Consider the following 144,179-nt stretch of genomic DNA (forward strand, 5'->3'; position numbering starts at 1 on the left):
CCATGTATCGGTCTAACCCTGGTATCCAGTTGTGTGTAGCCTCCCTGGTCTGTGCCATTCTAGATGTGTGTGTGTGTGTGTGTGTGTGTGTGTGTGTGTGTGGTCAGCCTGTCTAGGTGCAGCGATAGTGTCTCTAGCTGGAAGAGGCAGCAGTGTGACTATTATATAAGCCAATCTGAGGCTAGCTTAGCAGCATTACATGAAACATTGATGGCTTCCCAGCAGGGTGGGGCTGTAAGCCATAGGAGACCAGACCTGACTGGGCCACTCATTGTTTATGTGTGCGTGTGTGTGTGTGTGTGTGTGTGTGTGTCTTACCATCATAAAAAGATTTCGCTGTATCACGATGTAGATCACTATATTGCAGGAGTCCATGTAAACTCATAGATGAAGAACCATTCTCATCACAACTCATTTGCATGAAGAGGATTACGGGAGATTTAACTGCAGCAGTGTGAGGATTAAGTTGAATTTTTACAATAAGACAACTTTTACTTTCTTTTATGAATTATCTCCCACACTGACATATCATTAACATAGAATTGCTTGAATTTCTTTCTCTTCTTCATCATGCTTAATGACAAAATTATTCCTTCTCCATTTATTTCCTCTTTTTGTCTATTATTCATTTCATTATTATTTCATTAGTAGATTTAACCAATTTATCCTCAACACCTCACCAGGATATGCAGAAACCTCTGATTACTCCAGGTTGTGCAATGTTCAAGTTCCTTTCAAGATGCTTGGAAATCATTTAAACATCTGCAAATCATTTTATTAACTGGCTTTCTACCACAGTACAGTTGTCTCCAAGAGGTAAATTCAAGTTAGTCATGGTGAGAGGCTTCACTCCTCTATACCTGTGTGTTGGCAAACGTCGTCACAGTGTGGAAAAAATCAGATTCTAGAAATCACATCTGTTCGTTATTGAGCAGTATCTAATTCAAGTTCTTTAACTGTAAATCTTCTCTTTTTTTCTCATTTTTCACACAACTCCCATAATCCTGTAATCGTATGCAGATGACTTTTGATAAGGTGAAACAACAACTTACGTCTGGGTTCCTCATCTGTTCGTTTACATGGACTGCTGCCATACAGTGATATGTGGGATAACTTTTTAATTCCCTGCATGCTGCTGTACCTGTGAGGGGTGAAGGTAAGGCTCTGGGGAGGCCAGGTTGGTCTGAACCGAGAGGCTTTTCTCCAGCAGGGCTTGAGGGAAGCCCAGCCGATCAAAGGTGCTGCGTTTCCAGTGGTGTCCGTCGCTCTGCGCCAGCGCCTCGTCCTCGCTGAAGGCCCTCACCACGGGCCCCGGCAGAGGCAGCGGCAGCGCCCCGTCGCTCTCGTAGCCGTCCTTGGAGCCGCCGCCCTGCGCCGCCCCCCCTCCCTGCCCCGAGTCCCAGCTGCTCCTCTGCTTCATCACCTGCTGGGCCTCCCACGCCAGCCGGGCCTGGGCCAGCACCGCCTCCGACATGGTGCCTGCCGCCGCCTCGCCCTCGGGCCCCCCGCAGCGCCCCAGCTCCTGGGGGAGGGACGGCTTGCGGCTCTTGCGTTTGCGGTTTCCCCCGGGGGAGAAGGCCCCGGGACCCCCCGTGGAGGAGGAAGAGAGGGAGTGGTTCTGGCTGGACGTCCAGGATATGGAGTCCTCGTAGAGCAACCTCTGGCCCGCCTCCCCGCCCTCGCCACTGTAGTCCAGCAGTAGGCGCGGGTCCCTGATCAGAGACTGGCTGTGCTGCAGGGTGTACGACCCCCCGTAGGAGCCTCCGTAGCCCCCCGTGGTGCCGTAACGCAGCAGGCGGTCGGCCGTCTTGAAGCGTGGGCTGGAGGAGGACTGCTCCACGTACACCAGCTGCTTGACGTACTCCTTCCCCACAGGGCTGTACTCCAGGCTCTGGGTCTTCTCCGGACACTTCTGCCTGGTCAGGACCAGCTGGCCGTAGGGCGACTGGCCCTGCTTGGGGGAGTGATAGAGGGGGGCCGAAGACTTGCGGGCGGGCGACTTGCCGGTGCCGTAGAAAGCGGAGTCGGAGAGGTGGTGCATGTCGGTGGGGGGCTCCTCGTAGATGGGCGGGGGCTGGTACTCCGACGGCGGCTCCTCGTACAGCGGGGGTTCGTAGGCGTAGCGCGGCGAGGGGGGCTGGGAGTCGGCCGAGGACCGGCGGTGGGTGCCGGTGCCGCCCAGCTCGGCCCGCTTCAGGAAGGGAGACTGCCGGCGGTCGGCGTAGAGGACGGGGGAGCCGTCCGGTTCGGTGGGGGGGTTGCCCCCGGAGGACCGGCGGGTTCGGGAGGCGGTGCCCCCGGCGGAGGGAGGGCCAGGGGTGGGGGGGTCGCAGGGGGAGTAACCGTTACCCTGGTGGGCCAGGAAGCTGGGCTCCCTGTCTGTCACCTTGATCAGCATTCGCTCCTTTGTGCCGGTGTTCCACCTGAAAGGAGAAGTCCTGGGAGGAGAGGAGAGGAGAGGAGAGGAGAAGAGAGGAGAGGAGAGCAGAGGATGTGGAGAGGAGAGGAGAGGCGAAGAGAAGAGAAGAGAAAAGAAGAGAGAAGATGAGAGGAGAGGAGACGAGAGGAGAAGACAGAGGGTGGGAGGGAGGAGAGAGGATTTAATTATACTTTATTCAGGTCTGGGGTCAGATAGATAAAGAGCTGTCTGTCAGATTCACAGTGCAGAGCTTGCCAATACTTTGAAGCAATGTAGGCAAGAAATATACAGTGTGCTAACAATTATGACCAACAGTATTTTAACTTACAGTCCAATATGTTCTTCACATTGCCTACATGTTCCAGTTACCACTTCATATCCGATATGTGCCAACAGTATTAATCATCTGTATGGCCTCAAATTGATGCCAGTGTACCATGCTGTCCAACCCTGGTTATATTCAATGAATAGCAGGAATACTGACATTTTTGGGGGAGCATAAAAACAGTGAGAGCACATTCCACAATGTTACTGAGATAAGAAACACACTAATACTAATACTCACATGTAGAGAGTCACCAGAAACAGCCCAACATATGGTTTAAGTAAGACAGTATAGGAAACCTTCTAGCACTTTCCCATAACTTAGCCTGGGTAAGTCCAAATTAGATCTGGTAGTTTTTATTATTATAATGGTCAGGAAATAGACAGGCAAAAATTCCCAGAAATGCATTTGGAAGTCAAAAACAAAGGAAAAAAAATAAATAAAATGTATTCGATATGAGCAGGTTTGGAAGTTAGGTAACACTTTACTTCAAGTGGGGCTCATAAATCATAAGTGCATTATAAGTACATTGTGAGTGCAACATAATCTGAGCATGATATAATAAACAATCTACAAAAAAATGGGGTTGAATACTTCATGTGGCATCTGTACAGTTAATGGCATGATATTGAATTGAATGTTATTTTCCTGATGTTTGCCTGATGATTATATTTTAAGAAATCCATGCATCTAACGGTAATAAAATCTGCTTTTAATTCATCACAATTAGGCTTGGGCCGATATTCAATATTATCGAATATTGCGATCATTTGTGAATATCGTGATATTTCCCACAATATCGAATATTCAAGTCAAGCTTTTAATTTATAAACCTATAATCTACTAGTGGTGAATTTTTATTTGATGTATGTAATTTGGAAGAAATAAAATAAAATACCCCCCCAGAAAAAACCTGGGGAAAAAATAACACGATAGTATTGTATATCGTGATATTTTGGCAGGACAGTATCGCGATATAAAATTTTGGATATCGCCCAAGCCTAATCACAATGCATTTCAAGTAAAGAGTTCTGGGATGTTTTTGGTGGTGAATGATGAAGATGCAGTAGACTTTGCCATAGCTGATATCTAACTGGCACCAGCCTCCAGTAACGAGACACCTTTAATCCATCAGTCTGGCTCCGGCTCCATTCACAGTCATTCATTCGTTCCTTTTCAGCCGCTCCGCCTTAAATCTTTTCCCAAATTCTGCCCTGTTTGTCAGACAACAGCCGGAAGAGGGAGGCCATTGTGGGATGAGAAACAAGAGGTGAATTAGGCGAGGGGGAGGGAAGTGTGAAATCGATTCCGGCGCTGGCCACCCTCCGTTTCCAAATACTTCCACACGCTGATCCCCGAGGCCCATACTGAACAGTGGGAATGTTCTGTGTGAATGTTAATGTGTGTGTACTTGTGCGTAGAGGCTAGGATTAAGCGTTACAGGGGCTGCGCTGGCACCGACCACGACATGCTCCGGAGCCATGGAGCTGTAACCCACTTTCTCCCCCTCTCCTCCTCCATCACCTCGTCTATCTGCCCCTCTTCTCGCTCTCTCTGTCTTTCTCTCTCTCTGTCTTTTGGTCTTTGCCAGTAATCCACTACAAAGTAAAACATTGTTCTTCTTCTCCTTATCCATAAATTATTCAAGACCATTTGACCTTCAAATCAATTTACACATTCCCTTGCCTCTCCCATCTGTCTCGATCTATCTCCGTCACCGCAGCGCCGACCCGCAGATCCATCCCCCCTTCGTCTTCTTTTCTCCAGCAGGAAACTCATTTCTCCTGCTCAGTCAGGTTACAGTCATTGAGTTCTTTCATTGGGATACTAATTCCGACCAATCACAGTGCGTATCAAGCATCAGGGAGTGGACAAATGTGATCGGGCCAGTACAGTAATTTGTCGGAGGATCTGGCCAGCCAAAGACTCATCATTATCTTCAGATCACATCTAAAAACAGATGTGAAGACATAAAAATTGCTGTTCATTTGGCTAATGACAGAGCTGTTATTCTCTTTATGACTTAATAGTTTGTAAAGATGGAAAGATTCATAAAAATGACCTCAATATTGAGGTCAGTTTTTGGCAAAACGGGGACAAATCTGTCAGTGCTGGGTGTTTGTATTTTTGAGAAATTCCTGTTTCCCATTACTGCAAAATAATTTCTAATGGATAATTAACTGCAGGAACTTTATCAAAGGAGTCATTTTTAAATCATAATCATAATCTATCATAAAACGTATGGCCTTTAAACATGGTTAAAATGTAATATCATCTTCACCTGCAAGTAATTACAATCAATGTTTAAGTCAATGTACTCCTCATTCCCTATGGACAAGTTGAGGCTTTTCTTACTGAGCTGAACACAAGAGGGCTAGATCATGACTTTCACTACTAGCCTGGTTCCAGACTCCCTCCCACTTTCTAGTGATTGGTTTGGAGAAAATCAGTTTCTGAATTAGCTATCTCAGCAAACATGAAACATCTTGGATGGCCTTCATCTGATCATGCGCATTTTAGATTCAGCAGTCAAACCGATAAAATAACAGCAAACGGCATCATCAGAATTCCAGGAGGTAAAGTGGCTTAGAGCCAGCAGCCACCTTGTAGCCAAACCATGTAATCAAATGAGTTTTTGTACATACATTTCTCTCCATAACAGATGCAAATTTCTCAATGATTGTATTGTTGAAGTCGGGAATACATTTGCATTGGCTTCACTACATCCAGTCGGCCAGGCCTGATCACACGCGCTCCTTGAAAAACGTGCCTGTGTATTATGTTCCTCTGTCTGTTATATCCATGTCCAGTCCATCAGGTCCCAGCTCTTTCACTCTGAGCTTATCTGCGCCTGCTGACCTGACCTCTCAAACTGTGTTTGAGTGATTCCACTGAATTCCCTTTGTCCGTTCGCTGCGAGGAGGCACTGCTGCTTGTACTTTCCATTTGCACAGGTCAGCTCGAAAATTGCCGACTGACCTTCCCTTATACTTTCTTTGCTTCTTATTCTACAAATATCAGAGGTGAGGTTGTGCCCAGCGCTTCTTTGGGTGCACTTTGTTGGGTGCACCTTTGGGTTTGAGTCTGGCCATCTTTTTTTTTGCCCATCTTTTGATCCATTTCATGCAGAACAAAAACAATTAGGAACATAGAAACAAAAAACATCCTACCCCCTGTGGTCATGACTTACACAGCACTTCACATCTCATTGCAGCAACAATATTTCACATTCCACAGTAAGACAGGGTAGCACCATCTTAAACTCAACGAGTCACTTGTGTCTGCATCTTTGCCTTCATATAGGAATTGTATCAGGTCATCTGGTAAGTAGTTCATCAAAGGTTTCCATACTCTTATAACAATGCCCTCAGATCTGGTACTCAGTCTTTCCATAGGCAAAACTCTAAATATCTCACAGCACCACAACAGTATTTTTTGAAGGGATTGGTTCCTACATGGAAGACTGAGCAGGAACAGACCTGCATTCTTTGTAGTGATGCTGTTTAACTCTTTGGAGATCAATGACCAAAATTTGCAAATGGTAGGACGCTGCCAGAGGCAATGAATATACGTACCAGTTTCCTATTTGCATTTTAAGCACAGTGGAGATCTTTTTGGATCTAATTTATGGAGAATACATAGGGGTTCTGTGCTGTCTAAGCAAAATTTTGTACTGAATCTCCTTTAAGTGTGTTGCTGCAGAATGTGCTGCTACATGAGAGGGTGGCTTCAATCCAGTCGGCCTCCAGGTCCCTCTCTCAGACTGATATAACATGATCAGTGTTATGTTTGTTCCAGGTATCCAGTGACTGATAAAAATACAAAAAATCATCTAAAAAATACATATAGCATGACTGCTGTAGCAGCGACAGTTTTGGAGAAAAAATACATCAAGAAACTTTCAAATTAAACTTTGTTTTATCATGGAAGTGATGCATTCTACAGTATGTCAACACAATTTCAATGAATATTTAGGTGGGTTAGCACTACTGGCCAGTCGCCACTGTGTGTGTGTGTGTGTGTGTGTGTGTGTGTGTGTGTGTGTGTGTGTGAGAGAGAGAGAGAGTTGGTGGACACTGCAGATATGACAAGATCCAATATGCATGGGTGAGAGCAGATCTCCCCGCCATCTGTACTGACAGTCTGCAACTGGAAGTGTCACCTGGCCTCTCACCTGACACACACACACACACACACACACACACACACACAGGGATATGAGAGCAACAGCAGGGCAGGTCTGCAGGATTAAAAACTCGACGACAGAAGTAGCTTCAAGGCCATTTTCAGGGGACGGCCATGAGAAACTCCCTTTCACAGCAGACAACGCGGGTGGCAAGTCAAGGTTTGGCACAGCGGGGGAGAAGCAGCAGTGCCAATTTGCCTTTTTTGTGCATTTGGTAAAACAAACACATCACACTGTTTTTCCTCCTTGTTGAGTGAAAATCATCCTGGTTAACTTGTACTTCCCAAACAGAGCATGGCATACCAAACAGCTCAGTTTCTGGCTGGGCCAGCAGGGGGCAGTAGCCACAGCTACCTAACAAGTTGATCTGTCTAATGTTTGAAGGATAAGTTCTGCGATTTTGGACCTATATATCATTTGTCTCTTAAGTACCTGTGGTGCTCGGACCCCCTTGAAACATCAAGCTCCTTTGCCTCTTGCTGCTAACACTGAGTCCAAACGAGGTTTGTCAAAATATCTCCAAAAAAGTCAGTCTGTGAAAACGATGTGGAGACTGTTGGTCGGTTGGTGGAAATGCTTTCCACTCAGTGGATCGTCTTCTACCAAACTCTACTGTTTATATTCTGACCTGACCGTCCAAAACTAGATCACTCCGCCAGTAACACACTTTCACCCTAAAGCAGTCTGTGTTGCGGCAGAGGAAAATTGTTCCATTATTTCCTGATCAGTGAAAGTGTGTGTAATGGAGGAACTGTGTCCTGTTTACTCTCAACTCCTCTGTGGAACCTACAAATGGCTTTTTTGGAGATATTTTGGCAATCCTGTTGCTACCTCAATATATTGAGGTAGCAACAGGAGGGGAACTTAGAAAAAGGATCCTAGTGATGTTTTTTTCCACCTGTTCGTTAAGTCAATATATTCAGATAAACATGGGAGGGAAAAAAATGTATTTGGTTATTGTTATAATCACACAGCTAATTATTGCATTTAATGGGGACTATTTTAACTTTTTCCATTACTGCACACAGTAATGGAAAATCAGAGGGGGTGTAGCAGAACAAAAACCACTCACAGATTGGCCATATCAGCCGAAGGTGGTGCTGGAGGTGCAATACTGTCACAAACAACACTTCCATGTTGGTTTTTTTGTTTGACACCGCTTGGCCAATAAGCATTGGCTAGCTATAATCCTAGGGAGGATGTGTCCGAAAAAAAAGATGTCAGCGAGTGGCCATGCAAGCTATGGTATTAGGAGATGTTGGAACTGAATTAATTTGCAAAACCACAAAAACATCTAATAGCTGCATATTCACATGAATAGGTTTAAGGTGGACTGTGCCATTTTGTCCATCTTAATGCCGTTCCAGACACATTTTTCACATCTGGAAAAAATCTTTCGTATTGAAAGATGGTTAGCCGTCTTTGTTCATTCAGTGTGACAAGGTCAAGGACAGCCAACCCACAGAACAACCTCAATTCATACAGTCTGACAGGCTGATAATCAAGATTTTACTTCTCTCCAATCGCACATCTGACATACAGTGAACGCAAAAGACAATCGCATAGTCGGCAAGCATTAGCCCATTCACATCTAATCATTTTTTACGCATTTACTAATTTACATTCAATCCGTGTAAATAATATATACGGAGCCTTGTTTGACACACTCCCTGTAGACAAACAAGGGCCAAACAAGGTGCCAGCTACTGTTAATGAGGTGAAACCAGGCTATCAAAGTTAAATCACTTGTTCTCTTGTTCTATGATGTAAATGTAGTGCCCTCACTTGGGCCAGACTGTGCAATCTTGAAAATCCCAGAACGCAGTGGTGAGATGCATCATGTGATGTCTTGTATGACGGAGGCACGAACAAACAAGCGGACTAACAAACGAATGAACGAACGAATGAATGCATGGAGACCGATCCTGAACTCTCTCCATCCTCTTTCTCTCCTCCTGCCCTCCTTCCCCCTGTTCGTCCCTCTCTCTTTAATAAGATCCTTGGTGTGTGGTGCACGGCAGAGCCATCTAGAGGTCAATGGCTTCCATCTGTCTGAGATGAAGCTGTGCGCCCTATGACAAACTGCCTCTCTCGCTCTCCTTCACTGGCTGAAGACGCACAGGCTCTGGAGAGTGCTGACACCACATAGGCCTACTAGGTTATTTCCAGAAAACGGGCCGCTAACTGGCATAACTAAACGCTGGTTGAGGCAGAAGTCATATGATGAAAGAGAATATCCTGCCACTTCATTTATCTTTCTATAGTCAGACTCAGCAGATGTTTTTTGGGTACAGGGTATGTGCAGGTTTCAAATTTAAGACTTTTTAAGCCAAATTTAAGACTTATAAAGCTATAAATGTGCAGTATAAGGAAAAAGATGGGATGAATATCGTCTTTGTTGGGTGAAACCTTAAAACTTCAATATTGGTGATTTTCATGTTTTAATTTAAATTGAGGGATTACATGGTTCTTTATGGACTGACAAAGTTCTACCAGCCTTGGTGCTTATGAAACCCTTTCAAAACTCTGTTGAATAAACTAAAAAAATCATGGTGGTCAAACTAAAAACAAGACTGTTCATTGACATGTTGGAGATACGAGGTTTTCACCTGACAACAGTAATATTGTGCTACTAATCCTGTTTAATCTAAGAGTGGGCAGAGAAATCTGCCATTGCGTGGTGGAAAAATAAGACGTCTAACAATGGTATTCAAGACATTTTAATTAATTTAATTCAAATCATCCTGTACTTGTGTGTGTGTGCAGTAAACACTAACACCACCAGTGTAGTATTGATCAATTCTACAATAAATATGTAATGAATCAAACTGCATCATATCCATCATATCAGAGGTGAACCCCACTGACTGGACCAGATGTGATTTTTAATACAAGGACAATATTGGCCTGATATATCGGTTTAACCTTACATGTTCTATGTACTGTACAGCCAATAGTTTGATGTTCCACTGGGTGCAGTCAATGTGAATAACAAGCTAAAACAGCCTGTGTGCTCATAGAGTATGTACAGTGTGTGTATCTGTGCTTGTGTGTGTGTGTGTGCGTGCGTGTGTGTGTAGCGTCCTCTCGCTGGAGCAGAGAAGACATTTACAGGACACTGTGACCCCAGCCAGGCGTATCCACCAATCACTGCAGACTGCAGCAGATTACAGCAAACCAGCAAAAGACAGACTGGTTAGAGAAAGAGAGAGGGGGAGGATGATGGAGGGATGGAGAGTGAGAGAGAGAGAGAGAGAGAGAGAGAGAGAGAGAGAGAGAGAGAGAGAGAGAGGAGAGAGAGAGAGAGAGAGACACACAGGGAGAGAGAGAGATTAAACTGAGCGTAAAAAGAGAGGTGAGCAGCTCTGAAGGTGAGAGGGGAAGAAAATGAACGGAGGATAAATGTACCAATTAATTGAGACACATAAATAAGAGAGAGAGAGAGAAAGACAAAGACAGAGTGATACGGACAAAAAGAGAGAGGAAGGGGTGAGACAGGGAGAATGAGATAGAGAGATAGAGAAGGGTGGAAAGAAAGAGACAGAAAGATGGGACGACGCACAAGGCTACTGGTCTGATCCTGATCTGATAGTAATATAGGAAAACTGCACTAAAATCCAGGTGACATATATGACTTGTTCAGATTTGTGAGAAAGCACTAAAATTGGTCTACAAGTACAATTTGATGCCTTGAACATTTTCAGAATTGGAGCCATCGCAAAAATGCTATCGATCGGCTGTGGCGGACGTTTTTCTTTCTGCCATTAGTACCAGCATGGCTTTTCCTCCATATCTGCTGTACTGATCATGATAGGATTTATAAATATGTCTACACCTATGTTTTGATGGCAAAGGGATATAATACTGCTAATATGAAAATGCGAAAATATCAAACAAATCACGTATTGGTGCGAAAAACACCAGAGAGAACCAAGAACACTGCCATTTTACTATTCATGACAATGGGGCAGACAATGTTAAAATGTTCTCAGTTCTCTTAAAATTGCAATTTCATTGGATTTCTTTTACACCATAGCACTGAATTTGCAACATGGAAGGTCAGAGACACGGCTGGCCAAAAATAGATCCTGCTCTCATCGCCGATCAGGTGAAATGAAACCAAGTCTTGCCCTGCTGTGCGATAAAAATGATAGAAAAAGAGAGAAAGACTGTCATTGTCAAGAGGAATTTGCTCCTCAAGGGTGACGGTACCCCCAGTGTCAGTCCCTCTCCGCCTATCCCACTAGTTGAGATGGGTATGGATCAAATCTGATTATGTAGAGTCTAACTAACTTAAGATACTACGAAACATCCACTGACGTTCACCAAATTTTGATTTTTAAACCCGAAAAAAAAAGAGAATTTAGCAACTAAAACATTGGCAGTTCAACACATGCACTTATATGTGGAGGTAATGCCTGGTATTCTAATCTTCTATCTCAATAGATGCTGGTTACCTCAGCTTCAATGACATCATCATCTTCAAGATGAGTGACAAGTGTTGGGGGAGGGAACTTGACCAACTGAGGGGGAGGAGGGCGGGACTAACAATACACTTCCCGCTTTAAGGCAAAAAGTTGCATATTGTAGCTTTAAATAAAGGCTAAATAAACTAATAATGAGATGGAGAGAGAGAAGGATGAGACGCAGACCAAACCATCCAGGATGTCAAGTCCCTCTCCCTTTCCGGGCTCTGAAGGCCTGGAGCTCAACTAGAATCTAGTTCAGTGATGAGAACAGACCTCAGGACATTTCCAATCTCTACTAGTTTCAACTATATTTTCCAGGTTTATTGGTCTCATCCAGCACAATGGAACCACTTAGATTACTGGAAAAGTGTAAAACCCTGCCCATCTGGCGCACTGCACCACAGAACAGTCCAAAAGCACATAGCAAATGAGTGGATTCCATGTAATAGCAGCTTGTGTTTCATCTGTATTAGGGTTAGAGGGCTATTTCCAAGAGTGTCAACTCACTAAAGCCTAAGCTACAGCAAATTACCTGCGTCTAATATTTGCCACCAAAACTTCCAAACCTACTTAATATAAATACATTTCTGGGGACAAAGTAGAGTGATGATAAATTATTAGATATGTAGGACTCCAAAGTACCAGCTTAGAGGAAACATTGGTTCTGAATGCGCTCCAGAGATGAATTCTTTATGAATATGTCTTCCAAAATTTCATGTAACGGACCCCCAAACAGACAGATAGTCATAGGGTCATGGACTAACATCTGATGAGATCATCTCCCCAGACGAGCCAACAAGTTAACTTCGGACGCTGTTCTTACCTGTCCGGCTCCTCCCGGTTGCCCTGCTTTTCCGTCAGCTCCTGGTCTAGGGAGGAGGAGGTGCTTCCTTCTCGGCTGACCCCGCTGTTGCGTCCCGGGCTGTTGTCGGCCGACGCCCTCCCGCCTCCCCCGCTGCCGCCGCCTCCTCCTGCGGGGCGGGGAGCGGCGGTGTCTGTGTGCTGCTTCAGCGTCTGCAGCTTGGCCAGGGGGATGATATCGCAGGCCTGGGGCCGGTGCCACACGGTGCGCTGGGTGGAGGCGTTGTAGTAGTAGAACCGCGAGGTGTTGGGGTCGAACAGCTCCCACCACTGGTTGTCGCCGGTCCGCTTGATGCGGACGCCCTGCGGCGGGTCCCAGACGCACTCGCCCGTCAGCAGGTTGGCGTACATGCGCTCCCGCGTGCGCGGCTCGATGATCTCCACCCACTCCAGCCTGCAGGGGGAAACAGAGAGTTAGAGTTTGCTTGTTTTCTTGGTTTCTACAAGGCTTTCAAGTGATGTAACATGGCTTCTGGAACTTATGACTTGGCTATCTCAACATTATAAAATAGATATGGTTCATTTCGGCGCCGTTTTTGACTGGGAGCCAATCAGTTAATCACTGATACATCTGATCGATTTTGTGTTTAGGTACTGTCAGCCACCCTAGGCTGCGCAGTTCCGTATTTTGTAACTGGGATTGCAATGGAGAACAAAATAACACTTTTTCAACAAATCATTTCTGTGTGAAGTTTGCATATTCCTCCTGTGTTTGCATGGGTTGAATTGGTGAATTGGTGACTCTGAATTGCCTATAGGTGTGAGTGTTTCTATGGGATAGGAGGCTTCATTGGTTCCCATGGTGCTCTGAGGCAGCAGTGCTAGGTCACACACACACACACACACACTCACACACACACACACACACACACATTCATAATCTCGTGCCCTGGCCCAGTCACAGCCAGGCAGACAGGCAGACACACCTGGGAATGACTGGGCCTTTAGAGAGTACAGGGAAAGTGTGTCCGTGTGTGTGTGTGTGTGTGTGTGAGAGAGATTTTGGGGATGACAGATGAGGAGGAAGAGGCCGTCATGAAATATTCTGTCGCAGGTACTGGATTGAAACATACACTGCCAACCAGCCTTCATGTGTGTATCTATTGATTTGTGTATGTATGCGTGTATCTGTGCACGGTCCCTACTGATGGAGGACAACATACAAGACAGCAAAAGCACACACACACACACACACAAAGCAGGGTATTGGTCCATCAAAACTGTCACTGGCCATGTTTACATGAACATCAAAAATACGGTTATAATGTAATTAAGGTAATACTACAAGTAAGGCAGAGCCCATGTAAACACCATACTCTGATTATGTTAATGCAATTATGCTTTTAGTCAAAGTAAGCATAATCACATCATACTCCTTTTAATCACATTAATAGACACCACTTAGGACATGTATACAACTGTGCATTTTTAGATGAGTGTCAGAGCAACTGAACATGTTTGTGTCCATTGAAAAGCACTGAAGACTACAGGCAACAGAGCCACAAAGTAAACCTTGGCTCTAACCTATAAACATTCCCTCATGTGGACCTCCTTAATGAAATTGAATTTATTTTTTCAGCAATAAAACCTCCGATTCCCACAATTCTCCCTGGATAATTGTATTAAGTGCTTCAGTCATATAAACGGTATTATGGGAGGTTGTTAAATTATGGAATCAAAACTTGTCTCCATCTTTGTTGCTCAGCTCATTGCTGTGGTGTTTCTGCACTGCTCTTCCCAGAGATCACCTGTCAATCAAACAGTATGTCCAGTACTGTGACGCCTTTCTCCTTGGATTTTCTCTTGATGCAGAGGCAATTCTTTCTCCATGGCTGTTAGCAATTTAACATAAATAATTTGACTTCTGCTTGAAATACCCTGGTTTCAGCCAAGTATACTTGAGTCCAACGATCCTCCAATACTAACAGGCCAACAAAAACACAAAATCCATATTTTGTTCGGGCACACAAGTGATCTACAGTAAAAGTATGCTGCATGTCTATTAGTGGGATACAAGATTACAAAATTGCTATGGGATTACACAGAGCTACTACATATTACGCATAATAAATAGGAAACCCACTCACATAGCTCTGCACAAACCTGTCTGCTCCAGCTTCTGTCTGCGCGCACGCACACACACACACACACACACTAGTCTCTCTAGTGTCCTGGGAGGAGGGAGGGAGGCTTTCAGATGACTCACACACACCTACACAGCAAACACACACACAGTTAAATTAAAAAAATTGTGTGTTGAATATGTGCAATATCTAAACCATATGAGGCTGCGGTGTTTTATTTTCTCGTTGATACGTTATCAATTCAACAAACGGAGACAGGCATGAATTTGCTGGAGAGTTCTGCTCTGAAGTGTGCATGTCTACTGGATTTACACTGCTGTGCATGTAAGGCCCTCTGACCGGTTGTTGATCGATAAGAAGGCAATCGATAGCTGTCCAACTGGCAGAGAGTGGGCGGATAGCTGGGTAGGGAGGAGAGAGGAGGAGAGAATCAGTTCAACTGAGGGGGCAGTGACAACACAGGAGGAGGAGTTGATGCCGAGAACGACTTCAACATCAGTCATCTGGCAGGATTTTGGGGAATTCAGGAGAACAGGCGTAGGACGAACTCAGGTACTAAGGAAAAGGTATCCCATGCAACACAGCCAAACACTACAGCAGCTGATTTCACCGATTAGCAAACCTTCAACCAGAGAGAACTAATTAGTGAAATCTGTAGTGTTTGGTCGGAATGAAAACTCTTGGGTCACAATGGCACATGATTGAGAACCACTGTCACAGATTTGTATGAAGAATGCAGCCCCAACAAACCAGTCAGCATAACGAGAAAAGTCAGAAACAGTCAAATGAAAATGAAAAGTCAACGCCATCCTACAGAGGCACAAAGAAATATCCAAACCTAAGATATGGTGGCCATATCCATTGAAAGGAGAGAGGGACTACCAATAACCACTATGCACCTATTTCTCACAAATTACTGTTCCTGATTGTGCGTCCCCATTGCGAGCAACATGATCCACAAGATTTCTGTGCTTCCTTGTTTCCCTACTGCTGTGATTTACTTCCATGAACAATAGTTCAGCCTTGCCAGTGCAAAATGACTACAGGAATAACATCTCAAAAACGATGCTTGGAGAATGGTTGCATCCATCGTTGAGGTCCATGGTAAAGCTCTGAAGTAATTTTTTCTGTTTTTCTGAAGACTGATATAGGCTACAGTTGGTTTGACTTGAAATGCACTTATTGTAAGTCGCTTTGGACAAAAGTGTCTGCTAAATGACGTAATGTAATGTATTGAGTTCATTGGTGCCCTTTCTGGAGAGAATTATGTCAATGTATAGCACCGGAAGCCAGTCATTCCTCTCCTTCACCCTGGAATACTGGCTGTAGGGGACAATGACCTGAAAATGTGGAGCAAAGAAAAACAAAACAAACACCCCTGGACTACCTCAATGACATATCAGGGCCAGGTTACCCAAGACCCGCTGGACATGGCCTCATTCCTGGACTCATTCCTGGACTCCAGATTCTAGATGACATAAGTGGCTACGCTTACAGACACAGAGTAACCCGGCTGTTGTCCATACTCTGGTTAAGGTCTTATTCAGGTTAAACTGTTTCCATGAACCTTTGATACCCTGCGATTGAGTCTCCCTGCTGCCATGAATAAACCAGTTAGCAGAATATTCCCCCTCCCTCTTTAACTGAGCAGTAGTAGCTTACTTCTAATACAGGGGAAAGAAATGATTGTCCCATTAGCAAGTACTGCTCGGCGTCATGTATTTCTGTTGACATCAAAATGTACCCATAATGCCGCGAGAGTCTGACGGTGAAAGCCAGAAGTGAAAGCACTAAGATGTTTCCATTCCACAGTAACCTGATTAATATGGGAGAAAGCCAGACATCTTAACCAGGTTTCTCATAATGAGTATGAGCTTACCTGGTTACTCTAACCCAGTTATGATGTTTTAAATGCTCCGACCCAAATCAGGTTACTTGAATAACCGGGTTAAAAAGGGAATTCTCCATGCATGGAAATGTAGTCAGTGAAGAGAGGATTCAGAGCATGAAGGACAGAGTGACCGCTGAGAGAGAGGAGACAATGCACAAGGTTATATGGTGTTCAGAGTGAGCGGAATGAAGTTCAGGTTGTATATTTCTGATCACTACCTGCAGTTAAATTCAAAAGTACTGCCACCGTTTTTATGTCTGCAAAGCTAAACACCATTATTACAACCGAATCTGTATTCTACTCAAGGAGAAGCCGCCATCTGTGAACACCACAGACACAGAGGCACACAGGTTTGATCCTGAGAATCCACCCCACTGAAGGACCAGTTAGTAATAGTCACTGGGCTGCTTTTTTTCAGACCGACACCACCATGCCAGAACCTTATCACTCACTCAAGCTTGAGGAAGTATTGGCAGCTGAGCTCGACTGTTACATCCTGACTGTGGGGAAGATCCCCTCAAAGTGGCACCAAATGAATTTTTCGAGGCTGAGCAACCTGGCATGAAAATACCTGTGCATAATGGCAACCAGCTCGCCATCAGAGAGATCTTTTTAAAGGGATAGCTCACCCAAAAATGTAAATTCTATCATTATCTACTCACTCTCATGCCAGTTGAAACACAGGTGAAGTTTGTTAGTCCATATAAACCCATTACAGCTGTTGGTTTCAAAAACATTCATGCTTGCACACACCCAGACCTCGTTCACGTGAATCTTCCCACTTCCGCGTTTGCACTCCTACACATAGGTCTAAAGCCTAGTCCACAATAATCCGGATGAATTTGAAAACGCATCTATATTTCTCCATTTTGGCCTTCCATCAATACTAAGCCGGCAACTCAATAGGACTCGGGATAAGACGACTCTTCTCTGTTACAGCCAATTTTGTGGTTTAGCCTGATAAGACGGTGTGTTTTTACATTGAAATCTTGCCTAGTGTAGCCTTAACCAAAATTGGATTTTATTTGAATTTGATTTTAACTGCACAACCTGGAAATTAAATATGGGAGCAGTGGTGCAGCTGCAAATATTTTTAGTGCCACCAGTGAAAAACACATTCTTGTTATCTGCCACATTTCATAACAAAAATGAATGAAAACTAGAGGCTGTCAAAAAGGCACGCTGATTTCTCGTTGTTTCATGTGCTTTCATAATGATTTGAGTGAGAGAGACAAAAGAGACTTAAGTGCACTACTGACAGAGTGTGTGGAACAGCAGCACTTCTAAACACAGGGGATGACATCATGATTGCAGACATTTTGCAAAGGAAATAGAGATGTTAACATTCGATGACCAGAGACTGTGCAGAAACAAACAAAAGCAAACATCCCTCTGGAAAAGCAACTTGATTTTTTGCCATTTCCAGACATACATCTCTCTCATGGAGTAAAAGGGATGATATCTTGATCCTTTTTGTCTTGGTGCAACTTAAGACCCAAACTAATGGTCTAAGCGTATGAATCAGATCAATACTTGGTTTCTGCGGATACTTAAAGTTAAGCACTGGGAATCATTTTCATCTCTCATGACTCACACAGATACAGGAAGAAAGAAGAGGTAAAAACAGAAAGACAGAAGGAAAGTGACAGAATAGAGTGACAGAGCACGGGCAGAGCAAAGGAAGTACAATGGCTGCGCTCTGATATACTATAATTACATCACTCTGCAGTAAAGAGGAGTGTGTGACCATACAAATGTGTGTCGTTTCTATGTATGTGTGCGTGTCTTTGTGTATGTGTTGGTTAGTGTACGCATGTGTGTCTGTTTACTTGATTATGTGTGTGTTAACATGTGGATGCCTCCCAGGGAAGCTCTAAGCTTAGTGATTCGTGGACTGTGTTTTGTGTGTGTGTGTGTGTGTGTGTGTGTGTATGTGTGTGTATAGCTGCGTCTCAGAGACTCAACAAAGACACAAACATCCGTTGCCACTGATTCAATTACAATGCCACACAGTTGTGTTTCACTAGAACAGCAGCATTACTGGAAAACTACAGAATAATAATTTTAAATGAAAGAAAACTGTGGGTTTCGGCTGCTGGAGGGGACACTTCCAGAGAAGTTACAGCACTGTCCTCTCCGGAAATCAGTTCCTGGCTGGGTAGTGATATCAACTACTTCAGCTCAAGTTGATTTTGACTGGAGGACATCTGGGAGAATAGGACACTGCTATTCTCCCAGAGAGGTGGGAGGCCTCGGAAACTGCATTCAGAGCATGTGGGACTAAATTTCTCTTTTGAAACCAGCTGCCACTGCTGGTTTAGACAGTATTGTCAATTCACTTGACCACACCGCTAACCGGAGGCATACATTTATCTGTCAAGTTTTGATAAACCGCCACTGACCACGGCGGCGTATCCTCTCTTCATACAAACCAGTATTTCCAAACGGCGTGCTGCCTGTGAACCGCATAATTCAACCGACCACAACAGCCCTCTACTATCCGCCATTTTTAAAAAATTAGCCGACTGACACGACACTTGCGTTTAAACGACAAGTCATTAAACTCTCCCATCCCTAGTGCGGTTCATTAGGAGTGACCTGACTGCAGGAAACGACTGTAAGGAGACAGCGGAACTGATCGCCAGCAGTTCCTCGTGCTTGGAAAGACTAGCAGAACAAAATGAACTAAGGGCAAACTGCAGTCTGGACTGACACTCATATTCAGCCATTTCTTCATGCGTTCTGAACTGGTATGAAGACTAGAGAGGGGAATTTACAGCCAAAAGCACAGACGAGTCCAGCATGCTTAGCTACAGTTCCAGGGGCTGAAATCAGATTTGTTTTGGCCGAAATCTCAAACCTGGCGAGATGACAGGTTACTAAAACTCTGTGCAACATACAAGCTACTTGAGACCGACTTTTGTTTACAAGTTCTCATTTGCTTGTAATTGTGTGAACCTAACAAATCAAATGCAAAAATACAACAAAGCCAACTTTTCCACTTCACACTGGTTCAGATCAGAGAAAACAAACTGTAGGTGTGATCCCACCTTAATACTAATGGAGTTCTGTGAAATAGCAATTTCTGCCCCTACACTTCATACAGTCATATTCTAAAACTTGTTGAAGGCAGTTCAAAAGTTTTAGGAATGCGCCTCGCGGCACAGATTGGAGTTGGTATTGACCTGCATGAGATCACGACCCCATAGATCCAGTTCAGAGCATTACTAGCGTGTGTTTGGGGAGAGAAAATGAGAGCAGCTCCAACAAACTCCACAGTGACTGTGAAGTGGTTGACATCTATGGACATTGGGGGAAAACAATGCCCAGTTGACATAGCTGGTTATATCTAAAGCCCAGATGCAGTTGCAACTTATTGGCCTTTTATATTGGATATATCCTATATCTAGGGCTGCAGCTATCGATTATTTTAGTAATCAAGTATTCTACCGATTATTCCATCGATTAATCGAGTAATCGGATAAGAAATACTTTTGCTTTATTAAAGAGCAATAGTAAATATACAAAAGAGAAAAGCTGTCCGCACGAAGCTGTCCATACGACACTGTGATTTACTGAAAACGAGGTGAAATAATAATTATTATTTATATTTATTACTAGGCCTAAATATCATACAAGTTCATAAGACTGGCTAATGTACATTTATTTACTATGTTGAAGGGTTGCCCTACACCTGCTGACCCTACTCACTGCAATCAAACTAAACTGAATATACCTGCTGTATTGGACTGGTGCATTTTAGGCTCCAATTGCTACTTACACCACCTGATATTTTGCTTTCTGGGGTATTATATGCATCACTGTGAGGGGAGTAGGTGTGTGTGTGTGTGCGTGTGTGTATGTGTGTGTGTGTATGTGTGTGTGACTATCATAATAATAACATGAATGAAGCTCAGGCTTTCACAAATTGACTGCAGCATTTTATTTTCTGTGGTTATTTTCTTGAGCAAAACTTAGCTAACTTAGGGACATCATAACTAGCCACCATATTGATTTACGTTCTTAACTAGCCATTACATATAGCCATAATTAACGTGCATTCTTTACTAGCCTTCATCTCATCCCGTTTTAATATTAAGTGCTGACTCCGCCCACCCGGGCCAGTTTCGGCGTACGCCGGTAGCAATTACAAGTGGACCCTATCCTACAGTCCCTGCTCTCAGAGGAGGGAGGGGGCTACACTGTGTGTGGGAAGCGCTGTGATCATCAGACCTCTCTGGATTAGACAAGCAAGTAGAGAAAACCGGCATCAGCCGAACCAATTTATTGCCAAATGCTTTGGGATTCAACACATTAACATTGCTACCCATGGTCAGAAAAAGTCGGCAGATTTGTCGCTAGTCGCTTTTGAGAAATAAAGTCGCCAGGGGGGTCTGAAAAGTCGCTAAGTCTAGCGACAAAGTCGCCAAGTTGGCAACACTGGATCCGAAACTTTGGACACTTTCTGTCGTTTTCTCTGGCCTGTCTCTTCTCTTCACCCCTCGCTATTTTCTCTCTCTTTCTCCAGCGCGTTGTGCAACAGTAATAATCATCCGTGCGAAACACTGAGTGTGTATATAGTTATATGGATTAAATGAAGCTTCGATGCAAAGAATTTGCATCGATGATTTTTAGTAATCGAGTTACTCGAGTTTCTCGAGGAATCGTTTCAGCCCTACCTATATCCTCTGTGGCCCTCCAGTATCTCTTCATGTCACCTTTTAAAAAGGTAGGTGTCCAAACCGACCATTTTGTGCTGGAACCCCCTACTATTTACTACCCTACCACTAGTAGATTATAGGTTTATAAGTTTAAAAGCTTGTACAATTGTGATCTAAGCAACACATGGTGCCATGACCGGGATATTCAATATCGCGGGAAATAATATCAATAATATCGAATATCAGCCCAAGCCTATCCAAAACAAAAACATTTCAGAAATCATAAATGTATCAAAGGTAGCAATAAACGGAGATGGGTGGACAAGCATTACACAGTATCAATAGAGAACAGTGCAATAGAGTATCAGTAAGCAAACGATGCCCAACCCGTTCATAACACGCCTTTGAAGACCTATCTGGTACGGAGGGTAAGCTTTATCTTTTCTCTCTGCCTCTGTTTCTCTCTCTCTCTCTCTCTCTCTCTCTCTCTCTCTCACACACACACACTAAGCAAGCCCATTTGTCTGTGCTGCATCATGTACAGTGGGGGGGCAGAGGAAGAACAATATTGTGATGAATACTCTGCTCATATTTATATGACAGAAAATGGAGGCCTGAAGAGCAACAGGATTGACAAGAGATTGACAGAAAGAGATGGAGACAAAGAGAGAGAGTAAAGCAAGGGAGCAAGGCTGAGAGAGACCACAGGAGACTGATATATTACAACAGTGGCTGTTTTCCCTAACCACTATTAAGAGACTGTTGGTGGCTTATTATTGTCTTATTCATTAAAGATAAATTAAACACATTAATATGCTATTTTTTTGTTCCTGTATCATGTAGGCAATTGCTATTAAACTATTGGCTATTATTAGGCTACTTCAAAAGCTATCCTGTTCTTGTTGCTCTTATGTCTTTTCATAAATAAATAAATAAATCACCATGGTAACACGTTAACAAGGCAATAGCAGCTTATGATTGTAGCCCCGCGCTCTGTGAAGAGGTAACATTAGTCATAAAGCATAAAGTAGTGCATATGGCGCTACATTGACCTGACACAATAGAATCAGAAGCAGATAGATGAAGATATTGGGTATGATTTTTATTTAGGGGCCAAAGGGAGCCGAAGTTGACATCATTTCCATCAACCCTTGACTTGACCTCACCCTATGTCAGTATATGGAAGGTTACTTCATATAAGCAATCTAAAAAGTATATGGCTTGGATTTTGAAATATGTTATAGGAACCATCAACTCATCTCGTTTGGCTTCACAAACAATCTATTCAGTATTATTTACATGAACAACAAAATTAGTTACCGAACTACACTACCCAGCAGGCTTTTAGCTAGGTGGAATGTTCCATCTCCTGCAAAGGGAACAAGCTATGGCAGCTAGCTAGCTAGCTGCAGCTTCACAGCTACAGTGAAAAAATATCAGCGGTTACTATCATGAGCCTGAACTCAAACTTTAGCAAAGTCCCAAATCCAGGTAGAGTTGCTGTCCAGTGCTGAAGTTTGTAAGCCTCTCATGACATCATGACGCTGCTGTCCAGCGCTTTCTTTCATGGACCATAAGGACTGCGTTATTTAGAAGAAAACAAAACAAAACAAACAAAAAAACAATTACACAAGTACTTGCTGAGGAATTGGAAAGCGTATCCAATTAGAAGAAATATTGATTTCTTGCATCCCAAGCGCACTAGGTTCAAATCTCACTTCTGACAGCCAGTTATGATATTTGTTTAGTTGGCGGTTTCCCTGAGATTCCAGACCTTTCCGACACCCTGTACAGTACTCTGCCAATGTGAAAATCTCCACTCCTTAAGCTTCAGTAGCTTGTCAAGCATTGGGCAGCCACAACTATTGCTAGATACTGTGTGTGTATGTGTGTGTGTGTGTGTGTGTGTGTGTGTGTGTGTGTGTGTGCGTGAGAGAGAGAGAGAGAATGAGAGAGAGAGAAAGAAAGAGAAATAGTACGTCAGCTGTCAAAGTGAATGCTTGTCAAATGGAGCATAACAGGCCGGTTAAATAGAGAGATCCAGAGCGGAGATAGTAGGATTAATTGGCCATAATTGGTTGATGTGTTGGTGTTCCAAATGACCCAGTTTAACTGGCTACTCTCTCTTCTCCCAATGCTCTTCAGCATTATCAGCACACACTCTAGACACTACTAGTCTGTAACGAAAACCTTAGGAGAGAGGTTTCAGAAAGCCAAATTGAAGGCTTTTTAAGACCTTTTTAACACTGGAATTGAACTCAAGAGCAATTTAAAAACCAAGATAAAGGAACAAAGCTGGCAAACCAGCCTATGTCTGATTGAATGTAGCCACTACTATACACAACTATAAATTGGCAGAACCTGGATCTGTGGATACCCACTAGATAAAACTTTTAGGTACCCCTGATTTGGTCCTGAATTGGACAACTCCACCAGAATCGATAAGCGACCTAACGATACCCAACTCTATTTTTGAAACATTTCGGTTTCTTTTTGTCCCCTAAAATAAAGAATTGGAACCGGGATTCGATATGCTGAATCGATAAAATCCAAATGCTACCCAACCCTATACAGTGGTTACTTTTCCAACCTTATGGTAGTCCTCCAAACACTGTGTTACAGCAGTACTGTGCTTATTGCTGCAGCCCTGGCACACATACGAACACTCACCATCCACACTGTCTGTCTCTCTGCCTCGCTTTCTCCGTCTCCCTCGCTGTCTTTTTCCCTCTCTCTAATCTGATCTAATCTCGCAGCGTCCTGCTGATGTGACATCTGTGCTGTGGTGTACAGTCTTGGCCCGAAGTCTCTCAAGGAGAGGCAGACACAAGTGCTACCATAACATTAACATATTCCATTTGGTTAATGCTTTCATTCAGAGCTCCTCAGAGAGCGTGTGTGCATACAGTTTCAGCATGGACGACCCCTGTGGGAATGAAACCCTTGACCCTTGCAGTTTGAGGGCGTTTTCACACCTAGTTGGTTAAAAGCGGCTATTTCAAACCCTGGAGCGGTTTCCCCGGCAGATCAGTTCATTTAGCCGTGCGAGAGTGTTTCCAAACCAGCCCTGCAGTGCTTCATTTGAAGTGATGTGATCCGACCCAACTACGGGAAGCAACGTGCATTATGGGTTAAACACGGCGTGAATTATGGGTTAAGGGCGAGCTTTACCCTGGAACAAAGTCCTGTCTGAGCAGTGAAGGAAATGACTGCCCCCGTGCGGCTCTGAGGTGAAAAATGATGGTTTGCTTGAAATTTTGCCGTGTGAAAGGTAACTGAACCGATGCGTAATGCCTTCCCTGATTCAGACCAAAGCAAATTGACTACACTTTGAAAATTCCCTTTTGTGCCAAAGTGCTCTATCCACTGAGGTACACAGGGATTTGAACTCCTAACAAGGGATGGGATGATATGCTTTTATACGCGATATGATTTAACGATTCAATACAACCACGATACGATGTAATAAATAAAAGTTCAGTGACAACAAAGTCTGATTGAGCAGAATCCCATCACTAGCCCTAACCCATGCATATTCAACCCTCATTCCCTCTCCTTTTCCCTCCTATTAGAAAAGACAGTTTTCAGTCTTTCTACCGGACCATTTCTCCCCCCAAAATCACCGCGTCACTGTTGCCGGGAGACTGTCGAGTGGATCTGACAGCACCTTTTATAAGGCATGAATAGGATGAAGGACTCGGACAAGGACAGAAAGAGAGATGGAGGGAAGGAGAGAGAGGGAGACAACTCCACAACTATACGACATGTAATAAATATCAAAATACTAAATGAAAATCATCTCCTGCCGACTCCTTTGTCTTCAACTCACACTCTCCCTCCCTGTACCAACTGAAACTGTAATAACTCCCAGATCATGTAATAACTTGTCAAAATGTAATAAGAATGTTCCTCTAAATGAGTCACAAATGTACCTGACACTGTCATATTTTAATCTTTGATAATATAATACATTATTCCATTAACCGGCAATTATTACATGTTAAAAATATTACTATCAATCTGAAGATGTTAGTGCATTGCCAGGGAATTTATGACATTAGCAGGTTTTATTACATTTTCCACACTTTTTTTTAACATTTTGATAAGTTCAGCATTTAATGCTTGTCCGATTGTCCAGGACAAGTGGATAAAATATTTTCACTTGTCCTACAGATGAACTTCCAAATTGGAAAACAATTTCCAACCCATTCCAACCAAAAACCTATTTGTATATCCATTGGCAGCAACTCCATCCCCCCAAAACCAAGACTTTATTTGTCCCAAACAGGAAACTTGGGTGCCGCAAAGTGTAAAACACGACACATAATCACAACGGATTAAATATACAGAAAGTATTTAAGACACATTATAAGACTCATCCTCTCACACACTTTCTCTCCATCTGTCCTTCGCCCTCCTTCACTGCTTATATCCTCGGATATGTCTCAATCATCCCAGCAAGTGGCATAGGTTAACCACACACACACACACACACACACACACACACACACACACACCTGCTAACCACAGCACAGCAGGTTATTGCACAAAGTAGCCCTTGGTAAGAGAGCATATGAATTGGTTTAGCAGGATACAGCAGCTGCTAGTATGAGTCAATCTGCATAGTGCACACCAGCTTGGCCTCAGAGAAAAACACGTGGCACACACACACACACACACACACACCTAACACACCCTGAGCAAACACATACACTATTCTGCCGATGTACACATCAACATGGGCTTTCACATGCTCATATGGACACTGACTGTCATACTCAAAGCAAGTGATAGACTCTCTTTCTGTGTGTGTGTGTGTGTGTGTGTGTGTGTGTGTGTGTGTGTGTGTGTGTGTGTTTGCCATGTGGCTCTTGATATCTATTTTTAGCAATGTAGAAATTCTCAGATACATCTAGCCTAGGTATAAACCAATGTTTTTTTTGAGGCTGATACCAATATTGTTGGATTGAAGCTGCTCATAGCTGACATTTTGTGCCGATAATCAGTATCTTTAAATCTGACCATTTTCACACCATAAACCTTCCCATTCAGAATGAGAAATGTTCAGCATTCCCCCCATAATTTGATTCTTTTCAGGGTGGAAAAGCCTCTGAAACAGCATTTAGACTATGAGACACTAAATCAATCCCTCTCTCTCTGTCTCTCTCTCTCTCTCTTGTATTTGAAGCCTGCAGAGTGTGGTGTGGTAGAGTGGTGCTGGCTGGGTAGGCAGGCCCAGCATGCAGATCTATGCAGATGTATGAACTCTAGTCTTCTGGGAAATATGCCTCTGTGTGTGTATGTGTGTATGTGTGTGTGTGTGTGTGTGTAGGCAGACACACCCTCTGCTGTAAAGTAAAGCCATATCTCTACAGCATGCTGCCTAACAGCACGTTCACTTGCACACACATTAGCACAGTGCTGCATCCATGCATCTGACCTTCTTGTTTATGTGGATAACATTACAAGTATTGCACATATCACAATGGAAGTATACAGACAAGAGCCATATTTAAACCAAGGCAGGCAACTCACTACTTTTCAAGCGCTCTGCTGCAGTCTTTGGCCCTATGGTTGTTGTTGCTAATGGATTCTCCAGAGAGCCTTCCTATACACCCCAAAAGGTTTAATTAATGTGAGTTGGACCAATGGGTTTTGTGAAAACATAAAAAAAACATACATCCCTGTCCCTGTGTTTGGGGCAGGGAGGGAAATTAGCACCAGCTACCAGACACATATCGGAAACTTTTGGTAAGATGGTCTACTCTACCAAACATTTGAGGCTATTGTTCATTCTAAAAACTCATTGTTGGAGCCGTCATGGGGAACTTCACTGTCACACTCAATATGTTCATGTTCGTTTCACTTAAGAAATCTAAAAGTGGTTACGTGACAAAACATCAGAGGTGCTTTTTGTCATTTTGTAAGGAATAATTAACATGTTTTACCAGAATACCAAGTCTGCTTAATCAAGTGAAATCAGTTCTACAAGAGAAACCCACAAACCAGGATATACTACAAACCCAGCTAACATACTTGTCCCAGAGCACAACCAAGTAAGGCTTGACGAGGCCAGTAATTTAATATTGTTTATCATCTTTCAATAGAATCATATCGTGAAGACATAATGACATCAAGTTATCATGATACATAATTCTGTTGTCTAAATTAATGATAAATACGATTTTAAAATCTCACAAAATGAGAAATAAATGATTTGAAAATTAAACTTTTATCATACTTTATATTGCCTTGCTTTTCAATGCGATGGACCATCAAATTGATTATTTAATGTGATTTTGCATGGTAGCAGATATCATTACATATTGAAACAATTTTTATGATTATCGTAGGGCTGGACAAGAATTCAATATTATGGCTCACCGCCTTTCAGTGGAATCACATGGTGATGATATGGTGATTTTGGGAAATCATGACACAGTTCTGCTGTCTAAACCGATGATAACAAGCAAATTTTATTTAAAAACTCTGGCTAAATGAGGTATGGTAGGAATATTATTTGGAAATTTCAGTTTTAGCAACCAAAGTCCTGCATATTAAGATTGAATTGAAAATGTAGTGATCTCGGTAAGGAGGGGAGTTAAATTAATCTCAGAATTTTGATTTTAAACTCAGAATCTCAGAATTCTGACTTCAAACTCAGAATTCTGACTTTAAACTCAGAACTCAAATAAATATTTCACATGTGGCCCTAATCCTCTTCCGTACATCAAAATGGTATCACAAGGTACAAGAAATTAATTATTATTAATTAGGCTACATCACATCCTGTGTATTGGTAAATGTCTCAGCTAGACTTGACTGCCGTGAGAAGAGCAGCTGACAGCTAGGAGAAACACAATGTGACAGTTTGTAAAGACGGCTGACAAGAGGGAATACACTCCGCCGGGATCTCCACGCAGCCAAGGCTGGATCAACATATTGGTTACGCCATCGAAAGCTATGAAAGACAGAGGGGAAGGATGAGTCCCACTCGAGTTGGATGGCAGATGACTCACAGGCAGGTAACATGGCAACAGACACTGGCATGGACGTGACTACGAGTGGGGAAGCCATTAGTAGCTTAGAGGCTGGTAGCACAGGTCGAGTCAGAAAGGGAAGCAGAAGGAAATCAAATAAAAGAGTCTATAGAAAGAAGCCATATTTGACCCATATGCCTCTCCAGTTTAGAAGGAAAGATTTTTTGTATGATAGCGCAGAAATTTGCTAACTACTTAGAAAGGAACCAGCTAATTGATACACCAGTGGGGGAAAAAAAGCAGGAATACCAGGCTCCTCAGGGTGTTTAGATTACCATCTTCTGTGGGTGGTATGCCATTTTGTTAGAGTACAAAATGTAATCAAAAATCCTGTTGAAGCCCATTTCCAAGACATAGAATCTCAACAGGGGAATTTAACACAGCATGGCAACACCTGGAGCTTGGTGTCATGGCCAGATGCAGATCTCCCTCCTAGCTTTTACCATGGCAACGGAGGTAATCGGTTAGGCATCTAAATGTTTATTGGTGTTCAGTGTTTCCCCCAGAATTTTATTCTTGGAAGGATGGAAAAGCCTCTGAATAAAATCAAACCAAACCAAACCAGTCATTCAAAATGTGGCAATAGAACCAGTTCAGGTTAAAGCAATATTCCACTTAGTTTTAACATGGGGGTTATTCGGCACTTGACCGCCATGAAAACCAGAACATAAACTACTCACCAAGATCAGATAGCTGGACGAGTTTGTAGCGATCAGATTTTTACTTCCCATTCATTTGAATGAGGCCAGAAAATAGACTGAAAACTGACATTTAACACGTTGGTGAACAGATTCAACAACAGATCCTGCTTTTCCTACAATAAAGCAGTTTTGGTCAGTCGTCATTTTGCATTTCTATTCTTTCTTAGAATTTAAAAATAAAAGTAGATCTGGTCTCACAAACAGGAACTAGGGCCTATCTCTCCTAAATGGTATCCCTCCGCTATGTTCTCTTCTATCAATAAAAATGCTATTTGGCGAAATTATGTTCTAAAACGTTGGACCAACAGTCAGTTGAAAATCACAGCAGCAGGATCTGTTGTTGAATCTGTTCAACAACGTGTTAAATGTCAGTTTTCAGGCTGTTTTCTGGCCTCATTCAAATGAATGGGAAGTAAAAATGCTACAAACTCGTCCAGCTGCATCTGATTTTGTGGATTAGATTATATTCTGGTTTTCATGGCGGTCAAGTAATGAATAACCCCCATGTTAAAACTAAGTGGAATATTGCTTTAAGGGCTTCTCATAGACAACCAGTGTAGTATTGATCTATCATACAACAAATACAATCACAGAGAGTGCATCAAATCTGACAGGCCAAAATCCAATTTTTAACAAAAGGCCACTATCAGCCCAATACATCGGTCTAGCCCTACTACATATTACTAAGTATTAGTTAAATATATTAGTAAAATATATGCATATTTGTAAAATTAGCCATTGCTTTCTCTTGAAACAACCTGCTGCCTGCTGTGCTGGAGCCGCTGTCCCAACACTGATCACCTTGCTGCTCCACGCTCATAAAGACAATCCTCCCTTCTCATTTAGATTCCAGATAAACAACAGCACTGATGCAAAGGCATAAATTAATAAGCATTTATTATGCAGAAGAAAATGAATAATCGGCCGGGGAACACTTCCCCTTGTTCAGGGGGGGAAGCAGATAAGAAACACTGGGAGAGACACACACACACTGAGATTGTGTGTGTGTGTGTGTGTGTGTGTGTGTGTGTGTGTGTGTGTGTAGTGCATTAATATTCTTTCCTGTGGCCATCATGTGAGGGAAAAGAGAAGAGGGGAATGATGGGATGGAAGAGGTGTGCTGCATTCCAGTCAGTTTATAAAATAGAGAGAGAAAGAGGGAGAGAGAGAGAGAGATTTGATTGTCTGCCTTTTTTACACAATTAGATCTCTCTACTTTTTAAAACCATGATCCTTTCTTCGTCTTTGTTGCTCAGCGCTCATTGCTGTGGTGTTTCTGCACTGCACTTCCCAGAGATCACCTGTCAATCAAACAGTGTGTCCAGTACTGTGACTTTGTCTTTTTCCTTGGATTTTCTGTTGATGCAGTTTCAGTTTCTCTCTTCTTTGTCTGTTCAGCCATGGTGGCTATCACTGCTCATGCTAACTACCCAGTTCTTCTTCTGTTTATTCCAAACAAACCGGAAATGTAAAACACATCACTTCCGGTGCACCAGGGATTTTTCCCAGGAAAGAGCAACCAGACACCCGGTGTTTAAAATGGCAAATTTAAAAGCTTTCATGAACCGGATATAGGTTGAATGAATCACTAGTGTGTTATATTAATTGGCGACAGAGAGAAGCAGGACAAACATTTATTTACATAAAAATGCCAGAGTTTAAACAGTCAGATCCCCAGCTATTTTCCTGTTTTCACTTTGATGGAATTCTCACTTCAAACAAACTGCTCCGGGTTCGGTTGGAAGCGGACCAACACAGTTTGATTGGGGTGTTCCTCCCTCAATGAACCCAACTAGCGGGGTAAACACTCCAGACTGGCAGGTGTAAACACACTCTTTAAAATGCTGTTGCTCAAAATTGGGTAGTTACAATGTACACAATTAGAATCCAAAGTACGCAGTTATCTACCTAGATATGGAAAGAGCACAGAATCCAACATGAAGCAGAATTAGCCTGTATAAGCCTGTGTAGGAATGTATAAGACAGACTATTGTGATTGTGTGACTATTTTCATTCTCACCACTAACTCTCCACATAATAAAATGGAGCTAATATCGAATCATACTATGCCTCAGCTAATAACCAGCAAACCAGCAAATCTGGTATCATTTAAACACACTGAAAACACACGCATGTGCACACATACCCACGTCTGTGGACACACACGAACACACACGCACACTGTGGTAAAGACAAGCCGTGTCACCACCATAAACTCCAATCACCTTCGCGCACAACCCTCCAAGGTCACACAGATAAAAGTGTGTTTGAGTGTGTTGAGATGAGAGCAGCAGTGTGTGTGTGTGTGTGTGGGCCTGCTTTGGTGTCCAGATATGGAGTGTGCGTGTGTGTGTGCCATCATTCCATTATCATCATCCACCCACAGCTCCTGTCATTTTTTCCCCCTGCGCAAGGTCTGTCTCTCCATTTTCTACCTCTCTTTCTCTCATCCCTTGTTCTGTCTCTCAACCGCCTTCGTTTCCCTCTCCTCTATTTCTCTAAAACTCTCTCTCTCTCTCATAGACAGCATGGGTGAACACACATGTTGTGGTTGCAGCAAAGCTAACATAATGCACTACACTAATCACCTTAATTTCATGAATGAGGCTGACATAAACACACACACACACACACACACACACATATTGCTCATACTCGTCTATTAATCATAGACTATAAAAATAGCTTTACAATTCTTTTCTTATGTAAATGGCAGCGATGACGCCACTAATATGCAAATTAGCGTATGATCTCATCTGGCAACTAATAGCTACTTTGACAGCAGGCCAAGGCAAAAAAACAGCCTTAGAAAATTTAAGAAACTTTTGTTAAACATTAAAATTATGTATGTCAATGTTTTTATATATGTAACATAATTGCTTCTTCTTTCAAGGGAAAACACTGGGAAATGGTTTTACAAGTAGATGCAGAAGTCAAGGTACATTTAGCTCACGGTTCAGTTTGATACATGAAGCTGGGTTCACAGCTCAACATTACCACGACATGTTGAGAAAAATCTGAATGATGACAATTATGACTGAAAATTTCTGAGGGAAAACCAAAGCAAAAGTGCAAACCATAAACAGGTTTCTAGAGGGAAGAGGTTTTTAATGCCAGTTCAAATAAAATGTAAGACTGATTTCATCCCTGAATAAACTTCAAGATAAAAACACAAATACAAAAAACAGTCAAGATCCGCACAAGCAGGGATATCTCTCACTAGACAGGTAGTGCACAGTCTGTTTTTAAGACCTCTGAAACCAGATTTAAGACTCAGACACAACATTTAAGCATATACGGGCGACTGGAGTTTTTCATTGTGGTGGTGTTGCACTTGGTGCAGCTTGTTGCTAGTGTTACCTGTAAGACTGAGCTCACATTACAATACTTGCAAACAGTCTTTGTCTTGGCCTGAGTCCATCTAGTCTCCTGCTGCGTCTACAGTAGTGATTTCAGCAGGGCTCAACAAGCTAAACCTCTGTAGTGTTCAAACAATGCCAAAGATATTTCTTAGATATTAGACCACAGCTGAAATCGAAAAATCTTTAAAGTCCATGATGCCTATTGTCAAATTTTCACATCGCAAAATTTCATGCCACAAAGTTTCGTTACATCCTTACAAGGCACTAGAGGGCTGTTTTTCTGATCTAGACTCCATCAAACCAGTACAGTGCTATTCAAGAGGCTGGGTAGCCCGCATGGCCTCAACATGTTGCTGCATCTCATTTCCATTTAGTTGCATCTTGAGTCCAAACGCAACCCACTCAAAACCTTGGAGTTCTGCACTACATACTGTGCAGCAAGAAGTGACAGGTTGAAGAAGGGTTGTGATGCAATGGCTCCCTCCTTGAGTATTTACAAAACATATAGGTGTGAAAAATAGACACAAAAAAGTTCGATTTCGTTAAAATCATCTGGAAAGGTCTAAGAAATGGAAAAAATCATGTCCAAGAACACTATTCTCTGTCCATACTGTACAAGCATCTTTCTTCATGTCTATGTGGCAGCCAATGCTGCCTCTAGCACAGTTATTCTCAACCTTTTTCATATAAAGGACCCCTAATTTAGTCCACATTAGGGCCACAGACCCAAATTGTGTCTCTGACCCAAAACTGAGAATATGTTTATTGTTAGATATGATTTTGTCCAGAATTCCATGACTATCTGTATTGTACAACAAGTCCTCCAACCCATACGACCACATAGGTCGTTTGTTTCTACCCTCTAATACGACCCACAGGAGCGTTTCCAACGTGATCTCACAAAAATACGTGAAATGAAAACAACTTGGGTTATGGTTATGGTTAGGCAACTAAAACAACTTGGTTAAGGTTAGGAAAATGGTTTGGTCATGGTTAAATTTGGAAACGCTGGGAATCGAACCCCGGTTGCCGACATCGAAGGCAGACATATACGCCCATCCACCATCACCGACCACAACACCTTTACTTTCCACCGTGTTATTTCAATGTTGAGAGAGAAACGTGACAGTCACGTGACGTGGACGCAGACCAACGTAGCACATTGTCGTTATTTACACGACCGCTAGAGGTCGCTTAACTTTAAAACGTAAGGTCGTAATAAGCTGCTTGTATAAACGACCTATGGAGTCGTTTTTTGGGGGAGGACAGGCTCGTATTGTAGGTAGAGAGATAACAGTGACACTATGATCAAAACAGTCATTCTTCTACATTCTCTAATTGTGTTAACTTATTGTAAATGAAGTAATGGTGAAGTTTAACACTTCATCACGTTGAGAACCACTGCTCTAGCACACCAAGATAAATTTCAAAATAAGGACCAAACAAACACAATAAATAGCTTTCCATGATGCAGTATTTGGCCATGTTGTATTTGCTCAGTCAACAGAAGATTTTTCTTTCTGCCTATTTTTAGTAGACATTTGTGTAGCCTAAATCTTTCAGCTTTGGTAGTTAATCTGTCCACAGAATTCAATTTAAAAGAAGGTGACACTTTCTGATGGTTTCTCTGTTGCACCAAAACTGAATAAGCCCAAGTATAAGTTCACCTTCAAGACTTCATTGCTCCTAATGGGAAAATTGACAAGGCTTACAGCACAATACATAATGACAGTAAACAAGGAGATAAAACTCAGAAACATAAAAGACACATTAAATCGACCAACAGAAAGAGCAGTAGATTGAATGACTGAGAGCAGAGGACATGTTGCAGTGAAGCAAGTTTACACTGCATCTTGAGACGAAGATATTTGATTGTTCAGTAGAAGGACATCCATTAAATTCACAAACAATTAAGGTGTGTGAGCAGTGGAGAGTCATATCCCTTTCTAAAATCATTTTTATAGCCCAGCGCCGGCAGATAGAGTTTCAAACACATCAGGCTTACAGTAAATCTGTTTGCCAGTATGAGATTTCCTTAACTAGATCCCATTCCTTCAGCCGGGTTATTATCTGCGGACAATGCTGGAGGCTCCAGCTCCTCATCTGATCCACTGCCAGGACAGATAACAAGGCCGAAAGCGGTGGGATGGATGCCAATCTGACACATTAGACAGACTGACGGACAGATAGATAGATGGGCGTAGAGTGATGAACAGGCAGGTGATGGGTGGAACAGACAGAGATGCAGGAGGTAGAATTGACCAACAGTCAGACAGACAGCAGGTACACTATGTTAGACAGAGACCCCCTTTTGCATCTGCATCCTGGGTGATCAGATGGAAAAACACCTCAAATCCAGGTGTAAATGCACCCAAGACACACTGAAAATCCGATTAGCCAAAGCAGCTCTGGAGGTGGTCACAGATGCATTTGGCCACAACAGCATTTACACTCAGAGAGCGCGAGCGTCTGCCAATGCGGAACAATTCTCCAACTTGCCATTAGACATTACTCCAATCACTTAAATTTGAAGCTTACATTGATTTCTTGACCCTGTAAACATGCCCTTAAGATTCTGAATCAAATCTCCATCTCTGTTAGTTTTATAGTCGTAAAAGTGATAATCACATAATGGCGGAAATCCCAGATCTGGATCGCCACCAAAATCTGCTCAATTGTTCCTTGGCTCAAGGCTGATTTGTCCACCAAATTTCATGGAAATCTGTTCAGAAGGTTTACAGACAGCCAGCCAGCCAGACAAACTAACAGACAAAAACATAACCTCCTTAACGAAGAGAAAGTGTAAATGTGTCTCTAATCCACATACGTTAATGGAAATAAATTTCAGCACACAGATCTCACCAAACAGGCAGGCAGTTTGATTAGTAACATCCTTGTCAAAAATGGACTGTCAGCATGATGGGGAGCAAGCAAGATGAGGCGTTTACTGTCTTACCGTTTTAAACAACGTATACTACAGAAGAAGTAACATCCGCAGCAAAGAGAAATCTGATTTCATTTGATTCGGTGTATAGCAGAGACACATGTTAATATCAGGTTAAAATACAATCCAGACAGACAGTCTGAAGGCTAGGGTGTGGTGACTGGCCCAGGCTTTGTCTACCACCTCAGATTCAGCCTGACAAACATGTACTGTCACTGTGACCACGATAGCACTGCTGGATCTCCCGGGACCTCTAGATAGTGTTCGATACAGGCTCCACCTTGTCTCTTGGCCACAGGCCCAGCTCATTATGAACGAGGCAAGTCTATAACAAACTAACAGCAGCGCACCAGCATGACTCATCCCTTGCATGCTAACAGAGCTTTAAAAAAAAAGAACGACAAAAAAAGCCTTTCAGAAAGCGAATTTGGGAATTGACCTAGGACAAAGATGAGCCATTGGTAAGATTGCTTGGCTCCGTATTCAAAAATGTGTACCATAAATGTATTTGTATATATTGGAGTGTATAAAGTCAGTTAGTTAAATTTCTATCCATTTCTTTACATATTCTTTGTTTATTCATCTTATGTCCTTGTAGCCTTTCCAGTACGCCACAGAGCCCTCTCAGAAGTTTGTCTTCTTTTTGCCCTTCCCCTTCTTCCCTTCATGTCCCTTTTCTGCTCTGCTAAGCACCGTTCTGCAGCGCAGGACTTTGTGATTCTAATCGAGATTAAATAGTGTAATCTGTGTGTGTGTGTGTGTGCATGTGTGTGCTCTGAGAGGAGGGATGTGTCAGACAGTGAAGAAATGAGAAAAGAGAAAAGGCTTATAGATCCACAGGGAGATAGGATTATACATTTGATTATACACTTGTCCCTTGCTGGTACTGTAGATTCCCATCCAAACTACATATTTTTAGATTGTCAGTGAACCAAATTCTGTGGAAACTGTGGTTTTCTGTGGTAATCTGCAAATTCCTCATTTTATAGTTTTTTTTATTTTGTCTCCATCTTTGGTGCTCAGCGCTCATTGCTGTGGTGTTTCTGCACTGCACTTCCCAGAGATCACCTGTCAATCAAACAGTGTGTCCAGTACAGTGACATCTTTCTCCTTGGATTTTCTGTTGATGCAGTGTGACTTTCTGTAGGTGTCGCTCTTTTCTTTGCCCGCTCAGCCATGGTGGCTATCACTGCTCATGCTAACTACCCAGTTCTTCTTCTATTTATTCCAAACAAACATCACTCCCTGTGCACCGGATGATTTTTCCCAGGAAAGACCTACCAGACACCTGGTGTTTAGAGCAGCAAATGTAAAAGCTTTCATGAACATTACTGTTAATTCCCATCGTAAATTTAACATATCTGTCATTCTCATGCTCAGCTCTCAGGTCAGGGCAGCCAGATCACCATGGAGACAAATAAATGGGGTAGGGTCAAAGCAGCCAGATTACAATTGGACATCAAGAAGAGGTGATAGTGCCAGAGGGGAGGAGACAAGAAGAACCAAGGCTATAGGTGGAGGGTGATGCAGTTATGAGATTGTATATTGTATTGTACATTTTTCCATGACTTTCCACAACAAAATGTTAAATGTAAATGTTATGTAAAAATGTTCTTCCTTCCTGGATTGTTAATGCTGTTTTGCTAAAGGGGTGAACAGTCCGGTTTCCACTCCAGTTGGGTTGAAAACCGCCATCTAATGCAAAATCTCTATCTATTCCCTGACTTCCCCAGAGAATTTATCAAACTCTAGAATATAGGCTTGGCCCGATATTCGATATTATCGAATATTGCAATATTTCGTGAATATTGCGATATTTCCTGCAATATCGAATAATAAAATAGCCTACCCCCCCAAAAACACCCGGGGGGAAAAAAGACAAAAAACAAATATTATCATATATCGCGATATTTTGTGGGACAGTATCGCGATATAAAATTTTGGATATTGCCCAAGCCTACTAGAATACCCCCCTCAAAACTTTATATTCCAGGAATTCTATGACCAACAGGAAGCCTATACAAGAGAGCAGCCAAGGCCAACACCAGTGATGCAAAGGGCAAGTGAGGAAGTCACGACCAAAGATGTCCCGTGGAAAAGACATCAGGTCTAGCGGGTATTTTCTCTGTAAACCTTAAAGACAGGCTGGCAGACAGTTTGGTTTGTGAAAGATGATGGGTGTAACGTAGCTGATGCTGTGTGGCTCTACCATGCAGCAACAGTGAGGGGAATAATACTAACCTTAACAACAGGGCCAGCCGTGATCGATGCTTTTACAAGGCAGGCGGCTGACCGAGCATCTGCTGCCCTATCAAATGTCCTCCCTGTCTGTCTCCTTTCCCTTGCACTTTGTCACTCTATCCTATTTCTCTCACCTTCTCTCCATCTAGAGGGCTTTCAGAAGGGTTCCTTGTTCTCCATTCCCTTGTCATCATCTGCTCTTTTCAACACACACACACACACACACACACACACACACACACAGCTCTCCATTTATGGCAGCAGTAATCCACGGCCTCTGACCCCGGTTGCCTTGTGATGGGGGGCTGGGAGGCAGAATAGGAGGGGAGGTAGGCGAGGAAGAAGGGGGTCGGGGTGAGGGGGGTGTAGGAGGAGCAGGGGGGAGCCCCATTCATCTCCTGTATCGCAGAGCAGGAGGCCTCCATGTCCTCTGACCCAGGGGGGTTCCTCCCTCACCACCTCCTCTGTCATAAGATAAGGCAAGCTACATTCAGACTTCCAACAGTAGTCCATTGTCACAGGAAAAGGAAAAACATGATTCACTCTCTCCTTCCGACTTTATTCGTCATAATCAGGGTCAAATTGCTAGTAGTCTAAAAGATGTGCGAATTGGAAAAATCACAAGTTTTTCCAGTCACTGGGAAAATCTCCCAGAGTAGACTCATCCTTATCCATAGACGACTATTAGAAAAAGGCATTCCTCTAAATCTGTTAAGACACCTTCAATATCACACAAGTCCAAAAAACATGATATAATTATGAATCACGAAGGACGATTTTTGGAAAATTCACTCAGAGCCATATAAAAGGCTGATCTTATAGTGTGATGTTATCTCAGGGCACGAGCAAAGCGCCTGCCTGGTCAGTCTATCAGCTCTATTTGTACAGTGCCAGGTTGGTTTTTATCAAAATAGCATTTCACACCAGTAGCCCACCGGTATTTAGTATGCAGAGGTGGGAACTCGAGTCACATGACTTGGACTCGAGTCAGATTTTTAATTGCTTGAGACTTGACTTGATGCATGAAAAGAAGACTTGAGACTTGACTTGGGTTCTGGTGACATGAGACTTGACTTTGACTTGTACTTTGATGACTTGAAAAGGTTTCTAAAGTCTTAAAAGATCTTGTTTTTGTGTAAATTACTTTGACTGAAGTTATTGATTACTGAATTTGAACTAAATTTAGCCTACGTTATGGATGTTACGTTAGGGACGCTACAAAAAATGGACAATGAGTTTACATTAGGGATGTCAGTTTCGGTTAATTTTGCTTTCGATAGGCCGACACCCATTAACCGGTAACTAAACGGTTAATTTTTAAGAAAAAACGCAAAATTACGTGAAATACAAGAAAGTGGCGCTTTCCTTTTAGTCCGGCGCTCCATTGACTCAACTAGTGCAGTGCCCGTTCGCCCCGCTGCTGCACAGAGCGCTGTTCGCTTGTTTATTCAAAGTTTATTAATAATGAACGTGTCGCATGTCCAAATTGCACCAAATCCGACGATCGGACGAACGGTTCTCAAGATATGCGAAGGAGACACACACTCACACACTCACTCACTCACTCAGACTCACAGACAGACAGAGATTCCTTGCTTTAGTAGATAGATGAGCTTTGGCGCCGCATTTCGAAGCGCTGTCCATTTGCTGTAATTTGCATATAAATATCTGCACTTGTTATGCACGCCGCGGCGTAGCCCGTTTTAATATTAAATGCTGACTCCGCCCACCTGGGCCGGTTTTGGCGTACGCCGATAGCAATTACAAGTGGACCCTATCCTACAGTCCCTGCTCTCAGAGGAGGGAGGGAGCTACGCTGTGTGTCGCAAGCGCTGTGATCATCAGACCTCTCTGGATTAGACAAGCAAGTAGAGAAAACCGGCATCAGCCGAACCAATTTATTGCCAAATGCTTTGGGATTCAACACATTAACATTGCTTCCCATGGTCAGAAAAAGTCGCCAGATTTGTCGCTAGTCGCTTTTGAGAAATAAAGTCGCCAGGGGGGTCTGAAAAGTTGCTAAGTCTAGCGACAAAGTCGCCAAACTGGCAACACTGGGTATGCAAATTAACCTATAGATTGACATGCGTAACCAGTCAAAAATATTCTCGGTGGTTAACTGATTAACGGTTAACCATTGACATCCCTAGTTTACATGTAAATTAAAAGAGTTTTCACTGAATATCTGTAAATTAATTTTGTGGCAATTGTTTTGATTGGAAAAAACTACACTTTACATGATTTTACAAGAAACGGGTATGACTGACAAACACTAAATTAGCTTTGTTCTTCTGGTTAATTAGCTGGATTTATTGCGTGTGCGCTCCGCCTGGCAGCAGGTGATGCCTCTCCCTATCTGAAACAACTTTACCAGTTTGTTTCATGTACAGCTGGCCAGTGAACACCGTCCATGAATCTGCTGGCACAGAGAAGAAACAAAACTCTGTCTCCTTGATTGGCTCTCTCACTTCAATCCCTTGCTGTCTCTCTGTTTTCTCTATCTTCTCCTCCCTCCATGTGGCATCGTGCTGCAGTAGAGTTGTCCTGCTCTGGCTGGCTGTCCCCACTCTGTCTTATCAGCAGCCAGGAGCTTTCAACAGAGTGCTGCCTGTCTGCCTGCCTGCCGTCTCCAAGGGCCGATTTCAGGTATTTTAGGCTTGGCAGCGGAGGCTGAAGGCAGATCAACCTGATGGGGCCTATTGTCAGATCAGATCCTCTGGCTGGCTGGCTGAAATGCCTCCCTCTCAACAGACAGCATCTAGAGATGTCAGCCAGGAGCACCTATCACCGTTCAGCCACATCAACTCCGCTGCCTACTGAGCAGCACAGTCATCTAGGCTTGAGTTGTCATTGGCAGTACGACCCACTGCTCTGTCTACAGCATTACACATGGAAAAAAATGGCAATTTTGCCAAGAATTATAAGCAACTATGGATGATGTGCTTATGTCATGATACGATTCAATATGCGATATGGGGTTCACAATTCGATACAACCACGATACGATGTAATACATAAAAGTTCAATGACAGCTAAGTGCAGAGTATGCAGAATTATGTTTATTTCTGAGACACAAATCTTTTTAGCGATTGGCATTGGCTTGCTAGAATGTAAACAATTTAAAAATGTTATTAAAAAGTGCAAATAATATAATTTCATTTTTCTGCCCCACGATACGTATTGTCAGATTTTTGCATTGCGATACACTGAATTTCGAAATATTGTCCCATCCCCATGAGCTACATTAGTGTTTCATGACTTTTTTGTTCCTTTTGCAGCCTAGCAATGTTACCATCAATGTTCAACATCATTTTTGCCCCAGTTGTCAATTCCCATCTCTGCTGACATCTATTTTGCTTCAAAATGTTGCCTGTGTATTGTGAGCGCAACTACATTCACACAGGAAGCAAGGCAAAACTTTGCATGCCTTTCATGGCAGCAGGGCAACAGGCACCAACCTTTATGATTAGGGGTTCTGGTTGACATCTTTCTTGATGAGACAGAGTAGATTACTGGAACCTCTGCTTGATCATTAGCAGCACCACCAGTGTTTTCTTTGGGGAATCTAACATTTTGTGCAGATGTCATTGGTCAGTAGTATTGGTCACAAATACCCAAATTACATTTTTCACCTGTAAATAGTAGGTGTGGGGAGAAATTTACAGGCGCCTGGATAGAGTCCTGCTTGAAGCTGATTGGTTTTCGTTTTACTGCGTCAGGTGAATTTCTAGCTTAATTTGAAAAATGTAAAGTCTTTGCCTCAACTCAATAACTAGTTGCGTCCATCTGGCTCTTCCATTGACTTTGCATGCATTGGCACCGCCTCTAAATAGTTTTCATGTTTGGTCTGAACATAGGGTAAGCATTGCTCCCTGGGTCTAAGTAGGCAGCCATTGATGTTAGGTATCGTGCATGTGCTTCTGGCTATCTGCAACAGGATGTGTGTGTGTGTGTGTGTGTGTGTGTGTGTGTGTGTATGCTCAGTCAGACAGCTCAGGCATCTATTGGTTGCATGCTCAACTGCAGCAACATGACTGACCGTACATCACTTGGATGGGCCTCATCTGACTGGCAACCACCAGCATATGGAGACGGGAAGTAGATAAGACCCTGCTGCAGCAAACACACACACACACACACACACACACACAGGCGCTTTAAATCCTCCATCAATATGCTTCATAGGCCTGCAGTGAGTGAGAGGGGAAGCAGGCGGCAGGGATGGAGAGGGAGGGGAAGTGAGCAGTGTAGCTGGCGTGAGGGATGGAGAGGAAAGGAAGCGGGGTGGAGATGATGAAGTAGTAGGAGGGAGGCAGAGACCATGGGGCGAGAGAGGAAAAAGGGGAGGAGATGGGAGGAGGGGGAGCCGGGAAGGCAACTGGTGTTTGCAGATGAATGAAGCTGCCGTCAGGATCATGTGAAGAAAGGCAGGAGGTAAATGAAAGACAAAAGGAGGACGGACAGACGGTGCCCTCGGGCATCTCCAGCCATGTGTGGAATCTGCATTTGTGTAGAAGTTGTGTGAGAGTGCTTGTATTTGTGTGTGTGTGTGTATGTGTGTGTTTGCAAGTGCTTTTTTCTTCACAAACAAGAATTATCTCTCCATAAGCTTTTCCTCTGCCAGTGTGTTTCCTGAACCGGGAGATTTTTGGCAGCCGCCACAGTCTTTTCTTTTGGTGCCAAAGTGAAAAAAACGAGAAACTGAAGAACAAACTGGAGAAAAATATCACCTTGAATGCATTGCGTTTGACTTTTGGCACGCCCATCTGACCAGCAGAAGTCATTAATAACTTGGTAATACGCCAAGCAGAAGAAACAGCAGCAGACATCTCATTTCTTGTGCAGGCGAGACTTCCCACAGTACTGATTGGCTAAAAACAGCAACTGTTACTACTTTTGTCAATAGATAAAGTGCCTTGCATCTCAAAAGTGACTAGCGGCAAATCTAGGTACTTTTTCATTTTCTGTTCATTTCAGTGGCAAAATTGCAATTATATTTAATTCTAACTAGCATTAAAAGGGTCTTGAAAAGTCTTAGATTTAGCTTGATGAAACCTGCAGCCAACTAGAAATCGGTACCGCTGATGCCATTAATATGCAAATTAGCATATGACCTCATCTGGCCCTCATGACAAAAGGAACTGCCCATTTTAAACCAGTAATAACCCTGACTGCCAAATTGTCCCATTGTCATCATCACAGCTTCTCATCAAGCACTCATCCTCTGGCTCCGTTTTCCAAGGAAACCTTGGTGAGCATAAATAGCATTTTAGCAACACCATGCCATCACATTCATAAAGTTGAACACATTCACACCATAAAACTGCCCAGTACAACCAGTCTTCTACTGGTGGCCACTGAGCTGCTCTACTGGAGCAGATGGGGGTTAAGATCCTTGCCCAAGAGCACTTCTATGGTAATTTTTGAAGGAGGTAATACGGTTTCTGTTTGATCACCCAGGTTTTTCCAGTCGTATGTGGGATTCAAACTGCCGACTTTCAGGTCACAAGCCAGTCGTTCCTATCTTATGTCAGAATAATTTAACCCACTCAACCCCTTCCTCCTGTCCATAGCTCTAGACTGGGACTGGAAACGCCTTGTTAACCTGACCGACTAGTCCACTCTAACCACTAGGGATGGGACTGTAATGTAATGATGTAATAGGTGCAAATCTTCCAATTTAACCATATTGTTAAAATGAAGGTCAGGTCTCCAAAGTGGGAGGCTAAAAGTCTTGTGCCCCCCTGTTCCAGCGCCAGTCACTGATGTTCTATGTGGTATGTAACATTAAAAATAGCCAAATTAACAACTACCACTTAAGATGTTTTAGATGTCTTCGAGTTTGGCAGATGGAGTTTTCCTCCCCATACAAGAGAGGACGTCACGTATGGGGGCTAGACCTCATCCAGACTCTAGTGGGGGATTATTATTCCCTCTTGGCTGAGCACCAGTAGGACTCAGCCCTCTCCTTTCACTCAGCCCTTTGTTTTGGTTTATCTGGCTTAATTGGCTTAATCGGTGTCCCTCTGAGGGCCAGCGGGCCTGATGCTGGAGAGCTGAAACACAACGGGAACTCTGAAGAGGAGGCCAGAGGAGAAGAAAGTAAAGAATATCCGAAACTTGGAGAGGAGAGGAGAGGAGAGGAGAGAGGAAAGGATAAAAGAAAATGAAGGATAGGGCTGGGCGATATGACCTGAAATCCATATGACGATATATTGTCACAGTTACCTCAATAACAATAAATCACATGATTTTTTTATGCTTTACCTTGGGGCACAAATACTGCATTCTCCATTAGTGTATTGGTCCTCTGTCAACTAATCAGGATAACCACATAATTCGTATTGTCAGGAAGAACAGATCCACGTGTTGATCCACATGTTTCATTAGCATTGCCCAAACTTAATAAATTCCAAACCTGTTACGCAAAAAACTGCTTTGCTAGCTCCATCTAATAACTAAAATATTCGCCAGTGAGTGTGATCTGCCACAGTCTGTTCTGACAAACACAAGTAAAGGCATGAATTCACTAAACCGTAATGTATTATGTCAAAGACCCTGCATTTAATATCATTTACTACCAAAACTTTCAAACATGACAATACAAATCAAATTGCTGGGGACAAAGTGGAGCAATGACAATGACATATTATTTGGTCAATGTGATAAATTATTAGATGTAGGTCAGTAAACTATCGGCTTAGAGGGAACATTGGTCCTGGATGCTCCCCTGGTGTGCCTTTATTAAGATATGGTTTGCAAATAAATCTCTGGTGATCTTTGCCAGAATTTGCTCTCCATTATGATAAAAGACCAAATTTGGCCCCACAGAGCCATACCCAACTCACACCCATGAAGACAAGAATTTCACTGAATTAGATAATCTATTGGAAGAAGTGCAGAGCACACCTAAGCAGTGAATATACTAAGTAGGCAATAATAAAAAAGAACATTATTTTAGCTTTATTACACCATCTAGGCCTAAATCTTATGATCCTGCAAGATCCATAAAACCCAACCAAAACCCACTGCGTCATGTTTAACAAAACACAGTCGACAATCTGGAAAAACAAGACTAGATTGACCTAGTGCAAGCCGGGCCCTTGATGTCTCGCCTCCTCTTGGCTTTCGCATCCAAGTATAATACGTGTTCTGGACTATAGGTAACGTGTACTGAAAACCTGTTTAGCCACGCTGAAGTTCCAGGTGTTTCTCTCGACATGGAGACTTGCCTCTTTGATCCACAGTAGATGTGGTGTTCAGAGTCACCTACTGGTAAAGAAAGTAACAGCTTCACTTGGTGACTACCACAAGCTCTCATATAAACAAAGCACAATAATGTCATGAAAACGCCGTAAAAGAAACAGGTACCTCACCTCTTTTTAGCACTGAGCGCTGTCAGTGCTGGACCTGTTCTCAAGTTGAAATAATTTGACGCCACTTCTCACGCGACTTCCAACAATAGTCAGTTAGCTACTTTCACTCTTCAAGGCTGGTCCCAGGGCCCCGGCAAAAAGGTTTTCCAAATTTTTTTAAAAGTCGACTTTTCAGAGTTCTGAGATTTTCATACGGACAGCAGAGCCCTCCAACCAACCCCCACCCCGCCTTATCCCTGCTGGCCTAGAGCCTGAATAGAGAAGGCCCATTTAGATCATCTGCTAAGTCTTCAGTCATACAACCATACCAAACATTCCTCTCACATTGTTCCCACCGTTGTGCCTGATGCAACCACAGGAATCTCCTGTTGAATTCCTGCTTCATTCCCAGCTGGGATACTCGTCTGTTCCTGGTATTCTGCGCCCACATGTATAAAACTTCTCAGAAATACTTGAAGTATGTGAAGTATGTGGAGTGAAGAAATTTTCACCAAAAAGTAGGACCTAAGCATTTTGTATGAAAGTGCTAAAACCAATTCTAAGCAAAGAATAAGTGGCATTCTTAAGTGCTGATCTAAGTTTAATCTACGGCACACTCAGGTACAATCAATCAACCTTAAATTGATTGATTGCACCTGAGCGACTTCTATTCAGAAAGTTAACATGAATGCAGTGCAAAGACCACTGGATTCCACTGGAGACACTGCTCTCACTGTAGATAAGGACAAGTAATTAATCCATAAATCCACGACAGGAGGTGATATATTGAAATTAAGTCATAGTTAAGGTGCAGCTCCAGTTTAATGGTAAATTAGAGTAGTGTACATTTGTAACGCCAACCTTCTGAGACAGAGGGTTTCATCTACCTCCTGTAATCTACTATTTGTATTCATCTACCTAATCTGTATTCATCTACCTAATCTCTATTCATCTGCCTAATACTTACATACCAACGCCAACCAATGCCAATCACATGTAAATTTGAACAGTGACAGCAATTGGCTGTGAGAAGAACACGCGCACATACGGGTGTACAAACCAAACCCACATTTGTACTGCAGCCTCCCTGTCGGCATTCTCCACCACTCTAGCATACCCCGAAGGCTCTGGAGGTGTGATTCCCTTTCTTAAAGGCCACCTGCTCCTTTGTTGGACCAGCTGGCTAGCTATAGTTAGTGGCATAGTTGCAGCTAAACACAGCGCACATTCATGATCACAATGCTTCCTGTTGGCTTTTTTTTACATACTGTGCATTGTCAAGGTAGCATTCTTCACTTGCTCCTCTGTGTGTTAGAAATCATTTAATTTAATTCTTGAGATGAGCAGAATTGTTTCTAAAGAGACATCGCATGTCCTATAAATTCTTTCTGTCTTAATAAACATTAATAAACAGGTTCTTAAAGTCTTCTCAGGTCCTGTTGCGTTTGTCCTGCTCCAACTGTGTCAATCCTGTATTGTGTAACTGTCTTGTAAGGCAAACATATTCATGTCAAGGAAACATATTAAATAGATCAACATGAGGCTACAAACCCCTAGTTTGAAAATATTTTGTTGTTGATTTAGCACTGAATTGTCGAACTGTCTAAACTGTATGTGGAGAGATAACAGTGGTGAGAATGAAATCTACTGTATGTTTGCAATAGTCATTCTTAAACATTCTCTAATTGGGATAATTTCTAGTGAATTGAACTATTCCTCATTTTGCTGAGGACCCTGGACCCCACTTTGAGAATCATTGCTTCATAAAGAAGACAGCTGCAGGCCCATTCTGCAAGACAGTTCTTTCAACAAGGATTCCTATATGAAAAAGTCTGTGCTGTGTTACTGTGTGGCTTTGAGGGGGTGAATCTCCCCATTGCTCTTTATATTCTTTGTTGGGTAATAATGAAGTCACAGGTCGATAAAGCTGAATTTAACTTGAATTGTGTCCGTTTGTCCGTTCGTCCATCCTTTTGTCTGTCACGCACAATTGGTCGTACGCTGCTGATCAGATTTTGACGAAACTTCAGTGCGTGTCATTGCTCCGTTCCAGCAATTTCAATACTATACAGATTGGCCTAAGGGGGGCGCTATAATGTTTGAAAGATTTTCTGAGGCATAACTACATTTAAGTAACAGCAGAGAATACACAGGGCTTTTTTTTCAACTTTGTGCTCTTAGATTATGGCCAGCATTTACTCTAATATGTCCATGGTGTCTTTCCATTTTATAATACAGGCCTATTCAGTGATCGTTGGTGGTGGTGGTGGTGGTGGTGGTGGTGGGGGGGGGGGTCTTAATTTCAGGAGAGTTATGGATTAATTACTTGTTCTTACCTACAGTGAGAGCAGTGTGTCCAGTGGAAGTGGAAAATTTAAAAAGTAGAAAAGCTACTGTCAACAAATACCATTATAAATAGCCTACATGCGAATTTGCAGCAAATTGTAGAATTTTAAGGTTGACTTTAGTTTTCCAACAGGAGCTTCTGTTGGATTGAGTGCAGTGCTACTGATCTACTGGTCTGTGCATCGCCAAGTGACAGTTGCATTGCCGGCTCGACGTTCAGTGCACCGGAGAAAAATCATTTTCCACTCTTTGATGTATGATTACATGACATGTTATTGGCCTAGGTCATATAGGCTCCGCTAACAGCTGTGGTCTGGGACGGTAACATCATTATTTTACTCCATTAAGCATTTGTCACAATGTGAGAGGAAGCGTTCAGTTACCCAAGTTGTCATCTAGCTGTACCCATTGGTGTAAATGAGGAATGCCAACAATACTAACAAGCTGGGTTGTTTTTTTGATCAACTTCAGTGCCAATAGAGACGATTTTTTTCCACAACAATGTGACAAGCGTCTGGCGAAGTAGAATAACCAACTAAAATTGGAAATGTCAAGGCTTCTCTTTAACAGCGTCGCAGATTAGAGTCTTTACAGAGGACTGTGACAGGACACAACAGCTCCGCTACAATCAGCGATACACACACACACACACACACACACCACAGAGTGTGACATCCACTATTAGGCTGAGGATTTCATGGTCGCTGCACCGACCACAGAGACGAGAAGATGTAAAATAGGGAGAGAATGCCAGAAAAAGTGGGGGGGGGGGGGGGGACAGAAGATGGGAGACAAAGTATGATCAGACAGTATGATGTAATGTCATAGCACCTTACTGCCATATTGGCGAAGCTGCCGCCACCACTCCCAACTGATCTCGCTCTCACACACACACACACACACACACACACACACACACACACACAAAACACACGTACACACCGGCTAATAAACTCTCTGGATCTAATGAAAGATTCATGGCTGCTCTGTCCAGCCTCATGCTGCCTCATGTTAAATGCATGGCCTGCTCTTTCACTTTTCTCTCTCTCTCTCTCTCTCTCTCACTCACACACACACACACACACAAAAACCTAAGTCACAGCTACCTCAATATCAGCAATCATGGTTGAGATGTCTTGTGTAAATCAGTATTGAGCTGAGAAGGGCCTAAAAGCAGGTTCTGGGGGGAAAATGATGATTCTGGCCGGTCACCTTCTCCACCACTACACCTAAAAGAGTGTTCAGTGAGGCTCTTGTTTGGGGAGGATAACACAAAAAGTATATGCCAGTCTTAGCCAAGACAAGTGTGTGAAAGTCAAAACAGCCACTGATACGTTTCAGTTATTTAGGTCTTTGTCAAAGCAAATGATGATGAAGATCTAGATGGTTGAAACGTGCCAGCAGCTATTTTGATTTAGACACACTTGTCTTATGTGACATATTGTACAAAGAGAGAGGAGTCATCCGAGTTTCCACAACTGTATGATACAACACTGATTAAGGGTGAAAATAAACTCTCCTAGTCTGCATCAGTATTTTCTGTTAACACATTTCATACTCATTGAAACCTGGCAATATATAGCATTTTTGTGTGAGCATTATTCCAATCAGCAAATTAAATGAACATCCATTCATAAGACATGATACTATCCTATGTGTGCACATTTACAAGTTAAGGAACAGACACTATTAATATGTGTGTGAGTATTGTGCTGGTTAGATTAAAGCTCACACAAATAATGTATTTTGCAAAACTACAATTTGGAAATTGCAGAAGTTCATATTGCGATTTCATTTGTTTTTCTTTGATTAATTGTTCAGCTCTAGTTTCCATGCGTGTATATTTTTGCATTCGCATTAGAAAAGCCGAACGGCAGCGACATTTCCTCGCTACTGCAAAAACAGTTTTACGATCGTTTGAAGCGGAAAATATTTGTCGGTCCAGCACTTTTATTTGATTTTTTCCTTCTGATTTTAAGACAAAACAGCCACATATTCATCCAATACTTTGCTCAATCATTTCAATTTAGATTTGAGTTCATGCATTACAAACATGCATTTTATTACAACCTTACAACTCTTGTGAAATGTTCTATTATATTAACAGCTTACCAAAAGTACCAAAAAGAAGCACTTAGGGGAGACATATGCCTCATCCTCAACCTGATTGTGACTTATTTTCCTACTGATTCATTTTGAAGAGAGTCTTTCTGCTTTGTCATTCTGTATTGGATTTTGCCTGCCTGGGGAACAGTATTCCTTTTTGTTTTCTGCTAAATGATTTCCTCCCTTCCATTTTCTTATCACACAAGATGCATCTTGTTATATCCAAGCTTGTTTTGACTGACTAGACGCACTACAAATTGATTAGATTTTTTCTGTTTTTTCTGTTTCTGTTGCCACTGTTAATGTAGCAGAAGATTGGCATCTGCAATGATATAAACAAGGCATGATGAGTAGGGATGGGACGATATATCGAAATTCAATATATCGCGATACAAAAATGTGACAATACGCATCGTGGGGCAGAAAAATGAGACGACTTGCCCATCACAATTTCACAAGCTCTTCATCCAAATTATATTAGTTGTACTTTGTAATGACATTTTTAAATTGTTGTTGCTGGAAAGATTTGTGGCTCAGAAATAAACATAATTCTACACAGTCATACTTTGTCATTGAACTTTTTTTTATTACATCATATCGTGGTTGTATTGAATCATGAAGCCCATATCGCACATTGTATCGTGAGATAACGTATCGTCCCATAATGATGCCCAACTTGAATCCCTGGGACATTATTTTTACAATGCCTTGATAAAATCAGAGATCCCTCCATAAAAATATGGAGACAATTGGGCAAAAATGATTTTGCCCAACTCCTAACAGACACGTCTGACATTCAGGACAACAGCTGTTCTCTGAACAAACAGCGAGGCTGGAGGCTGATACTGGCAGCGCAGAGACATCTTGTATCCGTCTATGTGTCGCATGCTTACACATGCTTGCTTGTCTGTGCTGTCTAAGAAGTCAACTCTAAGTCCTCCTTCTCTTCAGCGCCGCCGTATTAACCTACAAAAGTATTCCCGCTGGTTGCCGGGTGTGAAAATCCAATGAATTAAAGCAGACCCAGCAGGCTTCGTCCCAAGAGGACAGACAGAATGAAGAATGCGAATGTCTCTAGGGCTTCCTGTCACCGCGAGGCTGTAATTACTTCAGGTCACACATGACAACATCATTAACTGGCCCACCAATAATGTCCTCCTTAGAGGACACAGTGAAGATACACAGTAAAAACCTGGTGGGAAAAACACCGCCGCCGCCACACACACACACACAGACACACAGACACACACACACACACACACACACACAGACAAGGGGCCTGGTCCATCAGTACAGGAGTAGTACAGATAAATAGCTTAGTAATTCTCATTATCATTAAGAGCCAGCCAACACCATCTAGGGGAGAGCGGGGTAAGATGAACCAGTTTTTACTCAAAACGTTACTAAACTAAAACAAATGCTTCCACCCGTCTTTCAGGATGTTGCCTTTCAGATTAACTGGTAAGAATGCAGCTAAACAAAAGACGGATGAAAATACAACTTCTTTAAAAAAGTAGTCCCTTGGTTCAATTTGCCCCAGGGTGGGGGTAAGTTGATCCTAGTAAGTGGGTAAGTTGAGCCACTGAATTATTCATGTTGGACTATGTTGTCACTTTAAAACATCTTTATTAAAAGATATTTTTTGGCTGACTTTTTCAATAGTTTTTCTCATAACATTAATAGTGAACTAGTAGTACAGTAGTAAAATGTTCTTGCATGTCATTTTGCAAACGAGTTAAATGTGACATTACAAGTAACTTTACTTGAAAAGTCTTGAAAATAAAAGATTCATCTTACCCCGCTCTCCCCTATATACATGAAACTCATCAGACATGCACTGAGGTTGCCTTGAGGCTGTTCTTGCTCTCAGACTTAACTTCGGTCAAATATGTTTCGCTCACATCTCCAAAGCTAACAGATCAATAAAAGCTGTCTCTCCTCCTTGTCAACTCCAAAATGTTTAGTTCTAGAAATACTACCACACTCTACTTCCTGGTTCAGAAAGAGGAGGAGCCAGTCAAACTTTAGGGCAAATTTTTGGGAATTTGCTAAAAATGCAGTAAATTCAAATTGACGTTACAATATACAAAGACTGTTAATTTTCACAAAAGCATGTCTCAAAGGACTCTACAGAGAACAAACCTACCTAAATCTAATCAATAATCAATCATATAGTGTACAAACAAAATAAAAAAAGGAAACAAAACAAAGCACGAGACACAAAATAGCCTGTTGGAAAGACATAACAGGCCTACCTAACCTATCTAGCCTTCATTACATATTTATTGATCAACACTAACACAACAACACTGGTTGTCTATGGGTTGTAAGTGGGCAGCGTGAACGTAAATGAGACGAATAGAAAATGCAACAAAAATGGAACCATCATGGAAAATGTAAACTTTTCCATGATGGTTCCAAATAGAAACCGTAGGTGTGATTGCATCCTATATTCACATTAATGCAATCAACAGTACTTGTAATATGTTAATGAAAACAATTGACACTTCCAAATTGTGGCATCAAGATGTCATCTCGTTCCTCCACTTCCTTCAATATATAAACGCAGCATTAGAGACTCATTATTTTTTCAAAATGCACTGTTGACACTCAGCCAGTTTAGCATTACCGTGTATTCAGACTGCATGCAAGGCAAGGCAGCTTTATTTGTATAGCACATTTCATACACTGAGGCAATTCAAAGTGCTTTACAGAGTAACAAAAAATACAGTAAAGGTAAAAAATTTACAATTAAAAAGTGCAAAAGTACAGACAAGAGATCCACAAGATAAAAGACTTAAAAAGTAAACTAGTGCAGTTCAAATCAAGTGAAATAGAAAGATAAAAGAACAGAACAAATACTCCCACTTTTAGATGCATATTGTGAGTGAACCCATATGTTTTTCTTTAATTTTCTTATCCCCTGTCCTTCCTAATTCTACTCTTGATCTGATATTTACGTGCAACATAATCAACAAGTCAACAGAAGTCCACTCATTTCCTACAGAGCTGAGCGACCAGGGAAACTCAACAAACTTGTTGGCTGAGAAAAGTTGGCCACAGCTGAACTTTTCACAGTTATCGGCCATGAACAGCCAATACGTTTTGCATGCTTCCTTATATCCCTACCGATGTGACTTTGTTCTATGAACAATAGCTGCACCTGGCAAGTGCAAAATGGACGAAGTTGATTTCAGCCATTCAAAGCTTCCTCCTACCTACAACCTTGATTTGAGAGACTACGGGAATAAACGTTCAAAAAAGGATGCTTGGAGAATGGTTGCATCCATTCTGCCATGTTTTGTCTCCTTTCATCCTATCTGGGGATTTAATTCCTTAGCCTCCTTCATCACCATCCTCATCCATACTCCTCTATCTACTGCTGTGTCTGTGCCTTCACCGGTGGTGGTGGTGGTGGTGGTGGTGGAGGTGGTGGAGTCTCTGGGGAGCTTCAGTGATCGGGTAGGCAGATCTGGACCTCTCAACACCCACACACTAAAAATAGCAGCAGCAGCAGCAGCAGCAGCAGCATGTTAACATATTGGAGAGAGCCAGCCACCCAACAGCAGCTCTTGGAGCCAGGATATTGCCCCGTAGCATTACAAGAGGGGTGTGTGTGTGTGTGTGTGTGTGTGTCTGTCCTACTTGAATTCTGTTGTCTCTTGACCCAGCCTCAGACCTATCGACCCTGTCATCAGATTAGCTTTTCTCCATACAGTAACAAGGGGGTTATCAAAAAAATCCCATTTCTTGTTCAATATATTTCAAATAACTTTGACAAGAGTCTATTAAGGGTCTCCTTCAAACTCGTGTGAAAAATGATATTTCTAACACCTTTCCAGGTGAGTGTAGGGTTCGACCAATATGAGTTCTTGAAGGCTGATACCAATATTTTTTGGATTGAAGCTGCTGATGGCAAATATTAGCACAAATATCTGCTATCTTATATAAAATATCTCGTTAGAATGAGTTCAGGTTAAGGTCTTCCCATAGACAACCAGTGTAGTTTTGATCAATTCTACATCAAATATGTAATAAATCAAACTGCATCATATCATATCAGAGGTGGACTGGAAGACATCCCATTTTTAATTAAACATTATCGACCCAACATATCAAACCGCCTTAACTGTAGGGTTGCGTGGATCTCTCCTCCATGGAAAATCAAATATTCCAGCGATAAAGAAACCAAAAACATCTCTAGCACTCGTCACAGCCATTCTTCAGCCATCTGTCTCTGCTGTCTGTTCACACACACTCTCCTCCTGTCTGTCTGTCTGTCTGCCTGTCTGAGTGACAGAGAGAAAGACAGAGAGACAGAGAGAGAGGCTGATTATGGTGTATTGTATTTGTACGCCCTGTGAGATGTATGCGTGCTTGTCTATGTGTGTGTGTGTGTGTGTGTAGGTGTGATGGGGTAGTTTATGCTGGAGGCTCGCTCCTGAACACAAAAGCGTGGTGAAACGGTCTCCTAGCAACCGTGGCCTTCGCAATTCCGTGACCCTTGGGTGCTGCACATCTGTGGTGTGTCTGGAAACTGAATACCTGCTACAGACGGCACATTATTACGCGCGCACACACACACACACACAGGCATTTGTCACACATGAATGGACAGGTAAATTTATACTAATAACAGGTGAGAACAATGCCAATCGAACTTGGGTGGCAACAAATAACGGCACCGGGACGCCTGAAAATGCGGGTCCTTGTCCCCTTCCAAGAGAACTGAGGTGCGGTTCATTAGGAGTGAGAATGCAATCCGAGCCAACTACAGGAAACCACCCCAAAACACAAGGGTTTATGGGTACAAGGAGACGGATGTTGACATCTGATAGCCAGCAGTTCCTCATGCTTGGAGAGCCTAGTATAACAAAATGAACCACTGGACTGATGCTCATATTCAGCTATTTCTTCACGTGTTCTTGAACACCAGAGAAGGTCAATTACAGCAAAGAATACAGACAAGTCCATCATGCTTAGCTAAAGTTACAGGGACTGGAATCAGATTTGTTTTGACCCCCCTAAGACGGTGCACCAGTCTGTTGCAGTAGTAGCCATTGTACTGGACAACCGAGGACAACTGTGTACAGCTCCAGCATTTTATCAAACAACTGCTTGTGGGGGTGGAGTGAGTCACGGTGTTGCAGCTGTGTAGCAGGTGTAGTAAAATGGTGCCTCTACCATGAATACATGTGTTCCATCTGGATGTACTGTATGTCTGTGCTGACACTGATGTTTGCCAATAGAGAATATATCTCTAATATTATTCTTGACAGGGTGGAATAGCCCCTGAAAAAACATTTAGACCATGGGACACTAAAACTCTTAATAAACCAGCTTTGTCCAATAACACATTTATTTAATTGAAAATTAAGATGGCACTGAACGTACTAGCATTTTTGGCAGTGGCCCATATATGTTATTATAGGAAACCCATAAATAAATTAGTAATTTATGACCTCTGTTTCTCTGTGCAAATAATAAAGCATTGCTTGCTTCAAAAGCAAGGCCTCTTCACTGTAAACAATAAATTATGTGCTCCTCTGTCGATCCACATAGGGAAAATACAAGCAAGGATCAATCACTGGCTAATCCTATGATATCTCAGGGCTAGACTGACTGCAGTATCTGCTGTGACTTTAGTTAACCTAACAACTTATGTAACGTAATAATAAGGTTTATTTATCCCCGAAGGGAAATTGTCTTTTCTCTGACTTCCCTGTGGAGGGAGGTCAGAGGTCAGAGGTCAAACGTCAGCTACAGAACAGCAGCCCTGGAGCTGGTAGGGACTCAGTGTCCTACTGAAGGACACTTCAGATGGGTGGGGGTTTGAACCTGGGTCTTCTGGTTTAAGGATGGTCTGTCTAACCCGTAGACCACCGCTCCAAAAGTAAGTAAATGACTGAAGTATGAAAATAAATAAATAAATAAATAAAACTCCAGTGGATTTATGAACCCTTAGGCTGTGAAGGCATGGTGTGTGTGTGTGTGTGTGTGTGTGTGTGTGTGTTTGTGTGTGTGTGTGTGTGTTATGACCATCTCAGGTGCAGGGTCTCCTGGGAAATGAAGAGAAACACGGCATCATCTGGTAATCAACTGCCAATCATTTCTCAGCCAAAGCGCGCACACGCATACACACACACACACACACACACACGGTCTACAAGATTGCCAAAAATAAATCCTGTGATTTTCTGGCTGAATATTGTGACTTTGTTTCATGTGGGCACAGCATGGTGGGTGCTAATGCCTTTTTCAAATGTGCAACTTGATTTGTTGGCCAGGGATTCTGCACGACACCAGAATAGCTTGTTTAGGAAGCTGTCTGAATCTCATTTCCATCGAAGAAAAAGAAACTGCAGCTCCTTATGATTTGGAGAGTGCAGTAGTTAGGCCTAATATTAGGGACAGGAATTTTGACTAATTTCTCTGATGTTTGGAAGAAAGATAGTGTTAACAAATAGTCTTAAAATAGAAATGTGCAGCACTTCATCTGACAAATCTGCTCAAATTGGGGAGGATGACGTTATTGACAACTTGTATAAAAAGGTTTGGCCAGCTTCCCCTGGTGCATCTTCTTCAAAATACACCAGTGTTTTTGAATTAAATATGGTTTCAAATAACACGAGTAGAATGGTTGGATGCCAGTTTGAGTTGGAAGACTCTGCGAACAATTTCTATTAGTGATGTAACGAAATTAAAATCCTTCAGGCGAGGCCGAAGCTGAATTTCAGGAAACACTGGGCCGAATACCGAATACAGAATACCAAGTGTCAATTTGTTTTTGTACCATTGCATGAATTAAATCAATCAAGTTGCTTTTGATTCATGCTTTGCAATGAAATTAAATTACAAAACTACAAGGTGATGAAAAAAAACGTTTTACTCTTGAACAGTCAGTCCATTAAAGAGGACATTATTCCAAAAAAACTGAACTAAAAATAAATAAATGAATAAATATACAAACAAGTAACCCACAAAGTATTGTGCACTCCTCTCACAGGTTTTGGTATAGGGCCAAGGGACTTTTATTCTGAAGGGCTGTGTGAACTGTGCGTGCAGCAGCGTAGCAACAACGCCATCATAGCATTAGCGCAGCTATTTAATGCACTAGTCGTTTCAAGTAATAATCCGCAACATTTTTAAATTAATACATGTCTGTCTTGCTACTCTCTATGTGATTGATATAAGACAACAGTGATTCAACCTATATCCAGTTCATGAAAGCTTGTACTTTTGCTGTTCCAGACACCCGGACTCTGGTAGCTCTTTCAGAAGAAGAATAGAAGAACTGAGTAGTTAGCATGAGCAGCGATAGCCACCATGGCTGAACAGACAAAGAACACTGTCGCAAAGAGTCGTCTTTGCGTCAGTGATGTAAAACACTACCACTAAGGGAGTCAAGGGGTCACCAAAGACATTAAGTTTCAAATTCTACTGGTAGTAGCTTTAATTGTGTAGCCCCACTATATACAGCTTTAATCAGCAGCGCACACAAACACACAGACACTGATCACACACATTAATCGTGCGCTAGTTTTACTCGCCACACTATTGATTATGGGGGCTTGTTTTTAAGTGGCTCTGCGCTGCCTGAATACAAAGCAGCACAGTTGAGTCTGTCAGTGTGACCCCTACGACCTCACTGCCTACACCCTGTGGACCAATCACAAGCATTAGTGGCAGTAAAGAGGGGCAAGGCCTGGATGGGCTGGATTAAGAGGCCTGGCAGGAGGAAAGCCCTCCAAGTCTCCAGGGGACATATCAGTAGATCAGTCACACACGCACTGATGGATCCTCACGGAGAGCAGGAGCAGGAGGAAGAGAGAGAGAAAGTGGAGAGAGAGGTAGGAGAGGAAGGGGATTAGATACAGAGGGGGAATGAGGAAGGACAAAATAAAGAGCATGGACCCATTGTCACTTTTCGCCAATCTGTTTTGTTCCATGCCTTGGTGGAATTGATGTTGAAGAGGTAACTCATTTACAATCATTAACAGAAAACTGTTGTTGCACTGCTCTCTATGGGCTGAAACTGTAAAGCATGTTGCACTTGTGGCCACACCCCCATCAGTGATGTTAAAGCAAGGCTGCGGTCGAACAGTCTTTTTTGCTTAGGAAGGTTCCTGAGTGAAATGACCCGGAAGTATCTAAGTGGCAGCCATGATAAGAGCTGGTCGAATTCTCTACATGCTAAGGAAAGGTGCTTCAATGCTTCCTTTCTTATCTCCTTTAGCATAGGGTACACTAGACCATCCTTTACGAAAGGAAAGGAGATAATGCCGTCCCACAATTCCTTGCGGCAGCAACATTTAAAGCGACGCACCATTTGGCCGTTCACAAAAACAAATGATCAACATGACCGACAAGGGACGCAGATCATCATGTAAGTTACCGTTGCTTATCAAGCATTTTCCATCTTATGCCATAACTTACTAATATGCTTATATGTTTTGAACTTTCAACAATATGTTAAACCCATAGGCGAACTATGAACCTTACGCTACTGTTGTAAAATGATCTCACGGGGCGAAGTATCTAAGATGCGCTTTTAGTAGTCCATTTTCGGAACATTGTAGTTTCACCACGGCAGACCCACGTCAATAACATCCGCCGTCGCATAATTACGTAGCCTAGTGTAAATGCAGTCGGATTCTCTTAGCACCGCGGTTGTCTTTTCCTAAGTCCTTATGAATTCTCCTTCACATCTTTCCTTGACCTCATGACGTTTTCCATCGAGGTCAAGGAAAAGTGGTTAGGAAAAGACATAGGACGTATTTTTTTTGACTATTCGACCGCAGCCAGGTGTTCTGCATAGCTGTCAAAGGCAAAACACCTGCTTTGACATCACTGATTGGGAACATGTTTGAAAGTTTCATCCCATAAGGAGTAGTGCAACAACAACTTTCTATGTGATTTAGTGTTGATTTATTCTTTAAAGCAACTGTTAAACAAGTGATGCACTCATTCCATCCTTATCCTTAAACATTTAACATCCGAATATTGTCCTGTCAGGCGTATGTGTTAATAGTGTTACTACAGTATTTTAATACAGTATTTTTAACCAAATGTCAAAGCTTACAAATTACGTTACTTTTATTGAGTTTATCTCGCTGCTTTTAGTTTTTGAATCCGCCCAAACATTTCTTTGAGATCTGCTGGCGTAATGGCACCCGGCATTATTGAATTTAATTATTGAACACACATAGTTTGGTCAAGTGGGGCCTCCATACAGCTCAATACTGCACAGAAATTACCCTACAGGAGCAGAGGCCTTTATAAAAGCTGTAGCTGTGAAATAACGGGGGTAGGGGGGGGGGGGGGGGGGGGCGGTTCAGGTATTGCCATAGTTTGCAGAATGGTTCTGAATAGAAAAAATAAAACTGTGATGTATTGGTGTATCGTTTTTCTCACCCAGCCCTACTGGACAGCCTGTCACACACACACACAGATACACACACACAGTTACTGGTGCTCTTATCTTATGTAACATGTCATCAGCTGGTGACTGGCGTGTGGCATAAGGACAAACATCTCAACTGCTGAATCTCCCATGATGCTGAACTTCAACCCTAACCCCCACTCCTCAGGGAGCAAAGGAGTGTCAGTGAGCCTTTTATTTTGCTGACATCCCTCCTTCCTTTCCTCCCTGAATCTGTCCATCACAGCATCCCTCCCTCTCCTGATGAGCAACCGCATTCGCATCCTGTCAGCCAATGCCCATGTCAGTATCATTAAAGTTTCATCTAGTTTAATCTAATGTCTCTGCCTGTTTCCCTGACTCTCTCTTGGTTCAGCCTAATTGCCCTCCTACAATGAAAACTGGGATTGGGGGGGGGGGGGGGGGGGTATTGATCGGTCTCCTTCCATTCATTCGTTCGGCCATCAGTTAGTGTCACGATAGCATACTTTTTACTTACTATTTAAAGATTCAATACTACTACAATATCACGAAAAAAGGACCATCAAGAAAAACCATCAAGCGATGTGTTTCCACATTAACTTGGGCAGCTTTGCAGCAGCTTTTGCACAAGAGGTTTGATTGTCGGTTGGGTGTTTGTCTTCGTCGGCTCACTAAGCCAAATAGTTCCATATTGGCGCCTGTTCAAGACATGGTGGACTGATGCTGCTGAATGTTTTATCTGCTTGACTCCGACTGCTGCAGTACACTATCAAGAGCCAGACTGACACTGTTTATTCCAGTGCTTCTTCTTTTCTTCTTCATTTTCAAAATTACAGCGATTGGCCCACAATTACAGGTCAAAACAAGGCGACATATTTGTTACGGATTGGCGGGACTACATGATTCGTGGGGTTGTTTACTGTTGCCTTGTTCCGCACTGTTGCCATATGGTTGTTTCTCAACTAGCCCCCCAGGGTTACATAAGGAGGGATGGAAGGAGGGATAAGAAGGAAAAGATGCAGAAGGGTTAAGGGCCAAAGAAAACGGGGGAGCTGGTTAATTGTGTACAAATCAAAGTGCTCCCCACTCCAGCCTCCTGTCTCGCTCTGCTGCCTCCCGCCCCACCCCATCCCACCCCATCCCCCGACAAGAACAATGCCTGACGGGGGGACATTTCATTTCCACAAGCTGTCAGCATCTTAAGTGTGTGTGTGTGCGTTTGTGTGTGTGTGTGTGATCTCCACATAAGGCTGATTAGTTCTTCAACAGCAGCATGGCTAATTAAAATTGCCTCCTACTTGTTAACAATTCCTCCCCCTTTACCGACGCCCCCCAATCCCCCCCCCCACGACTTCAAACTAAACCACTCCAGCTCCACCGTAAATCCTGCCTGACTGGAGGCCTTGGTGATTCATGGCTAATTCATCCTGCCAAATACACATTAACGCAGTCTCCCCGGACCGAGACATACCAAGAAAGTCATATCAACCACCAGAGATTCAGTCACACGCCCCTACAGGAAATGGGGTTCAGAGAGACAAATTTAGCCTAAGTAATAGAAAAAGGATGCCAGGGAATTAAGCAGTAAGGGACAAGTCCAAAATGTGTTTAGAACAGCAGATACAATGAAAAAAAACATGTTTTGCTTATCATACTACTAGGCCTGGGCCGATATTCCCGGCACCCCCCCGCTATAATATTGTATATCGTGATATTTGGCGGGACAGTGTCACAATATAAAATTTGGGATATCGCCCAAGCCTACATACTACTAGCTAGTGTTGTCATAATAAACAAATTTAAAATACTACTTCAATATAGTTGCAAAAGATTGAAAAGAAACGTGTCATTGCATGGTCAAAAAAATAACACTGTACTTGAGACATTTTCATACTTTTTAAAACCTTACATTTTGATTATTTCTGTTTTTTAGGCCTGCGATTTTTAAAATATCCTGTGATTTTGATTCTGAAATATGTTTGTGTACGTGCATGGTTTATGGTAATCTAAATGTTGCTTGTTGCAGCAGAGGTCATATTCAGTTCCTCCCTGCCACATATCAATACCCCACCAACAAAACCAATCAATAACCCACCAGTGACAGACCCATCTATGAAAACATAGGACCCCTGTGGTGATAAAAACTAGTGCCTGACCGATACATCATTTCTCAGTCTAATACCTCCAACTGGGGATCAAAATCCAGAATAGATCATATATTACTCCATAATTTATTTTGCGGTATCATTTCACTCGACCCGTAGATCACTAGAACCCCTCTCTGGATCAAATTTTCAACCAGAATTTTAGAACATATATTCTGGGAATTAGTTAAGAGTTGTTCAGTCTTCTCAAAGATCTAATGGACACAGTTTGGGTAACGCAAACTATAAAGCCGAGTCTACATTTGAAAGTGGTTTTCCTGTAGAAACGATTAAATCTGGAATATGAGAGATGGCATATTTGCGGTGCTTTCAGTTTTACTTCTCTCCCTCTCTAACATAAGCGAATGGAAAGTGGTAAATGGGACATGACAGGCTGACAGGCAGAGCTTAGTGTGGGCAGCAGCACCGAGGCTGAGCAAGCAGAAGGCAGGAATGGGGGGCGGGGGGGTGATAGAAGAGCATTAAGAAATGAACAAACAACATGGTAGAACAACAGTTTAATAATGTTGACCCTCGACAGTGTTCTACAAAAAGCATTAAAAACATCACTGTTAGGGCTGTGTGGAAAACAAGAGCCATTTGAGGGTCCTAATGTGCCACCACGATCACCGTGATATATTAAACATAACCTGTTATGCTAATGAGGTTATTAATTAAGCTAATTAAGGCATTGCAGTGTTTCCAACAAGCCATTGCAATTTTACTGTGTTTAAAAACTGTATGATTTACTTTCCAGTTTAGTAATGAGCTGTTGTGTTAAGCACTGTGCGTCGGTATGTAAGTAGGCAGATGAATACAGGTTAGGCAATTGAATGCAAATAGTAGCCTAAATTACAGAAGGTAGATGAAACCCTCTGTCTCAGAAGACTGAGTTACAAATGTAAACTACTCTTATTTTCCACTAAACTGGAACACAGATTGTAGTGACTACACAGAAAGCTGCAGACAATGCACCTTAACTATGACTTAATTTCATTGTATAATGGCCTGTTGTGGATTAATTACTTGTCCTTATCTACAAGAGAGAGGAGTGTGTCCAGTGGAATCCAATGGTCTTTGCACTGCACTCATGTTCACCTTATATCGGAGTGTTGGTCACAACCAGAGGCTCTGATGGAATGGCTGCAATGCAACAGGAGCTAAGGATCGCATTGTCGGTAGGTCGGTCGCTCTGTTCACCACTTTATGGTCACGCGGGTGAAAGTGTGCCGCAGGGAGTTAGATTGCCGACTCTCAATTGGGAGATCCGTGTTCGATTCCCAGCAGGGATGCTTCCACAAAATTCAATGTCGCGGGCTGTTAGACTCTTCGTCTTGTTGATACCAACATTGCACTGTGCCACCCGATTTGTATTGACACCCGTCCCTAGGGCGCTAACCGGCCATTTTGGTCATGTCATGGTGAGCCACAAAATTACCAGGTGCAGTTTATAAAAAATCTGCTTGCACCCAACAAATTTATCACTTCACCTGTGCAAGGTCACTGTCCGGTAAACATCAGGTTTTGGTGTCAGTCCCTCAGAATGAAAGAGCGAGGGCTTCTTTCTAGAGCCGCCATTTTGCACCGACATTCAACAATCATACAAGGAGAAATCCATTGTAGGAGAGAGACCAATTTCTCCACCAACAGTAGCCTCAATAGACCAGAATGCAATGTAGCCACAAGACATGATGTGTTTTGAGTAAGGGGTGTGGCCGCAATCATAGACACACCCCAATGTTCACCAACTAGTTGGTTAGCTAGGTATCTTTACATGCCCATATGCCCACCTTTGATTAAAAGCAACAAGTTCATGCCTGTTCTCTGGGGGTTGTCGGAGCATTTTGGGAAATGTAGGAAATCTGACTGAAGCAGCAGTAGAGTAGGTACATCAGAAAAGTAACTTACGACACTTCATCATAAAATAACTTTATTGATGATATAGAACAGTGTAGAAGGATCTGAGGGTGGATTTTTCCTTTATTGCTGGGACCCAAAATTCCAATAGGTTCCCACATAAATAGCAGCACTAGAGTAAATCCAATGGGCATAAGGTCCAGGCTGAGAGACTGCTAAAGCTGACAAACAGTGACACTTTCCCAGTCTTGCATTTATGTTTGTTCTCCATTTTATACACCGAGTACAGCTTGCTTTGCTCGTTTCTCTACCACTGGACACACTCACACTCACACACACACACACACACACACACACACAGATTTGGGAGCCTCTAGGGGCAGCTCTTCAGACAAACACATTTACACAATAATCCTATTAAGAGAGAGAAAGTGCTCTCTCTCCCCCTCTTCATCCGTCAATACTCCCTCTATCTCCCTCTCCCCTCCCTCTCTCTCGCTCCATCCGATGTCAATGCCAGTCGATGCGCTGCTACGTCCGCTCACTTTCATATTCAAATTCAAACATGCTCCGCTGCAGCCACGAGCAATCAGCGTCCAACAATAGAACCGAAGAGCTCGATAGTGCAACGCCGTGTCACATTCACTTTCGACCAGAAACCGATGGAGGTGACATGATGTTCCTGCTAAGCCCATATTCGCCCCGCGCTGCCACTGCTTTTCCACTGTTCAGCTTGTCAATATTCCCTCATAGCTTTGTCTCTCTGAATCATTCCAACATTACTTCACTCTTTTTTTCCCACTCTCCATCCTCCGCCCCACCCCCCTCCACTCAGCCCTTTGCCAGGCCAGATAGGAGCTAATGGCTAAAGATTAGGGCTGCACAACACAAACAAAATATTGCAGATGCTACAGATGCAATATGACATGCAGTATCATTTTAAGTAGGCTAACTGGTAACCCTTTCATGTGTCTTGAAGTGAGAACCTACAGTGGTAGACTGCAAGGTTTTTCCTGTATAGGGAATTTTTCTCGCTACTGCCAAGTCGTTCCCACAAGCTCCAAAGTCAAAAAATGCTATTTGAATTAGGATTCCGATATTGGCCTTTTATTTAAAAAAAACAAAAACAACAGATATCAGACAGTAAGTGTAAGTGAAAATCTTGCATTTGCCTGCTATCCTAACATAAATATGAAGGCTGTCAAAGCAAATTTCAATACGTAGGCTATTTCAATGTCAAAAAATCATAACAAATTCAAACCCCAACCTACCAATCAGATACACCAAAAACTCTTTGTTTTTTTTGTTTTTTTACAACTGATTGAAGTGAACGCATTAATGGCTCCCAATGCCTTGGCTCCATAGACTCTTGCCCTGTATTGCTCTTGTGGTATCTCACAATCTCTTCTGATAGCCGGCTAGTTTGTTTCTAGCTAGTGGCATCATGGCAGAAAACACCCAACCTAACTACTCCTCCAAGCCATGTTTGGAAGACATTTGGATTCCCATAGTAAAAGGCAAGAGAGCACAGCAACACCGACTCAAATCTTTCAAGAAACTGAATAACAGAAAGACCACACACTGTCAATCAACTCTGGACAGAATATCTCTTTAAAACGCATTTAAAATGGTCACTGTGCCCTGCTTTCATGTTTCAATAGTAAGTACATTTTATCATTAATATTCAATTTTCAGTCAAATTTGAATCATTTCAGTCAGTTCATAGTCAAATTTGATTGTAAGGGGCAACTGACAGTTCAAATAACTATATGGTATTAAGCTGTCCCGCATCAGACTACCCACTGAATTCCAATCTCCTATTATTCTAGTATTTCTGGTCTACAAAAAGGCATGTCTGCCAGAGGGTTAGGGCTTCTTATTCTCACTAGTCCACTCACCGATTACATGTATGAAAAATTAAGAGCTCATATTGCAGCCTTGTAAAAACGCTTGTCCTTTCATGTCACAACATCAATAGGAACTGAATATTTTGTTCAGTCCTTCATGTGGATAATAAGGGAGGGGGAAGCAGAAGAAAGATGGAGCCCAGGAGAGAAAAACACAACAACCCTGAGGTGCATATCAACATTTTATTAAGCCAACATCCTGATGTGTTACCGCTCAGTAAATGCTTCTTCTACTGCACGAGCATACGCACACGTACAGACGCCCACTCCCTACACGCACGTACACACTGTGCGGGAAATAAAGCTGCAGAGAAATAACTGAGCCGCCCGAAATGAGTGATGAACAGAGATCGGTAGGTATTTAGCAATCAGTGTCTCTGCTAATGTTAAATTGTTTGTTTGGACAAGGATGTAGCGCTGCATTGTCATCTCTCAGCTGTAACTGTATCTTGTGTGTGTGTATGTGTGTATGTGCAGGGAGGGGGGAGGGGATTCAGTATCAAGGCCATGCCTAGGGACAGGACAGGAACAACACAATGACAGAAAGGTTCAAAGGCACTGTGGTTCAGTAGACTAGTAACATGATGACGCAACATGGCCCACCTCAGGAGGAGGACCAGCTGCCATGACTCATACATATAGGTCATACGTCTGCATGGCTCCCATGAGGATAGTTTTCATCAACACTGCAATCACCTCAACTCAAACCACTGACCTACTGCATGCATTAATCACAACCAAGGACGGCTGTTACACTGAAAGCCAGTTCAGTCCAAGCTGCTCCATAGGTTGATTCTTAGCAGGCATACACCAAGGTTTTGGGAGATTGTCCCACTGGTCATCTTAGCCATTAAGTGATGAGAACATACACACCAAAATCCATCCATGAGTCCCTGGTAGATCATTGGCTCCGATGTTCCATGCTAATACTTTAGCATACACTAGTTGTAGGGATGAGACGACATGTGACAAATCTTTCCAGCAACAACAACTTAAAAATGTCATTCCAAAGTGTAAATAATATAATTTGGATGCAAGACTTGTGAAATTGTGATGGTCAGGGCTGGGCGATAAATCGATTTTATCAATTAATTTGAATTTATGGTTTAGGACGATGTGTAAAAATGAAAATCGAGATTCACTTTAACCTGGGTAAATATGGCACGGATCGCTCTCTGTCAATCAAGCCCCACCGCTTCCCTGAGCTTCCGCAGTCGATAACAACACCCACCGAGATTTCCGCTCAGACACAAACACAGTAGCAAGACAGCAGCACACGCTTCTACAAGTGAGGAGCTCGTTTGGAAGTGGTTCGGTTTTTCAATGTCCGATGTCGAGCGAACCACTGTCCGTTGTAAAGTTTGTCTAAAGTCTGTGGCAACTAAAGGCAGCAGCGCGACAAATTTATTCCAGCATCTCCGACAGAGGCACGCAGTCGAGTAGAGAAGTGTGTGGCACTGCGAGACACAGGAGCTAGTGGCAGCCCCCAAACGGCTGCTAAAAAGCAGGTAACATTAGCGGCATCATTTTCCTGTGGCATCCCATATGATAAGAAGGAGCCCCGGTGGAAAGACATTACCAATGCGCTGGCGTTTCATATATTTTTCATACACTTAGTTTGTTTTTCAGAAAAAAAAATCGATTAAACTCTTAAATCAGGTGTAAGTGTAAAAAAAAATGTGCAAATTATATTTTTAGGCCATATCGCCCAGCCCTATGGTCAAGCCGTCTCATTTGTGATTACTATAGCAGAATAAAATGTTGCTAATATTGCGATTCATTTTTCTGCCCCACGATACATATTGTCAAATTTTTGTATTGCGATATATTGAATTTCGATATATATTGTCCCATCCCTACTATGTTAAGTAATACTAGGCCACTGGTATTATCCAAAGTGAAAGGACTGACAGAGCTGGATTTATGAAATCTGTTTTCTCTTTTCTAAAATTCCATGTTATTTTGCTCAATTCCTGTTTTTTTCAGTTGTATTTTTTGTGGAATCTGATTTTTTGTTTTTATTATGCAATTATGGATTTTTTTTCTCATTTGACTCATTTTTACTACCAAAAAAGTGTGTGTGAGTGACTGCCATGTGTGACACCTTCCTTCAAGACCCTTAAATTACATTGCATGCAGGCAGTGCGGGTGTAGCATTTCTCTGAGTGCTATTCTAGGTCTTAAGGTGGATCTTTGACTTGCGGTGTGCTGACAAAATCTGCAGAACAGTTGAAATAATTTGGGAATTGCTGTACTCTAAATTTTGGAGTATTTGCTGTGTTTCTAAACTTTTTAGATGCTACAATCGTTTTGTTTCCTGGTGGTTGTTTTGACATCTTCCTGTTATCCACAGGAAGAAGAAACATACACCATCAAACAAAAAATGGACCCAGAAATGCAAGGTACATCAATATAGCTTTTTAAAATAGTCCGTCTTTAAGGACGGGTTTTTCTTTAAATGACACATCTCGTTATCTATCCGGCAATATGTGGGTCATCACCACAGGAATGAATCTGATTCATGATGGATGGTAAGAAGTGTAGGACACATGGTAAACTAATGTAGTGCGAGCCAACTTTGTAACAACACACGCAGAGATGTTTTTAATTATTATTCAGTGGAAAGGCTCAGCAAAAGATGCATGATAAATATTTTACTAGGCTGCATAAAACCATCATATTCCATTCCTTCATTAGTGCTTTTCAAGTGTAGTAGTGGTTCACAGTCACAGCAGGATGTAGCCTAAATGTTTGTGGGGTGGCCGCCAATTGGCCCTCAATAATTTTGAATGCTGAATTGGCTTGATCATATTTAGCCTAAATACAAAAATAGTTAACAGGTGGTTGACAAAATACACAAAAAATAAAGGTTTAATTAAATGCATAAATGAATATGTTAATACTTTTGACTGTATGCTATTGATTTGACCGTTTTTGTTATTTGAATAATTATGCTAGCATATTAGTGAAAGATATATACATTCTACTTTCCATCATAAGGCAATAAAAATTCATATCCATTCCATGCCTTTGGCATTTCACAAAATTAAAAAATGGAAAAATACCAAGTTTGGTTGTTTGCATTTAGTGTTGGAACACTGCATACAAATTGCGTGCTAATAATTCAGACCTGAGCCTAAGCCCATTGTTAGAGGCTGTTGGCTCACACACACACACACACAGGCTCTGTGTAGGTACTTAGCAGACCCACTTAGACCTGGCTTGCCTCCCAGTTAGTTTCCTCTTGGAATAAGAACATTATTTGGCAGATGAGTCTGCTATTGGCTATCTGCTTTGGTCCAAAGTTGGGCAACATTTTTTTCTTCCTCGCATCTCGTTTTGAAGCAGCAGTTTCGCGCATCCTGCTGAACACCACTTGTTGCAAGATCCTTTTGAGGCTTGTTGCTTTCACTCTACTTCTTCTGCAGAACGATGGTGGGTACAACAGCGCTCCTGACTGCCGCCCTGCTGGTCAGAGTTCCATTTAGCAACCAAAAATAGAACATGGGAAAATCTCAGAGTTGTAAATCATGTTTTACAACACCAAATTGTAATTTGTTGGTTCTGACGGCTTTGGTGCTCACCAATTACACTTTGGTGGCTGACAAAAAATCCTATATGCAGGAAAAACCCTAGGTGGGCCGACCTGTTACTGGCTGCAGCTGCACTTGCAAGCAATGCACTCTGTAGTCTTTGCAAAGTTGCGATGGAAACCGCATTTTTATTCAACCCCCCTGAGCACAAACCACACAGTAATGCTGAAATACAAGGCCTATATGTCACTAGGTGGGTATAGGGAAAATGACAAGAGCATATGTGACAGCTATGGCAGTAGCTTGGTAGCTCAAGCAGGGTGATATGAATATTTCAGCCACATGTGTTAGCAGAACACATGAGCTAACTGCCCCACCCTACCCACCCCGCTCCTAGGATCAAATGTCAAGCTGGGCTTATAGACATGTGTGTAGCAGGGAGGCCTCATGTGTGGGTTGGTAGGTGGATTTGGCCTTGGAGTTGAGTATTCACCATTGAAGGAATTAACAAAAAGTCATACACTAATAATTATGAGCACATACTGTACCCGTTAGGCCCTGAAATATGTGGTATGTGTGCTTATCTTTGCTCGTATGTCCCATCTATACCGACAGGCATTCTCCCATTATACAACTGAAACAAGTGAGTCATGTAAGAGCAGCTACAGATGTCTATTGGGATTTGTGGGCGGGCGGTAAGTGTTTCTACCTTGCTGCACAGCTGTGTGGGACAGGAAGGTCAAAAAGATGGCTGAGACATAAGGGGGAATCTCTGCTACTGTGCTTGCTGTAGTTTACACCAATGCCTACTGCTAGCTTCCAAAATAAAAGCCATAGCTCATCCTGCAAAGATTTCTTCTTCTCCTTGAAATATAACATCAAAAGGAAAAATCCACCTTAAAACACTGTTAAAAAAAAAGCAGCTATTGGCATGTACCTTGCACACTAATGCCTAGACTGAACGACCTCAAGATGTCACTGTCATTCATTCGTATTTACTTGCCTCTCGAGTACGAACGGGACCAACAGGGTTAAACATTGGCGGAAATCTTCACCACATACTGGGTGACAAGAAGTAGCTGATCAAAAACTAGTTCTGGTGTGATGCCTTCCTCCATATGTGAAAAATCAACCCCTCCTAAGTTCAACTTTGTAGTCAAAATCAACTTAGAACGACTCACTTCATGTCCAAGTCCAGCTCTTGCCCTACTGCACAAGTGCTGTAGAAAGAAATGTATTTGCAAGCCATATGTTCACATCAGGGGAGAATTTGGGACAAATGTTCCACATGCGATAATAGGGACCTACGTCTAATAATTTATCATCACTGGCCAAACAATAATATATTGTCAGTCATCAGTCCTTGTTCCACTTTGTCCCCAATTGGTAAATTATAATAGTGCATCTACTCACCATGCATGAGGGTTTAGCCCAGACCTGCTTGATAGAAGTCTGATAAACATGAATTGGTTTGCATAATGCTTCAAAGCCCTCTGGGCAAAACCTCCAGTAGTGATTTACATAAGGTTGAATGACCCCCGCAACACAAATTTAACAGCCATCAATTATTAACTTAGGATAATGAGCTTGCTGTTGGGGAAGAACTGGCATTGTCTATTATATTCTACATGCCGCCCATAGCTTCACTCCAAAGGCAATAGACTGAATGAGAAATGTACAACGTTTTTACATCTCCTGCTTTGCACGGCAACGTAACAGGAGTTGAGAAGGTACTGGGCTGTGTTTTAGCCCCGATACGTGCCGTTCCCTCTCCTCAGGACAGACCGTAACGCCAAATGAATCTGGGGGTTTCATATTGCCTTGGAAATTGGCAAGGGAACGTACCTGCCAGAACGTGACTTAAGACATTTTCCGAATTAATGGGACCCACTCTTCAATTCGGCATACATCCAATACACCAAACGGCACTTATTTCAATAAAATGTCCACTTTTACAGTTGGTTTTTGTCCACCGAAATACACAGTGGTGGGCGGTAGCGAGCAGTGAGGACAGTTCTAAAATTTAGATTTTACATAAAGAAGTGCTGTCTGGTAGACCAAATGTATGCCGAGTCCCCCAGAGCAAGCTCACGATTCAGAAAATGTTGTAAGTCATGTTTTATGATGTACATATATTTGCCGAAAAGCAAGGCCACATTAAATTACCAGAATTTTAATGCACTTTAGCGTGCCGTTCCCTCCATGCGTGAGAGAACGGCACGCATCAGGGCAAAGACTGAATGAGTAATGTAAAACACTGTGCATATTACGCTTTACAGCGCTACATAACATGGGGTTAGAAAGGTAGTGGGGTAGTGTGTGATTTCCAGAGGCTCTCCTCCTGGGAGGCGCCTCCATCCATCATGAGCAGGGATGCTGCGAGGGAGGATTTGGATAACCTAGCCAGCCAAGCATCAGCCCACATCGATGATGGGTCCATAAGTGGGTTAGCTTCTAGCATAAAGCTAGATGAGCAGGTTAGCTGCATTCCAGCAAAGACGAGACGGGGATTCAAACCGACAGGTGCAACAGCATCATCATCCAGCCGTACACAACCTCCTTCCTAACTAACGCCACCATCCACCTTGATAAATGTCCAAAAAATGTCCAAGCCAACAGCTGAAACCCCAGTGAGCTGACGGAAAACAAGCATGAATATATGTTATTTTTCATTCTGTAATATGTTGAATTGTGTGAGCGAAAGAGTGGAGAGCTAGCTACCCGCTTCACCACAGCGACCAAACCAACCGCTGTTAGCCTCGGCGCTGGCTGCCTCCCTTTGCTTTGAGATGAGGCATCAAATAAAACAGCAAGGGGGGAAAAACAGCATGTATGTTTTCACACTCACCTCTCTGCCATTTTCCCAACGGTTCTTAGTATCCGTATAGAATATATCCCACAACGTCTCCCATGTTTCCGAAATTGCGGTCGCCGCAGTCAACGAGACACTCCTTCTAGACCAGTGTCAAGCTAGCTACAGTATAACACACGACGTCCGGTTACAACCTTCAAAATAAAACCCGTATTGACGAACCAGTTTATGTGTTGCAACGTTTGGATGAATACAAAGTACCATACAGAAAATAAACAATATATTTAAGGGGGGATCTGTAATGAAAGAAAACACCATTGTTTGGAAGAAGACTTGGAAGAATCTCTGTCTTGGAAAAAGTACATTTTAACCATTAATGCAGTGGTAAATAACACAGTGGGTAAACTATGACGTCCAGTCAGTGATCATCATAAGGCAAACAACCACAAATATAAACGACAATCAATTATATTTTCAGAAAAGCACAGATTTCTGTTTTTTTTTTTCCTTTAAAGACCATATCATAATAACACCTACACCAGTTTGATATTACTTGCTATGATGTGTACTATGAATTAATGTCATAAAGATTCTTGTTAGCCTCACAGGGTGGGTCAACTCTATTCTGCAAATACATTAAATAGAATAAATAGATTAAATAGAATAAATTCTGCTCTATCTTGCAAAAGTCAATTTTATCCCATAACAGTAGCAGAGTTGTTAATAAAAGTTATAGTATAGGAGCTCCAGTGTCAAGCCAGCCTGAATAATCCACAATTGAAATGCCCTGTGTTTGCCATATAAATAGGGCCATCAAATATACACAGCACAAGTGAGCATGTCTATGCTTTTATTTTGAAAGCAAAATTGAATAACTTCTGGTATTAGTCTAGCTAACTCTGGCTAGCTTGACGCAGCTGGGAATGAGCTCTGCTAGTATCAAGTCATGATGCATTCATGTCAAATGGGAAAGATGGTAAATACGAGCACTCACTAGCAAATACTATTCACCACAGTTTTTAGGTGGTAAATTCATTCATTCATTCTCTTTACCGACTACTGGTAAATACTACGTTTTACACTTTGGCAAAGGACACAGATACTAAACTGTAGTGTAGGGAAGGATATATTAATTTCAAATAAAACAAAAAATATATATATATATATTTTTTTTATTTTATTTTTTTTTTACCACATTTTGTGATCACAACGTTTAGAATGCCATGGCAGGACAAAACTACTGGCTGGATGTTTGGTTTGCTGTAAAACACGAAGTTAAATATTTCTTCACTAAGTTCATGTGTGTCAAGAGTGAAAAAGACGACCAGGAGCAACCAAAGCCTAGAGAAAACTACAACCATGGCATCTGGGCGGTTTCAAAATTGCACCACTTTGTCCCCTGTGTGTAGTGCATTTACCTGGAGTGCTGGAATTCTGATGCTGGAACATGTGTTGCTCTGTGAATGCTGCGCCCTCAAGTGGACACTAGCAGAACTTCATCTGAAGCCAATAGCCTTTCCTGCCTCAGCTGTTTTGATTCTTCTACATAATAATCACCACTCTCTTACACTAAAACAATCCTGCTTCATAAATACTACTACTACTACCAATACTAATGTGAATACTAATGTTTCTAGTAATAATAGCTTTTGTTAAGACAGAATTACAACGAATTCTAGGGTCACAAGCAGGGTTAGACCCATTAATCCCAACGCAGCTTTATGGTCGTATGCAAAAGTATGCAAAGTAAGTATGCAAAAATATGTTAATTATTGCCATTATCATGGGCTTCAATGGAGACATTTAGTATTGCATTGTCTTAATGCTGTTTCAGAGGCTTTTCCACCCTGACAAGAATACACTTCTTGGGGAAACACTCAATACTTGTAATTCTTTTTCATTTTTTGGCATGAAAATTGTCAGCTTGGAAGACATCATTCCAATTCTGTTGCTTGTGTCATATTGCTCTCTCATTCTCCATTCTTCTGTAGAACAACTCATACTCTCCCATATCTTGTTACTGTTGAATTGCACCTTACTTATGGAAGCGATAGAGCTGTAATTCAAAGGGTTATGATTGGTTTTTTACCGGTTCGTTTTTAATCTATAACCAATGATGGCTTCTCTGGACACTAAGACACACATTGCAGAGGAAAAGCAAGTCAACGCTGACTCAGCCAGGAAGTGTGTCATGGACTATCACATGGACCAGCCTCTCTAAAATCCTCCCTTGTCACCGTTAAAGCTACATGTCACCACACAGGCTGATTTGTAATGAATGTTTGATTTTTTTAAAGATTTATTTTTGGCATTTTTATGCTTTATTCGACAGAGTTAGTGAGAGAGAGACAGGAAGGTATGGGAGAGAGAGAGGGGAGGACATGCAGCAAGTGACGCGGGCCGGAGTCGAACCCGGGTCGCTGCGGGAAGGACTGATGCATCGCCTTGTGACCAGACTTCAGTCATCAGAGAGAATGATTTGATTGGCCATGGCTCATGCCAAAGCCTGCATGAGTAAAACCACCGAGCTGGAGTACTTGATGAATCCTAACCCTAATCCAGTTCACCTACTTCAAACAGGTTTCCATAATGCATTAATTGTATAACTTCTCCTTTTTGCAATGTTAGGTCAGGGTATTGAAGATGGATTACTTCTATGGAGGACCAAAATAGTAGAAAGATAGAATAGAATAATAGAATAGAAATAAATAATGACATAAATAAATACATAAATAAATTAATAATTGATTGATTGTTTTCCTTTAATTTCAAAATTATTAAATAATATTATTTCATAATTATTGTTTTCTTAATAACATGACTATATTTAACCCTCTGGGACCTGCCATTCATTTTTTGTCTTTGCCTATACCTTTGTATTTTGGCTTATATTGTTGTCATTTTTCACAATATCAAAGTCTATACATCCCCAGAATCTGCACAACCTTAGGCAACTAGACATATCACTCAATAAGCAGTTCTATACACTATTATAGGGGAAATCAGACCATAATTGAAAGAACGAAAATTGAATTGAAAAAAGAATTGAAAAAAAACGCAAATGGAATTTGTACTTATGTTATTATAAAACCACTGCACACAAAGAGGTTGAAAGAGAAAAATATATGAAAAATGTTCAAAAGGGCCTTTGAAAGCTCCCTGAAGTGATTTGGCACTTCTGCCATCTTTACTTTTTTATCGATGCTCGTTTTTATGAGCATTGTCTCCAGACTTTTTTTGTTTTTTTGTCAGTATCAGTGACTTTTTGGACAATGTAGTTTACATATATGCATCATGGCAGTTTCTGTCCAAGATGACACACAGAGGCACCTGGCATGCCTTACACCATAAAGGTGTCGGTTTCTTGCAGAGCCTAGATTTCCTGTGTCCCTGTTGCCCTTTCGGACTTGGACAGGAGTGTGTATACTGTCTGTCTGGAACAGAGAAGTCCAATGGTACTCCCATCAGTTCAGCAGAGAGCAGCTCCTGGACACACCAAAATATAAAAAAAGTTAGCAAATTGAAATTATCACCATTCCTTTCACAGTAATAATAATAATAATTCAATTCCAAACGGCATAGAAAACAACTCTGGAGACTTAATTCAGTCAGTAAAGGTAATCCATCACTGTGAACGAGAGGCTGCCAATCGCGTTTTGCAAAATTGCTTCAGAACGATAGTATCAGGCTATAAACTTTTACATTTTTAAAGAAGTTCCGTTCACGGTTTCATATGTTTTATGGTTTAGTACAATAGCCTCTTACTGTATGACAAGGTTGGAGAACACTTTGGGAGGGACCGTGCCTCCATGCAGAACATTTCAACATCCTTGATATTAGGTTTGTGCTTGTGGACTGCCCTCTTCAATTCAGACCTCAGATTTTCACTAGGGTTCTGGAGACAAGATGGCCATTGCAAAACATCGATTTCTGTGATGATTTTGATGTATGTTTGGGGTCGTTGTCTGGTTGAAAGGTCCTTCCACGGCCAAGTCTCAGCCTCCTGGCAGAGGCAACCAGGTTTTGGGCTAAAATATCCTGATAATGGAATTCATTATGCCATCGATCTTAACAAGATCTGGACCACTAGCAGTAAAACAGCCCCAAAGCAGATCCTCCACCATATTTCACCGTGGGCATACGGTGCTTTTCCTTGTATGCGGTCGTCTTTTGTCGCCAAACATGCCGATGGTGTGCATGGCCAAAAAGTTCCATTTTGGTCTCATCTGACCACAACACACAATTTCAATTGTAGTTCCAGTGATGCTTGTCAAAGTTCAGGCGCTTCAGTTTATGGGTTGCACTCAGTAAGGGCTTCTTTCCTGCAACCCTTCCAAAGAGCTTGTTGACATGGAGGAGGCGTCTAACTGTTGATTTTGAAACTTGAAAGTACATGCGTCCTCCTCCTGGTGAATTTGCAACTTTTCTAGATTTCTAAAACTTTTTGATTATTGCCCTGACTGTGCTTAGTGGTATTTTACTATCTGTCTCCTGAAAGCTCTTTGATTTTCCACAAAGTGATGGATGACAAATGGATTTTACATGTGTGCAACCTCATATTTTGACCCCAGTGAAACAGGAAATGATGAAAGCAATACAGTTTCTGGATTCTGAGATCAATAAAAAAAAATAGAATTTTATTTATTTTATATAATAAATTTTGTTCATTTTCATGAAGGGTGACAATAATTCTGGAGTTGACTGTATATGTATATGTATCATGCAATTCCTATATGATAATTTCTGAATTTTACAATTCACAGTAAATGAAAAAAAATTGACTGACATGGACTGATTGCAATGCAACACTGAATTTATTTTTTGCAGTGGGATTTTAGTCCCTCTCTATTTCCTCGGCTGTTTTCCTCAGTGTTTGGAACAGCCGAGGGAAGAAGCGTCAGACTCTGTTCTGTTCCAGGCTGCTGGTCAAGCCTTCCTGGACTGGAGTAATGGCAGGAGCTTCAGTAGGGATGGTCAGAGGAACCAGAGGAGCTTCAGTAGGGAGGCTCACAGGAACCAGAGGAGCTTCAGTAGGGAGGCTCAGAGGAACCAGAGGAGCTTCAGTTGGGATGGTCAGAAGAACCAGAGGAGCTTCAGTTGGGAGGCTCACAGGAACCAGAGGAGCTTCAGTTGGGAGGCTCAGAGGAACCAGAGGAGCTTCAGTTGGGAGGCTCACAGGAACCAGAGGAGCTTCAGTTGGGAGGCTCAGAGGAACCAGAGGAGCTTCAGTTGGGAGGCGCACAGGAACCACAGGAGTTTCAGTAGGGAGGGTCAGAGGAACCAGAGGAGCTTCAGTTGGGAGGCTCACAGGAACCAGAGGAGCTTCAGTAGGGAGGCTCAGAGGAACCAGAGGAGCTTCAGTAGGGAGGCTCACAGGAACCAGAGGAGCTTCAGTAGGGAGGCTCACAGGAACCAGAGGAGCTTCAGTAGGGAGGCTCACAGGAACCAGAGGAGCTTCAGTAGGGAGGCTCAGAGGAACCAGAGGAGCTTCAGTAGGGAGGCTCAGAGGAAGTAGAGGAGCTTCAGTTGGGAGGCTCAGAGGAACCAGAGGAGCTTCAGTAGGGAGGCTCACAGGAACCAGAGGAGCTTCAGTTGGGAGGCTCAGAGGAACCAGAGGAGCTTCAGTAGGGAGGCTCAGAGGAAGTAGAGGAGCTTCAGTTGGGAGGCTCAGAGGAACCAGAGGAGCTTCAGTAGGGAGGCTCACAGGAACCAGAGGAGCTTCAGTAGGGAGGCTCAGAGGAACCAGAGGAGCTTCAGTTGGGAGGCTCACAGGAACCAGAGGAGCTTCAGTAGGGAGGCTCAGAGGAACCAGAGGAGCTTCAGTTGGGAGGCTCAGAGGAACCAGAGGAGTTTCAGTAGGGAGGCGCACAGGAACCACAGGAGTTTCAGTAGGGAGGGTCAGAGGAACCAGAGGAGCTTCAGTAGGGAGGCTCACAGGAACCAGAGGAGCTTCAGTAGGGAGGCTCACAGGAACCAGAGGAGCTTCAGTAGGGAGGCTCACAGGAACCAGAGGAGCTTCAGTAGGGAGGCTCACAGGAACCAGAGGAGCTTCAGTTGGGAGGCTCAGAGGAACCAGAGGAGCTTCAGTAGGGAGGCTCAGAGGAACCAGAGGAGCTTCAGTAGGGAGGCTCACAGGAACCAGAGGAGCTTCAGTTGGGAGGCTCAGAGGAAGTAGAGGAGCTTCAGTAGGGAGGCTCACAGGAACCAGAGGAGCTTCAGTTGGGAGGCTCAGAGGAACCAGAGGAGCTTCAGTAGGGAGGCTCAGAGGAAGTAGAGGAGCTTCAGTAGGGAGGCTCACAGGAACCAGAGGAGCTTCAGTTGGGAGGCTCACAGGAACCAGAGGAGCTTCAGTTGGGAGGCTCAGAGGAACCAGAGGAGCTTCAGTAGGGAGGCTCAGAGGAAGTAGAGGAGCTTCAGTTGGGAGGCTCAGAGGAACCAGAGGAGCTTCAGTTGGGAGGCTCAGAGGAACCAGAGGAGCTTCAGTAGGGAGGCTCAGAGGAACCAGAGGAGCTTCAGTAGGGAGGCTCAGAGGAACCACAGGAGCTTCAGTAGGGAGGCTCACAGAAACCACAGGAGCTTCAGTAGGGAGGCTCAGAGGAACCAGAGCAGCTGAACCAACAGCAGAGTCCATTTCTGGGCTTGGTGTTGTGTCCTCTTCCAGTTCCACCTAAAAAGGGAGAGAAGCCATTTGAATTTAAGAAAATATATTTTTTTTTACTTTTTTACTGTACAGTATCTTCAGTATCCAGCTACTCGATCATACATCTGCGCAGGTCTTCTTACCTCTTTGGTGGTCAGCACTTGTTTCTGTGGCTCGAACATCACACAGATTTCCCCCACTGTGACATCAACGATCCTGGTCAGCAGCTCTGGCCCAAAGCGCTTCAGCTCCTCCAGCAGGACGTCTGGAGTGTACTTCTCTCTGACCTTGTTCTGGATAGAAAGGACCTTCTCATCCCGGATGGAGCGGGAGAAGGCGGCCTGACGGTCTGTGAAGGTCAGAGAGGCGGAGAGCTTATCCTGAACGGCCTTCGTGAGTCCGACAGCCAAGTCGCTGAGCTGCAGCGGGGGTACGGACAAGAGGATCGCCGGATTAATCCAGAAGCCCTGCAGGACTTTGGGCACAACCCGCATCACCACTTCCTGGGGGTTGAGGAGGCTGGAGCTGGGCTGCTGCTTCTCCATCAGGCTCCTGATGGCTTTGTCAGCCAGACGGATGATCTGAGGGTCTCTGTCGATGAGAATCACTCAAAATGAGTTGAAATACACATTTTCTGAAAAGACACAATTTCCCCACAGGAATCATTCAAATTTCATCTTATCTCATAAATGTGACTTACTGAAAACAAGGACTGTTGGCTTCAGGTGAGTTGAGCACGATTCGGGCTAAAAACTCAATAACCATCAGTTTCATGCTGATGTTCACCTCCCACATCTGAAACAAGAAATGGGATGCACCATTAAGAGTTGACATATTTACAGGATCAATCTAGTGTTATGTGATAATTTACTCCAATTCTCTCCAAGTCTTTTCATGATCTTGGTCTTACCAGCGTGAGGAGAGGCTGGACACTTTCATCAAAACTCTGGAGATCAAACCTCCACAAACTTCAAATGGAAAGAAAACAGAAGGTTCATCTTAACTGTCGCTCTATTTTCTTCTCATTAGTAACAGACTAGCTTAAAGGACTAGTTAACCCAAAAATGAAAATTCAGTCATTATCTACTCACCCCCATGCCAGTAGAAAATCGATAGGTAAGACTATTTTTTTACCAGAAAACAAGACTTCCGGTTTGGCCGTTTAGCCTTCCAAATAAAAGCGCGAGATTTTAAAATAGAAATACTGTTTTAAAGCAATTACTTTGCATTTAATTGTCAAATTCAATAAGTGAGCACCCATATTAATGTTTGATGTCATAATAATAATGAAAAATGCCATAAAATGTGCCATTTTTAACTATAAACGCTGCAAGTATTACACTGTGCAGAATACATACAGAACAGAGACTAAAGTGGACATCAGACATTAAACCGATTTTCTACTGGCATGGGGGTGAGTAGATAATGACTGAATTTTCATTTTGGGGTGAACTATTCCTTTAACATTAGCAGAGTTGATGATAGATTGAGTGGTGGACTGTCTCACCGCTCCCTGAGAGATTTCTTGCCCTGCTCCACCAGCCAGTCAGTCATGTCCTCAGCGGTCAGTTCAGATGGGACCTGCTTTTGTTGCTGACGCCTCAAAAACTGCACCATCATTTTTTTCTACAAGACAATAGAAAACATCAGATGTTCTCATGTATAATCATAGGAGACACTTTACCAGAAGTTGTCAGGTGTTTTATTTTGTGCGGGCCTGAAACAAAAGTGGTTCTTACTTGTACTTCATAGTACTTCCACTCCCAGCAGAGCTGTACAGTCTCTCTGTACACCGGTACATTGAACAATACCTTTGAAGTAAATGAGATAATGTCACTCAAAAGCCTCTTATGCTACATACATACATCAGCTCAAAATCTTTACAATTTAACTGCAATAAACAATGCTCACATACCCTGATGGGTCTATAGATGACCCTTTCTCCTTCAATCCAGTCCATGGATGTTTTGCTACTGGATGACAAATCAACAGTGCAGAAACAAGGACACAATAAAACCAACTACCAAACTCACAACTACAGAACAGATGCAAAAGCACTCAAACACAGTTGATACTGGTGGCTGAAATGAACTGAGGGTGTTCAGGGAGAAAGTTTATGTGGGAGACAGAATGGACATATTGTTGAGTCACTGGGAGTAGAATTTTGCTCTGTATGACAGACAGATTCTGTTTTGGTTCAACTGTTCAGGTAGAGATGACCAGGGAAAATACATGTCTGGGCAAATATGATGATCAAGATCGATCAATAAGTTGCCTTTACATTTTTTATTTATCTTTTTGCAAGGCAACACTTGAATAGATGTTAATCCTGTGTTTTGACATGGTTAGTTGGTTGGTATTGGGAGTGTAGCCTACATTGCCCTAAAAAACTGCCAGGTGTATCAGCACTTTTATATCTTTGATACGAACGCTGTGCAACATTTTGGTCAACATTGCAGGATTACACAGCCCAAGCAGATGGATAAACACTCTCACATTGTCTACATGGCAACTTCTAATGCTATGGTATTATGCTGCAAGTCTGACTTCAATTCCTGTTGACCGACACATTGCCTTGTCATCTTCTCCAAGGTTTACATGTGTGCCATTAAAATTAGCCAGCGTTAGAGCTGACACAGGTTCTCATTTCCTCACTTTTAGGATAATGCTAGTCGCCTATAATTACTTAACATACTGTATGCTAAAGCATTAGCATGTGCACCAGACAGAGCTATCTACCGGAGGCACAGAGATGACTTTGGTGCTAAAAGGCTACTCTTGTCATTTGCATATTGCAAGGGCACCAACTCACCTGAGAACTGCTGGTCAGGAATTATGGCTGAAACTGGTGCCTCTAGATATACATAGACACTCAAATCATGCATGTGTTCCAGGTAGATTGGCACTTTAGCATACACTAGTGATAGAGTGATAGTAGGCTCCTATTAACACTACCAAGGCCAAGCCACTGTCAATTAACTTAGAAGTTTTAGAACTGAAATCTCTCAGCTTTCTAAATGTGTTGGTAGACTTTCAAAATCATGTAAGGAAATAGTGGTTATGCTTTACTTCCTACTGCTCTAACAGATGGCGAAACATTTAGAAATTGTACATATATAATAATCATTATGGCACTGTGTAAAATTATTCTAAACTGTAAGGCTGGTATATTTTCACAGGAACTCCATTTCTATATTACATGAGACTGTAGAATAAAATGTAGGGGTTGTGGGAAATGAATGTGAATCACGTTGCAGCTAGCCAGCTGTCCATCTCCTCCAGCACAGATCATGTTCTTGGTGACCAGGCTGCCTCACCAGCCAGGCTTGGTCCCGTTGGACTGGCTGACCACAGGCAGGAGGGCCTGCTGCAGGATGTCAGCGATGGGACCTCCAGCTGTGGAAAAGAACAGGGCATTCAAATTTAGCACTGTAGTCAAAACCACCTTAATCGAGTCCAAGTCAATTCCAAGACCAGGTCCAGTTGAGTTCAAGTCAAGACCAAAGGGCGTTGAGACCAAGTCAAAGCCAAGACCAAAATAGGCAATAAACAGTGTACATGTCTTTCAAATGTAAAAATAAAGCTTAAGGAGTTTCTTAAGGATCAACAGAGATGATAGCTCTGGACTACACCCTTCAACATCCAACTAATTCATGTATTTTTTAACATCATTTGGCCCATGGGGCAAGACCAGCATCAGAGCCAGGAAAAATAATCGATTGCAAAGGATTACCCAATCAGCAAATGGATCCCGCCCCATTCACTTTGATTGACAGACGGCTGAGACATTATGAAAAGTGACATTATGAAATGAAAAGAGTGATTATGAAATAAAAAGAGGAGCAATGAAAAAAGAAAAAGGGAAATAAAATAACCACTTTGAAAAATGTAATTCTGAATAATATCATCATGTAATTGAAAATAAAAGCCATTTGAAAAATAAAAAAAAGTTTTTATGAAATAAAATACAACTAAATATAGTCATGTTATGAAAACAATTATTATGAAATAATATTATTTAATTTTTTGAAATTAAAGAACAAAACCAATCAATTATTAATTTATTATTATTATATGATATTATATATTTCTGTATTTATTTATGTAATTATTTATTTTACTGACATTTATTTAATTATGACTAATATGGTCCTCCATAAAATTCAAAGGTATTGGGGAAAAGCATAATTTTAGTGTCCTTGCTGGAACTGTAAGCCCCACCCCAACAGCAGGTGTCAATCATGTTAATGTATGGTATGATATGCAACTTTATCACGAACCACAAAGATTTTAAAAATCCTGTTTCAGATCCTGGAGAAAGAGAAAAAGCATAAGGTTCCAGACTCTCATCAACTATTGAGTTTTCCGTTTACCAACCCCCCTTTTTTAAAGAAAATGTTGAGGATTTTTAACATTTTTTATTTAACAAGAAGCCAAGTCTGTTGATTGCTGATCAAGTCAACTCTTAGTTTCTGAGAATTTGTCAACACTGCCTTGTTGGGATTTGTTAATAATGCTAACACAAGTCAATGGGGATAGAATATGACTCCAAATCCCATGCTGACCACTCAATTTACGTCTATAAGCTGTATTAATAATAATTAAAGTTAAAGAATTGTCTTTTTCTGGTAAAATCCTGACTAAATCACTAAATCATGACTAAAAACCACCTTGTTTACCTTTGCTCATCTCTTTTCTTTCATGTGCTTCTAGGAAAGTGATGGGAGTACACTAAGGACATTAAGGACATATTTCAAAAACCTATACATATAATATTACTCAACAGTATCACACACTTTTCCAGTACCTTCTTCTTCTGTTTACTAATAATTAGTAAGCCATTTGATTGAGACACACCAGCTTCCAGTAGAGGCGTCACATTGTCATTACAGTAAATGGCTTCTCAGTAATAGTGAGTGCGGTGCCTCCTTGTGGCTACTAGTGGTGCTACACTCCTAGCAGACCTTCCAGGTGAATGAAGAACCCTCTCAGGAATTGTCCAACATTGCTGTAGGCCACAGCAAATTACCCTATTATAAACTAAAGAGGATCATGAGTATCCTCAAGACAGCACCCCCATGTTAGTATTACATACTGGATTTCATTCCAAAACACCGGAAATCAAAATACTGTTTTAATGTTGTTTGTAAGGCAATTATCTCTAATTTCAACATGGTTTGATGGGGAGTTTTAGTTTCATCCCAGCAGGGGGTATTCATCCCCCCCACACACACACCCGAAGTCTGCCCTGCTGAAAGTCTTTAAGAACAAGCGGTCCCAGTGTGTGTGGTGGTAGAGCTGGAGCTCAGCAGGCCAGGGTGAAGCCTTCCAGGAAGCTGAGATGGAGCAGTTGCAGGCCCACAAGCAGGTTATGGTGTCTGAGGGTCTTTCTCAGTAGTGTAGTCTAGTCTAAAGCAGTGTCTCACACACTCGTTGGGTGGGCATTGCGCCTTGCTTGCAAGCAATAAAGATAACAGAAGGACAACTTCTCATCTCCAAGTCTCTTTATTACAGAAAACTTCCACCACAGCGACAAAAAGTATTTTTTTTACATTCATTGTTTAATGGCTGTTGTCTCAATACCAATTTAGCTACATTCAAACATATATACAATAAATGTCGGTCTATTACCAAAGACTAAAACCACATGAATTAATTAGCAGAAGGTTAGCAGTTGCCACGGGGCAAATTGAGCCAAAGGGGCCACAAAGTTGTCTTTTCATTATTCTTTCGTTAAGCCGCATTCTTCCAAGTTAATTTGAAAGTCAACATCCTGAAATATCGGTGGAAGCATTTGTTTTAGTTCTGTCTCATTTTTCATTGCCAAGATAATGTTTTGAGTAAAAACCGGCTCATCTTACCCCGCTCTCCCCTACTGCACACGAACAGGGGGTCCCACTGGCCCATCACATCGTAGGACCCACGGTAGCCTACCTGTCCTCCATGTGTGGGCTCTCTGTAACATCATTTTCCCGTTCCTTTGAGTCGTTACACCCGGATGCGAGGGTCTGACCCAGCCCACAAAGTAATCGAGCAGCACTTTTTATCCCGCTCCTGATGCCCTAACAGGCCCTCATAAGCCCTACGCATCAGAGACAGCCACATGTAATAATAATTACGCCATTTTATTCACCGCAATTTCCATGGGCGCCGTCCATGAACCGTGTCGGTGCATAATCTGTTCATCAAGGACGTTTTACGGCACCATATATGTTCAGCTCCTTCTTCTTCTCCTTCCTCAAGTACTTTCCGGCAGACTAGGCACTGATCAGTGCATTCCTGCCATTTGCTCTACCAATAGATGTTATCAATCATGTCTTTGATTACAGTCCTGTAGTTTTTCCCAAATTTCAGTCAACTCTCCAAAAAGCCTTTCCCTTATGCAGTGTCCCTTACAGCAGGGACACTGCATCATCGCATGGCCGACAGTCTCTGAGCTAAATATGCTGATACAGGAAACTTTTCTTCTGATAGAAAAAAAGAGCAAGATAGAGAGAGAGCAAGATAGATAGGTAGATAGAATGCATTCCTTTATTTATGCTTTGATAATCAACAGCAGAATTATCAAGCAAAAGCATTAAAAGACATCCACATGATTGATGAACCTTGAATGCTTTGTCACTAGTCTGAGTAATTCATAGGGTTAATGTAAGACTGGTAACGAACCAGTCATTATGAGGTGAATAAATGAGATGAACATGAATGCTGTCAAAGATTTTATTTCCAACATGTTGTGAAAATCATTTTGCTCACTAGTATTGCACTTTCTGTTTGGTCAGTGTTGTCGACTTTTTCCTTTGATCAGGACATATTAAGCAGCGGAGAACGGGGATGGTGAATCCTTGGGCTGGTTTTCCTGTAATGAAATAGGGAATAGGGATGCATTAAGCATTGATTCATCTCACACAAACTGAACACACTGACAGTTTGCTTCTATAGCAAAGTGGCTCTTCGTCATTTTTGGAGGCTGAGGCACAATAAATTATTGACTGCTTGAAAATGCCATACAAAGATGAAATTGACCCAAATTGCATTGGCTTGGAAGAGTGATTATAATCACATTAAAAATATGATTAATGTAATTCTATTTTACATTAATCTTTCTGCAGTCTAGAGAGACATCTGAGCTCAGTCCAAACTGATAAAAGCACTGTTAATGGTACACTTGATTTAATAAAAACAATTCCATTAAAGCCATTGATTTGATAAAGGCTACCATGTTAATTGTTTGTCACAGCTGCCTTTGGCATTTATCATTAATAGTTGCTTAATGCTTTGTTAATATGCACATGCAACCACAAGCTAAGCAGAAGCCCATGGAACTTGTCAGAGAAGCTGCTTCTCTTGAGCATTTTATTTTCCTAACCTTTGTGATTTATTTAGGAGGCATATGTTGTCATGATTTTCAAGACTGTTCCCTTTTTCACTTTAAATCATTTAGAATTTTTTTAAATGCCCAAATATCAGATGCATCGGTCATAAAAACCAAAGTTTTTATGACCGATGCATCTGATATTTGGGCACCAGCGCTCTGCCATCTTTGGAACTCTGTTATTGCTTTATGTTTGTAATTGTGATTTAGTAACTTCATAAGCAAGGTTTTTCTGTTATTTTGTCCACTCCTCCCAAAGCTTCTCTTTTTTTAAGCTCATAAAAAAAAATACAAATATTGGCTTGTTCCATTCTTCCCATCTTTCTTACAATGTCTCATGCTGTGGCTTTATCCTGGTGGTGTTTCTGCATTATAACTTTCAGTGTCTGTTGCTACATCGCACTAAATTCCCCATTGTGATCCATTGTACCATCCAGGAGAAACACACTGAGTGGTAAAGAAATCACTCATAGCAATCTCAGGTTTACTAGCAGATCCCATTGAGTCATGATGTTATTTCTCTGATGCAGTTAGAATTCAATTCCAAAAAAGCGCTTATGTTGTGGTTATGATATCTTATAATGCTGTGTCACCGATTACACACGGGCGTTGCACTGTATAAACACTGTAGATGACTGAGCATACAATAGTTAAACAGTAGTGATAATGGATCTGTAAGAATCAGCCCTATGTCCATTTAAACTGTCCTGTCTGTGTAGAGCCCTACTGGCAGACTGGTATTGATCCTAGTTATTTGACTCACACTCAGGTCCAGGAATCCAGGCATGTCCTCTATGATCACTACTTCGTTGGTCTCCTGCTGTCTCCTCCCCCTTCCCCTCCAGGCGTTCAGTCCAATCAGCATGCCAACCACCAATATGGCTACTGCTGCAGACACTGTGACTGCTGTCACCACCGTGGGGTTATTAGTAGTCCCCTGGGGTAACTCTTGGGCAGCACCCTTCACCAGGTAGTCATCTCCATGGACTGCTGCGCGGGGGAGAGGCTGGGGTATCAGCAGTTCAGAGATATCTGGGGAAACGTGTAAGCCTCATCAGAATTGATCTGGAAGCCAAGCTAGACCTGTTTTCATTCTAACCAAACACAAGACTCAGGTTGTAACATTGCATAATGCGGGAAAAGTGAAGGGATTGAATACTTTCTGAAGATCACTGCAAATTCATACTGCGCTAACTGTTTTCTCCATCTCAAACCCATGAGTGTGATTCCATACCATCCAGACTGAGGAGGAAGAAGGCGTCGTCTCCTTTGATGAAGTTCCTGCTCCTCAGCCTACTGTGGGTGAGGAAGGTACTTGTCCCGGTGCCCGGGCCGCGATAGTATTGGCTGCCGTCAGACCCGCTCACTAGAGACCCCACCTTCCTGGGATTGTCCCAGTAGAACTCTGTGCCTGGGAGAGACAGGTGAATTGTCATGTTATGTCATGATTGATGCTATTTTACTCTCAACAATAGAAAAGAACTCTTTGAACAATACAGTTGTTTTTTAGACTTATTTAACAAGTTTAATTGAATACACTGACCATGCATCCACACTGCGAGCAACAGTCAACAAGTCACCGAAAGTCCATGGACCAAGTTACTCGCAGTGTGTACTAGCAGTTACTCTTTTTTAGCAACACAGTGCTACACACTCTACAAGGCCAAAGTTACACACACTCACACCCTTCTCTCACCATCGGAGGAGAGCTTTTTGGGGTCGGTGGTGACCATACGGTGCATGCTCATTTGCTTTCTGACGTCTGACTGCTGATCCATCAGGGCCATGGTCACCTGCTGCCACGGACAAGGCCACTTGAGCTTGTCGTCGTTGGGGCCTGAGGTCAGGTAGAAGTAGACGGCCATGTACCCCGGCCGGTCGCTGAGCCCGTTGAGGTACACACCTACCTAAGGAGCAGAGACCAGGAAAAGTGTGCAAGTACAAATTGCAATTATTCTCATTACTGTCATTGAGTAGCTTTTCATGTTCTTGTCATTTTTTAAGTCAGTAATTTTACTTTTACCTAAATATGTTGTGACTTAAGTGTTGTACTTTTCTAGATTTACATCTACTACAGTGTTGTGTAGGCTCTCCATAAGCATTGCATCAGAAATTGGCCAATCATAAACTGCATCTGCATCAAACCTAAGCATGTGGTGCTAACGTTAACTAACTGTAACATTAAATGCTCAACTTATCCATAAAAGTATCTTATTTATCATTAGCCAAAAAGCCATACATCTAGTTATAGTATTATTGGTTTGCATTTGTTTGGTATTTGAAATGTCAATTTAGTAACATGAGGATAATAATGGGATGGGCATTTTAATTTTTTTTTATCACAGATCGAATAATGACATGAACTTTAGAACGTCATCTCTTGAGAATAGTATAGTCTGTACTCTGTAACAACCTGAACTCTGTCCTCTCACTGCATGGGAAAGATCTTATGCAACAATGTGTTTTTTTTACGGTCAGCATCTCCTGATGTGTCTAAGAGCCTGTAGGATTTTCATTAAGTCCTTGTATGTCTGAAATACCTGCAGCAGATCAGCTGCTCATGCTAGTTTTCACTGTAGTTGCATTGTAAGATTTTTCCATTTCATATTTCAGTACAGTTAAAGTTGCTTTTTAAAGTAGCTCAGTGTCTTTTACTGTATCTTTTAAATGAGCTACTTTTTACTTTGACTTGAGTAGATTTTTAGACCAGTATTTTTACTATTACTTAAAGTCACAATGAACCCAATCATACCTTCAGGTTTACGCAAGGGCTATTTTTGACAACTCATGCCAAAAATGTTCAAAAATCTGTGAAATGTGTGTTGGTTGAAATATTTATATTGCTTATATTGCTCCTGGTACATGATGAAGTCACCACTAAACATTTTCTGTTTTCCAGGAAGTAAAAGTAATGAGATTTTGATATAAAGTATAAGAAAATACCATTTATTTTTTTTATTTTTTTTGCATAAATTGTAAAATATTGTATGATCGTTAGAATCACTTTTCATTTCAGTGTGACTTTAAGATACAGTACATATACTTGAGTAGGATATTTTGATACTCATTCCACCCTTGGAAAACAGGTTTGAGTGTTTGCTAAGCATCTCAATATTCTTTGCATTCATCACGGAGCAGAAAGTAAAATATGAAACAGGTGTGCACCTGGAAGGAGTAACCTGCTGGCGACAGGAAGGGAGGGCTGTACACCTTGGTCCCTGCTGGTGTGGTGGCTAGGAGAGCGGTGATGTTGCGGATGTGCCAGATGTGCTGAGGGCAGCTTGTGGATGACAGGTTAATGTCATCCAGAGAGAAACCCCCCGTTGCTGCACCCTTTCCCTTCACCCCCTCGAAAACCACACGGGACTTTGTCTTCACATCCAGATTCACATAATGCAGCTCCCAGGAGCCCCAGACACCTCCTGTAAAGACATATAGGACATGTGATCTTAATAATGATTAGTATTGTATGTGGTATTATATATGTAGTATATAGAATACATATTGTATGTAGTAAAGTACAGTAGTAGTAGTAGTAGTAGTAGTAGTGTACTTAGGAGTATGTGTAGATTATAGTATTAGTATATCATAGGGTTAGACTGATATTGGTTTTTCAAGGCTGATACCAATACTGATATTCTGGATTGAAGCTGCTGATAGCCGATATTTTGTGTCAATATTTTGTTTTTAAATTTGCCAATTTTCATGCAAAGAAAAAAACATACAAGATTGGATTGTTTCTCTGTGAATTTTATCCTTGCCAGGGTGGAAAAGCCTCTGAAACAGCATTTAGACTCATCATAGGACACTAAAACTCTCAGCCTAATGAAATTCCTTCAAGTGGATTCCTTCAGGTAGATTTAATTTTCTTTAGGCTTTACAGACTGACACTGAGAGAGGAGTGTCATCCACCTCCATCATATCGGAGGTGGATCACACTAACTGGCCGATATCCAATTTTTTATTTAATCTAATTTAAAAGGCCAATATTGGCAAACCAATATATTGGGATAAACTTAGTGTTCTGCAACTATGTGCCATTGAGAGCTGTGTGTATGCAGGTTTTCATTCCAACCAAGCACTACAGCAGCTGATTTCACTGATTAGCTCACCTTCAACCAGAGAGGAGGAACAAATCAGTGAATTATTACTATTATTCTAGGCTCTAATTATCTAGGTAAAATCTAGGTAAAATCTTTACTACATACATCTTTTCATATCAATATATACAAATCATATACTTTTGTTCTTCACTGTGAAATACCTGAAATGCTCTTGAAGAGCTTCAGTCTTCCATTGGGGTTGAGTTTGTCATACTCTCGCACCAAAATATTCAGTACATCGTCAGCTGCACCGGTGTTGTGGAGGAAGAACTGCAGACACTGGGGTCCAGGTTTAGGGTATAGGATACGACTCTCCAGAAATGCATGGTCACCAGCTTTACCAGATGCAGTATTGAAGTGCATAAAGTAGCCTTTTCCTGTGGGCAAGAAGATCCAAAAGAAAGTAATGTCGGGTCACAACAGTTTATTTCATTACAGGAACAATCAGTGAGACAACCAAGGGTTTGGAGTGGACATATGTGTCATTAGTTTACAGTTGATTTTTGACCAGTGACTGTAAGTATCAATTGAAGAAAAAGGAAACAAAGACAACATCGCAACCACATCAGGTAGCCGACCACATGTGCTTCCAATCCCCAAAATATACACAATCTAAAAAACATCATCTTAACTACAACTACTGCTAGGACTGGGAAACATATGCAACACTACTCCTTCAGATTTTCCATTATGAAATCATGCAAATAAAATAGAAAACTTTCATTATCGAAAGACTAAACATTGCAACATACACTGTTCAGCACTGACTTAAAAACCTAGTTACTGCCCAACATCCCTACATGTAAATGCTTGCCAGCACGGCTGTGAAGCATAACAAGTAAAATCATTTTGATATTGATCTTCAAACTGATGTAATCATTGTGTTCCTGAATGCCAGCCTGCACTTTGTACAGTTGTAGTCTTTAAACCTCTAGTAACTTAAGGCTGGTGCTGTAAATCACTTCAAGTGACCCTATTAAAATATGTTCAACACAAACAACACCAAGGCCACTGATCTTTATGGCTAGATAAGGGAAAGAGCAGTGATAGACTATTTTATGACTTCTCTCTGGGCAACCATACAAAGGTGTGTGTGTGTGTGTGTGTGTGTATCCATCAGCATGTATCTGAATCCCTGTTTGTCTATTTGTCTACCAGTATTTTTTGCCTGTGTGTGAGTCCATATGTCTAAAATATGTTTATTATATACACAATCCAATCTGCAGGTACTGTTCATAACCCTACTGTATACTGTTAATGCCCAATGTTTAGTATATACACAATCCAAACTGCAAGTATACCCAGTCTAACTGGTGCGGGTCTAGTGATATGGTGTTGGGTCATTTTCTTCACCCTACTAATTTTTATTTTGAATTAAACCCAGAATGCAGCCTAACATCCTGGAATTTTCAGTGTACTTATGTTAGAGGAGAAAATGCCCAAGCCATTTTCAAATCCAGTATAGTGATACATCCTACTGATCAGAAGATCCTTATGTAGAGGAGAAAGCGGACATGAGGAAACGGACCAGTCACCTTTGCATTGGCCCATGTTGGTGAAGTCGGTCTGAGGTCCTCCAGTCACAGAGCTACGTTGTTCCCACTTAGCGTTCCCTCCGGGACCCTGGATCATCCCACAGATATTGTCCCGCTCAAAGTTACAGGTATCCACAAAGGTAGAAGAGGTGGCTGTGGAGAGAGATGGGGTGAAACAATCACAGTTCGGCAAAGGAGCTTGAATAGCATAATGGACTAGACAGATCCATGCTTTTATGTCATCTCATTTAGACGGCTTCAAGTCTCTACTACCGCCAGAAGATCTAATGTTGGTCACTGCTCACTGCTGTTTGGGGCAATGTTTTGATTTGTCACTTCCTGTGTGGAGAAGATTTATCACCAGTGACCATAGCTGACATCAGAATTTAATTTGGGCAAATTGGATGAATCTACGGCATCGCAATTAGTGGAGATGGGACGCTCTTCTGTGTTGCAGCCTCACTTTGTGATTTAGGTTGATAAGACGGGTGGATTTTTACATAAAAATCTGGCCAAATACAGCTTTAAGATGAATGAATGGCAGACATTATAAATCACCGCGATGACGCCTCATTAAAAAAAATGTATTAAAAAGATAATTATTGTTCCTTTTTGTTACGTCATGAAAATCACTCTGCATGTATAATTCTTAGTAAAGGAATGACACGACCAGAGTTTGAGTTAAGCGTTTAGACTGCCTTCTCACCAACAGCCTTTCCACCCTGTTCTTATTTGTGAAGAAAAGTCATCAGATGTGTGGTTTCTCAGGTAGATGCATGTCTGGGTCAGATCCTCCTTTCAGATCGTCTGCACAGAGTAAGTGATTTTTCAGCAATGACGCAATGCAAATGTCAAGCAGAGTGGAAGCAGACTTTTCTCAGAACCAAGCAGACACATACAGTATCACTGAGATGTGGAATATACTTAATTTCAAGAGACAAGCCTACAGAAAATACCATAGCGAGTATATTGATTGATAAAGAACCAGACCAGGAGGAGCCTTAAAGGGACCATCTGACGATCAGCTGATGTAACTCACATGACTAACATGTCCTGCCTGAACTAATGCAAAGCTTCATTTTACACTGTGCCTCACCAGGTCGGATTTGGCGGGAAATCTGCTGGATTGCTTTACGGCACAAAACAGGAAGAGGGCGCTGTTCTTCAAGAGCAAACAGAGCTAAAGCTTTCAGAGTTTCTGGCAAAGGCAGATGGTGGAAGGAGTGGAAAGCTGATGGAAAAAACACTTCCAACATGTTTATCCTCTTCAGGGAGGGGGAGGGGGGACAAGAAGCAATGGGGTTTATGGGAAATGTGGTCTTAATTTAGAGAAACACCAGCACTAACAATACCAATGGCGTGAGATAGAGGCTACCAATCGTGTCCACCATGCTCTCATTTGTTTACAGTAATCATAACAAGGTATCACAATTAATTTGACAATGATATATTGATGTTTAGATATGCTACACATAGCACCTTTAAGAGAGAGATGGACATATAGGGGGAAAATCACTACTAAATGACTTTAATATGCCATTTTTAATGTGTAATGTGGTATTTAATTTAGTATCACATGATTTAATTCAGTTGTAATCATAACAGCTTTGATGAAATATTGAATCAGCATCAACATATGCCAGATAGACTCTGACCGTTGTTGGAACTTTGCTTTTATTCTGGGGAGATAAGCATTCATATTATGATGGGAAACTAGTTTATTGTTAGGAAACACTTACACATTGTGAAGCATTAGAAGCACAGAAGTGTATATGTGATAGTCTTACATAATCACATCAGAGAATTACATTAAGCATTATCTATAATTATATATTTTTATTACATAGTTTTATTATAAAGTTGCTCCAAAATGTAGGCATCCTTCAGATGTTTTGTACACTGTGTTTATTATTGCTGTGATTAGGATTATAATAAAGTCATAATGCCCTATTGGCTTTCTGGTTGAGAATCAATCAATCATTTAATCAAACAATCAGTCAGTTAGTCAAATGCCATTGGGTTATTATAGGACAACAATGACTTGCCACCAAACATTGAACTTGATCTCCTCCTGCCCTGGTTCATTGACTGTTTGATTTACTGGCTGACTAGTTGAGATAACTCACTGCAGTTGTAGAGGCGGTTGAGCTTGAGGAGGTCGCTGTCGCTGAACTCCATCCTCTGGCCGATCACATCCATGAACTGGGGGATCTTGGTGACAATGGTCGGGTCAGAGGCGATGTTGAAGGCCGTCTTACTGTAGTGCATCACAGAGCCGTAGTCATAGGGCACGTCCAGGGCGCTGGACACTGTGTCGTCGTACGTGTTGAAGTTGTGCTCTTTGCCTGAGGAATGCATATGTACAATATCTTCAGAAAGCAGTCAAACCTGTATATGGATGTTTTATTTTTAAAGGACAGATGCAACCACAGACATACATGATGAGATATACATATGTGGGGGCTAGATTTCTGTTCTCAGGGTCACTTAGACAGTACTAACCACTGTTGGTAGTGGGGATCCAACCAGCAACCATTTAACTACTAAGCAGCCTCCATTCAAACCCCTGATAATGTTGGTGAAACAAACATACGGTGAGCTATGTATGTTTTTGGGCAGCTCAGATTTAAAGCTCATCTTTGATTTAACATTTGGATGAGCAGCAAAAGAATAACAGATGTTATCCCTATTTTAGGAGGAATATAAGGACAGATTATGACAGATAGTCATAGAGCTGCGATTTTTAGTATGTAGCCAAGTGAGAGGGCAGGTCCAGAGTGTCACCCCATATTGTGAAATGTACTGTATAGGTATGGTTTATTTTTACAAGATCAGACACATCCACAACGACAAGCAACTGTTCATTGCATTGTATCATAGTGCCATAGCTAAAAGTTGCTTTTATTTCAATAGCAGTCAGTTACAGTGTAAATACACAGCAACACAATTGACCAAATTTTGACCATTCATTATTCATCTGACCTTGACTGAATATTTACTGGTAGATTGTTCCAGTTTGAGACAAATACACCATTTCTAATAGAGGGGAAAAACAGTTGTAGTTTTGTATTTTGTTACTGCTTAATGACACGAATTACATACATAAAAGGAACTGTAATTGAAAGTGTTACAGATTATTGTTACCAGGTTCAATGCGATCCCACATGATGTTGACGTAGTCATCGCGGTCAGCTCTGGACTGCTCATGCCAGAAGCCCAGAGCATGCAGGAACTCATGCTCGACCGTTCCTAGACGGTCACAGTTTCTACCAATGGATAGCCTCTGCTTCCCCACACGGCGGTTACCTACAGAGGAGAAGCATCTAGAGAGACAGAGAGAGAGAGAGAGAGAGAGAGAGAGAGAGAGAGAGAGAGAGAGAGAGAGAGGGAGGCAGTCAGTGGAATACAGTTCTGTCTATATAGTCTGTAAGTCCTCTGAGACATTTTGGGTGGCTTCTGCTCAAGGCAGTGTGGCCCAAACTGCATTAGGCTATCCAATGCTAGCAGAAAAATTGACTCCGGCCTAAAAATTCCTGCTTTGGCCAAAAATCATCCTGTACCTGAAAATTGTCTGCCTGAGCCCACACCAAGCCTTAGTTATTGTTTTTTTGTGAGCCCAAACCTGACTAAAACCCCAATTCTTTTTTGCTAATAACAGTATGTTTATGCTAGCCAAAGGTCCAGCATCTCCATGTGCTGCTGTGTCTATAGAGCCTGTAGTATTTACCATTAAGTCCTTGTCTTACCCTGTCTGAAATACCTGTGGTAGTAACCTTTAAGCTGATGCTACAGCTGATGCTAGTTTTCACTGCAGTTACACTAGCAGATTGATTTTTCCATTTAGCTTTTCTCTACAATTCAAATTGCTTGTGAAAGTGTTTAGCTAGCTAGTAGAAGATTAATTTCAAGTTCCCTGGTTTCCTGATAAGCTAAGTCGTGCCCTATTACAACATTAGATTGTTTGATTTAGGTTTGGCAGATTGTTTATTGGACTTCTTTGTTGTAAATGGACTTAATCCTTTGTTGAGGATGTAACATTAGCATAGTAGGCCTTGCTAAGCGTATGTTAGCCGTAACGTTAGTTGTTAAGTTGTAGTGTTGAGCTGTTACTTGCCAAGTCGCCCACAGCTGGCAAGCATAACTGGCACTAAACTAGTTTTCACTTGTGCAAAATGATTTTTATTTTTACACAAACCCCATATTGAAACCCAAGTGAGAAATTCAGCCTGGCCCTAGCTGAACACATCAGGTCCAGTCCTGTCAGGTGTTGCATAAATGTCCACCATTAGTGTGTGTATCTGGTAACATGCTTCATGCTCACCCACTGCCTTTGTACACAGAGATGTAGTTCTCCTCTCCTTTCCAAGGTGTGAAGTCAATGCAGGTCTTCAGTCTGTACTGGTCAAAGGCCTTCAGAATCACTCCCTTTGCATTCATCTCTACACGTTACCGTGCACACCCACACACACAGAAACACACACAAATAACATCCAAACTAATTTGGTACAGCTCCATAATAACTTGGTAACTACTGCGAACATGAATTTCCATATGACAGCATCTCACCCAGACTGTCCTCTAGGTAGTAGGGAACAGTTCTTGGCCAGCGATACTGATCTCCTATGATGGAGTTTCTGCCCTCTGACTGATTGGAATAAAGCAAAACACATATAAACAATTATTAACAAACTATGCACTTAGACTCAGTGGAGTGTTATAACTCACTGGCCTTGCAAACTGGATTTCCTTGAAGACAATGAAGGGTATCGCATCCTATTAGACTTCACTATTTGGAGCTCAGGTATCAGAAAACGTTAGCGCCTATTTCTTTAACTTTGTTCCTACTAGGGCGGGGCAATAATTCAATGTTGTCTTTCGACTGTCTTTCAATAGAATCGTATCGTTATGAAACAATGACATTGAATTATTGTGATACGCAATTCTGTTGTCTAAATTAATGATCGGAAAAAAATAAAGTAGTATTTGAAAATTACTGAATTATTAGTTATTAAGATAACTTCTTATTATGATATCAGTTTTGTCCATATCACCCAGACTTAGCTCCTACATAAACTGCACATATAGACCTGAATATACAGATTAATGAAGAGTAGCAGCAGTTAAGACAGTGAACCTTTAAGTAGTAGTATCTGGACAAACTAACTTACCTTATCCTGTTCAATATCACCCTCCAGCAGGTCCAGCCCTGCCTCTGCAAAGCAAAATTGTGTTGTTTGTTGAAAATCCTTAAAGGGATATAGACAAGTTCTACAAAAGCAAAACATGAATGTAGTCTTACAAACCTTCATTGATGTTGAAGATGTCCCAGTCCTGACCCTCGTCAACATCCGTTTCTACAGATGAAAGAATCAATAATTTGTTGCTCAAAAAATAAGATTATATCACACTGTGACAGCATGATCAGACACAATGTAATAACACTATATCAGAATCAGAGGTGGAAAGTAATTTACTACTATTAACTAGTAACTACCCTACTTGCTATACTTGAGTAGATCTTTAGCAGTTAGTTTTCTGATTATTATGTAAAAGTCTGTACTTTTACTTATACTTTAGAATTTGTTTCAGTATTTCCTCCTACTGTTGGCTGACTAGGTTTACTTACCATAATTCATAATAGCTTATTCATTATACTTAAAAATGGAATTACTTGCATGACCACACCAGAGCATTTTTATTTATTTTTTGGAGGTGGAGGAACTTACTTTAGAAGAGAAACTAGTATTTGAATACATTTTTGTTACTCAGTCTTTCTTTGAGTTATTTTAAATTCTCTGCTTGAGTAAAATAAGTTCTCTGCCTACTTTTGACCATAACTAACATGAAAAGCAATGTCAAACCATCTGACTCACCTGTTTCACCTGTCAGCTTGGCTGCTGTCTATGGGAGAAAATAAATTGGAAAGCAAAATAATCAATCGAGGAAAAAAAAAAAGGAAAACATATATAACCTCAGATCTAAAAAGACAAAGGCTGGCGTAATGAATTCAGAGATCATGGCAGAATTAATGGCAGCTTCCTGTAGACCATAACAAAATGAAACAACAATGAATTAATTCAACTAACAAATATCACATTTTGACACAGTTGGTCGTGTTGCTACTAATAAACCACTCATCTAACTTTTAGGGTTAATATTTACTAGTCAGATTGTTGGATTTGGCTACACCTTGAGAAAAATAAACCATTATTACCTCCATTTTCTTTGCAGTATTAGTGTTTTTAAATGGTTAACTCATAGTTAACATGTATTACACTGTGATTGTGGAAATAGGATATCTGAATTTAATGGGTTACCAAATTATTCTAATGATTGATGCTACATATTTACTGGGGAAAATAAATTAATTGACATCATGGGAGAGTGTTTGCAATGAAGTCGTACAATCTCGATTTTTATGTTATGCGCAAATGCAAATTAATATTATTACACTTACCAATCCCAGACCAAAGAGCAGAATTATCCACCTGGAGGCCATGGCTCTAACCAGCTACTGCATGAGTGTTGGTTCAACCCTTTTGTACAAAAGCTGCCACACTGCAAGGCATGCAAGATTAGCGTGATATGGTCATGCTTATGGTCGTTTACATGGCTGTCAAATTAATTATTAATTTAATAGCCAGGATTGGCTTATCTAAGTACTGTAGCCTCACTAGTGATAGTACACTAGTAAAAGTGTGTGTTTACATGTTTAAACACACACACACACACACACACACACACACACACACACCCTACATACAGATACACATACACACATTCATCTATCCCTATGAGGACTTTCCACTGACTATATTCATTCCCTAACCCTCAACCCTAACCTTAACCCTTATCCTTACCTTAACCTAATCTTAATTCTAACCTTAACCCTCAACCCAAATCCTAATCCAGTCCTCTTGAAGAAGTGAGGAGTGGCCACAGTGTCCTCACTTTGGAGGGCTAAAATTCAAACTGATTCTCACAAGGATAGAAGTCCATGAACACACACACACACACACACACACACACAAACCCAGGCACACACAGGCCTCAGTGAGGATTAAAGTTTCCATAGCTGTGAAATGCCTTGCTTGCCCTGTTTCCCCTTGACAGCTGTGTGTGTGTGTCAGTCTCAGCAGAGAGAAGGGAAGGGCTGATCTGAATTCATTTACTGGTGCAGTGTCACAGTCATTGATTTTACCCAGCAGTTTCCTTGATAGAGGTGATTGAACCCCCGGAATAACAACCAGTTTCCACATAAATGGAAAGAGAGAAGGAGAGAAAAAGTGAGACATCAATGGAAAGGTTAGACAAGGTCTATATATATTACGAAATGAGCTGGTCTCCCGAAATTTTGTGAAATGAGCATGATGTCTTAAAATACAAATATGTGCTCGCTGCATGTCAAGTGAAGGAAATACGTTTTCCCGCCCCCAAAAGGATTAGGTGGAGGAGACACAACTGGAAACAGGCAGTAGTCTGACATTGAAGTAGTGTGATGGAAAGTAACCCTAACCCAACTCCAATGACCTGGGTTTAATTCCCAACGCATAACAAGTTTTCTACTGGGGTGAAGTTTTAATTTTCAGAGAGTTTTTCTTATTTAACCATGAACAAAATCTTACCCTCACATTGAAGGCATACCGAGTAGGATTTTGCCAGTTGTGGCTTGTAAACACAACTTTCAAAGTTGACCCCTCCTCCCTAGCTCAACAAGACACGAAACGCACATCCCCTGAAAGTAGTTGCCAGAACAGTAAAAAGCGCAAGTACAGCGAGGCGAAACGGCAAGCAGACAAGGCCTGTTCCAAAATGAGCGAATCTGGGGTTGAAGGAGAGAGTGGGGATGAAGAGCGACGCAGGTACGTGCCCGTTAGCTTAGCTAGCTAGCTTGCTAGGAATCACCTTTTCTACACAACGAAGCTACGCTAAAAATGGTAGCTAGCTGCCAGCTCATGACACACACTAGCTCTGGCCAGAACTCCAGTTACTCTGTATTACAGTTTGGGACCGCTACTGTAGCCAGCGAGGCTTTTAGATATAAAACGATTCAGTGGTTTTGGTTGCAGGCAGACACAGCCACTGACAAAAGGGCGACACCCAGAAACGTCTCTAAGAGTCAGAAATAAGAAAATCCAGGCAGAAGGCAGAGTCTCTGCAGACACACACACTACCAAGGATCATTTTTGCATGAGTGTGTTATTTCAAGGGGGAAAATCCTGCTGTGTATGCCTTTAACCAAATGGTTTTAGTTGCCTAAACCTAACCTAACCTTAACCAAAGTTGTTTTCTTGCCTAAATGTTTTCATGTGATAAAAAGGTGAAACTGGCGTGTCCAATTCGTGCTATTCCTGGCGGAGGATTGGATTCTCCACAATTTGTGTCCACAACACATAATCTGCACTTCAGCGTTTGTGTTCATTTCGCAAAATTGTATTACGCTGTGTTGTGCGAAGTAGTCTAGTATCAGTGTATAGACCTTGGGGTTTGGGAAAAGCTTGGATAGTCATGTGAGTGATTTTGCAGGTGTAATGTCTCAATCACTGTTTTAACACACATTTCCTTGATAGAGAGATTATCAAGCCCACAGAAATACGGTAAATTTGAGAAGTCTTTATTCAGCAAGCATCTTCTCTGTCTTTCACTACTTAGCAGTGAAGAGTTAGAAGCAGTCAGCAAGATAGAATTTTGTCATTATCATCCTTAAGGGCTTGATCAATAGTGCAAAACACCCTCAGAGTTATAGGATTGCTGTGAATGGAGTCTTATTCATCCACACCCAGAAACCAGCATCTCAACTATCCTGCTAACAGCAGACCGGCCTGCCTGACAAATAGTCAGCCATTACGCACAGAATGGACAGGGAACAAAAAGAACGCTAGAAAAGAAAGAATGAAAAGAAAGAAAATGACATGACTATCGCTCCATTTTCCTCCCCATCGAAAGGACATGAGTGCAGTAATCAGAGTAAATGAGTGTGTCTGTGTGTGCGTTCTTGTTTTTCTGTACTTATGAGGGCCAAATGTCCTCACAAGGATTAAAAGAGGAGTTTGAGTTGCCGCATATAAATACCCTATCCCTACAACCTTACAATAAGCAGGATAAACTTCTGATTAAAAGAAACCGGAAAGCTAGGATATATTAATATTAGACAGTAAACTGAGGCTTAATATACCTTTTCCATTTAGTGTAAGGTCAGTTTCCATGGCAATATTTGGAATTATTCTGTATGTATATGTGTGATCAGGATATTAGGATGCAGATAAACAGCTCATCTCAAGTAACCCCATCCCCAGCATATGAGCTATTATCCATGACAGTGTGCGCATGTAAACACACTCATCTTTGAGAGAAGGCTGTTGACAGCGACACAAAAACCTGCCATTTTGAACAGAAATGACTTATTGACATGTTTATCCGTTTGGTGTGGATGAGAACAATCAATCATTGAATTGAACAATTTCTCTCCCCTCCATAATGGATCAGTGCTGACATTCATTCACAGAATATCGACATGGTTAATGAAAAGACTTGGATTTGTGGTTATTTTTCCAGATGTCCTCCCATCATTAAGGCAAACTAGCGCAATGCCACTTTTCATAAGCAATAAGAAATAAGAAACTTTTGTATTTTTGGACTAACATAATTTATTATTGTTTCACAGGTGCTTTATGTATGCTTTACAAGTCACAATATTTTCCTTATTTTTTTTTAAGGTATTTCTTCTTCATTTAGTAGTATGCTATTGAGAATGATGGGAAAAATACTAATACTTGGATCACAAATGAAGCTGTCCTGATGCGCTTTACAGCAATGTAAAACCTATTCAGTGGGAAGAAAAATGTCCTGTGAAAATGCTGAAAAGCTGCTATAGAACTTGTAAGTTGTGTTTCAATGTGGCGTGTGTGAGGACATTCATTTGGACTGACTGTACCAAACAGACTTACACATTGCCTGATCCAAGTGCTTCATTTCCAACAGGGAAAAATCAGGGCAGGAAAATAGCCTTTCTGCTAAATTCACCAGCAACTTCTACTATTTAACCAGCCAACATGATTTTTAGAGTAGAATAGGAGCTCCAAGCAATGGATGCCATCCACTGACCTAGCTGGTAATGTTTTATGGAAAACTGGTGTTCCAATTATTTTGGAACACCAGAGTGTATGTGCTCCAAAACCTCCTGGGGGTCTTGATGTAGATTCTAGACTAATGTGATAATGTGTTGTCTCTCTTCATCATCCACACCCAGGGTGCGCCAGGGGATTATCTGGGGAGAAACGGGCTTCTTTATACAGAAACTCTGGTGGCTCAAGGTACCTCAACACCCCTGCTTTGGCCTTGCTGACTAAATAACATCTTCTCATGTAAAAGTGCCTGTGGATTTATTTTAAATATAACAGTCAATGAATGAAAGTGACCCAGAGGTGTCTCAGCTATATTCTGTTTTTTAGATCCCACATGAGTACACAGTGGACACAGGTATCGAATCCAGTCACCACATATTCTATTCATTCAGTTCTCTGGATGAGCTGAACATGTTTTCCTATAATGAGAGCGGTAAGAGGTATGTACACTTTTGACCTTCAGGGAAATAACTGAATGGCATTTTCTACCAAACTTGATTGAGCAGTATATGTTAATTTCATACGTCTTTGTTTAGCAGCACCAGACCCTATCCCAGACCCAAATCCTAGCAGATAAGACAAAATGTTGTGACAAGGAGGAAGATGGCAAGGTAAGACAACTAGCATATGAGTCAGTGTAACTAAATGTAACTAAAGCGTGTATGTGTGTGTGTTTAGGGGATCTTACTTCAGCTGTGCTGTAATAGAGGCTGCTTTGGCCTCTCAAAGGCCGTTTTCCAGCAGCAGCAGCAGTGCAGCTCAGACTATGAAAGGGAAGAGAGTGGAGGTTGAGGCTGACGAGAGTAACAAAAGGTCAGTGTTGATAAAAACTGGTGTTGGCCGAATATAATTAATGTAGCTAGAGTAGATCTACTGTGGGCTTGGAGAGGGAGAGCTAGTGCTAGTTATTTATGGATGTGATGAAAGGGGCAACTAACAAATTTCAAAGGGTGCATGTAGTAGAGAGAGTGTGGAAAGGTGTGTGTGTGACATAGAGAGAGTGTTGAAAGGTGCGTATGTCGTGTGTCTATGTGAGGCAAAGAGAGATTACGTAAAGGTGTGCGCTTATATCGCTGTTGTCATGTGAAATCCTTGTACCCTCAGTTTTGATTTCCATGTTGGAATTGAAAATCACATCAATTGAAGGGTTACATGCTCCTCTATGAGTTGAGAAAATTCTACAACCAGGTAGTGATGAGTAAACCCGGTATCGTCTTAATTAGCCCAGTAGTGGAAACCGGGCTTTATTGGTTTTCCCCTCAGGGAAAACCTGTGTCAAAAGTAGCTGCACCATGTCGGCACCTGTACACAATATTTGATATATCGAAGGTACTCCCACTAACATATCTTCTGGTCTTCTGTCTCTTCTCAGCTTCAGCATGTCGGCGAGTCGATAAAAGAGAAAGGGACAATACATCAGTGTGTGGCAGGCAAGCTTATCCTGGAGCTGAACTGAAAAATGTTAAGTGGAGTTATTGGAATACGTTCCTGCTTACCTTGTTTCATTCTTTATTCAGTATTTGCATACAAATTTTGCTACCGCCCATTAGCTAACTGCTTGTTCATTTCCCACTACTTTTAAACCTAGGAAAAATTTCTTTTTATTATATTTAAGAGGTAGCAGTCCCACCCTTTATCCGCCAGGAAAATAAATCGACATGGCCATCAAATCATGTGCTTAGAAAGTAAATGAAATGCTATCTTGCAAGCCAACAACAACTCCATCACCTAGATTAATCATCTGTAAAACTGAGAGGGCAAAGATGACGGTGTGATCTGCGTTTCATCACTATACACTACACTTGCGGTGCCAAGAGCTTTCAAGTGTAATACTGTATGTTTACACGCTGTGTAGTGATGTCCCTGTATTTCTCTTTGTCCTTCTTTCTTTATAGATTCCTTGGAGTATGCACAGTGTCTGGACTTGATTTAAGTCCTAGTGTAGCACTTGCATCCCTATATCTCATAGTACTAAGTAGGCTACGGGACCAGTTCTAGGTTCAAGTGGAGTTAATAGAGTAAATAATTAGACCAGACCCAGAACTTTAAATGCAAAAGCCGGCACATTACTGAAGTGAAACGAAAACGAGACAAAAAAAGGTCTTCAGATTAGTTCAGGTTATATTAGTGTAACCCAGTTAAAAATATGGTGTGTTATTATAGTTTAAAAAAATATTAAAATGTGAAATTCATAATGCCTTACTAGTGTAGTTCATGGGATTTTACGTTCTGAATGTTAAAAAAAAAAAAGTTTACTTAGAAACACTCTATACCTTTATTTCATTGGTTAATGTCTGTGAGCACGTGGGGAGTGCGTGTTTCAGCCCGGAAGAGAGAGAGGTGGGAGAAAGACGAGAGAGAGGGAGAGAGTGAGGCGTGGTACAGAGAAGTTCCGTGTCGTATTTTGATTTTTCGAATGCACACAAATGTGTAATTTGGTTTCTTCGATTGTCTGCCCGATAGCCTGTGAGAAGATTTTACAAGTTGCATGTTTTAGTGAGAGACGGGAGGAATTTCTAGCCGAAGTTTATATACCGTCGTTTTCACGTGTGCTAAGATAGCTTAAAAGCCAGTCAAGTGTCTTTTCATTATCACAGTGAAAGGACTTTCTAGCCGCCGTTTAGCTTGCCCAGCTGGATGTTCATTAAACACAGAAGATTAACCAGATAGCGCTTTGAGCTACCAGGTCTACACTCAAAGTTCCTCTGGCATCGCTGGATAAAGAGATCGTGCCGGGAGACGCCATGCTGTACTGCTCGTGGACAGACGCCGATGATCGCGGGTGTGAGTGAGAGACAATCCATGGAACATTGAACATTGAATAAGGTACCACACGTTTGTTTGTTTGTTTGCTTGTCAGAGAGCGAAGCGGCCATTTAGTTTTGGGCCACACCATACACAAGCAGCGAACCAGGCCTGCAACTTTGAGTTTTGTTTGAAATTAGATTTTTGCCGGCTGTAGGACTATGCATTGTGCATTTAGGTTTGTGTGTGGGCCCACAAATAATATGGTTATTGAGTCCTGAAGTGACATTGTGGTTGGTAAATCTAAATTTATCATTTGGGGTGAAAATGCATTTTTTTGTTTATTTATTGAGAAATTATTATTTTCCAGCGCTCTTCCTGGCGTTGCCTGTCCTGCTCCCAGTTTGCTTCCCGGGCGGTTTGCTGCTGCATCAGGCCCCGTAACAGGTTGGAAAGTTCAGCAAGGTTGTGTGGATCAGTAGGTTGCTCACCAACTGCCTCCTGCTGGTTAAGATCATCTGGAGCCTCCTCCCTTGGACAATCCATTGGCACATGGTGCTTCTTTGGTCTAGTTGATTTCTGCATCGCTGCCTCCTACTGGCCTGGAGCCACCACTGCCACCATTTGTCAAGTAGTCTGGCTCGAATGTCAAGGAAGGTGGTAGGTAGGCAGACTCAGCAGACATCTTGAGTTCGCAGAGGTGAATATTTATTTACAGTGCTCTCCATTACACGTGTAACTTTGGCAAAATAACAAAAAAACACAAAGAAAATAACTCATAATCAATCAAACAAACAAAAGGCACGCGTTTGTGGCAGCACGGCCTCACCTCTCCTGCCGAGGAGTAAAAAACCCATCTGATTATATAGGGTGCTCAATTCACACCTAGACCGCTTCAGCCAGTACCATAACACTGAAGGTTAATCCTACACAGTAACCTTAATACAAGGAAATCAAATAACATTCTTAGACTCATTTACAAGCTCATTTACATTACTAAATAGCTCTATAAAAGGTAAGTAATCCTAACACATTACTTTAGAATGCATCAAACAAACAAAAGAAACATTCCTACAAAAAGAAAACCCTTCCACTTGGTTTGGCCCAGTGATGTCAGCATGACATCACCAATACCATAAAAATCAGGAAATACTGGGCAGGCCCCTCCCAAACAGTAGTCCTGCATGGTGGGTCTGAACCAAGGAACAAACGATTAAACGATGTTCCAACCTGCAACATAATAAAGATATAACTGAAACTAACTTATGGCTGTGTGTTTGCTTTAACCTACTCATGTGCTTTGATGTAAACTGTAACATAATGCTAACACAAACAAACCCGGGATAGTAAGTGATGCAATGTTACAATAGCAATGGTAAATTATAACCACATGAACACATGCAGAAATAAGATGGTGTACTGTATAAGATGAACATGTAAGGGACAAGTGGTGAGTAAAGGAGAGTTCTCACCCACTTTGTCACAAGGTGTGGTGGTCGCTTCCCTGTCTGTCTCGGAGTCCGACATAATCGGCTCACTTGATCTACATTGACTACAGTAGGCTGCAATAATAAATAGCATTGCTGCATGTTAGTTTAAATTAAGGATCTCGCTAACCTATCATTCCCACACTCCAAACAAACCACAATGCAATTAATGTTAGCTGCAACACACAGACACGAAAGTTTGGTTCATTTAAAAAATCGACTTGCCTCAGTCTGGACCTGTATCTGCTGACATTTGCTTTCTAGCTAGTTTGCAGGCTATTTATATAATTATATCGATCGAATAGGAATTGTAAACTTGTAGTTAACACTTCGCTAGCATTATGGCTCTATGACAATTAGGACAATCCAGGAGAATGAGGCTAGCTGGTCACTGCCAGAGACACCAGTCTCCCAGTGAGCTCCCAGTCAGCAAACTGGTGCTGTGGGAGCCAACACACGGGCATCGATCACGAGGGCGTCCCACACCAACGTACGTGGACATACTAAAGAAAGATGCAGGGGTGGAAAGTACTGGCAAGCTAGCCAGATGCATGGAGGATCGAGATGACTGGAAACGCCGCTGGAGGGCTCGTCCGAGGACGACCTAGAGAGAGACAATGACACGGGCAGATAACGGTTAGCTTGAAGGCTGGCCCATCTGGCGGTTCATGGATAGGATAGCTAGTCCACTAGCAATCTCTCGAAGGTGAGAAGACCATAGGAGAAGACTAGAAGAGACCTGAACAGCAGTTAAAAAAAAACAACAAAATGCATAATTTCAAAATGTGCAGGGGACATGTCCCATGTGTCCCCCCCTTATTTTGCGGCAGTGGTGTTCGTGTTTTTTCTTAGTCAATACACGTTACAAGCAAATTAAAATAAACAAGTTGAAAACTCACCAAAACAGTCTCTTAGTTGAAGTCCTCACAGATCGCCCATTCGATGGTGATGACATGAAAGAGTTCATGTTAATTGGCTTTTTTCAAGTGTTTCCTTTTGGCTAAATTCGCTGCCTTTTTCTCTGCTTTTCTCCTCGCTAGCTTGGTTCTGAGCTTCATGCTGTTTCCAGGAACGTAAGGCCTACGTAATGCCTAACCCTAACCCTTAAAGGGATAGTCTTAAAAGGAAAGTCGAGTCCCTCTATGAATTTGTATAGGCACAATTTTAATCATCATTTATCCCTATTCATCATTGTCAACCTTTTCTTTTAAATGACTTGAATGAATTAACAACTTATGAGAACATATTTATGTATTTATATCTATGAACATATTTATTTATGGATGTATTTTAATGTGGGTTACACTAGGGTTCCTACTAGTACAAAAAAAAAAAGGAAATTTGGCATCAAGATTTCCAGTCATGGAAAACACATGGAAAATGAGAACATGAATAAAATATGATGGAGGAGTCCTGAAAAATCATATGGTAACAGGCCCTTCTCTTGAAAGTCAACAGAAATAGGAAATTAGAAGTTATTTAAAAAAAAACCCAAAAAGAAACAACTATTGAGTGTTACTGTGTGCATCTCAGTATCTTTTAGGCCATCACATCACCATACCTTTGTTTTTCTATAAAATGATGCCCTGCATGCAAATCACAGTTATGAGAGACTTCTGAGATTGATAATTTCCTAAGGAGAATGGGAACCTTCTTTGATTCCTAGAAGCCCAACCTCACATAATCTTCACATACAGTTCACAGTGTTGGTAGACTTTGTCAGGGCATCAAACAAAGCTAAAGCCTAAAGCAATGGCTGTTAGACTTTCTCAGCCTGGGACCCAAATAGTAAATAAAGTCTCTCAACCTGAGACCCAGGTTTGTTACAGCATACCAGCATTCATTACATTCAGACCCATCAGAATCAGGCCCACAACCCATTTTGGGTCCCAACCCAGAGTTAAAGAATTGCTGTCAGCTACAGAAAGCCTTCCTGTTTCAGAGTAGGAAACTCGACGACAGGTACATCATGTCACATTTGTACAAAAGCCTGGAAAATTTTAACCAATCACAGACTGGCCAACTCCATTATGGAAATTATAAATACATAGTTCCACAGATTTCTTTATTGTTGCAACAGTCTTTGCTATTATTGCTGTTCTTACCAACCACCAGTAGGCTTCACTGGTGTCAGTCTGCAGACCATCAACATATCGGTTTCCAGCCCTGTGTCTTTTAGAGGTGATGTTCCACTACAAACATTTAGACTTCTCTTTCTAGCTGCTACATTGACATTGCTTTTAGATTGTCATTCAGACACGGCTTTGAGTCCCAGCGCTCCAGCTGTGGTACAGGATGGACACTGCAAAAATGCAAGAAAGATGTCCTCTTGTCCTTAAAATGACATCTTCCCTTCGACCTTACGGCCTTCCAACCCCTCACCTCTTGATGCGGCTTAGCTTCTCACACATGATTGACAGGTACTGGGTCAGCTTCACCAAGGCAATGATGATGGTTCCTCCAATCAAGCTGCAGGTTGGCCAGAACAGGGAGTGGAAGACGGCGACCCGGCCGTAGATCTGGGTCAAGATGGCGCTGTCCACTCGGTCTGTAGGATCCACGAAACATGGAACTGTGTGCTGAGACCTGAGACGCTCAGAAATGTTCTGAACCATAGCATGAGTTGCTGCATAGTCCTTGCGGCACTTTGGGATGTAGAAGCACTGAGGGAAAGGATAACAAGAGAGGCAGACACGTATTGTAGAGAGCAAAACTGTGTGCAACACCTCCCATAACGGATACTTTGTCAGTATAAAATCTATTATAATTACACTTTAAAATACCTTGAAAGGACCATGCTTCAGTTGGGAGTAAGGTAGGAAATCTTCCATATAAAAATACTACTTGAGTAAAATATTTCAGTTTGGGTTCAACTGATATGGGTTTTTGAAAGCCAGTACCAATATCCCTGTATTGCACCTGCCGATATAAAACACGCACACACTTTTTGACGACTGCCAATATAATCTATGGGTCCACTGCGGTTCTGTACCTCAGGGTTACTATCCTGCGTCTCCTCGTTGTGTGACAGCCGAACCACCTTGCCTGAGGAGTTGAGGCTGACGTAGACCTGTAGACAGGGGTAACGGGACCTCTTCCAGCACTCAGCTCCGCAGCTGTACGAACAGTTTACATTCCACACAATTGTGGAGTTCAGGACTGTGCAGCTAGACTCCTCTGTCCACACACTAGACACAAAGAGAGGTTATTTCCACTGCATGGCTGTGACCATATTGGGCATATAGAGCATTTCTACTTTAGTGGGGAATTTTACAGTGAACAGAGAAAGGGAAGATGAGAGACAGAGAGGGAGAGAGAAAGAGAATGCAACAAATGTCCTAGGTCGGAGTTGAATGCAGTTGCATGGTATGCACCTTAGCCAAATGAGCCACCAGGGTGCCTCACTGCATTATGTTTTGTTCATTCTGGTAGAGTACAACAGAAGCATAAACATAGCAGACCCAGTACAGGTATGGCACTGAACTTGTGCAGTGGAAAAATTCTCATAGTGGAGTCAGAGGATAGAGAGAAGGGTTTAATGAACAGGTAGTGTTAAAGAGGAATGTCATGCAATTTTTCAGTTGATTTTACAGTTATTCAATTCAAGATCCATGCTCTCAATACAGTATATAGCCACTCAAACTCGAGTATATACTGTATTGAGAGCATATAGTTATAAAACAACATTAAAAACAAAACTCTACATAAGTTTCAAATATCAATTTGCCATGTCACATTCACATGGCATGTGATCAATCATATTGATTGTCATATTGATGTCAACAGGGTTAGTAAGGAACACAGGACGGGAAGTACTATTTTTTCATTCAGCAATTAGCACTTCATTAGGTATAAAAGGAATCACCTGAAGTAACATAGTTATGAAAAATTAGGAGCAGGATGGATGTGTTTTAAGAGCATGAACCTGTAATATATGCTATTCCTGTGGTCTGGCAAACATGATCATTTCCTTCCAAAAGTCAGAAAAACAAAACTAAGACTCCACAAAGCTGCTATGTGTAGCATTTGTAACCTTCAATACATCATATCACAGTAATTGTGATACCTTGGTATAATTACAATAATGAGACCATGGTGGAGACGATTGGTAGCCTCTATCTCACACCAGTGGTATTGTTAGTGCTAGTATTTCTCAGAGTTAAGACCACATTTCCCTTAAACTCTGTGACTCCCTGTCATGAAGAGGATGTTGCCACTTACCTGTCGGAGTAGGAGCGCAGGATGGTGATTCCCAGGACAAAGTACATCATGACGGAGAACAGCACCATGCTGAGGCCCAGCAGTATGGCTCTGTCCTCTCCTGCCCTCAGAGCAGTCACCGTCTTCCTCTTGTCCAGGACCTCATACTCACGAATCTTCTGGTAGATGGATCTGAGTATAACACATTAAAGATACACCTTGACATTCTCTTATTTTTCTTCTCCAGTGAACTTGCAACCCATTGGTTTCCAGGAAGACTACCAGTGTTATCAATTGTGTTATCAACCATTAATTGGATAGCCAAAGGACAAATCTCTGAACTTTCTCCACAGTGTGACAAGCACCCAGTGAAGCAAAATTACATCTCTTTTAATAAAGAAATTATAAAGATATGATGCTAAACCACAGAAAGACAAACACAGTAGTCTTGCAGCAAATATGCATTCACATATACGGCTTAGGTTGTACACACAATCACACAAATTAATGCAAACACACTGGCAGGCACTCACACACCTGTGCATACACATGCATATCATGAATTATATGTGGAAATAGTCATTTGGATAGCGTGTGCTTGTGGTTACATGCCATTTGGCCAGATCAAAAACCAATACTCTAATCAATATGTGATCAATGCATGAGATTATGTCCCTGCTCTCTTTAGGGGATCAATATTTTTCTGGTTACCCTTTGCCATTTTTTAACCAAGCTAGTGGAACACACACTTTAAGGCAATGTGACCAACTAGTTGCAGTAGTTACTCATAAACACCCAAATGTTAAGGTTTAACCTTTACATATCCAAGTTGACTGAGAAAACATTCTAAAATGAATACACAGACTTTAAAAAAATAAAAAAAAAATTTAACTTACTTTTGTACTCTGTTCCACTCGTCCTTTTTAAACAGATCGCCACATTTTATTTATGGACAAATGCACAGAATGTATGTGGAATATGTAAAATACATTTTTTTAGCCTTTTAGATTTTCTCTCATTCTCTTCTAAAATCTAAGACTGAGTGAGATTTTGGCTTGTGCTTTAATCTAAGTTTTTGTTATTGTGCTGTTAACTGCTAACAGCCAGTGCTAACAGCTGATCATTGTCTTTTATAATGGAAACAAAGTTTTGGGGTAAAGCATCCAAGGCACATCAAGATCGCTTTACAGAGACCATTTTTCTATTTTAAAAATGTATTTTGGCCTCATAACCATTAGGGTTTATAATGTCAGCAGTATGTAGTGAGACATTATTCATTACCTCCGGTCACCTCCTCCCTGTGATCCCTTACTTCCTGCCCATAGGAACATCCTCTCTGAGGATTGTTTGAATCGTAGTCCACTGTTTCTGCCAGATGGGCTGAAGCTGGGCTGCTGCAACCACCTGCCAAAGATATAGAGACTGTTATTCATGAATCCCTACAGAGTCGCTCCAGGATCCGTTTTCTGTTGTCCTGACAGTTCAGGAGAAATTGGCCAGTAATACACCACATCGTTCAGATTTGTGTAAAAGCTCCAACATTGGTATCCATGAGCAGTTCGATGCTCTAAGCATATTCAGAATTGGAGACCTGCCAGTAAATGGGTTTTCCTCTATATCTGCCTGAACTGACCAGGATAGGACTGAAAAACACCTATGTTTTGATGGCCAAGGAATACAACAGTACAATTGTCATAGATAATAAAATGGCAATGTTGTTGGTTCTCTTGAATTGCAATTTCAGTGTATTTATTTACACAATATAATTTAATATGTTGATCTGAACAGTTTATGATTTCTTTGTTGTTCTGCAATGTTGCATGTCCTCTGATCTTTACAGCTACATTACTATTTTTCCAATGTCCGATGTTTAAAGATAAGTTTCAAATCAAGTTGATGGAATAAAGAAAATAGTATGTTTACCAATAGTTGTAAATGGGCCAAAAAAAAAAGGTGGGAGACAGGACTTTGACAAAGTAGATTCTGCCAATATATAAAACACAAGTCTCTCCCTTTTTTTCACCTATTTACAATTATTGGTCAACATACTATTTTCTTTCTAAGTTTCCTCTGACCGCTTTCCGCTGTTACACTTGTTCAAAATAAAAGGTTTAATAAACATAAAGAAAGCGATTCACTTAACCACAATTCAGGAACAAGACAATTTTTTTAATATATTGTCAGAATCTGCTTTGTTCGCGTTTATGTGCTAGAAGTGTGATTTTCAGACCTGTTTTGCCATACAATGGCAGTGAATGGAGACAGAAAAAACACAATTCTCCACTCGCCTCTCACAGAGCCCCGGAGCAACAGTTAACAGAGAATCGGTTCAGTTCAACATCACTTAAGGGGGAACCATAGGGAGCCACCATTAACATTGATAATTTGTGGTAAAATTAGCACACTGTAAATTACATTGATTTTACTGTTACTGTACACACTTGTTAATGCATCACAGAGCTAAAGATAGGGAGCATTATCACGGGTTGGTATTTACAAAGTCATTAAAATGTATTAACACTGACACTGGTTCTTCAAGTTGCATTAGCACATCGTTGCTTTAACTTTGAGCAATGGTGTTAACACATAGAGTTTAAGACAGTGACATGGGGGGGATGTCCAGGTGGTTCAGTGGTCTAAAGCTTGCCCATCTAAATGCTACATCCTGGGTTCGAATCTGGCTTGGGACCCTTGTCGCATGTCATCCCCCAATCTTTCCTGTCTATCTCCACTTTGACCTATCAAATAAAGGTGAAAATGCCAAACAATAAATAAATAAAAAACAAAAGTGACATGGAGGAATGATCATCTAAGCTCTCTATGTTACATAAAAAAATATGTAAAGCTTCTGATCTAAAAGTAAGCCTCTCTGCCATTTCATGCCAACGCCTCGCTGACAAATCTGAATGGTAGACTTGAGATGTAATCATTTCATGATTTCTCTATTCTCATTTTAAAATCTTAGTCTTCCACCATGGCAAACAGTGGAAGGATCGCTGCATTCATTCAAGTTCTGTGAGCTATTAATGTAGTACTGCGTGGCTAACAACACAAGGTGAGTGAAACGAGAGCATAGTTGCTACAGCTGTGGTTACTACGCATGTAGGGGAATATTTTATTCCCTACACCTGACTAGAAGTACTTGGAAATGTCAGAAACCAGGAAGTCAGGGAACGCGGGATCCATCCCCAAACCCTGAGTAGTATTTACAGGCTGAAAGCTGAGGTGAACGGTATTTACCATTTGAAAGCAACACCTTTACCTGGTATTAAAATGCATCTCCAGTATACACATTGAAATCCAATTTCTCTGATTTCACAGATTGCCATGCACGTCATTTCCTCTCATAATTGTTAAGTCGTTTTAAATTGACAGTAAACACTTTGTCTCTCTTGTTCCCCACCATCCTGACAGTTTTTCCCACGGCGCAGCCAAGGGCGTCACGAGGCAAATTCTGGTCAGGCAGGCAGTCAGTCAGGTAACGCTTAGTAAGATGGCCTCTAGTGGGCATCTTTGACTAAGAGATGGCCTCTCGCCTATGGGCTAAATGCCACATTCAGTCCCATACTGATAATGCCATATTGGATCCCACACAGAGCCACCCTTCACTGTCATTTTACAGACATCCACATCTTCTGCTGTCCTGCAAACCTTAACGGTAGGTCACGTTATTACCTGTGGTATGTAACCTTGGTGGAATAGGTAATTTAACCGATACACGTGGAATAGGTCATTTAACCGATAACGTGTTGCACAACATCCACTCATCTTTGTCTATTGTTTTAATGACAGAAATGAACAGTGCTGTTGTCCTCTGTGCATGTCATTACAAAACATTTCACACAAGATTAGCTGTGTAATTATCTGTTAAAATTTGAGAGGTGAGGAGGATCACACTGTGCTAATGAGCATAACAAAACTAATGGGACTCTATGGGCTCTGATGCCATGCTGCTAACTGCAACCTCCTCATAGGCAAAACCTGAACCCCCAATCCACAATAATGACAATATTATTATTACTCATTTGTAAAAAACAGTTTCCAAATAAAAGCAAACATCATAATCATAAAATTAATTAAAATATGTAAAACAAGGCACCACAACCTAAAAAAAAAGGATAGGTTAAAAGGTGACAGTGGTCCTTCTAGGCTAAGCTCCTCAGGCAGGTCGATCCAAAAACCTGAACACTTTGACATATACATAGAAAATATAATTTTTCAGATTATAAACTCTTTAGGAATTAATTTGTATTGAATTAAAATTTATATATGGCTTGTTTTTTGCTCAATAGGTAGAGCTGGAGCTTTGCTCTAATACTACTAGAGGCACCCACAAACCACATAGACTGCGTTTACATGGACTTGAGTATCCCGATCCCGTTTTTGTGTTTGCGCATGTAAACATCATATCCCGATTTCAGAAACCTGGATAAGCCCTTATCCCGGTTTTGAGAAACCCGATTATGCTAGCTGGAAAGAAACCAGGATACTGTTGCATGTATACATCTTATCCCGGTTTCTGACCGCTGCCGACTACCTGCGCAGGCGCGGCTTCAGCCGAGTGACGTAGGGAGAAAAACACAAACAATGGCGGCAACGAGAGTATCTCACTTCTGGAGCGATGAGGAAACTGAGTTTTGTCTTTCGGTGATGAAAGAATTAAATATACTTGGCAGTTTAGATGGGAGAAAACATCGAAATGCTGACCTATTCAAGTCTGTAGTATACATACTACAGGACGCCGGTTTCCCAACACGTACAGTGGAGCAAGTCAGCTCACGGTGGAAAATACTAAATATAGCTTATAGCCGCTTATAGCCCGCCATAATCCAAAGTGGTCTCATTTTCAATAGCCACAGTCAAATTAATTTAAGGTTAACAGTTACAGAGGAATATCAGATTAACGATTTCAAAATTGGTGGTTTGTGTTGTAAACGTCACAGGCGCCTGTGCAAATAGCATGCAGTAATCAGTAACCGGGATACTAGTATCTATCATGTATACGGGGATATGAATGACCAGATTTCTCTGTGTTCCATGTAAACACCATATCCCGAATATGATCAAAACCGGGATAAGCCTCATAACCGGGATACTCAAGTCCATGTAAACGCAGTCATAGAGGCCACTCTTTACTGTGATTATGGGTGCTATGATGATACCAACACCTGCCACAAGTGCCTTAATTTACTGTATTACACATAATCCAACATGGTCTCACAGCAGTTCGTGAAATAGTCCCGAAAATTTCATCTATTGATTCGTGTACATGGACACGATTTTCCCATTTTTTTCGTGACACTCAGAATGACTTAAAAACAACCTTTTTTTGGTGAAATGAACACGACCTAAGAAACGTGCCTCCACCACGACCTGAATTACGTTCCTCCACCATGAATTTGAAAACGTAAGTTTAGGCAAACAAAACAACTTGTGTTACGGTTATGGTTAGGCAACTAAAACAACTTGGTTAAGGTTAGAGAAATGATTTGGTCATGGTTAAATAAGAAAAACGTTCATTAAAAATTTAAATGTGGCTTACGGTTGAAATGTACTTTGAACACACTGGGAATCGAACCCCGGTTGTCAGCATCGAAGGCAAACGTATACGCCCATCTGCCACAGTTTTATTTCAATGTCACACTACTTCCTGAGTCCCGACTGACAGAAAAAAAAAACGTGTTGCAGGCACGAAAGATACTTCCAATTGAAATACATTAGTTTGAAAGTCGTTCTGAGTGTCACGAAAAAAATGGGAAAATCGTGTCCATGTACACGAATCAATAGATGAAATTTCGTGACTATTTCACGAACTGCCGTGAGACCGGGTTGCATAATCAGAAGATGCACTGCGAGGTATTATTGCAATATTAACATAGAGGAATGTATTGGACACTGGAAGAGGTACAAGTCAATGGTCACAGTCCATCCTACAAATGACCCAAGTAAGCAAATACCTAACCTAAATTATCTTTAAAATGCCAAATTATATACTTATTTTCTCATTATTTTTCCTATCTCCCAGTCTGAGATATCAGAAAAACAAAGCATTTGTCTTGTACTTACGCCAATTTCACATATCATATAAGAAGAAGCAAAAAAACCTTTTTGTATTGGACTGCCGACATTCGTGGATTTGCTGCCCTGTTTGCTGTGTTGACACCCTTCAAATATTCATGAGGACAAGCTGGAGATATTGGAGCCTGCAAAAAAACAATCCCACATGTTCTACTTGTAATCTCGTAATTTCTAAATTGAAGAAGAGGATGACATATCGTTACTACAATTTTAAACTGAATTTAAAATCAAACATAAACAATGTGCAACCGATACTGCTCGCTTTTCGTAAGTAGGATTGCATTAGTGTGATTATAATTGATAATGTTGATTTTTATTATCTTGGTCTGTCGACATCGGTGTTTAGGCTGTATTTTAGCCTACCTTTTTTCCAAGTCACACTGTCTTATGCAGTTGATGGTTTCAAGAGATTTCACTTGTCGCAATAATGTGACTAATTTCAAGACTTTACACAATTCTTTAGTAAAAGTGCACCTTCCAAAGGCGAGCTTCACAATGCAACTGGACGCAACACAACCTGACTTGTTTTGTTGCTACAGTTATCATTATCAGTGGTTATTATCTTTTAATGGGAGTGTTTTTAAGCTCTATTACTCTGATTACATATTTCATTAGAGACACATTGTGGTCTACTGAGGCGGTTCAGACTTTGAGCAGTCTCATGAGATGCACCTACAGTATAGTCACTCCTGTTCAGTGGCCACAGATATACAGTCAATAGCTTTGCATTGAGCCATGACATGAAATTAGTCTCTTATACTTTTGGCTCATATACAGTGAAACACAATGAAATAACTGTCAGCTTTGATTATTGGTCTTAAGTAGCTTCCATGCTAAAATCATGTTACAGGATTTAAATCCAGTCAGCTTGCAGGACTGGGTAGTTTTAAAGACTGATATTGGTAAGACTAGTTTATGATACTATGCACTTTATAAATGGTACAGACTGCAAAACATTTTGAAATAACAATTTCTTGTCCTCCACAATGATTTTAAAGCAATGACATCTCACATTTTCTATGATGTTTGCAATTGCTTTTGATAATGACTGCCCCTGTATGTTGCTGACTCTGACTGCTGGAATTGTATATCAAGTCTCTCTTGAAAAAAATCTCTTGATCTCAATGAGAATACCTGATTACAGCTGCAATAAACAATTTTCTGACCAGTACAGGGAGACAGAAACCACAACACATTTGTAAATAACACACAGCAAGGCCACTGCACTACGGAGGATTACGAAGGACAAATGGAAGGATAAATGCAAATAGCTAAGCTAATCGTACCTGCTGAGAAGTCTACCCAGTAAGTCTCGCTTTGCCAGAACTTTCTCCTGCTGAAGGTTACATGTCCCACAATGACAAGTGAAGAGGTAGGTAATAAGTTTACTAGTTTAACAAGTTTACTCGCTCACTTCATCGATTCTGCCATTACGAGAATTTTTTTCAGGAATGGGAGGGGGTAAGGGACGCTTTTAAACAGCGAGGGAGGTGCCAAGTTAGTTTTTAAAAAAAGAAAAGCTACTTAAAGGATAACGCTGGTGTTTTTTAATGCATTTCTTACCGTCAACAAATCCTATGAAAATAACAAAATCAACAATGCGTTTGCTCTACTCTCATTACTTTCCAACTTCCCACGTACTGTTTTTAGCCTTCAGCACGGAAGTCACTGGCTCCAATTGTAAGCTAAAAACCTTTAAATACAGCTCACAAAGACATAGTTTCAATTTTAAAAATCGCTAACTGTTGCCAAAAAAAGTCAGGCTATTGTAGTTATTACCAAATCAAATTAAAATGTGAACAAATTCTTCATTACAACGGGGACTATTTTCAGTGCTATGGAACTACTTTACTGAGATCGCAAACGTGTTTACGGTCGACATATTAAGTTTGAGGAAAAAGTCGGCCAGCCCGGTGCATCGTAATGATGAAATATGCTGCCAGAGCTCTTTGACGTTTTTTTTAGTTGTTTTTTTTTCTACGGCTACTGAGACATGGCTTTATTGGGCATCGGCTACAAGGACGGGACTTGTTGGCAAAACAAAATCATTGCTGATTTTGTTATTCTCATAGGATTTGTTGACGGTAAGAAATGCATTAAAAAACACCAGCGTTATCCTTTAAAGGAATAGTTCACCCAAAAATGAAAATTCAGTCATTATCTACTCGCATTATGCTGGACGAGCTGCATGGCGCCATTTTATGGTTATTTTCCGTTATTATTTTCACCGTCAAGTCAGGTCTGAGTGAGTAGATAAGGACTGAATTTTCATTTTTGGGTGAACTATTCCTTTAATGGCCTGGGAGGAGCTTCATTTCGGAGTGGAATTTGACAACAAGCTTTGGGAAAGAGGTGAAAACAGCAACACAGCCGGCCTGTGTGGATATTTAGGGGTCTAAGCACGTAGTGCTGGAACCCTATTGTTTTTGCTGGAATCCTTTCTTTCTTTCTTTCTTTTTCTCCGCTAAAAGTGTCTGCATCTCAGAAACCTTAAGTCCTACAGCAGCCATATTTGGCAGACAGGCTCCTATGGCCCCCCACTACTCAGGCAAGGCAGCCCACGCGCATTGGCCAGATAGTGGCACTATATCAAGCAACGTTACCGTTTGGCCAATAACTTCTGAACTGCGTGTCGTAGAGACAAAATTCTTGTGTCCATATATTCTTTGGAAGGTGCTAGGTCCAATCCATGTATCACTTTCAATGTCCACCATATTGGATTTTCCACCATTTTGAATTCTTTAAGAAACACTTTTTTCTGAACTCCTCCTAGGCCGTTCATCCGATGAAACTTGGTGTGAACAAGTGCTTTACAATTCCCTGCAAGTTCCAGCACTTCGTGCTTGGATCCCTAAAAAAAAGATGAGGCCTTTGCCAGTCTGCAGTGCAAGGACAGACACCAGCTGGTCTTCATTGATGTCTTGCCTCGGCACAGAATCCTGCCACTCAGATTCCCCACTGCTCAACATGTTTGCCCCATGGATTCTAGAGAGCAAATTCTTCAGTTGGGTCACACTCTTCCTCATCTTTCTGAACACCACTGTGCTGGGGGTTCAAGCAGAGCTGTCTGACAAAACGGGCCCAGAGCTGGAGATCTTCAAGCTTGTGATGGATATATTAAATTGCCGTAATCATCTTCATCGGAGAGATCCTCCTCAAATGGATGGATAACTTCTGTCACTTCTGGAAAAGCACCTGGAACGTCTTTGACTTTACCGTCACCATAATGTCACTTCTACCAGAGATTATTATGGCCTTCAGACCAGACACAGCCAACCTGGAGGTTACCCAAGTCCAGCCAGACTTGACTCATTGTGCTTGCTATCACCAAATCTTTCAAGGCTATCAGCAACATCTTGGCATTGATGATGATTTTTCACATCTTTGCTGTGAAGGGAGTCAAACTGTTCCTGGACAGCAAATTCGCTAACCTCTCAACCCAGCTACAAAAGCTTCAAGCCGATGTCACGGAGACTACAGCTCAAATTAAGACACTCGAAACTGGCGTCAACGACCACGAGGGTAGGATTGTTGCCCTAGAGTCACTTTGCACTACTCTCCATGCTGATAATAATCTCCTAAAAGCAAAGCTGAATGATCTCGAGTCCAGATCAAGGCGCCAGAATATTCGAATAATAGGACTCCCAGAGGGGATAGAGAAAGGCCGACCTACAGAATTCATCGAAGATTTGATCCCGGCGGTGTTGGGAAAAGAGCATTTCAAAACTCAGTTTAAAGTTGGCCGCGCACACAGATCTCCGACAGCCAAAACCAGAGAAGGAGCCCCACCAAGACCCTTCATCGCAAGGCTGCACTATCCACAATCCCGGGATCTCATTCTCAGGCTGGCTAGTGAGAATCACCCCATCCACCATAACAAGAGGATTTTCTTTTTTCCAGACCTGACCCAGGAGTCGTATGCGGCAACGAAAACAATTCGACAGCATCCGAGAGAACTGCAAGGCCGCCAAGATTCGATATGGATTCCTTCGTCCAGCCCGCTTCAGAATGATTGTCGAGGGTGTGAGTCACACGTTCACTGACCCAAAAGAAGCCGAACGGTTCCTCGCCAACAGATCGCCTCCATAAAGACTCATTTCCTCTGGAAGAAGGCTGTATTTCAGATCTATTGCCGATTACAGTTGGTCTGTTTTTCATAGGCTATTGGTAGCAGCTGCTTTCGGTTCATAAAGTAAGAGTAAGATATTTAATTAACACATGTTGGTTAAAGCCAGAAATTAATTAACAATGCTCCCTGGATCAAGATGCCTGTGTAGCAGTTTATTTACACTTCTACGGAGTTAGAGATGTTCTCCCCCCTTAGGTTAGTTAGAGGGAGCGGGTGCTATGTTTTGTACCCAGCTCTGGTGGGAAGGGGGAGTTTGTTTTTGTTTAAGTTTTTGTTCATGTTCCTTTTTTCCCCAGCTGCTAATACTAGAATGTGTTCTTTTTTTGCTGACAGCGATTTTTTACTTTATGTAATACAGAGAAGGGATGTCACATAATATAGACGCAGCCCAGAAAATTGGGAAATTTAGAGTTCACAAAATATATGCAAGAACAAATCTCCCACTTTATCAATGAGAATGATACTGGTGATGTTAGCAACTCCATTTTATGGGAATCTTTAAAGGCCGTCATTAGAGGTTATACTATAGCTTTTGTATCCAATAAAAAGAAAAAAGAGCAGCAGACTGAAAGAAATATTACAGGATTTATTAATGTCTAATTTTCAGTAGGGCTTTTCTAAAACACTATTTATTTACTTTCTGTTGAAGCCCTTCTGTAACTATTGCCCACAATTTCTGTTGGCTATTCTTGAAATCAATAAACAGATTGAGAAAAAAATTAATAAAAAAACTGTTCCAGAGTTTCTCTGGAGCTGGTTTTCGAAAACAGCTTCAAAAACATCAACAGTGCCTTCATCTTGCCGTTTATCCTCTTTACTTTGGACCACTGGTATGCCCAGTATGCTGGTATGCTGGTCGACATGCAAAGGGTCAAAGAGCTCCAGAATGATGTAGAGGCTGCAGATACGTTATCTGCGGCCTCTACATCATTCTGTGGCTGCTACTCGGCACCTTCATCTTGCGCAACATTTTTGTGGGTGTCCTGGTGAACGAATTCCATGGCATTCGGAGAAAACGGTATAAAGACGTGCAGCAGATTGAGTGGTGGGCTAAAAAAAGTATTTTCAAGGCTGAGTTCAAGGCTTGTTATCCTGTATGCACAGGATAACAAGACATTCATTGTTAACCGGGGCAGGCGAGATGTCAGGGGATTCAGAGGAGTCAGACGAACCTCACTGGCCTGCGGCTCCTATAGTTAGCATAAAGGACTGGGAGAGGTACGTGCAGGAGGCCATGGCAGCGATGCAGGAGCAAGAGGAGGCTGAGAAAGTTCTATGGCCCGGGGTAGCATTGGGGTGTAGCCAGAAGTTTCAACCCATAGAGAGCAGTGCAGCAGCAGTTTTCTGGCCTATGTGATTTAATATTGATTTATTTGTTAATGGAGAGCACTACAAAGTTCTATAAAGTGGTTAACATAAATCACAGGCTGCAGTATTAGGGGTGTCACGATTCTCCAAATCCACGATTCGATTCGATTTTCGATTTAAACTTTTTTTTTTTCAGCACTGACGGCTATGCCATTGTTAGACTATCGAGTCTTGATTTGTAAAGATCAACAGATCATTGATTTTATGCCCTGACAACTGTCATTTACATTTTCAAATTCTTCTTTAAAAAGATGGTATCAAGTGTGATATAACTGCCATTTTTTTTTTTTTTGAATGTACCACACTAAGGCCATATGGTCAATTTTTTTCAAAGTTTTTCCATTTAAAAAAACACAACTTTACCTTTAATTTGGTACCAAATACATGGCAAGGCGATTCAGGGTGTCTCCTTACTTCAGTGTCAACATTCACAGTATGACAACAAAACAGATCTTTCCCATCTTGGCTAACGATAAGCTTTCAAAATACATACAAAACCTCCAGCGCTTCAGCCCACACACACACAATAATAGTCGCCAAACAAATATGGAAAAAGTTGCCAAACTTATATGGATAAAAGTCACTGCAACCCGGCCAGTCCTCCTATCGACTCTTCGGCGCACTGCCTCCCGGAAAACAGCATCCGTGACGTTGATTTTCAGTTTTTGGTACATTTTAAACGATTTAAAAATTACGGGCGCTCTTCGGCGCTATAGTGAAATATAGAACAGGCGCGCTCTAGCAGCTATGCTGTGTCGTCATTGAAATGTTTTGTTTTTTTTCTTCAGACGCGTGCGAGTAGGCAGGGGTGGAGAAAAAAAAAAATAGTGGGAGAATCGCGAACCTGCTTGTGATTTCGAAGGTCGAAATCGAACGCTATTTTCGATCGATTTTTGATTTAGAATCAAAATCGTGACACCCCTATGCAGTATCACAATACTTCTCCCTTTAGTAAGTTTCTCCTCAGTGCAACCACAACAGCATTTAGCTCAGTAGGTAAAGCATCAGCCTCTCATGTGGAAGATCGTGGCTTTAAATCCAGGTTTGTCCTTTCCGAAGTCTGATTGGTTGAATTAAACCTCAGCCTCAGCCAGAACCACAGTTTTTCAGAGCGCAAGTTAAATAACTGGCAAACTTAAATGGAAGAAGGAATTCATGATATTGGAAGGTCAGCAGGCTAATAGGCTAGTATGGCTAGTCTGAACTGGGAAGGTCAGCTAGGCTAACTAGCAAAACTAGATAACGTAGTCTGTCTAGATTGCATTCTTTCATTAGTAGCAAGAGTGCTAGGCTTAGGGCTGAAACGATTCCTCGAGAAACTCGATTACTAAAAATCATCTTCAGCTTCGATGCAAATTCTTTGCATCGAAGCTTCGTTTAATCCATATAACTACATACACGCTCACTGTTTCGCACAGATGATTATTACTGTTGCACAACGCGCTGGAGAAAAAGAGAGAAAATAGCAAGGGGAGAAGAGACAGGCCAGAGAAAACGACAGAAAGTGTCCAAAGTTTGGGATTCAGTGTTGCCAACTTGGCGACTTTGTCGCTAGACTTAGCGACTTTTCAGACCCCCCTGGCGACTTTATTTCTCAAAAGCGACTAGCGATAAATCTGGCGACTTTTTCTGACCATGGGAAGCAATATTAAAGTGTTGAATCCCAAAGCATTTGGCAATAAATTGGTTTCGGCTGATGCCAGTTTTCTCTACTTGCTTGTCTAATCCAGAGAGGTCTGATGATCACAGCGCTTCCCACACACAGCGTAGCTCCTTCCCTCCGCTGAGAGCAGGGACTGTAGGATATGGTCCACTTGTAATTGCTACCGGCATACGCCCAAACTGGCCCAGGTGGGCAGAGTCAGCATTTAATATTAAAACGGGATGAGATGAAGGCTAGTAAAGAATGTACGTTAATTATGGCTGTATGTAATGGCTAGTTAAGAACGTAAATCAATATGGTGGCTAGTTATGATGTCCCTAAGGCTACGTTCACACTGCAAGCCTTAGTGCTCAATTCGGATTTATTGCTCAGATCCGATTTTTTTGTTTGGCTGTTCACATTATTTTTTAAATGTGGCCAATATCAGATTCCAGTGTGAACTGGTCACGGTCCTGAACTGCCCCGCATGCGCAAAAGAACAATAACAAAGACGTGACACGCAGCACGCTGTCGTACAGAAGTAAACATGGAGGTCACTGAAGTCAGCGTTTACGGTTTCATTTATAAGTTGATGTGCAGTGGAAGCCAGCGAATTCGTGAGCAGATGACAATGAGGACGAGGAGAAAGAGAGCCTGGCTTTTTGTGGAGCAATGGCTGCTACTTCTGTACGGAGGTGTGTGTGGATGCGGAGTCGGAGCCAGGAGTGGTGGGATCGTGACGTGAATGGCTTCACTGTAGGGCTGTACCGAATGTACGTTTTTTACATTCGAAGCTTCTATTGAGGTTTTCGAATGAAGCTTCGAATGTCTGCCGTCATATTTTATGATGTCATAAAAAAATAAAAAAATCCTCGGAACAAAATCCTCAATTTGAATAAAGTGATTCATCGGATTAAATATGAGTTAGTCTTTTTTTTATTAAATCAACTTTCTTTAATTAATATAACTTGTCAGTTTAGTCAACATAAATACATGTAGGCTAATCCAATAAGGGCATAAAATAATGATGAAATAATAATCGCGCCTTGAGGCGTATAGCAACATTATGCTACGACTGAAATGGCAATAAACAATGAAAATGACTTTTGCAAGCTGACTTAAACCAAATATGTTAAAACAAAAGATATATTCACAATTTTTCAAGTCTGTCTTAAGAGTCAGGTACCCATATGTAGATTTACAGCATACGCACCCAACAAAACAAAGAGAATATGTGGAAACATCAGGAAAAGTGGAATTTCAGCCAGAAGATATTAATATATAGGAATAGCCAAAGATCCTTGACTTTGACACAAAATCAGAACATTTCAAATTAAAGTCTGAACCGTCCGGTGACTAGAAGTTCGGTGTGACCGACACTCACTCGTGCACAGGACGGGGGCTGTAACCTAGGTAACAATAAACAATGTCACAAACAAAACTACTGTAGCCTCTTACCATAGCTTAGCTTACCAAAAGAGAGGCTACTGTTCCCAGTGGTCTAGGGTCGTGTTCGGAACCGCATACTAACGGCATACTAACGTACTATTCATACTAAATATGACGTGAAATTGAGTATGTAGTGCGTTCCAACTGCATAGTATGTGAATTTTGTGTACGCGAGAAATGCCCGGATGTATACTAGATTAGCAAGAATTCCTGAGTATGCAGCGTGAGCTTACTGGACATACTCAACCGCCCCAAAATGCATTGCGTCTCTTCAGACTGCGGAATGGCGGACTGCGAGGCAGACGGTCCTGGCACCAGCCAGCGACAGAGCACGTACAAATGTGAGTAACCAAACTGTAATACGGCTTGTATGTGGTCAAATAATATTCGAATGACGGGGTTTATATTCACAATAATAATATTTAATAATATAGCATAACGTTAGAGGTTAGCGAGTTGGCTAATAACACCGTAGTTAACTACAACTGAGCTGTAAATGTGGACGTGTGTTTAGCTAGATCTAGCTAGACACATTCTCTGTAAAGTCCTCTGAGACATGCTTGTGATAAAGGGCTATATAAATAAACTTCACTTGACTTGATGTGTGATGAGTAACGTTAACCTTGATTAATAACGCCATATCGTTGTTCCTTTCTTCAAGGGACTGACGAAGACACCGAGTGCCTCATAAATTGGCGGGGTAAAAATGAGGACCAGTTCACTGGCAGGCGCAATGCTGCCATGAAAGGCTTTGAGTAAGAAAATTAAGTGTTGTGATTTTCATGTGCATGGCTCATTATAAGTTACTGTTCTACTCTCCTGAGATGTATAATTGTACATATTGCTGGTGACCAGTTAGTTTTGTCGTTAAGGGATCATTGCAATGACCATAAGGGTGGGAAATTAGCACCAGCCACCAGCCAAATGCTGGTAAAATATGAAAGTGGCTGGTAGATTTGAGACACAATATAATGATTTAGTGGCTGGTGAATTTTAATATTTATCTGTCAGTGGCTGGTAGATGTTCACATATAAGTGCTTATTCCCTGTCAAAAGTTTATGCCAATTTGACCAATGTTATGCTTGTATAGGATGTTCATCAAGGAGCACGGGTTGGAGGGAAAGGTCGAGGCTGGGTGGGCCAAAAAGAAGTGGGAGAACCTGAAGCAAAAATACAAGGTAAGTTGAAGCATCGAAAGCACTACAGTCTTGATGTTTACCACAAAAGAAACATGTGATGATGATGTTTGATTATGATGTTTGCTTTCTCCAAAATAATCAGGCAAAGTCAGTGCTGGGTAATAGCTACAATTTGTTAAAACAGTGCAGTCCATTATGTTTATCCCATATCCAATTTTTTCCCCCTGGTTTCCCTAATTTAATCACAGAGTATATGACTAGTGGTGAAAGGTTTAGCTAAATAATGATTATCAGATGACCTTTATGTATATTGTTTTGTAGGAACTGAAGGCACCTCGCACGGGTGTGAGCACTGAGGGAGGAGAGGCCACTGCTGCAAACTGGAAGTGGTTTGATACCATGGATGAGGTGATGGGGCAAAGACCATCCATAACCCCACCAAACCTCATCTCCTCAGCCATGGCACCAACCCCTGCAGCAGTGGTCTCTCCTCCAGAGCAGGAATTTAGCACTCCAGCTAAGAGGAAACGTGAGTCGGAGTGGCTCACGTTCCTTAGGGAGTTTGAGGAGAGAGAGGAGGAGAAGGAACGCCGAGTGGAAGAAAGGGAGGAGAAGAAAGAGAGAGAGGCACTGGAGAGAGAAGAGAAGAGGGAGAGAGAAAGGAGAGAAGAAGAGAGAAGGCACAGTGAGAGGAGGGAGAGAGAGTGGAGAGTGGATGGACAGCAGAGCTAGGGAGGAACGGCGAGAAAGAGGGGAGAGGGAGAGTCAAGCCAGGGAGGAAAGACTACTGTTACTTTTACAGTCATTTTTGCAAAAAAAATAAAAGAAAAAAAGATTACAATTTTGTCAGTGTTTTATTTATCAATGTTCAGGTGGGAGCGCCACTGCTACATTAACAGAAACCACAATAATAACAACTGGACTTAACTGGATTAATGAGTGAATAATCAATAATAATAAATATGATGTGTGAAGCTTTGCGATTGGGGATCTGTTATAATAAATTGTTTAAGAATTTTAAAAAAATCTTTACCAAACTTTACTACAACTATGTACATGTATTCACCAGGGTTGGATAACATTGAAATTGAAATTAGGAAAATCAGACAACTCCCTGGGTAAAGGTAAAAATAAATCAAAACCTAACAATAATCATGTTCCTGCAGTACAGGGATCCGGTCATTTGGAGCAGACACTGCAGCTGCGAGCCTGCTTCTGAGGGTGTCCCCAGACCGCTGGAGTGGCTCATTGGCTTCGTCACAGTCATCCCCATCACCATCTTCATCAGGCTCCAAAATGTCCCCATTCCCGATGCAGAGGTTGTGGAGGAAGAGGCAGTCAATAATGACCTCCGACACAAACTCCACCTTCACCTCTAGCGCCTTCAGAAAGATGGAGCGCCATCTGGTCTTCAGCACCCCAAATGCCCTCTCCACCACACACCTTGCCCTGGACAGCCTTGTGTTGTACCTGCCCTCAACAGCATTCCGGACAGGCTCACGGAATGGGGTCATCAGGCAAATGGGTTGAGCCAAGCAGGGATACCCTCCGTCACCTACGAGGCACCATCCTGGAGGTGGGTACAGCTGTTGTACATACAAGGGGCTGCACCTGAGGATCCTGGCATCGTGCACACTGCCAGGGAAGCCCACGTGGGCATCCAGAAAGCGACCCTTGTGGTCACAGACGGCTTGAAACTGGATGGAGTGGAACAGTTTCCGGTTGAAGTAGTCCGCTGCAAACCGTCCAGGTGGTACAATGCGAACATGGCACCCATCTATGCTCCCTGCCACATTGCTGAAAGCTGGGGAACCAGACAGCTGCTGGAACCCAGCCCCGATTTCCTCCAGCTCATCCCTGTTGGGGAAGCGGATCAGCCTCCTAAACCTGCCTTGGATGCCCTTGCTGACCCGGTGCACCATGTCGTGACACGTGGTGCGGGGAATGTCAAAGGCCTCTGACACAACCCTGTAGGATGTGGCATTAGCCAACCAGTACACAAACACAAGAACTTCAAATGCCTTCCCCCATCCATGGTCGGTGTCCCCCTGCAGTAGAAGGATTAGGTTCTCCATCGTTGGCCTAGACAGACGGAAGTCCTTCCTGAGGTCACCTTCCCCGAAATAGAGGCGCAACAGGGGAACATGAGGATTTACCCTGCAGTACAGCCCTCTTGCAACAACCTGTAAAGGATATTTATGAAATTATTTAGATTGACTATTTATTCTTATAATTTATTTGTCTATTAAATGATTTATGATTACTATTTATTTTGCTTATTAGTTACTTATTTGTTTATATATCTAGCCTTTTTCACTTTTAGAAATGTGTTGCATGAAGATTAAATGATCACTTTAAAGATTAATTTATTCATGACTCATGACGTGTTCTGATGCTATAAGAGATTGTAATTTAAGAAGATTCTCACTTTTTCTCTCATCTCAACTGGGAGCTAGTGAGCTGACTGAAACTAGATAATGTGCTAATACTTACTTCTGGGGGAAATCCAAAAATCATCGTGTACATCTGAATCATGTACCGCAGACGACGAGCTGATTGTCTCCGTCTTCTGATAAGAGGCATGGCGAGTGATGGAGCTACTCTGGACACAGGACGTTAAGGTAATGTTACAGAAGAGATAAACAAACGGGGGCTGCTGGCAGCGTTTGTTTTCCTTCAAATCTCCGAAAACGTAGCAACAGATTTCCAAACATAAACATTAACGAATAATATAGATACTAACCAGAGAACATTTCTCTGAAAAGTGATAAATAAATATGATCATTATATAAATTGATGCAAGTCAATTCACCAGTTACCAGGCCATTTTAATACATTTATATTTATTGAAATGTGGTGATATCTGTACATATAGAGCCCCAGAGGCAGCGCTGTTCTGTCCAGTAAAAACATGAAGCTTCACTTTACATTCAAACTAATATGGCAGCTACAATTGTTAGATTTCTTCTGTGAGACCAACATTTATCTTCCAAAAGGAATTATATCATGTATCAAAATGCTACGGAGACATTAGAGCCAGAGCTCTAATCACCAAAGAGCCGCACAGACCAGTTCATCGGATCGTGTTCTCCCCGGTATGACGACGGACGTTGACCGGCCGATCAGCTCAGGAGTCGGGCTGCTAGCAGCTGAGATGACCGGCTGGTCCCGGCCAGCGGCTCCCATAGGCGGCTCCTCAGATCTCCGAAAACGTCGGTGCAGATTTACAAACAGGCGTTATTTGGATAAACTGACCACATATTGGGAATCTACATGGTTACTTTCTCGCCTGAAAAAATATTAAAACTTAATGAAGTGACATATTAACAGTGGTAGAGCCAAAATTACAACAGCTTTTAGCCTGCTTTAAAATCCCCGCTATCGCTGCCGGCTGGTGCGAAATGCATTCTGGGATACTTGGCTGTATACTTCAATGTGAACAGTCTGCTGGTAATGGCATACTTAATTTCATATTTAGTAGGCAGTATGCAGTACATACTCATTGAGTATTTAGTAGGCAGTACGTTAGTATGCGGTTCCGAACAGGCCCTAGGACTTGTTATCTCTTTTCAGGTTGTGGGCCAGGAATATCAGCTTGTTGACATGGTCTGGTAGGAGCGCCAAGCGAATGCAGATACATATGATCTTTTTTTTTTTGTAACGACTTAAGTAATTTACTATAATAGTATAATACTATAATATTAGTGTAGCCTAATCTTTATCTGCAACTGTGCAGAAATACGGTATACATCATTGGTTTAAACAGAATGAATAGACGTGCAAAAAAAAAAAAAAAAGCTGCGCAGTGCGCAGCATTCGAATGTTGATTTAAAATTCGAATGTCAACGTTATGAATGAAGCTTCAAACTATTCGGTACAGCCCTACTTCACTGAAACAGATTTGATCCAAAATTTCACCCCAAATACTTATGAGGTCTAACACCTCGCTGTCCCTCCACTGACAACCTCCATCGCAGCTGTCTTGTGACGAATGTCGATCTAGAGTGACGTAAAAGTCACATGAATTCTGATGTGACTGTTCAGACTGAAGTCGCATTGCAAAAAATCAGACCTGTATCTGATTTAGGACCGCATATGAAAGTGGCCCAAATCAGAATTGAAAAGATCAGATTCCATGTGATTTGTGCTGTTCACACTGTTATAAAAAAAAAAACAGATCTGAGTCACATATCAGCAAAAAAATCGTATTTGGGCCACTTCTGCCTGCAGTCTGAACGTAGCCTAAGTTAGCTAAGTTTTGCTCAAGAAAATAACCACAGAAAATAAAATGCTGCAGTCAATTTGTGAAAGCCTGAGCTTCATTCATGTTATTATTATGATAGTCTCACACACACACACACACACCCCTACTCCCCTCACAGTGATGCATAAAATACCCCAGAAAGCAAAATATCAGGTGGTGTAAGTAGCAATTGGAGCCTAAAATGCACCAGTCCAATACAGCAGGTATATTCAGTTTAGTTTGATTGCAGTGAGTAGGGTCAGCAGGTGTAGGGCAACCCTTCAACATAGTAAATAAATGTACATTAGCCAGTCTTATGAACTTGTATGATATTTAGGCCTAGTAATAAATATCAATAATAATTATTATTTCACCTCTCTTTCAGTAAATCACAGCGTCGTATGGACAGCTTTGTGCGGACAGCTTTTCTGTTTTGTATATTTACTATTGCTCTTTAATAAAGCAAAAGTATTTCTTATCCGATTACTCGATTAATCGATGGAATAATCGGTAGAATACTCAATTACTAAAATAATCGATAGCTGCAGCCTTGTATTAGTTACCTCTTCTTTTACCCCTTGGCTTTGGGCTTCAGTCTGTTTTATGGCTCTGCCCATCAAGGGTTACCTCAACCAATGAGATTATTTCTTACTCCAGTGCAGCTCTGCCTCCATGAAATATTTGTAGAACTAAAAATCCAATCTGCATGTCTGTTGGTATATCTCTCTGCCTGTCTGCCTATCTTACTGTTTATGTGGAAACATCTACAACCTAAAATAAGACTGGGCCCAACCTTGTGCACATGTGCATGTGTGTGTGTTTGTGAGTGTATGTGGTGGTGATGACGTGTGTAATGCTTGCCAACTGCATGCCTAAGGAGCTGTGAACAGGTATGTGTAGGCCTACATGGATTTGTCAAAGGAGAGAGATCGTTGTGAAGTAGTGGAAAAAACTGCCATGGCATGCAGACCTCAAAGGGTATACACACATACACACTTTACAATACATACCTGTCATTCCTTTACAGTTTAAGACCTTCTGCACAAATGGAAAACATGCTCTCTCATAAAAGCTGACATCCTGAAGGTCAGACAACACTGTGACTTGAACCAGAAAGTAAAACTGGCATTATATAACGGCTAGATAATAGTGTTACGTGAAATAGGTGTTCAAACTGTGCCTAAAAAAAACGAACTACTCTTGACGCATGCCATTATTGTCTATGAATGGCGAAAAGCAGGGATTTCACAATGGTGATATGCACCCTAATATTCCCTTGTGGAGCCGTTAAGGAGCCCTAATACCCAAGAGGCCCTGTGATTACAGGTGCTTTGGGGTGCACCAATAGGCCTACTTGCTACAGTTACTTGCTGTAATTGTGTTAGAGATGGTAATTTACTGTGCGCATAATCACAGTATGCGCTGTGGGGTGTTATTGCATTGTCATTGGCAATTGTCATTGGTGGCTTCTTACAAAGGGAAAACAAGCCTTGATATCTCCAACTATGTTGACTGTGTGCAGACACTAGAGAGGGGAACCTAGACCATTGGTACAAACTTAAAAACAAACAGACATTGGTATTATCCTTTAATGCATAGGAATGTACTAGACACTATGAAGTCTGTGTAGATCTGTCATCCAGGATGTAAGATGTGTAGTAAGACGGACTCTATTAAGAGGCGGAAGTAAATGGTCACTGTGTTCTACAAGAGAAAGCAGCACCCAGAAAAGAGCCTTTGAGTACTATGAATTGAAAATGGTTATGTAAACAAATATCACATAAAAACAATATTTTCAAAATGCCAAAATGTTATTCTTATTTTCTCGTTATTCTTTCGGCGTCATTAACCCTCAGTCTGTGTGTCTGTCTGTCTCTCATCATCATCTCCATGTCATCTCCATATCATTTCTAACTCTCTCAGTGTAATTAGTAATTAGTCTAATTAGTAATTAGTACATTTTTGGGATTGAGAAAAACAACTATATTTGACAACCATTCATCCATTGTGCCTCATTTATCAAGCTACATGCGAACAGATTTTTTTGTAATTGACATTTACAAATGAAAACTGGAACTCTGAATGTCCGAAGGAAATTTACAAAAACCTGAGACCACACATAGGATGTGTAAACTCTGCAGTTCGTCTTTTATCTTGAATCTTTCACTTTTATTGATTAAACTGATCCTTAAAGTCGAGATGAAACGGCATTTCGAGAGTATCTAACTTCCGTATCGTGACGTATTTCCAAGTGAAACAGGAAAGACAGGTGGGACGTAACGTTGGGAGGAATTTGATTTGAACGTTGAAAAGTGGGCGTGTCATAACACCCGAAGACACACCAAAGTACCACGCTGTTGCTAGCTAGCTAACTAATTAATCTTAGCTCTGTGCGCTAAAAGTTGAAGATTGATTGATGGGTGGATGTCATGATATTATTGGTTGAAATTGGTTATGGGCATGCTTACGTAAGCACACGGCATATTTTGTTTTACAGGAAGAAAACATGATTGAATTTTGATATAAGAATACAAAGAAATTGATTTTTTGTATTTTTTTTGGCATATATTGGTATATAGGTGCACAATATGACCGGGGATGTGATCTAAAAGGGTTAAAAAGGCATTTTTCATTTCATCTCGACTTTAAATAGCCTTATCTGAACATATTTTATTCTCTAATATGGAAATAGCATGGAGAGATAAACGATATAGAAATGCAATTTAAAGTAAAATAAAACTGTTCATTGGAGCACGACGACACCGAAATTGTTCTTATCTTATCTGGTGTTCCTTGGCCTCTTCACCTGGATTTAAAGTTTTGCCTGCATGCCATTATTCAATTTGTTGTTTCTAGTTTTATAGCAAACCACCACTTTGTTCTACAGATGAAACGCTATTAACAAATTTTGGCCTGTTGTGGCCAAATACTGAGAACCCTCAGTATTTTGGCTACTAAATAATACATTTTTGTTCAGTTGAACAGTGTTAAGATTCACCTCCGCCTCAGAGAAATTCTTTTTGTGCTACTTTGATGGCATTTCTCACATGAGAATTGCCTTTGTCTGTGTTCTGCTTTGCCTTGTTTTGTGTTTTTGGTATTATGTTAATTAAGGAGCTGTAAATGCGCGTCCAATTTACAAATGACTGGGATTTATCAACATACGCACATGGATACGACGGAAACCATGTGACAACATATTGACAAGGTTGAATGACAATGGAGTCATGGAGTGTGTTTAATCAACCGAACGTAGATATTTTCAGTTCATGTAACAAAAAGTAAAAACAACAAAATTGGAGTTACACAATTTCTATGCAGCAATAGCCATCAAATGCTACTCTGCCAGCTGGAGAGGGACTATGTGGGGTGGAGGGGAATTTGGAGGGTGTAATTTTATGTTGCTGGGTGAAGAAGGGGGTGTGGTTGAAGGGCAGGTGCTGATACTATTTGTGTGTCTGTATGTGGCGGTTGGTAGTGGTTGCTAAGGAAGCCACAGTGTGTGTGTGTGTAGGATACATATCTAACCAGATGTGCCCTTCTAGGGGAATTAAAATACTGGATGCACTTTGTGGAGCATTTTCGTCACTATGCACCATGTTCTGTTAAAATCTGCTGGAGGGAAGGCTTGATAATAGGCCTTCAGCAAAGTAGTGGGTGAGGAGTTTATCTCTTCAACCTACAATCGAGTGTTCCTAATTGAGAACAACATCAAAAACATACCAAAAAAAGGACAGAGCTGCTTTTTATACTTGGCAAGTAGGGATGTTGGGTAAATAACTATGATTTTAAGTCAGTGCTGAGCAGTGTATGTTTAAATTGACTGTGTTAGTAAGCTTTATAGGCCAGCTGGTGGTTTACTTTAAAGTGGCAACACATACTAGCCTGCAGATGGCACTGATTGACTTTTTGGGCATCGTATACTAACAGTGAGATAGCACCCCATAGTGCTGTATAGCAAAGCATATGGAAGCTGTATATACTTTCTGTAGAGGAAACACTTGTTAAGATGGTAATATTTGACTATAACAATGAATTGCATGATGTTTTTTGATGATTTTTGAATGGCATGGCTCTAGAGGGTGTCTTTGACTAAGAGATGGCCCCGAGTCTCAGAGGAAACAAATCTAGGCTATATCCAGGGGGTCATTGGGCCGGAATGCACCGGTGCGCCGTTCCGGGAGTGAATTTGACAACGCAACGCGCGTTCCGGTTCTGAGCAAATAAATACAGAGCAGTACCGGTGGTTGTACCTGTTTTAGGAGCTTAAACTACTGGCTCGGTTCGTTTTATGACCAACGTTTTCCAGCTGGGCAGTGTTTGGACCTTCGGGCCAATCACAGTACTTAAAAACGGAAAACTCCACTCAACCGGGAAGCACTGTTATGAGCGAAGCTAGGCTGCTGTATTTCTGCCTCTCCACCATGTTGACGTTCCAAAACAGCCCAATGGACAGAATTATCTATCCGTCAACAATTCTGTCCATTTTCCGACGGATCAGTGTGGCCGCAGTTTTTGGAATTCAACACGTGTACCGTGGGCCTGGACAGGATCTGTACTTGTTTACTTTGTAGATGCACGATCAAGGAAAGTTGATGGCTGGAAAAAGGGTAAGATTTAGCCTCGTAGCCCCAGATTCAGTGAATACATGTCACATACATGCCACACACACACACGCACACTCTCTCTCTCTCTCTCTCTCTCTCTCTCTCTCTCTCACCTATCTTCAACAGTTATACGCAAACCCTTTTCTTGATAACTATAAGGCTTGACATCAAGTTAAGTTCAATAAAGTCCCTGTGCAATCACACTTGATGAGCCTCAACTAAAAGCCAGGATCTCTTTTGATTGAAAATTAGTGGTTCACTAATAAACAGAGAAAAATACCCAAAAGGTCATATTTAACAAACTTGTGTTACCTATGACAGACAGCCTGGGGGCTGGAGCTCTGCAGGGAAAGCTGTTGACACCTGGCTACTAAAGAAAGAGCAGTCAACACAACAGGACTCAATATTGACTGAAGCATCTTCCAGCAGCCACGCACACACACACACACTCAGTCAAAGTCTGTAAAAGTAATAGGGCCATGAATGATAGACCTGCTGATGGACTGAGTACATCAGCATGGCCTGAGTCAATATTTGAGCCCATCAGATGATGCAGTCTGGTCGGTTGTTGTGAACACTCTGTTTCACTGACCTTTCAGCACTAGAGCGCTCTAGGTTCATGTTTTAGGTGTTCAGGGTTCTTCCAATGACCACTCTGTTCATTTAAAGCTGCACTAGGCAAGATTTTTATGTAGAAATACTATTTTCTCATATTCAATTCTGGTGTCGGTGTGATCACATCTTCATTACACAGGAAGTGGTAAATCAAAACTTGAGTGAAATATCCTAAACAGCAGTGAGTGAGCGCTCTGTCAAGAGAAAGCTGGACTCACCAACGATGGCTGAACCTCTTCACATCCTCCACCTCCACCACACACTGAGAAGAAGACATTTAGTTTACTGAGGTCACCTTACAGGATTTCTGGGTAATGAAGTCCTTCAAACTTTAAAAAATTCAAAGTTATCTCTCCCTGCCACTTGGGGCCGCCAAAGTGCGATTTGTGCAGTGCAGTATTGCCTGGGTGGAAAAACCTGGAAATTAGCTTTGCGCATCCTTTGCTCACAGTTCTACATTTAGTTGGAAGTTGACTTTCTGAGCCGTCATGAAAATATATATAAATATATATTGTACGTAAATATATATTATATATGTAAAAATCCCTGTAAAAATTGTATGTAAAAACATAATAGTCATAATGGAAATTCAGATTTTCACCAGTCAGTTTACTGCTGAAGAGGAGGGAGACAGCTAATTAAGTCAAACCAAAATACAAACACTGAATAGAATCAATCCAGTCTTGGCTAAACCTGATCCCATGATGACTGGAAATCATACAAAACCCAGTGTAGTTCATCACAAGGAGGAGCTGCTGGTGCATACATACCATCTCATTAATATTTAATGAGTCATACATTTTCGTAAGCATTATACCAGCAGAACTATGAGGAAATGGAGCTCACCTGATCTCCGATGGTGGTGTCGGACAAAACTCAATGGTCAGACGGTCGGAGCAGTTGTCCCCCAGCATGGCACCTTGTACATCACAACACCTCTACCCATGGGCTCGTATTTACCTCCATCTAAACTACTGCTGCCATTCAATGCACAAAATAGTTCTCACTGCTTACTGAAAGAAGGTTCAGCAGTCGTCACTTTTGGCTGATAAAGCTCGGCAGCGAGTTTGGTAGGAGGTGAGGAAATGAATTGCCAGAGTGTGAAATCTTTTTACCCCCAATGTCACAGACCTTTAAAATTTCAGGAAGCGCCACAAAAAGTGTACTGCTGAGGAAAAGGAAGAAAAAATAAGGACTGCAGCACTGAAAAAGAAAACTCTTCAATTGGTGGTTTACAAAAAAAAAGTTCTCTATGGAAAACAGGGAAGTCATTCGTAACAAAAATCGGTAATGGAGAAAGAAAATCAATGAAAAATGTGAAAAACCAGGAGCCAGGCAGTCATCATCCATCCAATAATAACCACAACTCTTTGAGGTGACAAATGACGCAACATGAAGTCTAACCCTAGTCGCTCTGCCTTTGGTCACTACTCTGTCTGAGGTGTCAGGTCTCTGGTAGAGCAGTGTAGCCCTGGTCATAGTCAGCCAGGTTTTACTGAACACTGAGTTTACGTCAGCCTCATCTGTCAATATTGATGTGGGAGGTGGCTGGGTGGTGTGAATGTAGGTAGGGGTGAGGGAGAGAGAGATAGAAATTAACACAGGCAGATTCAGAGAGAGAGAGACAGAGAAAGTGCTACCAGATTGCCTGTAAATATTGATGTTCCTCAAACGCAACAGCAAGTCAGGAATCCTCTTCGCCCACTACCAGTCACACACACACACACACACTGGCATTCCAACAATGGCAGTGCATCACTACAGGACCCTCCTCCTGTATTGCAACAGTCCCTCAGCATTCCCTGAACACCATTTATGTCTGTCTCCACTTGTCCTTGTCACCACAAACTCAAGAAAATAATGGCTGGTGAATAAAAACTGGGTGAAGTGATGATAGGCAGGGTGTAAATAATGCAATTGAAATATTCCAGAGCAATTTTCGGTGCACTGCCATGTCATTACAGCAGATTTTTTGCAAATGAAAGAGATTTGGTTGTAGGCTCTTTGTTTCTGGTCTAGCACTGTGCAAAACCCTCTATTTCCAGTATGTGGTATGGAAATGGAGTGGAGATAGAGGGAGCTAATGCCCAGAGTTGTTAAAGAAATGCCTTGACATTTTTGAGCAGGGTATTTTTCTACATTTCAACATTTGGTTAGCATTTCTCACTGAAACCAATAGGAAGCAGCTAGTCAACAGGGTTAACAGGCCATGCAGAAGAAAGATAACCAACTAAAAACTGAAATTGTCAAAGTATCCTTGTCCTTACTTTGGTTGGAACAATTGAGAACCGCATGTTTTAGCTGTTCCTATTCAGACTTGGACTATACTGAGGATTTTGGACTGCCTTTGTTTGCATGCAAGGTTAAGGCGTTGCCTTTAAATACCATGCACGTTTAATTCAGTTTTGTTTGGGATGACATTTTTTGTAATATGTGTCCTACAGATTGATTCCAGTCGATTGTACGTTCAGTCTGTAAAAGTACAACTCAAGGTAAATATTGTATCTTCCAGTAGGTCTGTAGAAATCATTTGCACATGTAGACCTAATAGGTCTAGGCATAATAGGTGTTCATTGGATTCATCCTTGCTAGTGGAGCAATAGCGCAAATCCTGGGATGAATGTGTCTATAAATTATAATTTACCATATCACAGAACACCCTCAAACATTGCTTCATTGGCAAAGACAAGAAAGACAAATTTACTCAGGCTGAGATGGAAAATGTACTTGCCAAATACAGAAGTTCCTCCTCTGCAACTGGAGGAGGAACCGCTGAGTCCCTCAGTGTTACCACCTTGGAAGAGCAGGTGGCCTCAACACCTCTCCATGACTTAACACTTAGTAGAAGCACCTTTTGCTTTAACAACAGCAGTAAGTCTATTTGGACCAACTACCTACTCACTGATATTGCAAGGAGAACTAATTCTGCAAATCATTCAAAAGACGGCACAGCTCAATGATCAAGACCTCCTCCATGTGGAACCACTGGATACATTGGACGTCTGATTAACTCCCGTAAAACTCAAGCACATAAATGGCAGGACGTATCTTGTTTGCTTGTTTTGAAGAGTTGTTTGAGCCCCAAATGGCTCGTCAGTAAACTGCACACAGCACGCTCATGTTTACCAGCCCAGTCTGTGAAGCTTTATACTAAAGGACACCAAGGAGACGGGAGAGGAAAAGATCTAATGTTGGTGAGTCCAGCTTTCTCTGGACGGAGCGCTCGCACACTGCTGTTAAGGAGACAGTTTGCTCTTAAATTTGGATTGTGATTCGTCACTTCCAGTGTAGAGAAGATAGACATTTTTACATAAAACATTTGCCTAGTGCAGCTTTAAAACGTACTCACATGGTTATTCATATTCATCTCAAAACTTCACCTAAGCTGTTTTAGGTCAAGGTCATGGAATCATTTTGGTCCAGATATAAAGACACACCTTAATAATTTTCCTGGAAATCAGTTTATATTCTAAAGATGAGGAATTTAGCTGATGCTCTCATCTAAAGCAACTTCCAGTACAGTAAGTACAACATTAGAAGTGTTCAGTGCCTGTGAATTGCATAATTGCAAGCTGACAAGTAAAGGACAAATGCATGGGGCAATAATACAACGCAAAGAACTTAAAGGAGGAGAGTTTCAAAAGTGTTTGAAAAAGTATCATGTTTCAAGAACTTCTTTTGTTCAATCCGTGGGCCAGAATCCAAATTGCATTGCCAGCCAATATCTGGTGTCTGGCACCCCGCTCCTGTGGTTTCAGCAGCCGAGAGACACACTGCCTTTGACCTTTAAATGGATGAAAGATCTCTGAAATAAATAGCTGTTGTGCGTGTGTGTCTGTGTGTGTGTGTGTGTGTGGCGGGGTGTGAGGATCATTCAGTACCTCTTCAGCATCCCTTGATTAGAAACAGAATAAGTTTCTTTGCCAAGTATAATAAATGCACAAGATTTTTTCTTAGTGACATTAGCGCTGAGACATAACAACCTGCATATTATCGCAGTACATTTTAACACATGGTATATGAACAACAGTGCAACAGAGCATGAAAAAAGCTATTGTGAGTGGTGGACAATTGTGCAAATAACACTTGGTTATTGTCTTTTTTGAGGTTTTACATTGTTTTATTTTTTTTAATCTTTGCTTTGATCTAATGCAATTTTGTCTTGAATGTAGGTATGTATGTATTGTATGTATGAATCTAGAGTAGCTGCCGCTTTAGCAAAAGCTAATGCTCATTTGCATGGTAGTAGTGACATTACAAACAGTTTTATAGGGTAGAGTAACATCTCTTGGGAAGAAGCTGTTGAGTTCATTCTTCATTGTTGATTGCACACTTTGTTATCTTTCATTGTCGACCAGTTGGACCATACAAAAAGTTTTGTTTTGTTAGCTAGCTAAATGTGCCAGACGGTAACCTTTTCTAACCAACTGTTTTATTAGAACCAGAGCTGTGGCTACACCACATTATTTTGGCAGATGATGTCCCTCTTGAGCACAAGAACATTGAAGGTTGGGATGTTATTTGAGGACAGGTAGTGGTTAAAGATGCTGGTGACACCTGGGCTGCATGGATGGATGGATGGATGGAGCAAAGGAAATGAGTGAACACATGAAGAAGATACAGCAGTGTGAATGAAAGAATAAAGGCTGGATGTGGTGATGGCATTTGGAAGTGTGTTAAAATAACAGCCTATTTCATAAAGACCGTATCAGATGGCAAGTGAACTCAGAGGTTTGATGTCTGTCTTGCCATGTTATGCACGCTTGTACACACACACACACACACACACTCAGAGCTATTTATTTCGCCTTTCTTATAAGTGTTAGAAAGGTCATGGGCAGCATGTCTTGTACTGTTAAAACCACACAAGAGGATTGTTCTGTGATGTGGTCAACCCCCCCCCCCCCCCCCCCCATGCTACTACAGGGAATGCTGCCCCCCTGCATCCTCATACATCATCACAGCCACATACACACACACACACAAACATACCAGCCTGTCACGTGATTTCAGCTAAGCAGTTCATAACCCTAAGCCACTTGTCACTCTTTGACACATAAACCTCACAGCTTTCCTGGAAGGCCAGACCATCAGGTGGCAATGCATGGTGACAGCACAGGTGCTGCCATTCACTATGGCAGGGTTGGAGGACTCGCATAGGCATATTCATGCCTTTATATATATACACACACACACACACACACACACACACACACACACACACACACAGTCTGTCTTAGCAGTGATGTCATGGTTCTGTTTCTGGAAGGCTATTTCGATGGCATGTGTTTCGCTGTGCGTATGCTGCAGTTGGCTCTGGCCACCTGACTGCACAGAGTGAGAGTCGGACACAGTTGCTCAGGCTTGTTTAGAAGTTAAAGAGCTATAGCATGGCTTATGATATAAAGCTGCAGTAATATGAAGTTATAGGCCCACATATGGGGTAAAGCTAACTGGCTAGTGCTCCTGTCAGTTTCCCCTTAGGCACTGCAGCATTATCACTTCTACAGCCTGTTGACAGTGGATACAAATGCATATATCTGTACATACTGTATCTATGGTCTTCTGAAGCGCAGTTAAAGGTGCCTCGCGCATCATTTTAACATCAATCAATAGGATAATTAGTATCACTAGTATAATTACCATAAACAAATGAGACCATTGCTGAGAAGATTAGCAGCCTCTACCATCCTCCCACATTTTACATTGTGTGTCACCGGGTCAGATTTGGAGGGAAATCTGCTGGATTGCTTTACAGCACAAAACAGGAGGAGGGCGCTGTTCTTCCAGCATGACATTGATTACATTGCTGAATTGGGGTAATCAAATTACATTACAAACATTACATTGCTCATTGAAGAGCTGGACGTTAGCAGCAACAACCCCCAATCATCTGTTTAGTGCTGCTAGTCGAGTTGTCCAGTCCACACAGGCCCAAAATCAATAGATTATCTTTGTGTCAGTCGCCCAACAGGTGATGTGGGACGTGAATATCCTCAATAACCTCAAACAATTATCATGGAGCTCCATATGCTTACACAGATTCATATGGCATATGGTCTACATCAATTATTTTGATATGAATGAATGGATATGGGACATCTGTCAAATAAATGACTGCATAAATGAGTGAAATGATTGAGGAAAACTCTATTGAGGCTGTGCAGTTGTGTCACAAATCTCCCAGCAACAACAGCTGGCACTGTCATGGAGGTCCATTGGAGAATTGGCTGGGCACAAATAAATCTAAATATAGCCTATAACAACCAGGCTAGAAACAGAGGGATAGCCTACCTGAAAAAGATTGATGTGGTGTGGGTGTCAATTCGGTATTAAGGTTACTAATGGGTTACTGTGACACAGTAAACTGTCTTGTCTTTAGCGCTAGCCTCTCCTCCAAAACACTCAGAGTTGTAGCTTTAGAAAAGTCAGCTCAGTTTACCTGAGCAAACTGTTTTTGGCTTTGTTAGCTAGCTAACCAGCAAGCTAATTTAGCAAAGCAACTAATTTATCATTAAAATACTAGCCATTACTTCTAGCCTCTACTAGATAAGTTAGGTAGAGCGCAAATCAGATGTGTTTACAACAAGGCAGTGATAGTAACCAGATATTATGGTTAGCTAGCTAACAAGCTGACATTCTCTAAACACACAATCAGATGTATCAATAGCAAAATGATCAGTTCCTAGTCAAAACAGCACAGAAATTATCTGTTAAATTCTGATGAGACAGCCAAGTCATATGTTTAGAAATACAATCAGCTATTTGCAGCCTATGTTGCCCAAGAGTTTAGGACCTCCAAAATGGCTGCCAGAGGGTTACGTCACCTGAAAGCCCTCTATAGGTGGGGAACGAAAGTGTGAGGTAGAGTTAGCCAATTAGGAGGGTGCACATACATGCTCTCTACATTGACTCTCTGATCCTGTAGCCTAGTTCATGTTTTGTCATTAAACCGATCTTAAAACGTTACAGCCATCATCTTGTAGTATCAGCATTAACTAAGAAGGAACTCAAAAGTCGGCAGTGAACGGCTAACGTTAACTACCTGGCCAATGTTGTTTACAGAACAACCTGCTTGGGATGGTCACATTAGCACCCTGACATGAAGAATAATGTTAACCTAGGAGTTAGCACTTTTAACAGCCATGGCCTGGGCTACTTCTTCTAGGCTATTGGCTTCAGTTCTACATCTGTTATCCTAAACCAGCTAACATAAGACTAACTTTATGTTACATATTCTGTGTACCTCTTGAGTTGGAGTCTGCATTGTGTCTCTGCACCCAGTCTAAACAAAGCTTACTTACTGAGAACTGTGCCACTATAAACAGCGGGCACTTGACATGACAAATATTAATCCAGCCAGTTTTAAAAAGTGTTTTCCTAACATACATAGGCTACATCGCAACTGTATCACATCTTACCACACAAAATGAATGAAACATTCCAATTCCCACAGGCTTACAACTTCATATTACAATTAGGCAAAATATGCAACAATTCAGTATTTTCTAAAGTATTTTCAGTCTTACCTCCTTCTCTCATTAACATTAGTTCACGGAGGATAACCAGCTAAATCACTTTCATGGTAGAGACCGGTATAAACAGTACATGCTTGTAAGGGCAAGGGAGAAAACATGGAATGGATTCTAGGAATATGCCCCCCGTCCCCTTTGGGAATTACACTTACACTGTACCTTTTCGTAAAGGCACAGCCCCAGTGACAAAAGGTACAACGCTAAGCCTTTTTTTTCTGACAGTGAAAAGTGTGAGACAGGATGGTTGAGAGAGAGAGAGATTTAGACAGAGACAAAACCAGACACACATAGGATCAGAGTCGGCTTGTTTGAGATATATATTGTTGTGAGTGTTAGAATGAGTGCTAATAGCAGAGGAGCAGAGAGAGCTGGTGTTAATGGTTCAGACCAGACTTGGTGGCTCCTCACTGCTGTGTGATGTTAATGGAATGATCCATACTGCTGCAGAGTCGTTTCTGTACATGGAACTAAACCAGCAGTTGAACTATATTCTGCAGTCGCTTGGTGATACGCAACTAAATTCAAATTTGGATAGTATTTTAATGGTTTGTTTCTTTTTGGCATTTTGAGGCGTAGTTAAGCTGCAACTACCAACTATGCCTAAAAGAAAGGGAATTGGATTTGTCTGTTTAGTTTTAATTCATTTTTTTATGTCCTCCTAAAATTGTCAAGGTTGTAAAAGCCAGATGTTACAAAGACCTTTTTACTTCCTTGTTTTAAGTTTACATACAATAGAAAGTTAAAATTGCTTCACTTCTTCCTGTGATGAAGCCAGATAGGGTTACAGTGCACTGACATACAACATTTTCAACAGAATTATCAATTATGCAATAACTTTCAGTTCAGAAGTGTATAGCTGCACACAGGTAAGAGAGCACCTCCCCAACTCAACTGTGACTTGTCACAGCAATGTGAATGTCAACAGAAGCTCACTCCTCCACTTAAAGTAATAATACATGACATTTTCATATAAATTAATCTCCATTTTGCCACTCTTGGCTGATTGATACAACACAATAGTGATTCAACCTATATCCAGTTCATGAAAGCTTTTACATTTGCTGTTCTATATACTTGGTGTCTGGTAGGTCTGTCCTGGGAAAATCCTCTGGTTCACAGGAAGTGTGAACCAGAGGAACCCTATGCATTTTATGTTTCCGGTTTGTTTGGAGTAAACAGAAGCAGAACTGGGTAGTGAGCATGAGCAGCGATAGCCACCATGGCTGAACAGACAAAGAAAAGAACTCAGACTTCATCAACAGAAAATCCAAGGAAAAAGACAAAGTCACAGTACTGGACACACTGTTTGATTGACAGGTGATCTCTGGGAAGTGCAGTGCAGAAACACCACAGCAATGAGCGCTGAGCAACAAAGATGGAGACTAAACAAAAACAAAAACGAGGATCTCAAGGATTACCACTTCAAGCAACCAAAGGCACATAGCAGTGACACAGCCTCCCGTGAGAGATTAGTTGTAACACATCGCCATTACACAGCTAAAACAGAATAGCCTCACCTGCTGGGGGGCTTGCTGTCAAACTAAGCTTGTATCCCTATAAATAATCAGTAATTAATAATCCCAAACATTTTTTAGGAATTAACAAACCAAAATATCCCCAGAGGACCTTATGACTCCAAAACTGGAATCACATTTCACTCCGAGTTCCTTGTCCAATATTTTCTTATCCTGTAATATCTTACCTTAAATTGCTGTTGAAGTCAAAAAGTTTCCTGGCTGCAGGCGTTGGGCATGTCGTTTAATCCCATAGTAGGTTAAAAAGTGATAGAGTTACAGAGAGAGATAGTGTGTGTGTGTAAGTGCCTGCAGATTGAGATGGCCAACAGCAAGTCAGTCAGTCAGTCAGGTAGTTAGTCAGTCAATCAGCAGTCTGTCAGTTGTCTAGACTAAGCCAGTGTGTGATAGTCGATCTGTTGGAGGCAGAGCGGCTCTAACAGCCCTCAGCATGCCTCCCATACCCAGCACACTGCTGCAGACTGAGAGACAACCACAGTAACCACACTGCCCCGCACCGCTCGCACTAATAATCAGTTTGTGATGATGATCGTCTGTGGTGTTGGGGGGGGAGGGGTGGGGGGGGGGCAATGCTGGGTTGGGAGGGACAGAGAACGAGAGGGAGAGGGAGGTTGAGAGAGAAGGAGAGATGGAGGGAGGAAGAATAACCATACAGGGGATGGACAAAATAACACATGAAAACACATGAAAAAGCACTTTAAAGCTGCATTGTGCAACGATTTCCACATTAAAATAACAATGCCTAAATAGGATATAGCCTATTCTACATTATCAGTCTGTGTCTGTCTGTGACCCTGTGTGTGCCTACCTGAAATTGGCTTTTTGGGGACGTTTTGGGTCATGTCCCATTTGTTGTGGGCGTGGCCAACAATGGAGGAAAGCAGGAAGAAAGTACAGCGAAGCTAAATGTTCAAAAACAGGGTGAATATCAGCATTGCTTTTTTTTACTGCAGATCAGCTGCGTTCACGTCTGTGTCTTCAAGCT

At 41.7% G+C, this 144,179-nt stretch overlaps 3 protein-coding genes and 1 pseudogene across 3 annotated transcripts in view; 1 reads left to right on the forward strand and 3 right to left on the reverse strand.

Moving 5' to 3' along the window:
- The window catches only part of arhgap39 (Rho GTPase activating protein 39), a gene marked incomplete at its 5' end in the record, with an annotated part of 25,537 nt that extends 12,869 nt beyond the window's left edge, over nucleotides 1-12,668 (reverse strand). The window contains 2 exons of the mRNA XM_071906915.2: nucleotides 1,142-2,438; nucleotides 12,223-12,668. Coding sequence (XP_071763016.1) covers nucleotides 1,142-2,438; nucleotides 12,223-12,668 — 1,743 coding nt within the window. The remainder of the gene's footprint in view (nucleotides 1-1,141; nucleotides 2,439-12,222) is intronic.
- Nucleotides 12,669-14,839: 2,171 nt separating this feature from the next.
- LOC139917735 (meprin A subunit beta-like) lies at nucleotides 14,840-96,796 on the reverse strand. The gene is made up of 21 exons (XM_078285864.1): nucleotides 96,755-96,796; nucleotides 96,171-96,198; nucleotides 95,601-95,651; nucleotides 95,466-95,509; nucleotides 94,864-94,942; nucleotides 94,619-94,736; nucleotides 93,442-93,620; nucleotides 92,424-92,642; nucleotides 90,298-90,450; nucleotides 88,924-89,139; nucleotides 87,825-88,081; nucleotides 86,356-86,566; nucleotides 85,894-86,070; nucleotides 85,423-85,691; nucleotides 81,967-82,018; nucleotides 80,605-80,683; nucleotides 78,198-78,255; nucleotides 77,988-78,073; nucleotides 77,431-77,878; nucleotides 15,759-15,812; nucleotides 14,840-14,899 (listed from the first exon to the last, which is right to left on the reverse strand). The coding sequence occupies exons 1-21, from the start codon at nucleotides 96,794-96,796 to the stop codon at nucleotides 14,840-14,842; spliced, it is 2,880 nt and encodes a 959-aa protein (XP_078141990.1).
- Nucleotides 96,797-106,678: 9,882 nt separating this feature from the next.
- Nucleotides 106,679-110,246, reverse strand: s100p (S100 calcium binding protein P). The gene is made up of 4 exons (XM_071906924.2): nucleotides 110,135-110,246; nucleotides 108,875-109,045; nucleotides 107,646-107,841; nucleotides 106,679-107,316 (listed from the first exon to the last, which is right to left on the reverse strand). Exons 1-4 carry the CDS (start codon nucleotides 110,182-110,184, stop codon nucleotides 107,032-107,034), a joined length of 702 nt encoding a protein of 233 aa, XP_071763025.1. The 5' UTR covers nucleotides 110,185-110,246; the 3' UTR covers nucleotides 106,679-107,031.
- Nucleotides 110,247-117,847: 7,601 nt separating this feature from the next.
- LOC139917734 (cation channel sperm-associated protein 2-like) lies at nucleotides 117,848-120,417 on the forward strand (annotated as a pseudogene).
- The last annotated feature ends 23,762 nt before the right edge of the window (nucleotides 120,418-144,179 follow it).

Source organism: Centroberyx gerrardi, chromosome 9 (genome assembly GCF_048128805.1).
Source record: "Centroberyx gerrardi isolate f3 chromosome 9, fCenGer3.hap1.cur.20231027, whole genome shotgun sequence".
Taxonomy (NCBI): Eukaryota; Metazoa; Chordata; class Actinopteri; order Beryciformes; family Berycidae; genus Centroberyx; species Centroberyx gerrardi.

Excerpts from the sequence above, each read along its gene's own strand:
- LOC139917735 (XM_078285864.1), bottom strand. The coding sequence starts at position 96,796 with ATGGCCTCCAGGTGGATAATTCTGCTCTTTGGTCTGGGATTG. Across the intron at positions 95,652-96,170 it reads CAAGCTGACAGGTGAAACAG|AAACGGATGTTGACGAGGGT; the intron begins GTGAGTCAGATG and ends TTTCATCTGTAG. Across the intron at positions 15,813-77,430 it reads AAGTGCTGACCACCAAAGAG|AATCTGGAGTCCAGGAATGA; the intron begins GTAAGAAGACCT and ends TATGTCATCTAG.
- s100p (XM_071906924.2), bottom strand. The coding sequence starts at position 110,184 with ATGTTCCTATGGGCAGGAAGTAAGGGATCACAGGGAGGAGGTGACCGG. Across the intron at positions 107,842-108,874 it reads CTGCGCTCCTACTCCGACAG|TGTGTGGACAGAGGAGTCTA; the intron begins GTAAGTGGCAAC and ends CTTTGTGTCTAG. Across the intron at positions 107,317-107,645 it reads CGCAGGATAGTAACCCTGAG|TGCTTCTACATCCCAAAGTG; the intron begins GTACAGAACCGC and ends CCTTTCCCTCAG.